Below are 102,154 nucleotides of genomic sequence, written 5' to 3'. Positions count from 1 at the left end.
TCTGCCCTTAGGCAGCGCTCCAGCATGTTCTGACAGATTGGGTTAATTGCACCCAAACAGCAGAATAATCACTTTGTGCCCCCTCTCCCCCCCCCCCCACTCGCTCACTGGCTTTCTCCTCTCCTCATGGGGCGAGGCATGCTACATTAACGGCCGTGTCTCCTGCGGTGAGGAGGACGGGCTCTGGCAGACGGGGGCAGTCACAGAGGCTTCCCCGTCCCTCACATCACTGCAAACCCAAGCGAAAGAGTGGAAAAGGAGTAGGCAGGAGGGGAGAAAAAGCAGGATAAAGGAGGTGGGATGTGGGAGAGGAGGGGGAGAGAGATGGAGCAAAGGAGAAGTGCTCGTATCAGCCACTATACCCGCTGATCCCAACCTTCAGCTCAGTGAGCAAATTAATGGTAAAACCCCAGCAGCACTGAGCACCTTTAAAAAAGATGAGGATTCTCCTACACTAATCCTCTTACCTGGTAAGTTACCCTGGTGAACCAGTGAATATTTTCATCTAGTGTTATAGAGATTCCCAAGATACAAGGATTGAACTCGAATGGCTGCAGTTTTATATCCTCCTGAGACCCATGGAAAAAAGTGTCCTTCAATTTTGGGTTATTTGTCTTTGGAGGAAATAAGACATCTTACAATTTAGATTTTTTTCTAATTTATTTTTATTTTTAATTTCACAGCATGTCCTCTTTAGAGCACCACAGGAATAAATACGTTTCCTAACATTAGTGAAAAGATAGATGCAAAAATAAAATGTCCACTATAATGGACATAAATGAATGGGTGGGGTCTCAGGAGATTATGAAATAGACCCAAATTCCAACGACACATTTTCATTTACATTATATTTTCTATATTTTGTTATTCAGATGCTTTTGTCTAAAGTAATGTATAAGTCAAGTAAAACATTACAAAGTTGTTGCTGTCAAGGAGTCGACCAGGCAGAAGTGCAGCTAGGCTGAGCTTCTAGTGAACGCCCAGGTACAGGTGTAAGCATTACACTAAGATGCCATTGTGGTGGGCACCCCTACACTGGCTTTACACCAATACATCTCCAACACGCCGATTCTCCATAAAGACACAGACAGTGGACTGACAGCAGGTTTACAGAGGATATTTGAGTTTCCTTAGGCTCCTACTGTCAGTTAAGCTCTCTTCAATGATTCAACTAGCTGCCAGTCACTGATGAAAAGAGATGCCCCCGTCCTCTGTGAGCTGGGGGGGGGGGGCGCAGTAGGTACCAGGGCTGTACATTTACGAACTCACAGCCGTTCATTCACGGGGAGTCTTCAACCCGCCCCGTACCCATGGAAACCTGTGTGGCGACTTCAGGAGGTATAGAAATGCTGATGCGACTTTGTCGGATTTCTGAGGGGCAAATAAAACAGGCATTATACAAAGTGTAACCCACAGCAAGATGTAGGCAAAAGTATAAAGCTGACAGTGAGGTAAAGGCCCGTTCATTTCTTATTTCTGCAGCTTTACACAGCCAGGTGTAAAATCACCAATAATCCCAAAATTATAAAGTGATCATAAAGTGCCAGTCTGCACCATAAGTTCAACTGATTTTTTTTTAATCAGGTATATAACAATTTAGTGGAACTTTTATAACATACATTAAAAACACTATATAAAAATATAGACACTAAGTATTTCACTTCATGTAGACTTCGTATGCAACTTTAATAAACGAATCTAAAAGTGTTTCACAATTCTGTGTTTATATTTGAATAAACACGGGTAGCAAACTATTTGTTGCTCAGATTATTATTTCTTTTTTAAAATGTTACATGCATTAAATGTAAATGTTGCACACAAAACTGGAAAGGACCATTATGCTTCTTGCTTGTGGTTAATCAGCCAATTGATGTCAACGTAAAAAGATCCAACAAGTCTGCTTAAAGTAAAAATGAAAAGTGTAATTGTTATTTAGAGCGTCTCACAATACCACATGGTGATCTCCTGATAACTTAATCTATAATCACATCAGATCTGGTTTCCTACTGTTACATTTCTAGAGAGCAAGGCTCAATGCAGCATCTCATATGAAACGCTGTCCCTTTAAGAGGGTTGCCCCCCCCTCCCCACCACTCTCCCTCTGCCTCTCTCTCTCCCTCAATCACATAGGCCCTCCAACAACCGTTTGTGAAGCAGCAGCTGTCCCTCACACGTTTGGTAGTTGTGTGTTGAGAATCAGCAGACTTTGCTGCCCATCGCCGAAGCAGGTGTTGGGGAAACCTTTAGCCCCCCAGCGTCATGTGAAACTTACTGGGAGACCTCCCCGTGAGCTTCCTACTCGCAGGATTTTACACTGGAGAAACTGGACCATCCTGAGCCAGACGAGGGGAGCTGAAGAGTTTTTTTTGTGGTTCTTCCTGTTCTGCTCATGAGTGAGGAAACTAAAAACTTGATGAGGACTGGAAGAAGACACCGAACCGGGAAGGTCTGTAAACGAAGTGTTTGCCTCTTCAAAAGGAGGGAAAAGGAAGAAAACTTTTCACTGAGTGAATTCTTCCTCCCGCTATGCTCTTTCTTTGTCACGTTAGCACAATACTGAAATACCGTCAGTGACAGTGCCAACTGTCCGCAAACGTAGGGTCTGCCCGACGTCTTAAAGCTTAAGCCTCCACCTGCTCTTGTTCTTCCCTTCGACTCAGCAATTTCCTGGTGAACCATCAGCGTGGCTGGACTCTTTGATCAATGGCCACATTGAGAAAGCTTCAGTAATGACTTGTTTCTGTGGACGTGCTGCTGTATGGGTACCATGCGAGTGTCATCGTGGGAAAGAGTTCCTCGCTGGATCACGGTTCATGGAACAGCCGTGACGCAAGGGACTGTGAACTGCATTGAGCGTTAAAGTTGTCTCAGGTTGTAGGCTGCAGGCTTCTGGAGGGTAGCACAGAGAGAGAGCTTACTGAAGAGAACCCAAATGAGACAAGAGGAGCTTCCATGGAGGTCAGCGTGGTCCCCGATTTGTTCCACCCCATGCCGGTGCAGACTTTTACTAGCCAGCCTTCTGTTGCAGGCAAAGTTACTAGCCTAGATGTACCCCCTCCTGCCTTGCCTTCTGGGGAACTTGCACCCAGCCCCCTGAAGCAAGGGCAGGGAGGCATCCGGAGGGTGTGCCGAACCGAGGAAGCTACCCCCAGCCCCTTCCCGGACCTGCCGGCAGGGGTGCTGGAAATGAGGGTCAAAGAAGGAAGCAAGATTCACAACCTCATGGGTTTTGCTTTGGCGCGAGTGCAGGGGGAGCAGGGGACCGGGGGTGGCGTCAGGCAGCTGGTGTTTGTGGGCTCAGGACGTGCCGTCACCAAGACCATCACCTGCGCAGAGATCCTGAAACGCCGGGTAGAGGGACTGCACCAGCTAACCAAAGTGCAGCAGAAGATGGTCCATGAGGTGTGGGAGGGCAGCCAAGACGGGGCAGCCAAGGCGGGGGTGACGGTGCACAGGACGGTGCCCGCCATCAGCATTCTCCTCTCCAAAGACCCGCTGGACCCTCAGGAGCCTGGATACCAGCCGCCCCTTGCACCCGGAGTTGGCTGGGCGCCGCCATCCAAGAGGGAGGATGAGAACAGAGACATCACACAACCGGCGAGCAAGAGGCTACCTGATGCTCTCCCACACCAACCCAGCTCCAAGAAACCACATCTATAGGCAGGACTTCAATTAACTGATACCCCGTTCGGGCCAGCTGCACACCTGGGAGAGAATTGGCACTGACGGCTCTGTCGTATCCACTCTGCATGGCACGGTGCTCGATAAATATGTAACAGGGAGACATGCAAACACGCGCAAATTGATTACAATTGAACAGCCAGAGTCCATCTGAATGAGAACTGATTGCCAGACTCTGAAATTCTCATCGCATTTATACACCTAGCAGCTCCCCCACGTTATCTATTAGGATTTATGCCGCACAGGTGCCACCCGTGGTTACTACTGCTACTGCTCTCATTGCATTTTAAGCTGCCTGCTGTCCGGAGAGTCTGCATTTTAAAATGCAAAACACATTTGAAATGCTCCTGCATCACGATAGGACGCTATGTCATTCATCTAAATTATTTATTTTAATATTTATTTGCACCCATCCATCTCCTAATCACATATGTTGATCAGGTTATTTGGACACATTTTAGAAACGGAATTAGGTACAAGGTGTTCTCAGAAGACTGAATGACAAAAATTAAGCATAATAATTTTAAGTTTTAGTGTGTTCATAAATAGCATGACAAAAACGCTTTTGATCTCATCTGTCCATCCTCCAAAGACATGACGGCTTAGAATAATTTCTATATTAAGGACCTATGTGGAGGTTTTCATTTTGTTTTTTGTTTTGGTGACTTGCATGCCGTTTAACGAACTATCACTGAAACAAGGATGACTGTGCTAAAGCTAACGTGAAAAGATTTGTTCTTCAGAAAGATGCTGATGTAAGAGAAAGTGTTCAGATTTGCCAGGGATTCTGAAAGAGAACTCAGTATAAATATGAGCATTTGAACGCAGAGAGACGATATTTGCAACAGAATGCAATAAAACTGTCAAGTCAGTTAAAAATGCACGCTTTACAGAGCTCTGCGAGAGCAGAACAGTGCCGATTCAACGCCCTGCATTACTGAGTGGCCAGTCGTGCGAATCACCCCGCTTGCTGCCAACGTTTCAACGTGCCTCTCAGACCGCTCTCGGGCTGAAAGCAGGAAGGCATCGGACAGTGCTATCGATCAGGACGCAGGCCAGAGGCACAGTCTGTGACTACGGGGACAGATTTCATAAAGTACACCTCAAGCATCTATCTTAAAGCGTGCATTACAATCCTAGGAGAGCGTGAATCGACCAACCCCAGAGTGTGTGAAGTGGATTTTTCTACATGCTTTGTAAATCTGTAAATAGGCATGAAGTCAATGCATTACCTGCCTTTTTCAATAAATTATTTCTGCATGATGTATTTTTTGGTATAATTTTATATCCTAATAGTGTCTCTTTGGAATAACTTTTTTTTAAGTTTTAATTAATTTCTTTCTGTGCCTCAAGCATTTGTTCCACTATCAGTTTCTCTGGCGTGACCAGCAGGCTCTGTTCATTGATGGATGTGGTAGGGATGTGACGAGATTTGTCTTCAGTGCCTCCAAATTACTGTGGTATTTTGAGCCTGTCTGTGCCAGTATAATTAACAAGTGATAATCATAATTTTTTTTTTTTCCGTGCGCCATTTAAAAAGCGTCTGCAGGCCTATCGGCAGTTTTTCAGTCCATTGCAGACCCAGTAATTAACTTTTTTCCCTGAGGTCTCAAACACCATCAAACGAACCAGAACAGAGGGAGATGGCTTGAACAACAAAGCCCCGCTTCTCTGAGTCTCTGAGCTGCCCTATTGTTAACATACTCGCTTGATGGTACTGATCCCAAGTCTCACTCTCAGTGTTTTTGAACTGGTGTAAAATACAGCCGTACCACTAACGTTCAGCACAGCAGAATGGTTTATCTGAGAGAGGACAGTGAACAAACCGTGGAAGAAGTATGGCATCCTGAACAAATCTCATTTGACCGCTGCAAGTAGTGGTTGTGGCTGAATAAGAGTGATACAGTAGGACATGTGGATGAGGTATGTACCTAAAGACGTCACGTTAAAATGCTCTTATTCACAAAGACAGGACAACTTTCACGATTTCACGCATCATGCTGTTATGTAGGACCGTCAAAAATGAATTAAGTTTTTGCTCAACGGGCTAACGGCGTCTAGAACTCCCTGATGCCATTGTGGAAATATACCGCAGGCAAATCCGGAAAGTGATGATGACGGGGAGAGAACTTGAAGTTTCCTGGAGCACAGTTATGCCAGCAACATAACTCATATTCCCCGTTTTTTTGCCTTGCGATCCACCTAGCATACTTCACTGTCAGGTGCAAGATGCGTCATGTCGCCAAGCTTGATTGCATGTCCTGTCTGAGATCCCTCAAGACTGCCGGCCAGCGAAATTGTTCAGCTGACAAATGTTACCGTCCTGTTCTCATCAGGAGTATGAGCTGTCACTTTAGTGAATGGGGCATTGCTTAAATGATAGGTGATGATAGTCTGCCTTTTTTTTTTTGGTCTGTAGTTGTATTGCATATATTGCTTTGTTAATACCAGTTTGACTTTTTGGAGTTTTTGTTACCAAGGTCATGTGAAGTGAGGATGCTTGTCTTCCTATGACAAATGCACTGCATATGTTTAACAATAAGCAAATAAAACTTTAGCATGATTTGTTTCTTCCATTGCACATAGATTACCAGTAAATGTTAAATGACCTGATAGGATGATCAATATGTTATTAGAGCTGCTCAGAAATCCATATATAGCTCACAGTTTTAAAAATAATGGTGAATATTTCCTTTAAACAAATTTATATGAACTACTTTTACAAAATGGTAGATCTAGCAAAGTCCTTCCTGCTACATGAACTAATAATAATTTGGAAATCACTTTGCATCACTTGTCAATATAAAAGTGCTAAGATGTGACCTCAACCACTAGCTGAAGAAAACAGATACAGTTTATTTAGATTTAGATGTGCATCGATGTGCATCGTTTTCACCACCAGTAAAATTTAAAGACTTGCTTGCTCTGCCTGTGTTTTTACCGCCGTGACTCCGTATTCCGTATTATCGGCATATTTCAGCATTGCACTTACAGTAGGTTTAGCGCTACCATGCCATTCCTACAACTTTCCTTACAATGAAAGGAGACAAAAAATGCACCCCATGGGATGGCAATTGTTCAAATTAATCTGTTTTTCTCTCGCTTTCTCTTTTCATTTTAATATGAGGTGCAGAGGTTGAATGGACTAGGTAAAAGGAATTCCATTTTGAACATCACACTTATTCTCTGCTATTCTTCCCCATCCTGCTGATGAAAGCAGAGTTTCTTAGATGGTTGGGGAGTTTGCTATCTCATGTCCACCAGATGGTTCCCTATTTTCTTATCTAGAAAATTGTCATTTCTTATTTTTCCTTGGTCCTTATCTGCAAGCCTGCTAAATTAAGTATTTTTTTCGCCAATATTTTCTGTAGGTGTTACCCAGGCGACCTGTAATTTTTCACACTTTGTGTTTGTTTGAGCCACATGGTCCATACTCTCAGAAAGAGAGCGATAACAATTGATTATGTAATTAAATTGAATGAAATCAAATGAAACTGGCTTAGACTGCTGAGATAAACCAATGCAAATAAATGAGAAAACTCTTAAACAAAACAGAAGAAAACATTTTTAAAGAAAGACAACTCCACCTCCTATCTGGGAAAATAGGAATGAAATACAGAGAAATATTAAAGTACTTTGTGTATTGAGGAATACTGGCATTCAGAGAACTATTAGATAAAATAACTGGTTAGTAGTTCAATTCTTACTAGTAAGCAGGTTATGTTGGCATGTTTTTTACTAACTCATACATTTATATATATATATATGTATAAGGGGAAGATTCTGAGAATATCTGACTGTGAAATAGACAAAGTTTATTTGGGTAGTTAATATAAAACAAAAACTGACAGTCAAAAACACGTTATATTGGTTGTCACTCCTTTTTTCATTGATTTTAAAAGATTCCAAAAAAATTTTAAAAACACGTTCCAAAAATACATCTCTACTAAGGCCATATTGCAACAGTGCCCTGAGAGATTCATTTCATTAATCATGAATTATATGTCACTCAATACAGTCTCAACGTGCCGAGAATAACGCCATTAAGATTGGTCGGTACTACCATCTGGTGGATTTGAATGGAAGTTCAGATGAAAATATTATTGAGTAATTTAAAAGCGGGGTGCAATAAGGATTCAAGGATGTAATGCTTGTTACACAGCAAAAGAACAATTATATGGTTTAACACTGAGTAGGGGGATTAAAGGTCCCATATAAAGAAATATTGCAGTTATTAATTATTTATAATTCACTGACGATATTAAATTAAAGGAGCAAATATTTGATTAACACATGTAACATACGCTGGTTTAAAACAACTAAAATTGCATCAAGTCTTCACCTAAAAGCGATTTCAAAGTATAGACATGTAATGGTGAAAATTAAATTAATGTAGTAAAGTCTTCAGAAGCCATGATCTTATTCTTCACTGGTGTAAAAAGTTTCGCTCTTTTCCCATAGACGACCGCAAGGGCTGACGTCATTCCTGCCGCTGAGCGCCTTTACAACGGGGATGTAGGGCTTCAGAGAGATTTATCTCTAAAAGGAAGGATTCTCCTTTCAAAGGCAGAAGGCATTTCACGTCTAACATACACAGCCATCTCTTTAGAACCCGATAAAGCAATATGTAAAAAGATTGATCAACAATTATATAACTTTGTATGGAAAAATAAGACTCATTACGTTAAGAAATCTGTGATTTTGCAACGTTAAACAATACCTTTAAGATTAACTGGTTGAGGAATTACTTGAAAAAACCATCCAGTATATGGAATATTATACCAGAATATGTCTTTTCACAGTTGGGAGGCTTGAATTTTCTATTGTTATGTAACTACAGTATTGAGAAGATCCCTATTGCTCTTTCTAATTTCCACAAACAAGCACTCTTAGCATGGTCTATGATTTTCAAACACAATTTTTCTCCAACCAGTTACTTCATTTGGAATAATAAGAATATATGTTATAAACATAAATCCCTATTTTTTGAGAACTGGTTTAAGAATGGTATCAATCGGGTTAGTCAGTTATTTCATCAGAATGGTTACTTATTTACTTATCAAGAATTTCTTTCTCACTATAATTTTCCTGTTACTCCAAAACAGTTTACCACTGTGTTTGGTGCTATTCCGAATGGTGTAACTATGTTATTTAAGGGCTATAACAGTGCTTTGATAAGTTCTGAAATGCCTCTCCCAGACCCAGTTGACACATACGTAGGTGGGATATGTTTTAAATCTACTTTGAAAAATAACAGAAATATTCGCTGTCTTTTTCTTAATGATTTGGTGTCCATTCCTTCAGCTATTTCAAAATGGAACAGATCAGTGGAAAATATTTCGTGGGAAAAGGTTTGGACGCTTCCTAACAAGTATTTATTGGTAAATAAGGTTAAAGAGATCTCTTTTAAGCTTATTCATCAGTACTATCCTGTTAAAACCTTTATTATGTCAAAATTCAATTTAAGCATAGATGTGAACTGTACTTTTTGTGACTCGCAACCAGAGACTGTCTTGCATCTTTTCTGGCATTGTGTTTATGCAAGAAAACTTTGGCAAGAAATTTGCCAGTTCATTGTAAATTTTATACACAATGACTTTGAGCTTTTCTTTAAGGATGTTCTGTTTGGGATTTTCACTTTTGAGAAGAAATATGGGGATATTTACTTTCTCTGCAATTTAATTATTTTGCTTGCGAAATTTTTTATCCACAAATGTAAAGTTATGAAAGTTACCCCGAACTTTTCTTATTTTCAAGAAGATATTAAAATCTATATTAAATCTTTATCTACCTCCTATAACAAAAAGGCAATTAAAACCTTAAATGTATGCTCGCGTTTTGCTGTTTTTCTATAATTTGTATTTGATTATTTATGTTGTGAGGAAAGTTTATGTTAGTTATGTGATTTATTTATTGCTGTATACTGTTTGGCTATCCTTGAACCCCTGGATCTTTGCCTTAATGCATGTTTTGTTGCATTTGTATTTCTGAGCAAATTTTCAATAAAAAAAAAAAAAAAAACGGGGATGTAGGTGCAAAAAAAGAGCAGGGCCTTCGGTGCTTTCGGAAATGGCGCCTGCGCAGGGAGCACCGTAGGCGTGCCAACCTCCGCACCACGCGCGCGTCAGTGGCGCTGCGCATGCGTGCGCTGTAAGCGATATCTATGGGGCCAACTTCCGCAGAACGGCTACGTTAATGGCGCTACGCATGCGCACTGTCTTCGTTGTTCCGGTGCCCTTCTCTGACTAGCACGCTTGAGTTTCAGTTTCTCTGTCTCTTTTTTAAATAGAGCATCATGTTTAGATCAGCCGTGCTACGATCTGTCTCTGGAATCCGGGGTTTGGTGCGATTACAGCCTTCTTACGCTGGTAAGTTTGAAACAGGATTTATTTGATATGTAGATGTTTTTGTGGCAATATTACCGGCTGCCCGCCGGGGTTGCCTATTGAAGGACGGCTATCTCTCCGCTAGGGGAATGTAGGGCCGGTGTAAGTCGCTTTACAAATCAGCGCTACACCTTACAACCTATTCGGTTTTGTGAATGGAGTGTGATTTGTGCAGTTATATTTAGTGAATATAACGTCCAGTCATCTTCAAATAGTATACCGGTGCATAACGTCGCTAACTGTCCTAGTTATGGTGAATATGGCTGACTGGAGCATGCTCGTATCACTCAATGTCACCACATTAATGAACAAATTTTATGTTATTTGGTCGGAAGCTGGTCTGCTTTGAATGGGATTAGCGGTAAACAGTATTGTTTTTTCAATTTCTCACTGAATAAAATACGAGTCATGCGGCAGCTAGGTGACTATCCGTTTAATAAGGTGCACAAACAAGTAACTGCAGAAAATACACGAATATCTTCAATACGGACGGTTAAATCGGGATAATGTTGCACCTATGTATAATTTTTACACGATAAACGGTCTGCCTTTTGTGAATTTTTAGAAAGAAATGATAGTGTCCTTGTAATGACCCACTGCTAGAGTGAGGCTTTGTGGCCTACTATTTCCTTATATGCAGAATTCATTGAGCATTCTGATTTCTATCATTCTTGGAAGATTCTTTAATAAAACTTTGCCGAACTGTTTAGTTTTGGGCCCGAATAGGTTATTAATATTTTTTTTGAAAATAGTTTGAGGTCACGCGGCAGGTGAATTTGCTGATATTTACCCGATCTGTGCATCTGGACGAAAAGTTCTTAACATATGATAGGTTCATGTTAATGCAACAAACTATAAGGTATTCATTGCTTATTTAGTGCCGGTTATGCGCGTCAATTCCTTTAAACGGTAAACTTGCTTATGCCAACGTGTTGCCTTGTGCTAGTGGGAACTAGTATGATATTAACGTTTCCTCTTGGTTGCTTAAGCGTACTACTCGCAGACATGAACAGATTTGGTCATTCACTGATATTCTTATATGAAAGTTGACTGTGGATAGAAATATTTGACTTCCAGCAGTCACGTGCTGTATTGACTGGGTCATACCAGAATCATCCTGGTTTAGTTTGTGTGCATCGTTTTGTTTGAATCCCGCCAGCTCCCCTGCAAACCCGCTGTTACTCCCATGGTGCGCAGGAGACCGACGAAGAGTTTGATGCCCGCTGGGTAACCTACTTCAACAAACCTGACATCGATGCCTGGGAGCTCAGGAAAGGTAAGGGCCACGTTAGTGGACAGTCTGGCTGTCATTGGCACAAAATATAACCACGTAAACTGAGGATATATCTGGGTTTTTATTGACGTCTTTTGCACACATTACAAATTCTGCCCCCCCCCCCCCCCCCCCACCCCAGTTTAACTTCTCATTTTACTGTATTGGGATGTTAATCATAGTAAGATATTTGTATGGATGGTCTTCATTCTAGTCAAATTACCCTGTAGATCTATAAAAAGCAACTTCTGCTTTAACCAGTAAGACGCGTAAATCCAAATCATTACTTAACTCTGATGTTAATTGAAACTGTACGTTGTATCGTAGCCTCAAGCAAAAGTTCTGATCCTGCCATAAAACACAATGGGCAGCAAAGACCGTAAGGCATAAAAACCCCAGATGTGGTTGAAAGATCACAACCGCCTTCCCCCCAACTGCTCAGGCATGTGAGGGGAACCCAGTCAGCTAATCAGCCTGAGCATGGTGTGAACATGAGTCTTAAGTCTTTGGCAAATCCATAGAGTCTGGAGAAAAGTCAAATAGATCATTAGTCTCTGCCCGGTTAGTTTTTTTTTTTTTTTGTTTTGCTATAATTCTAAATCATATGGCAGCCATTCACACCCAAATTGTAGTATCACAATGCCTTTTGATTTCTTTGCCCAATCCTCAGCAAATTTTTATGAGCAAATGTGCAATGACACGTTTTATCTATGGCAGTCACTATACTACGTAGAAATATGAATCTCTGCAACTGCTTGACTGATCCAGTTGAAATTTTGGAAGAACTATTCTGTCTTGTTCAGTACTGACATGATGATATTACAGATGTCCCAGCCATCAGCCAGTTAGCTTTCAGCAGTCTTATTACATGTCAAACTATGGCCCGTTAGGACAAAAATTGATCGGTAGGTTTATATATATATATATATATATATATATATATATATATATATATATATATATATATATATATATATATATATATATAAACCTACCGATCAATTTTTGTCCTAGCGTACAATATATATATATATATATATATATATATATATATATATATATATATATATATATATATATATATATATATATATATATATATATATATATATATATATATATATATGGGCAATGTGCTGGTGTGTAGCTGTTTGTATTTTATTCTCCTCCCTCTCCCCAGGCATGAACACTCTCATCGGTTATGATCTTGTTCCCGAGCCAAAGATTCTCGATGCGGCTCTCCGAGCTTGCAGACGGTTAGACGACCTGGCCAGTGCTGTCCGCATTCTTGAAGCAGTTAAGGTGAGTGTCTTTTTGAATATACCTGTCATTTTGTGCTGTAATATTTACATGGTACTCAGGCAACTTGGTGCATTGCATGATATATATAATATAGTGAATTCCCTGCATTTCCAGAAATCCTTTTTTATATTGTGAGGTTTTTAATTTTAAGTTGATTTGCAGGTTGCTTGGAGGAAGTGTGAGCTGTTGGCAAACAGAGGGTCTTTATTTAAAAAAAAAAATGCTTTAATATTAAAGTTCTCCCTAATGGGAAAATCCTGGCATCTTTCTTAGAGCTGGTTGTCTTAAGTTTTCAGCCATTAACTTGATCATTTGTGTGATTGGTCTTGAGGTTAATTCATTTGTCAGATGCTTGTATCTAAAGCGGCTTATAAGTGACACAAATGGCACATTTGAAATCGCACGTCTTTTAGCTTTGCGTAAAACTGCTGAAGTAAGAGAAATGTATCTTTAGAGTAGATTTATCTCAGCCCCAGATATTTAAGTTGGTTTGTGCCATGTCGCCTTTTAGGTACTGATGTCAAATCTCTTTATAATTAGTGCTTCTTGGGGATTTGGATTCTGATATTCCTTTTCATAACATTATGCATTAAACTGGTGACAATTTCCAAGTAGGTAAACTAAAATGGTTTCTGGGGGGATTGTATTTGTTTTTCTCTTGAGGCATGTTTCATTCTACTCCCCTTATATTGTACTGGAGTGTGCTGTGATTGCCCTGAGTGTTTGAATGCTGGTATCATTAGAAGTGCAGGTTCTCACACCTAGTACAGGATGGTACTGAGCACTGTGCTTCAGATATTGTTTCTGAGTCTTGCCTTTTCATGAGCTCATGATTCATATGCGTTTAACTCAGTGAGGGTGTGGTTAGGGTTGGGATTTGTTTTTGGAGAGAGAAAATTCTCAGAGCTTATTCCTGACCCTCTCTTGCAGGAAAAAGCTGGTCCTCACAAAGAGATCTACCCCTATGTGATTCAGGAGCTGAAGCCCACACTGGAGGAGCTGGGCATCCCAACGCCAGAGGAACTTGGCATTGACAGGGCGTAATATCAGCGTGTAGGTACAGTCAAGGGCATAACTTTGGTTTGAACATTGGGCAGGTTGAGATATTCACTCATTTAGGCAGTGACATAATTATTGGGGGGGTTGTACTAGCCAGTTTTGATTATTGTGGGAGCTACAAACCCCCCCCAGCCCCCTGTAATTTATGTCTGTGGGTGCAGTAGTGTTGTCACAATGCCAAAATTACCTCCATATCACTTTAGGTGTCTCGATACCAGCGCAGCAACTATAACAGAGAAAAAGTCAAATATTGATTGTTAAGTTGTGCTCTTATGTCACATCACTGATTCATATCACTGCGCTGAAGAAAAGAAAAATAAACATGCTGGCACGCAAGACTGTAAACTGTATTTCTGCCATTATGAAACTCATCACTATTAATCTCCACTTCAGATATTAATAGCTAACGTATAATATAGAATATTAGAATGTTTGTAGCAGTTTCTTCAGCTATGTTCCAATTCATCTGCTCCATAAATGGGTTTTTTTTTTTAAAAAAAAAACTTCCCGCACAGTGTATTGTGCTTGATTGTCTAACTGCTTAAAACAGCGTAGGCTGATAATCTGTAGGAACAGGTGCTAGTTAGATGACGTCAACATAGCCTGTCTCTTTATAGTATGAGCTGTTGCTTTATTATTATACGATTACTAGTGTAAATCACTGACTTGAACTATGTATTTAACTAGCTGACTTTTTAATAGCTTCACTTTTTTATGCAGAACGCTTAGACCAGATCAATCAAATGTGCTAAACTATATTCAAACAGTTGGATTCGCTTGAGAATATAGCGTTACCGATGTATGTAATAGTGTAATTGGTACAGGTACTAAAAATGTAATGCCGAACAGCTTTCAAAAATGTGCTGCAGTACCTTTTCAGTACCAGTATCCTGTGCAACACTAAGGTACAGTACCACACGGCTGCTGGCTTGCAGCTGAAAGTCTGTAATATCAAAAGTCCTCAGGAATTGTGCGTTTTACCATGGTGGCTAAAAATGTGTTTTAAATAGTGCTTGAATTGCAAGGTCTAATCCTGTCTCTCTTTGCATTCATTTTAGGGTATTTGCATAGTGAGTTCTGCTGATGTTTATTTACCGGTAATTCGTTTGTGCTAATTTATTTGTGAACATTCCATGAAGGTTTGGAGATGCGTCTTGTAATTCTTTGCTCTCAATGTCCCATCAGGTCTTCAGAAGAACCGCTGGTCCCACTGCACTTCAAGCCTCAGCCAAGCTTCCTGATCTTCCTGTGACATGAAATCTGTCCAAATGTGTATAAATAATTATGGAGCCCTAATAAAGGACGGTTTATCTTTAAAGGATATTTGTGTTTGTAGTTTCTCCAGAATCATGTTTGTGAGGCTTCATGCATACAGGTGGTGGAGGTCCCTGTTTTTAAGGGTTATGTCTGCATACTTGGCATAAAAGTCCTTTACAGAAGGTGTTGCCCTCTGTCACTGAAGCTTTTTCTTTCCGCGCTTTGTAATTTTAATGGGCAGGATATGTAGGACCAGCTGTTGTTGGAATGGTGTCTGCTGTGGTGGAGTGGAGCTGACATCTCTGCTATTTTCATGCTTTTACCCTTATCCAGTCAGGATCTCCAGGACACGCTTGAGCACTTTAATGAGCATGAAGCAACAGATATTATACTTGGCAGCTCCAGATGAAGGAGTTTAAGTACCTGAGTTTAAGTACATGAGATTGGCAGGTGGTTTGGTTCTCACTGCGGTTAAAGGGCACTGAGCAGCTCCATGGTGGTGAGGTCATTGGACAAGGCTGAAAGATTTTATGTATGGGAGGTAGACATGGGGCTTCTCCAAAGGCTTATGTGGGTTTACTATCAATGGTGAAACAAGGTGGTTGGAGATCTGCAGACATCTCTAGAGCAGATCCAGGATGTGCTGAAAGGATTATATCTCCCAGTTGACTTGAGAACATCTGGGGATCCCCTGGATGTGCTGGTATATGTGGCCATACGAGAGGTTTGGTCTGTGATTGATGTGCATCTCCTGTGTGCTCGAAACTGTGAGTTTGGCTTGATGTTCAAGTTTTCCACATGTTTGTCTCGCTGGCCTTTTATTTGAGGGTGAAGAGGGCGTTGCACACTGGTGTCTGGTTGGAGTTTGCTTACGAGCTGCAGATGACATTTTCTGTGCATAAAATCTATAGATCAGTGTGTTTTTGTGAGTGTTTCTGGTTTAATTTCCTAATTGCCAGTAATTCTGAACACAGTCGTCAAGCTTTGTTTTACTCTAGGTTGCTTGCTTGTTTGTAATCTCTGAAATATGTTACACCAGACCCCTTATCTCTTATCGAAGGGACAGCATGTCTATTTGCTTACTTTCCAACCAAAAGGATTGTTGATTAAACTAGCTAAACAGTAAATGTTAAGTGCTTTATGTATATAGTTGGTCCAACTATGTTGTAGGACCACTATCATTTATTTTCCTTGAAATATGGGGGCAATGAGTAGCTCAGCCAATTAAATTATCCATGTCAAGAAGGGTGTTGGTTTGAATCCTGTGACTGGTAGAATAATCATATCACTGTTGAGCCCTTGAGTAATTCTCACATACCCTGCATTCTGACTCCCAAAAACTGTGTCTCACAAAGAGCTGGATAGGTTATCAAAATCCAAGGTTTTCCAATGTACCTTGTAAAAATGGCAGATTATCTTGTAACAGGCAGATCTGTTAGCCAGTAATTAGGAACGACAAAATGTTTTCTACGACAAAGCATTTTACGAAGTTACCAGATGTGCCCTTTTTCTGTGAATACTGCTTGCCGACTACTAAATCAGTATGAAGTTCCTTCTTGACATAAGGTTACCTCCTGGGATTAAAATTGTAGGACCACTTCCTTAAATGCTCTGAAACCTGGTCCTGTAGGGTTTCAGGTGTTGAACAGATTACTGTCTTTTTTCCCCCTTCTTCCAACTGATATTCCATTATCCTTACATCTGAACTTAGCCAAAATGTGAAGCTATACTCCCCTAACTCAGTGTGTTGTGCCTATGGTGATGCTTGCTGTCGAGTAATCCCCTCCCAACCCTGCCGGCCCATGATTTCCATGCCGACTGTCACCTCCACAGTGTAGTGATGAGGTAGAGGTACTGCGTCATGCGTTTAGTGTAATTCAACAAGGTCCACAATAAGTAACAAGTTAACAATAAGTAACGCTCAGCGATCTAGAGAAGCTTCTTCATTATGACAAGATTATCTCGCAATTTGAAATAGGTCTACCCAATGCTCCTGTCCCCTATATCCTGAAACATCTGGACGTACAAAGCAAGGTAAGACAATCACGGCAACAGCATTTACGTCTACGCGTCAAAGTTGGATTTAAATATCTAAATGTGTCACGCTGAGCTAATGCCAATTCCCAACAAAATCGCAGACGCGTCAGCTGCATTGGCCGCCAGAGAGCAGGCTAGGCCCATCTTTACGGCCCAAAGATTACGGGAAATAATTTTTGGGAAAAATAAGCCTGTTATATACGCGAATACTCGTATAATTTTGAGAGCCAGTCGGTAGGCTATATTCGACAAGTACTCATTATTTAAAAGCTTAATTTAAAACCTCCATCACTGATAATACAATTGTACCTTACGTTTATCTAACTTTAGTAGCAATACTATATATCTTTAAAGTGAAATGTTTTCTAAACAACGAGCAGCATTCCGATTCTGCCTTCATGCTCAGGCTTCTTCAGACTAAACATCGTGCAGATATTAAATAAATTCGACGTTTCTTGTTCGTGAGAGGATGTTTTTTCCCCTGTAATGCGATGCCATCTTTTATTCTTGAAATACCAATAATAAAAGAAAACAGTGTATGCCACATTAACTATCCTATTGTACACACCTGAAGCTGTACACGTGATAATCGGTGGAAGAACATAAAGATCACAATAAAATAAAACGTATTATACTAAAATATAATCTAATTCAAAATATTTGTCACTTTAAAATCCACAAACTAAATGAGAACGTTTTCTGTTCTAACAAAAGTCGGGCAAAATTTTTACAAAGCACTAATATAAAAGAAGGCTATTGAATGAATTTAGCAATGAAAGAACGAAAATAACTCTGACTATCTACTTAATACCACAAATGGTAATTATTAACTTGTGTGTGCTCTGTGTAGGCGCACCCTAAAGTAGGGGATCTGAGCCGCGGACCGGTACAGATCGATCGGTTATTTCATAAGTTTAATCGTTTCCAGTTTTTTTCTCAGATAGACACGTGAACGTGACGGGTTGTAGAAAACCGAAAATATATAGAGATTAGCCACCAGCGTCCTGCGGCCCATTGGAATACCGGCCGCGGACCGGTAGCGGTCCCCTAACCGGAACCCCCATACTAAATACTATTTAAATTGCGATTATGATGATGATGAGACCCATGCATGTCGCGCATATCTCGCAATCAATCTCTGGGTTTGTCGGTAGCTCGCCATGTGATCTCCGTTCATTTGCATAAGTCCGTAATTATTCAAGCTGTCGGTGCCGCTGGGGAACTTGTTGCTGCCACGGGGCGGGCCTTAGATGCGTGCTGGGGCGGGGGTGCACTTCAGTGCCTGGAAAGTCGAGTAAAGGGTAGGGAACCCAATGGCGAAGCATTCCGAGAAATGAAGTCGCTCTTTTCTGTCGATAGTTTTTAAGCATTATTATTATTATAGAGTGGCGTATTTAATTCGGCGACGGAACCTTGCGCTTCATCGCCTTTCCGTCGGGGAGAAGAAGGAGGGCTGAAAACCCCGTGAATGAGCGCTGCTCCGGCGTGGTGGTTTGCGACTGAGAGAGTGCCAGCGAAGAGGGAAAAGGTTTGCGTAGGAAGCAGGGATGGTGGACAACTCCGGCAGCAGCAAGGCGCAAATGGTGAGTTTAACACGGCAGAGGTGATGGCTCACGGTAACAATCCAGGAAGGCTCGTATTGGGCAAAAATTCAGCTATATGAAGGAATCTCTGTTCCTGCGGCAAAAATGATCCAGTATCTTATTTTTTGTATTTATGTATTTATATTGAATTATCTAAATGTTTTCCAAATATCAAGCAACTCGGTGTAACATTGTTTCCTTTTTACTTTACCCAACAGCTTCTACTTAGTACGGGGTCCGGCGTTCATGTTGAATCGGCAGCCTACCTGAAAACAAAACGTGCGCTTGTTAATAAACTGCCATATTGTCAGTATAATAAGATTAAAGTGGCATATGGCTGCCCATTGTGCTTTACAGGATTAGCGAGTTAAGGGTTTAATTAGCGCATAAATTGTGCTACAGTATGCTGTTTCATTCATCTGCGCTTTCTGGAGCCGCGCCATATGCTTCTGGTTATCCCGTGACCGTTTTATCGGCACTTACTGCGGTGAGCTGGAGAGATACTGTACAATGAAATAGGCCTACGTACTGGGAAAAAATGCTTTTGATTTTTGTAATTGGGGTTGTTTGTTAAAGCAGCAAATATATTCAAAGTTTTCTTTTTCAGAAGTCTGCAATAGTAGTCATAGTCGGATGGTTGTTTATGTACAAATGGTGTTTTGTAAAGGAAAACATGGTGATCCACTGTGTCGCAGCCATGATTACTTGGACCGGAGCCCTGACACTAAGTTGTATCGACACTGACGTGTAGTGTATTTGATTACAGCTTTTTTAGGCTTTAAGGGTCGACTGCTGATTTTTTTACATGGAAAATTAAAATGCAACTTTACTGCCTGCGTTAACGCTTTTATTTAAAAAAAAATCGTGATGCGAGTTTTTGAGCTGCTTAAGTTTGAGATCAAACGTGCAAATGTAATTTTTTTGTTTGGTTTTAGTCCTGGGAAAAGATGTAAATGCTTCGTATTTATATAATCTATCTAACTTGATTTGTTGCTTTATATAATCATAGGCTATTATCTTGAATGAGTACCTTTCTATATGTTTTGTTCAAATTATGCTGCGGTGCTGCCTTTCTAGTTGGACCTAAATCGGAGATTGTTTTCAGAACAGCGGTTGGAGAAATTACATGTTCACTGTGTTTCTTGAATCTTGCTAGTTAGTTAATTGTGCCCCTAAAACGACTTTAATGCTACTAGAGATATCCATGAGACGTCTGAGGAGATGGCTAATTAAATCTGAAAACAGTTAATTATCAAAATATTCCTGCCAGAAATCTGAGCTGTCTTTATACATGCAGCATATCATATGTGCTATAGGCCCTATATTAATTACGAACACGGGCCTCTTGTAAAGTAACTACCATTCCAATAAGGAGTTGGTCATTTTGTAAATGAATTTTAAAACGATTTAAAGGGGATTTGTCTTTGATTAAATAAAAATGTTTCCAGTTCGATTTGGATAATTTACAAAAAAAAAAAAAATAGGTTTAAGACCATAATATTTTGGCTAATTAAGATGATGTTGGCTGTATGTAGATATATAGATTGATCAAATGAACTCATTCAGATTTGGCTGATTTTTTGGGGAAATCTACTGAATATTCATTTAGGAAAATGACATTGTGTTAGAGTGAGTCACCGGGGTCCTATATGATGAATCATTTATGTTATTAGTGTGTGTTTGTATCTGGGAGGGGGATGGGTACGACTCAGTCGACGTATAGCAGGTGTACCGGAAAACATTCTCTGTGAGGTTTCAGTTGATGTCGGTTTGGGGTAGGTATCTTGTTTTTTTTCCCCAACATTGTTTCCTCGAGGTCTTTTCTCCGAGTTTGAATTCATATATTAGCCTGTCGGGTATGATTAGTATTGTAAGCCTCTGTGAGTGTAATGTCTCGTAATAGCCTAAAGAATGTATGTAATCGTTTAATATGTCTTCAGCATTATTCCCACCTGTGTTTATCACCTTATAAATTAGGCAACTGTCAGTTTTCTCTCCTGTACAATTTTGCAACCTTTTTCAATTATTGTCAGTTATGAATTTCCCCACCGGCTGTATTAAAATTACAGGCAAACCGTGGCAATATCATGCAGTAAATTACAATATCATGGCACACCTTATCAATATACACATTTTTTTAAAGCCGCCTTTCCCAGCAGTCCTGTCTGTCTGACAGTGTTCTGCAGCTCCTGCGGTGGCAAGCCTCTGTACTCACAAACACATCCTTTTACTTTGCTGCAAAATGATGATAATGTGTAGCCAAGCTTATTTGCAATAGCTTTCATGGTGGCTGTATTTTCCAGATCGCCTGAATGAGTGTTTTACCCTGAAACTTCTACATATGACCTAGCTTTCATGTTAGGATTGATATCTAATTCACTGTTGCCTTTTTCTGTTGGTGATCATGTTCACTCCCCGGCCGAAAGCCCTGCTCAAATTCAGTGAATGTAACCCTTCAGGGTGTCAATATCCGATTCACCATTGTTTTTGCACATCCTAATAAAACTGTTGTACAACTGGAAAAAGTTACATTGGAGGGTAGAATAGGGTGTTTTTCCATTAATAGATGTCATGCAAACGAATATGGCTATTTATCATCAGGTGAGATTAAGGTCCATGTCTTGCACTTCAGAATGGAGCAGGCTTTTCACAATGTAGTTGCTCTAGAAGAAGTAAATTATTTTATCTTTGGTGTAGAGCTGGGTGATATGGCAAAAGTTATAACGATATTTTTTCCTGTTTTGACCGATATCGATAATTATCGATATTAGTTTCACAATGCCGTTCCATGTAATAATGTAATAATAAAAATAACCCTATTCTGACAAATAGAATGAATACATTGAAATAAACAATATTAGTAAACAAATACTTATTTTCCAACAAATTTTACTGTTTACATACAAAATTCCCTTAAAATTATAAAAGGTTATTGGTTTTCAAGTATTCAAAGAAACATAGCTCAAATGAACAAAACCATATGATAATGTAACAATGTGCAAAACTATAATATTGCAAATATGTTAAAGGGCAAACATAAGATAAAGCAGGACAGAACTGACTACAACAAGCATCTTCCTCTATTCTTGGTCTCTTAACTTCTTAAAATTCTGAGGTAGAAATCTAAACCAAACAAAAAACACTTATTCAAAAAAATGCCAAATCACGGTTAGATTTTTTTTGTCCGGCGCTGCAAAACGTCACCACATGTCACCATGTCACCATGTCACCATGTCACATGGTACAAAATCCTCGCGAGAGCAAGACGACTTGAGACAGACCGTGCAGCACAAACTGGAACCGCCTCAGTGACGACACAACTTTGCCCTTATTGGCTGAAGATTTTAGTTACACGCATGACGTTTGTATCCCTGGCAGTTCCGATGCGTAATCTGGTATTTCTCCAGAAAAGCACGTAGAGCAGTGAGAACTGGTTTCAGTTCATTTCCTTTGGTAAAATAAAGTTTTAAATAAATTACATAAATGCTCTAACAGTACATCTAAGTTAGTGGTTTATTTATTGTTAGTTACTGTAATGTTTTGCAGCTTTATTTGTTTAATCGTCCAGTCTGAAAGAAGGCATTCAAGTAAGAATTGCATTGTACTCTGTACATGACAATAAAAACTTTGAATCCTTGAAATACATGTATTTGAGCTTTTTCCTGGCAGCTATCTTTTTACACAGAGTCACTATGCACAATAGTTTTATTCACTGCTAACAGTTTGTATCAGGAGCTGGTTATTGTAAAAGAAGTAATGTGCATGCAGGTGATATTTGTGTAGATTTATCCAGGGCTGTGGAGTCGGAGTCGAGGAGTCGGAGACAGTTTTGGGTACCTGGAGTCGGAGTCGGCAAAAAGTTAACCGACTCCGACTCCTACTAAATTTAAATGGGAATTAAAAAAGTAAGTTGAAATGTCCCAATTCACAAACAGTCATAATGAACTACTTCTCTGCTGTAAGAATAAAGCCCAATGCATGCAGTGCATAATGTTACCACGAAACGAACATGTCAAGTAACCATGAAGCATGCTTTTCATTGACTGTATGCGTCACTATATGGGATGTAATGCACAGGTAAGGTGCGGCACCGCTTTCCATTGTGTCGTGTTCCACTGTTACAGGGAACTGTGAACCTAGCCTAAAGCCCCCCATACATTTACAGATGCACTGCCGATTTTTCGGCCGTTCAACGAGTCATCACGCGCCAAACACCTGAAAAATCATCTGGTGTGTTCTCAGCTCCGTCGGCTCCCCTTCGCTATGCGCTACCCTTGAAACCTTGTTTTCATTGTGTTTGTCTTTAATCTGGCATTATAGTAGAGTGTTGGCTTCCTAGCCAGCAGTTCTGTGGTGAAATGACATGTATGTTGCCTTCCTTTCCTTCAATGGATGTAGAAAATACATTAGCATAGTATATACATACAGAGGAGTCGGAGTCGGGGAGTCGGAGTCGGAAGATTTAGAAACTGAGGAGTCTGAGTCGGAGCATTTATCTACCGACTCCACAGCCCTGGATTTATCCACACCCTTCTGGCAGTGCGGCCATTGCAGTCAGGTCTCGCAGACTACGAGGAGTAGAAGTTGTCCGACTTGGCTGCAGTCAGTTTATACTCCACCCCTGCAGCCGCCAGCACATCGCACTCCACGTCGTGTCAGCTACAGACAGACCAAAGCCCAAGTTGAATGCAGCCATTGCTTCTTTAAGGGAGGATGGGTAAAATTACAACGTTGTCGGTGATTGGCTGTTGTGCTGGCATTCAGTAAACCTCTGCTCGATAGGCCATCGATTTGTCTGTCTCAGTGCATTCTCTAAAACGGAGCAAACTTGGTTGATCGAGTTTTATAGTCTGGGTGTATCATCGTGATCGTCCTTATTTTTTATCGATAAAAAATCGAGATCGTTTTATCGCCCAGCACTAGTTTGGTGTAACAATTTGCAGATTCTTTTTCCATTGCAGTTTGCAAATACTGCTTTTGATCCTCTATTAAAAAACACCTCTAGCAAACTTAAACAAAAATCGCGAAAAATGTTTGTTTTTTTTCTTTTTTGAAATTTGTGGGTTTCCATCAATGGTTTTTCAGTTTGAATCTTCAAGATCCAAAGTTTAATGGGAGCCCCACCTTTGTCTGCTGAATCAGCGTGGCATGAGATTCAGAAGTTTGTCATATTCACAGTAAATTTTCCCTTCCTCTGTGTGCTGAAAGTTTTACTGTAAATGTCATTCTGCTAAACGCAAAGTAGCACAAAAACGTGTATCAGAAGTACAGATTAAGGTACAAAGTATGAATTAAGGTGCATGTCCATTAGCACAAATATGTAAGTACAATATAACATGTATTGCAATGTTAACATAGTAATCAATGTATAGTAGTAATCTTAAGTATGGATGCTTCAGCCAAAGTAATAAGGACTCTGTTCTCTGGCTTCTGTTCTCTTAGCCCAGCTTGTCGCAGGAGGGTAGCCTTGGCGCTGCCTATCCTCAGGGCACTGTCGCCGGGGTGAAGCTGGAAGCAGTGATGGAGCAGCTCCAGCGCCAGCAGCAGGTCCGCTTGGAGATGGAGCGGAAGGAGAGACACATGCGCGAGTCCCACATCAAGTATGCTCAGCAGCTGGCAGCGCAGCAGGCCATCCTGGCAGCCGCCCGTGCTTCGGGTGCCGCCCTGGGACCCGGCTTCCTGGGCAAGGCCCTCGGGGGCGTCGTCTCCGGGGCTGGGCAGCAGCCTCAGGCCTCCACCCCGAGCAACATGGCGGACTCGGAGCGGGAGGACGACGAAGACCGGGGCCCAGATTCGGAGGAGGACGACGATGACGAAGAGGAGATGGAGGGTGTCGAGGGCAGCGAAGAGGATGGCGAGGGCGGCGGCGGCAGTGCCCTGGAGTACCTCCGGAAGCAGACCCTGGCTCTCCAGCAGGGGGCGACTCGTCTTCCCACCCGCCCGTTTCCTTTGTACTCTGCTGCTTCCTCGGCGCCTGGGGCCCAGCGGGGCCCTTCTCCACTCGTCAGGGTGAAGCAGGAGCCCGAAGATGGGAGCCCGTTGCCAGCAGGGTCCCAGTCCTCCGCATCGCCCAACGGACAAGCCGACTGGGGATACGGGGAGTCGTTCAAACAGGTGGGAGGCCGCGCGCCTCTGGCCGGCCCTGTGGCCCCGAGGCTCTCGCTGAACCCCGTCTAAGCTTCCCGCTCTCAGTCTGTCACTTCCTCACTCACTGGGAGGCTTGTCAGTTCTACTGGGCGATTGCGTGATTCACGTGACCGTCTTCCGCGGTACAGCTGGGGCCAGCTCCACTGTTTTAGGGGCCCTAGGCTAAGCTGTAGGGAAGCCCCCCCTGTCAGGAAAGCTGATGATCATTTCACTTCCTCTGCAACGTAGGTCATTCAGGCGCCCCAGGCAGCTGCATGTTCTGCCTATAGGCCCTGGCTAAAGCTGGCCTGTGTATGATAGGTACTTTCCTCCAGGAGATAATTCAGAGGTATTGGCATGTTTTAAAATATCAGGTCAGTGTGAAGCTGTACGGTCCCATGTTACGCATCGGCATCCCATCACGTATGCTTTTTTTAGCGTGGGGGGCGTTGAGCCACTCCCGCTGGGTGCCAAAGGCCGCCCCCCCCCCCCCCCCCCCCCAGCGCTTTGCTGTCAGCCCTGCCAGGTCCTTTTTTTCTTGGCGTGCGGCTTCCGCGGCCAAAATTGCACTGGCAGGAGAGCTGGCAGGCAGCCAGCTGGGGGGGTGCTATCCGGCACGTGGCTGTTCCCACCCCCCTGCATGTTTCTGCCACCAGTTTGGACCAGGTCCAGGATGTGCCTTGTGGCTAGATATACACGGGACCCGCACTTATTACAGAGCAGCCCCCCAGTCTCCACCTCGCCCCATTGGCCGTTCACGCCCGTGGGCGTTTGCTGAAGCAGCTCGGGAATCTACAGCATTTCACTCCCAGCTTCAGCGGTCCTGACCTTCCCCATGTTCTCAGCCTTCTTCCCTTTAGCCGCTTTTTCCGTTAGCGGCCGAGGCCCCCAGTAAATGCTCCATTGAATCCGCTTCTTGGGTGGGCTAATTTGCAAGCTGGTAGCATGTGAAGTTTTATTTTCTTTAAAAATAAGGACAGGTTTGTTCTGCGAAGGGGAGGACAAGCGGGCCGCGGCCTCCGTAGTGGGGGAACCACCGCATGTGGGCTTTCCTAGCCACTGGGTATCTCTCGTGGTGTAACGGTGAGAAGATACTCTGGCGTGCCACTGTGGCGCGGTCGTGGTGTCATGCAGCGGAAACCGCAGCCGCTTTTACGGCACGACAGGAGCCCCGCCTGGGGGCAGGGAGGGTGGGTCATCGTGGAATGACTGTCTGTCAGCCATCTTGGCTCCTGTCCTTTTATCTCTCATCAGCTCTTCAGTATTCAATGTCCCCTCTCACCGTTTCAGGTTGCGCTGATGGGGGATGGGGGGGGGGGGGGTGCTGTTTTGATGGTATTGTCTCTGTGAGGTACTGGGGGGGGGGTGACAGATGCTCCAGTGGGGTTGGGGGTGGATTTCACAGTTTATACATATGTTTGCGATTTCGCGATTTATCCACGTAAAAATGAATCATCCTCTGCCAACGGAGAAGCCTCAGGTGGTGTTTCAGCCTTTTGCATTTTTTTTTTAATTCTCATTTTTCATTTGAGTGACATTTCAAAATGGACAATTTCGGTAATTACAGCAAAAAAAAGAGGCATTCAAGAGGCACCTTAAGGGCAGACGATGGTGCCACAGTTGTACGACGGAGTTGGAGGGAAAGGCGGGGGGGGGGGGCAGTTTTTGTCAGTGATGTATGCCTTGTGACCTTGCCCCAGCCCTAAACAGCAGAGTAAATAATTGTCAGACAAGAGGACAGACAAAGGGGGCTGGTGGAACGATAGAGGGGAGGGTGGGCTTGTTGCTTTCCTGACGGGGCCTGCGAGGTCCTCTCCGCTCTGGCCTGAAGAACGAGGGCTGCCTGACCTCCTAATCCCTCGATCCCACCCCAGGGCCTGTGGGATGGTTTCCAAGCCCCCCTCCCATTCACACAGTCAATTCTGCCCCCTCTGCAGCCTGCAGCATGTTAATCCCATCATGATTAATGGGTTTTTAATCACGCAGGGTGGACAGTGGCCTGTGTGTGTGTGTGTGTGTGTGTGTGTGTGTGTGTGTGTGTGTGGACACGCAAGTGCATATTGGAGGGCCATCTCACCTCCTTACTGATGGCAGGCACCCCCAGTTTCTCATGGTCTCAGCATCTCCTCGTCTTTTAGATGAAATTGTGTCAGGTGACCAGCATTGTTGCATCATAATTGCATAACTATTGTATCTTTAGTTCCTCTCTTTCCAGGAATGTTTCTTTAGCATTTTATTGTAGTCACAAAGCAGGAAGTATGTGCATAGGTGTGTCTTTTGTGGGTCTTAGTGTGATGTTATTTAGTGACATTAAAGATGATTTTTAAAGCAGTTTTTTTTCTGTTGTAAATAGTTACTTTGATTCTCATAAATGTGTAAGTACAGCTGCAGTGTTGAACTGAATTTTCCTCCTAAGATAAAACATTCTGATATTTTTATGTGGTCGGGGGGGGGGGGGGGGGGGGTCGTTGTCTTTTGAGTACATGCCTCTGTTTGCTACATTTCAACAACAGAAACAAGACTGAGGATCACAGGGCTGATGAATTTCGAGCACTCTGCTTCATTAAACCTGAAGTCGCTGTTGCGGATGTATTGTTGACTGCTGTTGCATAATTTAGCCGTCACCCGGCAACACTTAAGCAAGACGGCGGTGTGCGGCTCTGGGCGGCACAGGGCTGGCCGATCGATGGGGATTATCATAAGCTTTTAGAGAAGAGAGGCATTGGCGTTATGTTCGTCTCATAAATTTTGAATGAGGATGCACAAAGTTGTTTGTTTCCTTGCCCCCATTTGTCTTGTTGGAGTGTGGCGTTTTACAGATGACGGAAAAATGCTTCTGTCCAGGAGCCTAGGAATAATGCGAGTGTCTGGGGCTGCTTTTCAGCCTCGCATATGCTGGTACATCTAGATAAATAGAATTAATTAAAAACAGGCTCGCTGTCACACTGATACTGTGTCTGCTTGTGCAGTGCAGTTTCCTGTTTACCTGTTGTTAAAGAACAATCTTCTCGTTCAGTTACTTGAAGAGAGAGATGATTTGGTCTGTGGTTTTTTTTTCCATAGGGGTTCTGTGGTTGTCCATACCACACTTTAGCATAAATTACAAAATCCGTTTACCTGTAACAAATCCAGACTCCAGTTATCATGTGGGAAATGCGTTTTGTAGCTCCATTTCTGTACAGTGTTGGGTTTGAAATGATTGAATTCTGGTGCTGTACTCTATTTTAAAAGAGAGAATTTTTTATATTCAACACAATGAAACCTGTTAACGTTCAAGGCCACAGTTGAACGAAAAGTTTGCTTTAAGGGGGAAATTCAAAAAAGTCCAAACATGTCACCTCAGTCAGCCAATCAGACGTCGGCATTTGAAAAGGGCTATAAATTGCTAAACAAAAGGTCTTGTCGTTAAGCTTTTGTAGGCAGGCAGGGGTTTGCAGGAAGCGTAGCAGCAACATGCTATTGATTGGCTTCATTTGATGCTGTGGCTCGATCAAATGGCTGCTTTTGTGCTCAGCAGCGAGGCCGTTGATTGGTCTAATTCTTAGGCATGAACACTCCGCTATTGTCTTTCACTCTGCTACTCTCTTTCACGACACAGAAGTATCTTTAATGCATTCTCTTCTAATTTTATTGCCACAAGACACGCAAAATTTGGGTGTAAACTTTCTAAGGAAAAACATATATTGCTGTTATGGAAAAGTTCAACTTTTAAGTTAATTTTAACTTGTTTTCAAAGCCACTCTAATGATAATTTTAAAGGTAATTTACGTAGGTGTTTTAGAAGAGGCAACAAAGGTGACACTTCATAAGATTTTACTTACTGCTTTGCTTTGGGCCGAGTGGAATTTAATAGAGCAATAGTCCTGTCAACAACAAACCTTTGAATTTTCCCACACGAGCCATTTACAGTTTCTAAAGTGTTTGACTGCAGCATCATAGTTACTTGTCCCCTGTGGTTATGAGCAGTCAGATTTATTCTGTTAACATTTAGTTCATAGGTAATTCCTGTCCTGCTTCATATCTTGATTAGCCATTGACATAACAGCCCCTGGGGGTGGGGTTCAGTTTGCCTTGTAAACCCCCTGCACCAAGGGCCCTGTTTGGATCATTCTCCCTTTACTCTGAATTTGAGTTTTTAATAAGGGCATTTCCACACAAAGGTCAACCTTACTATAGTAAAATATTTGCCAGCACAGGAACAGAAGTATTTTTAAAATGTTCAGCCATTTGTCTTTTTCACTGTGTGTAACTGCTCTGATTGAATTTTAAAGATAATTACACCATACCTAGAAATATCTGTTTTTGAAAATTTATTCTGTCCTGTTCATGTAAACAATTATTGATAAGGATGTGAGTTTGGGTTTAGATTGTAATCTCATTGAAACAACTGAAATTGTAATTCAGTGGTTCATGTGTTTTAGGGTTTAATTATTTCTATACCAAGACCAAATAGCACATGTTTGATAATTTTGTGACAGTGTGATTTTAATTTAATCATCTTAACTTATTTAAATGTGAGGTAAGAGACATGAGTTTTTGTTGTAATGGTCCCCCTCCTCCTCCTCAAAGTGATACGGCCAAGATGAGAGGTTAAAAAAAAGGGGTGGGGGGGTGCCGTCGATTACCTCGCCCCACCCAAAGGAAACATTCCAGACAGAATTAAAGAGTTGACTCTTCGAATAGTGAGAATTCCCAAGGCTCGGTGGCTGGGGGGTGCCAACTGGCTCTTGGAGGGTGGGGCCACACTCCTGCCTATCTGCGATTCGCCATCGTTTAATTCGTCTCACTGAATGACTCTGAGGTGGTAAAAGAGAGAGAGGGTGAGAAAATCAAAAGAGCTGGGGGTGTGTGGATGGGGCCATGCTGGGGAGGGAGGGGCCGTTTGCGGAGCCACAGAAAAAGCTTCCCTGTGATCTGCTTCTTGGGCTCCCATCTGCTGCGGTCGCTGGCCTTGGGTTATTTTAGACCATTTCCCTTGCTAGAGGGATGCTTTATGGGAGTTTCAGGGCGCGAACAGTGTCGCACTGACGCAGGCCAGCCAGTCTGCCGCGCCTGTGTCCTGAGGTCTGTCCGTCCGGGGGGGGGGCAGAGAACCCTCCAAGTGTCACGAATGATGGAAGGAGTGAGGCGTTGCGTGAGGCAGGCATGCTGTGGTTGATCCGGGGGTGGGGGCTCTGTCATTTTAGTGCTTTCATGGTTAGGCGCGTTGGATGATTATGGCTTTGATCGCCATTTTTAGTAAGCTGAATGTTAAATTCTGGGGAAACTTCTTTAGTAGGAGTTATTTTATTTATATATCACCTTTATATTTAGACGGTAAAATGTTATGCTGCCGCTTGTTCCGGTAGTAAGTTGTACAAGGCTGTGAAGGCCTTCTTAATGGGGAGGGCTGGTACTGGGGAAGCATGTTTGTGTGGTGCTGACATGCCCGCTAACGCTCTCGCGTTACCCAGCGCTGGCATGGCAGTGAGGACACTGAACACTCTTTGGCTGCCATAACTTCACAGGACAGCTGGAGTTCATGCAGACCTCCCTCTATTATGTGTGGGGCAACAAGGCTGGGGGCTAATTTTGGCTTTAGATCTAGCAATTCGCTGTTCATAGTGAGAATGTGTTGGAGTTGTACCGATGCGAAAATTTTGGCTTGGATACCGATACCACCTGTGGAACTTCAATCTCAATACTAGCTTGATACCAAATCAGTACCGTAAAACATTCACTTATTGCTTTGAAATAAACAGGCCTATGTATGAATTAACCAACAGCAATTCCCTATAACACAGTTTTAACATTATCAGTGAATCACGTACATTGATTAAACTCCATTCAGTGCAGAAACTCTGATATTAATTTGTTCTTAACGTTAGCTTTATAGATGTTTTGTCTGTGATTTAGCTTAAACTGCTTTTCTTCACTGGATAAAGGGAAATGAATGAACTTGCATGTCGGCAAAACATGACTATTACATTCTGCGTTTAAGTTAACAGCTAAATTACATCAGTATCATATGTCTTATGTCTGCATAAATGTGGTGATCTTTAAACTCCCCCTTATATAAATTAGGGTTAGACTGATGCCCCACCAGGTTAAGCATGTTGCCCCCTTATAGCAGCGTTTGCATACTGGGGCTGTCAGATCTGGACATTCACACTTTTGTTCGGTTTAAAACCAAAGTAACAGCATCGCTCACTTCATGTCACCTTGCTTATAAGCTAGAGGCTGTCAGCAATAGTTGTCTCCATCTTCCATCTACGTAGCTTCTTTGCAGACATGTGAAATAAGTGTGACTGTACCTCTCAAAGCACAGATTCTATTCAGCTTTTGCATAAGGAACTTCTTAGTGTATTTAAATGTGTGCAATAGAGACGTACAGCACAGTTTCAAGTATTGAAATTTGCAAAATGGTACAATCCTATAGTTAAAAATTGTAGCTATCATGATATACCACCGATCTGGTATATAGAAGAACATTAGAACATAAGGAAGATTTGTGGTGCTATTCTGTGTGCTTTGTTCAGAAATACAGGCTGAGCTAGAGGCCGTTTAATCCTCCTTTAACCATTAGCTGCTGTCTGAGTGCATTATGCATATTTTTATGTTTTGTAGCCGCGTGCGCTTTGCTGCAAGGAATCCGTTGCCAAGACCTCGCTCCCTTTCCTGCCTTGGGCTATCTTAACGGCCCCGCCGTTGTCGCCGGTAACCAGATCCGCTCTGCAGCCGCTGCAGTCAATCCACCGCAAGTCAAATCCATCCTCTGCACGGCCACACCCGCGACCGCGGGACTCCACCTGCGGCGAGACTTCCGATGCTGGCCAGAGGCTCTCCAGAGCTGAGTGAAAATGACAGGCAGAGCTTAACCACGCAGTGTTTGTTTACCGGGGAAAGGCGATATCGCGCGAGGCCCGTGTTGCAGTGAGCGTGCCAGGTTCTTAGACTTGTCAGCTTGTGGAAAATGCTCATCGTGATGAATCCATATCAACGCATAGACTAGGCAAAAAATATTTATAGCTAAATTTGATGCAAGGTTGTGATCACCCTCGATAAAACGATATCGTGATCCCGTAGCCGTCTGCTAGTCACTATGCGGAGGATCTGCGATGCTCAGCCATATTCTGTTCGCTATTTTTAATTAAGCTCATCTTGACTCTTGCCTCTCGGGGAGAGAGAGCGCCCCCCACTGCCCTCTAGGGTGCTACCTTGCCGATGGAACAGCAGGGGAAAGGCTGTTGTACCCACAAAACCGAACCTGAGTAGCTTCAGTAAAATAGCAGCTGGTTGAAGGTCAGGAGTATCAAATGGTAAAAAAAAAGTGTGGTCATTTGCCTGCTGTGGATAAAATGTCTGCTAAGCAAATAGATAATGTAAAGTATTTTGCGGGTGTCTGGTTTCACTGATGAATCTGTTGCTTTGTCCCGCCCCCCCCCCCCCACAGCTGGCCACCAATTGCATGCTTGAATCCTCTCCTAAATGTTTTATGTGGCGGATGTATGTATTTTTTTTTATTGACTACACGGCGGTTTTGTTAAGTCATTTAAACCTGTCAGCACTGGTAACTTAAGTGTGTATGTCTGTGTGTATGTGCCTGTGGGTTTGTATTTACCACGTTTGGTATGTTCGCAGTGGTAAAACCTGTAACTTTTTACCTTGTGGGGCAGGAACCCACAATTTTAAACCAACTTTGTAAAATCTGTGACTGCAATCAAAAAACTCAATTTTTTATTTTTTTTTTGGTTACTTATGATTAAGGTAGGGGTAGGGTCAAGGTTATCATAGTTAGGATTGGGGTTATAGAGAGTCCCCACAAAGATATAGATACTGTGTGTGTGTGTGTGTGTGTGTGTGTGAGAGAGAGTGAGTGAGAGAGTGAGTGATTACAGTAAGTGTGGATTCTTCAAGAGTGAAGCCACAGTGGGAGTGAAACTTCACGCCGCTGCAGACTCTGATTTGCACACTTATGCAATTACACAGCGATGTACCAACTCCTGTGGAACCGGACCCAGCCTGCCTCTTCCAAGTGAATTGATGGGGGAAAAATCATTGGAGACGATTCCAGAAAGATCCCTACAATATAGTCTCAAATGTCGAATAACTGGTTTTTTGGCAAAACCAAATATTTAAGCTGTGCCCTGTGACCTTGAAGTCTTATGTTTGCAATTTTTACCTCCCACTCCAAAAAACACCCTCTGATTCCCTATTTAACTGTGGCTGCCTTTGGGTGCATTTTCCCTTCTTTTGCACGGTGGATGTTTGTTTGATGGGGGTGGAGTCTTTGTATAGCACTTCCTGCTACAGAGCGCTATTCAACTGCCACACAATGGGAATGGATTTCCGAAGTCGCGTGCTGGCTGCCGTGTGCGTAGTGGTCGCTCACTCTTCGCACGGTGCTGTTGCGGTTGGGGTGGTTTGTTTTTCCTCTTTTCCCCTTTATTCAGGAGTTTGAGCTACGTGCATGGAGAACAAAAAGAGCCGCCCTGTCAGGGTGGATGCAAGGGGGGCGACTGCGTATTTGGGTATCTGTGGCCTAATTGGGGGTGAAACAGCTATGATCCAGCGGCACAGCAGTTTAATGTGTAAGCGAAACCGTAACAGGGTGGGAGGTGTTGGGGGGTGGGGGGGCTTTCTGCTCTGGAATGCATTTTCTTTTTTTGCGGCAGAACAAACGTATCCAGTTTGGGCTGTCAGAATCACCAGCGGCCGGTAGCAGATCTGTTTGCTTTACCTCCTTGCACTGACACGCAGATAAGCCCACCCCCCCCCCTTTGTCCTTCAGGTTTTAGGCCCATCCCATCCTCCACTCGTTCGTTCCTTTTCTTGCCGATAGTTAAGCATAGGTGTGGTGCGAGTATACTGAGGTATGGGCTTGCTTGGCCCTACGCTCCCTCTTTAATTCCTCATCTCTGCCCCCCCCCCCATTCCCTCCCAGATTGTCTGGCTGCTTGACGGGCGAGTAACTGCGTGCCCCTCTGTGCGGACTGTGGCCTTTTCTCTTCACTCCTCCCCTGTCTCTTCTCAGCAAACCATTTCTTTTGTTCAGCTTGATTCCCTGTGATAATTCTTGTGATGGTCTATAATTATTTGACTCTCTAGGAATCATCTATTTTAAGCACACTGGTGAAATCTCCTCCAGTCTTCCTGCATCCAGCTCTCTTTCTGATGTTGAGTATTTTAAGTTTTCAACCACCAGGCTCAGTTCCTTATCTCCCCCCCTCCCGCCGCATGGGTCACATGGGCACAGGAACAGCTCTCCTGTTCATTCTCGGTTCCTTAATCCCCAGTCATTCGGTTCCAGTTTTTTTTTATATGCATTGTAGATTACATTCTTCACATACTCTCTGCTGTCCACACGGACGACTACATTTCATTAGTGCCAGGCTGGAACTCGTATGAACTCTAGAATGTTTTTGAAATGAAATTAAACCACAGACTGAAATTGATGTAAAACAACATAACAAAATTTTGATTTGTTAATTCCTTTGCTTTATTTCTTTCAAAGTAATAGGGCTTCTCTTTATTGCAGTCGCTGCCATAATTAGCATTGTTCTTGTGTTGTGCCACACTTGACTTGAGGGAAAATAAATCTGTGCGTGTACCACGTAAAATAAGGGGCCCCTGCATTGGGAGGTTCCTGCTATCTCTCAGCTCGCAGTTTGGCGGAATAAGATAAGCAAGAACAGGGACGTGGGACTTCACCGCCTTTATGTACACACTGAAATTCCCCGAATGTGGTATTGTGGGTTTGTCCACAACGCCCCACCCTGCTGGTGGGGGCGGGAGTTGTATAATGCATGCACTTCTTCCTTTGCAAAAGGGTTGCTTGCTTGCTTGCTTGCCTGCTTGTTTGCTTGCTTGTTTGTTTGCTTGTTTAGAGCTTGCCTCCATGTTTCCTTTGGTTATTTGCAGCTACACATGTTTGAAGCAACAGTGCCTAGTGAATCCTTGGTGCTCTGTGCCCATGTTAGCCAATGAAGAACCATGGAGTTGTGCCTCGTTGGAAATCCCACCCTCTGGGAATAGGCTGGTGGGGTGCTATTGTACGAAAGGTGTTCTGTGCTCTAGTGACGACACACAGCGGTCCTCGGTCGCTGGTTCAGTCGTTAACTGACATCGACCCCGTTTCCACCAGTGAGTTGCTGAAGCCAGTGCTGGACTTCCAAGCCGGAACTGGTTGTGACGTTTCCACCAGAAAAAAAAAACTGCCCCCGGGCCAGAAAAAACAGATCCAGCCCGGCACCACAGAAAAGCCGGTCTCAGAATTTGGCACCACAACGTCAGTGAAAGTGGGACGGGCCATCGCATCCAAACCTTCCCCGTTCCTGGAAAATTCAATCTATAACCGAGGCAATAGACAGGTCATACTCGTTCTGCAGCTTATAAAAATTTAAATTCGAAACAGATCAAAATAAATGTATAAAAAAAAATGGAATTCATATCAACTTTACTCTTACTTCCATCTGTAAAATTTTCCATTCTGTTCTTTTTTGAAACCGATGGAAACGCGGCCAGGTTCTCAAAGGGCACCAAGTGAGAACCAGCCCAGCACTGGCACCAACACCGGCTCCGTGTTTGGTGGAAACACAGTAATGGTGTCTTGCCAGGTTCTGAAACGCTATACTTTGTGAACCACATAGGTTACTTTATATGTGCCTTTTCTGCTAACTATTCCTGCACACTTCTGTTAATTATATTGGATGTCTTATTGCTGATGGGTTCCTGGGAAAGATTAACCAGGTTGTAGGAGGTATTTGTCCTGTCCCTGGAGGAGATGTCACAGTGACGGCAGTGATGGTGCTTTTCAGACCTATGGGATGTGACACGTGCTCGTTTTAAGTTCATTTTGATCCTGTACATGTTGGCCAGCACAAGACATGTATGCAATATGTGCTTATTGCATGACATCTTCACTATTTTGTTAAAACTATGTGTTTGACTTGGAATCCCTTATATTTCTCCGCTGAATTTGAACATTTATTTTGGGTTTCTCAAGGTATTTTTCACCCCTTTCTAATCGTGTAAATGTCAGTCTCCACCAATATACCTGGTAAAATTGAACTGATCGCCATCTGCATTTATCCTGCAGTCTGGTGCTAATTTCGGACCGTGCTCTAAACTCGCCCGTAACATCCGGTAGTTTAACAGCCTACAATTGCTAATAACTTTTGAAAACGAGCCAATTTAAAATGTGCCCCTGTGCTCCGGCTAAATTGTTTTCAGCCTAACACCAGACTGCCTGACTGGCGGAGCTACGAATGAAGCCTTTCCCCTGGGCCGTCTGATTATAGTATAATTTTATTTATCTGCTGGCTTCTGGTTAAGACATTCACTGAAGTAATGCAGATGTGATCATTTGATTAGAATGCTTTGATATGTCTTCCGGTTTCTGGCGTTTGATACCGTTCCAGTCCTGTTGGTCAAATGGGTGTCTTCTCAAACGCCTTTATAAACTAGCTGAATTCATCCCCCATCCCTGGCCAGCCTTTCATCAGTTTTTGTCCTCGCCATCTTTCAGTCCCACCCGGTGTGATTCCGTCCGAGATGCGAATGTGGATCCCTTGCCGGCCTGTGTCGATGGAAGCAGCTGCGTGCCGTTTCCTCGCCGTTACCCCGTGACAGATGGATCATTTTCATCCTTAATTGGCTTCCCTCCAATCAGTCATGCGTGGCAGTAACGCAATTAGCCATTCTGTGGCCTGGACGATGAGCCACCTAACTGTATTACGCAATGGGGGGGGGGGGGGCATTAAAAGCGACAATGGCGCAGATTTCAGCAAGGGGGTCTGGGTGACATGGAGATGGTGCGGGAATGAATAGTGGGGGTGGGAGATCAGAGGACTGGGTGGCATTTGAGAGGGAGGAAGCTTAGGGACCTGTGACTGCATGTGGAAATGCGTGTCAGATACATGACAGAGGACAGGAAGTGTGCATCTGGCCTTGGTTTCACAGAGCAGTCATACTTATGGAGTCATTGTCCCTCCCTGCAGTGCTGTGCGTGCCACACTCCAGCCTCATTCTGGGCTGCCGTTGTACCACAGCTGATGTTGAGGGCAGCTCACAGACCACCGCTTCCTGACACACTTGAGGAATTTTAGAGCTTGCGTGCGGCAACAGTCTGCGTACGTGATTCTTACGAGAGCTTCACTATGGGGAGGCGTCGTCTCCACGGCGCCCCCGTCAGCACGGGCTCTTTAATGGCAATTCCTGACAGGTCGGCCTAGCCGGAGGCTACGGGCGTGTTCCACGTTGCGTTCCAGAGCTGCATCTAAACCCTGGCCTCGCTGAAGGCTTCTCGGGGTAACCAGCGTTGTTATGAAATAAGTGTTGATCGGGTTATTGATCATAATGGAAAGCCAATGTGGTGCCGCTGTGATTTGCTCTGGATCATTTGATCGTGTCAAGGTGGGAAGTTCCATAAGTGTAGAGAGAACAGTCAAATTCACATTCCTCAGGGAGCACTTTCTCGACGTCTCATTATGACCAAAACCAGTCTAAACCAGTTCCCTCTTTCTGCTTAATGGCAACGTTAATCCAGCCAAGTCTAATAAGGACCCAGGTTGAATGAAAAGCAATCAAGTTTTGGGTTGTGTACAGTATACAGGCATTGGTGGAGTGTTTAGATGGTGCTGTTGCTGCTGCTGAACCTCCGCCCAGGGACTGGTCCTCCGTCTCCCCCTGGGGGACCTCCGGGGGTGATCTGGCCTGTCAAGGGGAACAGGAAGGAAAAGTCCCATAAAAGTGCTTTACAACGGCTGCCTTTTCATTCCCCCCTGCAGCCAGGCCTCTCAATGGGGCCAACATATCCCCTTTACTCATGCATATGTTTACAAAAGGGCAGCCCAGCAACAACAGCCAGGAGCTGACTAAGTAACACAAAGTTGGCAGCTTCGTCCTGGAGGTGACAGGCTGACCGTAGACGTCTGGGAAGCGGCAGCCTTGCTTGGGAGCCGTATGCCTAGATCTGGTGTTGAACCCGAGAGCATAACAGCTGCATGAAATTCACCTCTTAACTAATATGTCAGTTGCAAAAAGACTTGGGCAAAGATCACTCTTGAGTTGTGGATTTGTATTAAATGTGGATTTTGTATTAATTTCATCATGTTTACTTTGAATGCCAGACAGTCTGTTAATGGGTTTATATTAATAAAAGTATACTTTCAATGTGTTATTTACTAGTTATGTGATGTAAATGTCCTGTTAGTTCTCATTCTTCAAATATTTTTCAGCAGGATGGGGAAAATGAGCACAGTATTTTGGAAATTGATAAGGAACTCAATGCATTATCTCCAGATGCCTTTTGCACTGTTTCATTTTTAATTCCACTTGTCCCTGGAGTGTGCGACCTGTCCAAACGAGGCTCTGGCTTAGCCTGTCCCTCTTCATCTTCATGCAGAATGGGAGTGCGACCTGGAATGATGATGCTGACGGTGGCAGAGGAAGAGGAGAAGCGTCCAGAGACTTTGCCAAAGTATGGCCCTAGAAGACGAATCGGCCCTTCCAATGGCCGACCTACAGCATGTGCTGTGGGCACATTGGCTGCGTTTTCTATTTAATTCAGTTGAATTTATTTTTATATAGAACCTTTCACAACAGTCTCACCCCAAGGTGCTTTACATGGGTTTGTTGTTGTTAATCTGTCCTCATGCAGTATATCAGGCATGGATGTTACTTGAGTACTGTGAAGCTTTTCCAAGGGCCAGGTCCTCCTGAAGATTGCAGAATGATAGACTGTCAATAACTCAACATTCAAATTCTATGAAGTATTCCAGTAAGAAGCTCTCAGATTTGCATCTGTGTCCCTTCTCTCCACAGCTATATGAATTGGACAATGACCCAAACCGCAAAGAGTTTTTGGACGACCTGTTCACCTACATGCAAAAACGAGGTGAGTCTGAGAGGCCAGCTGTCCGCTGTGCTAACTTGATGGTAGCCGTGGAAACCATCTGATAGTATGACGCATGTGGGAAAGTTACTCGAAGAAGCAAAAAAGCATTGGTTTCTTTACCATCCTGCTGCTCACTCTCTGGCTTTTTCTGTAAAAGCCAAACCCTGTTTTTTCAGATCTGCTCTTCCAAGTATTAGCAGCCCATAAAATTGCTATTTTTATCTTATCCTGGTGGTGAAGCCATGGGGCTGGTTTTTTAATGGCTTATTCTGCTCAAGAAATTCCTGTCGAATGTAGAATTTGACACTTGATATTGGCAGCTGATAAACGCCCTCTTAAACTGTTTGTTTGTAGTGGGAGTTTTTCACGTGTGGCTTCTAAACGTGGGTTTGTTTGACCTAGATATTTAGCGACAGTAGACCGCTGTGAAAGCAGCTCTGGAAGAACTGGTGTTTCCAGAAGCTTTAGACCGTCGGTTTTGATACTAATCAGCATTGTCTTTGAGCTTGCCGAGTGTGCGGAGTAGCTCTATGTCTTGTGCTCATTTACTGGGGCTGGTTTATAATGGCACCCGGGTGAATTTGTTTAGCTCCATTGTCGGTGCCCCCCTTCCCTCCCAACTTGGTGCTCCTTGACATCTGGAAGACACATGTCAGTAGATGGCAGTTTTTCTATCGGTGCGTCTGATTCTTTTGGTCAGTCCCTCTTATTTGCTTTCGGTTTTCTGTTCTCGTCTCCGCAAGGTTTTGCATTTGACATGCGAGAGGCCTCGTCCCAAGTCGACCTAATTAAGAAACCTCTAATCAAGTCAAATCTAACCAATAAGTGTATGAGTAAATGCAACTTTAAAGTAATGATTTTTGTTTGTAGTGAATAGTTGTGGTTTTTTGCTATTGGTTTGGTGGTTGCTCGCTGATTTAACAAATTATCTTCAAGGCGTCTTGGTATCAAATTGGGACGGGGGGTCGTACGGAGGAATCCAAGTGCTTCTCTGCTGAAACCCCTAAGTTAAGCTCCAGAGATGGCGATCTGGGCCGTAATCCTCTTAGCGGTGCTGTCCCAGGTGTGGCTTCCACGGTAAACATTCCTCCTTCCCCGTGACTTGAAGGAACAGCCACCGTTTACTCCCGGTCTCTTGCGTCACTTCTGAATGCCACTAGGATGATCCTTCTCCTTAATCAAGGTCTCAGTTGCAGTAATGCAAGATTAATGTAAGATCTTTGATGCCAAACACCCCCATGAAAGGCTCATCATTTAGTCCTTAGTGGCCCTGCATTAAATTGTAGCACAAATAATCAGAATTGTTTTAGTTTGCATGTTTGCAGCTGTTTCCCCCACACACACAGACTGCACCACACAGTCGAAAAACCAAGTTAATTGTTATTTCTAAACTGCCCATTGTGTATATGTTTGTCCCAGTCTTACTGTTATTGGTAATGGATGATAGGCCTGTTTTCTTCCAGTACACTGACACAATTGTTCTGGTTTGTTGTATTGTGGAGCTCGGAACCTGGTCTCTGGCTTGTGGACTTGCTCAACTTCGTAGGCAAAAAACACCAGATAATATGTGTGTATGACATGTAAATGTACTCTGGGTTTAGTACATGTAACACAAGTAATGTGACACTCCCCAAACACGACTGAACTTTTAAGAACGGTTTCCATGGTTATGTTATAATAGGTCTGTTGCAATGGGCTTCTTTCTGTAATGTAACAACCATGTTGTGTGGGACACGGTGCCCATTTTTCACAAAGGCTATATCCATATTATGCGTTTTTTGTTTTAATTTTCAAATTGGTTTTTTAAACGCCGTTTATGCTATTAAAAATAATTCCCACGCTAAACTGTTTCACCTGCGCCGATGGTCAGGGTACCTGTAATCCGAGTGACACCGTAAATTGCCATCGAGCTTAAATATTTTAATGAGCCATTAACCTCTTTCAGAAGGTTCGAATCCAGCAGATGGGCGACTGTTTGCCCACGGCACCCCAGAAGTCCCCTCGGGGCTATTGGGAAGGGATGGGGGCTACAGGCCAGGCCGCGAAACACTTTACTACGTGGTATAAAAGAGGCAGAGCAGAGTGAGGAGACGGCAGCGTTGACAGAAGATGATTAATGGCACTGTGTGTGATGGACACATTGATAGTGTGACACTGAAATTGGAGTAGCAGGAAGCGGGGAGGCGGGATATGAAATGGTCGTGATATTAGTCATTTGGACATCAGTTTAATGCATAGCCCCCCCCCCCCCATCTCATCATACTGGGCCTATTGAGTCTCTGGAATAGAGAGGAAGTCCTGGCTCATTCGTGGGGGGCAGGAAGGTGACGCAGGGTCGGCTTCGCGTGGGAGCAGGATGGAAATCATTCTTCACATCTCAATGGCCAGCAGGCCCAGTAGCTTCCTTTGATCCTTTCTGCGGAGATGTCAGGAGGGTTTTCTGAAAGTGACATCATGCAACCAAGCACCAGTGCTTAGTGTCCAGGAGGCATATGGTCAGCTTTTATATTTTGTTTGTTGCTTTCTTAAATCTTATTTGTCTCCCAGTCTTTACTTTCTTCTTGGTATTTTGGTATTTGCACGGCGGAGTCCTCTGCCACTCCTACCCTTGCCTCACTCATTCTCTGTATTCATCGTGCTGTGGGCTTCTTGCCGAAATGTGACACTGTTTGGGGATGGTGGGGTAGCCCAGCTACACTTCAGAACGCGAGAAAGGTGAGGCGGGGTGGGGGGGGAGGGGGTTAGGAGCCCAGAGAGTGAGGCTGTATCAAGGGGCCCCCTGGTTTCTGATGAGGATGATTAATGAGCTCCTGAGATTTGGGGCACAGCCTTTGAAATGGGCGCTGTGATGGACAGCAGAGACAGACTGAGAGAGCCGCGTGCCTCAGGTTGGGAGGGGACGATTAGTGGAGGCTGGGGGGGTGACCTAAGGCGTACTTCAGTCTCTTCTGCTCCATGGAGGGACGACGTTCATAAATCCATAGGGTGAAAACGGACAAACAGGGACGGGGAACCCCGTCGTTTGGTTACTGCAACCACCTTCCCAGTTCTTTTAGGAGCGTGAAAGAGGCTCTCATTTAGAGCATTCAGTGTTACTTATTTAAAATGTTTTATTTATAGGTCGTGGCAGGTTTTGCATTATTAATCAATCAGCCTGAGTGGGTTCTGGTCCAGTGTGTAGCAGAGACTCCTGTCCTGCCAGCACAGCAAGAGAGAAGCAGCTGTCTTGCATCCACGCCACAAATCACCTGAGATCTCCCCTCCCCCCGGAGAGACAGACAGACAGACAGACACACACACACACACACACACACACACACACACACACACACACACACACACACACACACACACACTGTTATGTTAGGGACTTTTCTTTGTAAGACTCTCACACGCATCGTTCACCATCAGTGCCTTTTATCTTTGTTCATCAAGTAAGAGGTTTTGAAATAAACTTGTTCTTTGGCAGCGACCCTGACTAGGCTTCGTGGTTAGAAGATGGATGGATAGGCGGTTCCCTTTGTCAGATATACATAATTGTATGATATTAAGTATGTGCATTGGTTTGACCTCAATACGCTGAAAGTTCTTATGGCTTTCCATCTGTTTGTCATTTCCTCAATGGGGTGGTTTATAAGTGCTATGATACGCGATACTCTATACTGTGAAAGATTATATAAGTGTACAATGTTGATATAGCTGAGAATTGAGACTGGCAATTCATATAGTTTTGCACTTGCGCATTTGTTTTGCAATTGGATGGATTTGATTCTTGTTAGGCGTTCACAAGCCGCTCCTATTTCTCTCGACGCCCGTTGACATATGGCGTTCCTCTTCCTCCTTTCCGGAGTCTTGAGCTCCGCTCCCACGGAGCCACCTCCATTGGCTTATTGATCCCGCTCGGCAGGCCCAAAAACTGCGCTCCTGATGAGCCGAGTTGATGGCTTTATCTGTCCGTCACATGGCACATTGATTTCTTTGTGGATCGTCTTCATAATAGGGTTGGGGGCGGGTGGGCAGGGCCCTGGGGGTTGGGGGTGAACCATCAGCGAGGCGCCATCAGGTGAAGTTGCTTCTCTTCTGAACTTAGTACGACTAGGTCATGGTAGGAAGAAGTACAAACCCTATTTCCACAGCTAAAAAGCCATTCTCAGTTGAACTGCTCTCACTCTCATCTATGAATATGTATAAAGAAATGGCCACTTATGTCCTACTCCATTCATAATCTGTATAATTAAGCATTTAGAAATGAGTTGTATGTGATCTGTGAGGCAGTCGCTCTGTAGTTGTCTGGAAGAGGCCAGTGCAGGGAATATGCTTCTAGGCTGTGTACAGACAGTCTGGCTGCTCCTCAATTCAGGTGCCTTTCCTTGTATCCATCCCACCTTCAGCAGCAAACACCCCAGTGCTGTATCTGTCCCCAACCACTTTGTTCAGTCGTAATTCAAATAACCTTTCAGAAACTGCAAGCGCCGGCTTCTTTGTCTTGGGGTCAGAGAATACTGTCGTCTTGCCACATTTCCAAAGAGCTTGATAGAGGTGGTGTCTGGTGGTGTTTTTGGAAACCTGGCGCAACAGAGATGCCTGCAAGGCCTGCAATTGTTCCGTGGTTATTCTTGGTGGGGGGGGGGGGGATCCAACCTCCCCCTTATCCTGGGGGGCAAAATGCATATGCGTCCTCTACCTGTCAGGTTGTCAACTGCTCCATACCCTTTGAATTTCTGAATAATTGTCCTGCCAGTGCTCAGTGGTACATTTAAGCTTTGGTGGATCTTCTTGTAGCCATTACCTGATTTATGAAGGTCTGTGAACATCTGTCTGTTTTGAACTGCCAGCTCTTTTGTTTTCTCCATGGTGCTGGATGACAAAGGGTTTTTGCTTGTGTGTCACCTCATTTTTATATTCTAGTTTAACATCCGGAAGTGATGTCATAAGTTTCTTAAAACGTAGATGAAGGTGAATATATCTAGTTTAAATTTGGTGAGTTGTATTTCCCATTTTTTTGGGGTGCCATTAATAGTAAAACCTTTTTTTTTTTTTTTTTTGAGGAAATACTTTATTAATTTAATTAAAAATCTATTTTGTTGGTGTTCCCATAAAGAATATGTTTTGTCACGTGTTGGCATCATGAGTTTCTCTCGAATGCTGTTTTTCGTAGATTAGTGCATTTCCTCTTTAGGGGTGTCTAACTCTGGGGCCCTCTGTACACACAGGGCTTCACTCCGCATCCTTACGTAAAGGGGTTTCCCAGCTTTGATTGGCTATCGGCAGTGCCTTTGGTGCCAGTCACCGCCGGCCAGCCAGCCGGCCTCCTTGCCGCCCGCGGGCGACGGGCAGATGGCGGCACACCATCTCTCCATCCTGCTTCATGAGCACGTTTCCGGTTCCGACATGCAGCTGTGGATGTAGATGCGTGCATTCATTTAATTAAGGATGATACATTTCACCTTCAGCTTGTCGTGTGGCTGCGATTGGTTGAACTTTTGAAAAGCTGGAGGAGAAGACGCTCTTCATGAAAACATCCTTTAGGTCTTTTTTTTTTTGTTTGTTCCTGGTGACAGCTGTGGCAAAGCACTAGTGCCAGCTACGTTAACAATGGGCATGAAGCCGTGCAAACGGAAATCACTTCCTGACAGGCATGGGCTGCTGGTGGTGTGGCTGGTTTGTAGAGATCCCCCCCCTTTATCTGCTGCTCATACACGCTTTATCTCCATGGCTGTCGCCCGGTACTGCCATATACCCCCCCCTCAGTGTGATGGTACTGGTGATTAAGGTCAGATTAGTCGGGGCCTATTTAACCTCTGGGGATAGAGCAGGCTTGGGTTACTCTTAAAGGGGCTGTCTCAGTTTTCACGTGGTCCAACCTTTTTAATTCCTCCCTATCGTTCCAGGTGACCCCCCAGAGTTGCCTGAGGGATGGGTGTCACATTTCTCTTTTTAATTTTTTTTTTTTGTTTTGTTAAAGAACCAGGTTTAATCTGATAGGCTAGAGTCTGAAAGCCACCCTGATCTCCAGTGGCTGTCTTGCTGGGTTTGGACACGGTCAGAGCCGCACGGCGTCGGGGAGGATCTTCATGGATAAGGTGCTGAGCCCCACATGCAGCCGTCAGCGCCAGCCTGCTCCTCTGTGTTTGTTTCATTTTCATAGTATCACGTGTTGGTTATATTTGGGAAGCTGACACATGCCGCGATGTGGCAACTGTCGAGTCGGATGGATTAGTCCTTTTTGTGTGTGTGTGTGTGTGTGTGTGTGTTTGATTTCCTGATACAAATAATGCCCATACGTAGTACAATACATGATTGCAAGCTTTCTTTGAGTATTTCCTGCTGTAATGTCGGTGGCCATTTTGCTCATGAAGGGGAGCGATGCAGCAGTGCAAGTTCCTGCATATCCGTATGAACAGTCCCTACTGTGGCACTCAATTGAAAGAGCTAAATATAGATATGCATTATTTAACACTTTATATGAAAAGCCTGAGCAGTAGGGGAGGGGCCAGCATTCCCACTCCAAAGACGGTCAATTGCCAGCCGTCTGTGAGCTTTACCATGTATGTGACTGAGCTCACATTAAAAATAATACTTGCCTGGCTGGCTGTGCTGTCACTTACTGCCACACTGTTATATGTGAACAGGCACAGGGACTGGGCCGCCTGCGCGGGGCTAGGCAGTGATTTGGCGCTGATGGCCATGGTGTTTGGGTTTGAGTCTGAGAGGGTGGGGCTCTCATGCCACACAAGCCCTGCATGTTGGGAAGTGGGGGCGGGTGCTGATTTCTGGCTGTTTTGCACCAATCAATAGGCCAGTCGTGGCTGTAATTGGTCACCATCCGACTGATTTTTAACAGCGGCAGGGTCACCGTGTGGTCTGTTTACCGTATACCTGCATGCTGAGCTACCCCCAAACAGCAAGTCGTACCAGAATACCATAAAGGTGAATTTGGGGCAGAGCATTTCTTGAGGGGTGGGTGGGGGTCAGTTTGTAGTTCTCGGAATTTTATTAATGTTTGTTTTTGCCTGACTCCCTCACGGGGTCTGTAATGTCTCCTCTCAGTGGCTTCCTGCAACGTCGTTTACACTTGGGGGGGGGGGGGGGGGTTAGGGGTAACGGCTGTGTGAAAATACTGCAGGGCTGCGGAACCTTTCATTTCCTGCTTCCTGTGGCCAATCTGTCCTCGCAGGACAGCCCCACACTCTCCCGATAATGCGAGGAATGCCAGTAATGTGAATTCTTGGATATTTAATTTGCCGTCCTGGTGCTTGGGCCCGATGCATTGATTTATTAGGGCGGTCTTTAATGTAGGCAGCTGTTTTGCTCTAAAAATAGGTCAGGGGTCAGATGTAATGACCTTGTTTTTACAGGGAGGAAGAGTATTTCAGAATCGGCGGGGTGGGGGAGGGGTCCACTTTCAAACGCCACGCCATAATTAGTGCCCGTGTTCCCATCTCATCTGTCCTAACATTCAGCTCTTTATTATTTTTATCTTCATGGTCCCCTAGTTGGTATCTCGCGCATAACCTTCACTTCACCGCTGCACGAGGACCTCTGATCTGGGGGTGTACCCATCCCCTTTGGGCCGAGGGCCGCCTGACCCACAGCCCTGCTCAGGCTCCCTGAACTCTCCAGACAGGCAAGTGCTGCCCGTTCAAAGCGAAACTGCTCCTTCGAGGGCCGTTCACAAGACTTCCCCGAGTCCGCGACCTCTGACCCCGAAGGACATTAATCACTCCGCCCGGCTCCGTCCCACAGGGCGACATGGCCAATTAGAGGCCGTTTCAGTAGCACACTAATGGCCAGTGACGTGATCCGAACATACGGGGAGCCAATCCCATGCGAAGCTGGCCTCTCAGTGTAATTGCAAAGCTGCTTTATTGGAACCAGATGAGCTAGCATTAGAGTTAATATGACAGTGTCACAGTTTTTTTTTTAAATGTGTCCTTTAATACAGCGGCATAAGAATAACGCCAATGAGCGCACTCACACTTTCAGAGGGGTTAATATAAAAAGTGTGTTAGCTGTTCATCTGATGCGCCCCTCCCCCCCCATTAACTCCAATAACGCGTCTATTCAGTCTGTAGTCACTCCGTGGTTATGGCAGATCAATGGATCATTATCAGCTGCATCTGCTTTCGCTTAACAATTTGGTACAAAGTCTGCGCAGAGAAAAACGGGCCTAGCTTTTATTCAGCTTTATTTTATTCAGCTATTCACACTGTTTCAACAACTAAAACTAAAACTTGCTGCTTAATCGTGGTAAGCTATTTGGCAAAAAGAGATGAACTACTTAACTGCAGATTTTATACTTTTATTATATTATCTCTAATTGAAATGGCTCTCCAACCTCCTTCATGAACACGCTTCCAGTTCCGAAAAGCAGCTGTGGATGTAGATGCATGCATTAATTTAATTAAGGATGATACATTTCAGCTTTAGCTTGTCATGCGGCCGCGATGGGTTGAACTTCGAAAAGCTGGAGGAGAAGGCGCTCTTCATGCTTACTGCTGACCCACACTTTAATTTGTACATCAATAACCTCTGGTCGACCTCTGACCCCTGCTGCTCTTGTAATTGGTTGATGTGTGATTGATGTGCGATGCCTTATTTAATAACTTTCTCAAGACTCTCTTCTGGCTCCTTTTTGGCTTCTTTCCCCACATGGAACCTTCCATACTGGAACCCTGCATAGTTTATCTGATACAGGCAGCATACTTGGTTTAATGTTTATTCTGTAAAACCTGATGCTTCGTGTTGTGAGCTCTCTCTCTCTCTCTCTCTCTCTCTCTCTCTCTCTCTCTCTCTCTCTCTCTCTCTCTCTCTCTCTCTCTCTCTCTCTCTCTCTCTCTCTCTCTCTCTCTCTCTCTCTCACATCAAAGAGGGTGGTTTGATTGCAGTCTCAGCCGTAATGTAATTAAAGTCCCTGATCTCGGAGCCCCTGTGGATACCTCTTCAGGCACGGCTGCCTGTTAGCTCCCCGCTGTCTCAGTGTGTGTTTGCGGTAGCCAAACCCTGAGGAGTTGGGAGGCCACTTCTTGTGGCTGCACTTTGCCGCTGGGCTGCTCCTTTAGACACCAGAGACTTTTAGCAAATAAAGGGGGCAGGCCGCTTACCGTGGTTCGTGTCAGCTTCAGATGCACAATCCAGTCATTTAAGGGCCCTCTGGTTCCTCTTCTCATATATTTAAAAGGGAAAAAATGTCTTTCATTGCAAAAACGGGGGGGAAATCTAATAAGGCCTTTTGGCTAATTGTTTGGAGTAATGGAATAAATTAAATTAGTTCCACTAATTAATCTCGACATATGGGAACGTGTTTTGGCAGATTGGGGGGAAAAAAAGAGATGAACTACTTAACTGCAGATTTTATACTTTTATTATATTATCTCTAATATTTGTTCCTTAAAAATCTACACGGCACACACTGTTTCAACAACTAAAACTAAAACTTGCTGCTTAATCGTGGTAAGCTATTTGGCTAGCTGACAATCTTTCGATTTTCTTGTTCCCGGCATCCAGGGCCAAATTTGGCCACATTCATTTTATTTACAGATAACCTATAAATAGCTTCTGTCAGTGGCCTCCAAGCCACTTGATTGAGGCGTCTACCAAAGAACTGACTGCCAGGAAGGAGCCGTGGATTTGTGAGGGAGATTTTACAGTCCGTGTTATCTGTGTCCCAACCCCCCCCCCCCCCCCAGCAGCAATACACACATACAGGGAGCAGACGAGTAAAACAAACAGGGGTAATTATAGGCTGTGGGCTGGGGTGGGGTTAAATTAAAACCTGTAATCAGAGGTAATCTCAACCCGAAGCCGATAGCCTCTAGGATGAAAAGGAACATTTAATCGGCCTTATTCCAGTTTTGCAGTGGCTGTGGGATTGGTTGACATTACAGCCTGCAAGCGCCCCAACAGAACCACACACAAGCAGCCGCCACCCCCACAGATGGCCACCGGGGGGCGGACACATGGGGCACTGCGGGGTTTACGGAGGCCAATCCCCCTCAATTGAGCTTCATCATAGAGGCGTAGGGACCCCCCACCCACAGAGTCCTCGGCTACCTGGAGGATTAGCATCCACACAGCATCTCTGGATCCGGAGTCAGAGCTGCTCGCTGTGTTTTAATCCTGACTATTCATACCCCCTCGCCACTGGGCTTTGGTACCGCCGTGTCTCCACATCTCCCCAATGGCTCACCCCCAATTCCTGTACCCCCCCCCCCCCCCCCCCCCAGGAACCCCCGTCAACCGCATCCCAATCATGGCCAAGCAGGTGCTGGACCTCTACATGCTCTATAAGCTGGTGACCGAGAAGGGCGGCCTAGTGGAGGTCATCAACAAGAAGATATGGAGGGAGATCACCAAGGGCCTGAACCTGCCCACATCCATCACCAGCGCGGCCTTTACACTCCGCACGCAGTAAGTGCTTATGGGAAATTACCAATAATGCACTCTGATTTATAGCAGCCCAGTTGTAATCCTTCTAAGGAGTGACTTTAACTGCAGGCATTTCCTGTAGTCTGCCTTGCAGTCAATCACAGAATTATGTTCTGCAGCCCGGTGTTGGATAATCCTCACTATATTCCAAAAATTTTAAACTGCGTGGTGTGTGAAATCGTGTAGTGCAGTGGTTCGTAACCCAGTCCTTGGGGACCCCCAGACAGTCCACATTTTTGCTCCCTCCCAGCTCCCAGCCAGTCAAGAACACAAAGTACCCAGGACAGGTCTGTTGAGAGCTGGGAGAGAGCAAAAATGTGGACACAGTGGGTTCTTCACAGACTGGGTTGGAAAGTACTGGTGTGGTATATCTGACACGTGTGTTTGTGTGTGTAGATATATGAAGTATCTCTACCCCTACGAGTGTGAGAAGAAAGGACTGAGTTCTCCTGGAGAGCTGCAGGCGGCCATTGACAGTAACCGGCGAGAGGGACGGCGCCCCAGCTACAGCACCGGCCTGTACCGTTTCTCCACGTCTCCAGGCACTGCCCCCCACATCCTTTCACCCCCTAAGATGCATCTGCCCTCATTAGGGGGCGGGGCTTCTGGTGGGCCCAATGGGCTGCAGGCGTCCCCTGGCCCATCGCTCAAAAAGGTCACAGGTGGGTGAGATATCGTCCAATCCCCATGCAGAATTCCCACAAGCTCTTCAGCTAAAATTCTGAAGTTTACCTTTTTTTTTCGGGGGGGGGGGGGGGACTGGAGTTGAGAAACTGTTTAAAAAGGCAGGATTCATACACACAGAGCACTTCAACTGCTTTCATCAGCATGTTCATATTTAGATAACCCCTCTAACATCAGACGCACAAAAAATCAGTAAATCCTGTACAAATATACTAAGAGCAACTTCGATTTCGCCTTGTTTTTAGTTCATACTTGGTTCAGGCAGAAGTTCTTCTGGTAAGTAGTAGTAAGTTTATCAGGTTTAAAATTTTTAATAAAATAATAATTAAGTTCCGTTTTAACACAAGTAATAACTTATTTTAGTGTACTCCGCACGTTACTGCATTTATTGTTACGCAAATTAATCTTTATAGTTAAATACACTATATAAATTTACTGGGCTGGGAGTACGGGGTCATAGTGAGTTAGTTAATTATGGGGCCAGCTCAGTGTTGCGTTTGCAAGATGTTTGCCCTTCTGGACGTTAGTGTCCAGTCGGACTTCATCTGCGAGCGATGTAAGCTAGTGGACTCACTCATGGTCAAGGTTCGCGACCTTGAGGAGCAACTGGCTCGCATCCAATGCAACAGTGAGTTAGATGAGCTAGTTGATACGCCGTTTAGGGAGACGGTGTGTACGCCACTAACGGGGGGGAGGGAGAATGAAGAGCAGAGAGGTCGAGAGAGCTGGGTGACCGTAGGTCGTAGACGCAGGAAAAGGCGTACACACGTTACAGAGGCGGCATCACCTGAGGTGTCTGTGTCTAACAGGTTTCAGGTGCTTCCAGCTTTAGAGCCGGAAGGGACTGGGGAAGCAGGTGGGCCCTTGGGCACTGAGGAGCCCCCTCCCCCCAGAAAGAGGGAGGTTGTGGTAGTGGGGGATTCAATTATTAGGGGAGTAGACAGTTATGTGTGCACGCGTGATAGAGGGTCCCGTACGGTGTCTTGCCTGCCTGGTGCCCAGGTAGGAGACCTTCCAGATCGTGTGGACAAGCTTTTGGCCCCAGCTGGGGTGGATCCAGTTGTCGTGGTGCATGTTGGCACCAACGACATAGGCAAGGGTAGAAGGGCTGTTCTGCAGGATAAATTTATAGAAGTCGCCAATAAGCTTAGAAGCAGAACGTCCATGGTGGTATTTTCCGAAATACTCCCCGTGCCACGCGCAAGTGAGGCTAAGTTAGCTGAGATAAGGAGATTAAATGCGTGGCTAAAAGGATGGTGTAGGAAAGAGGGGTTTAGGTTTATGGGGCACTGGAGGACCTTCTGGAACAGGTGGGACCTGTTCAAGCCGGATGGGTTGCATCTGAACCGGAGGGGAACCAGTGTACTGGGAAGGCGTATTTGTAGAGTAGTTGAGGAATGTTTAAACTAGGGACTGGGGGGGCAGGGAGGTTAGTTAAGTATGTAACTGGGGGGAAACGGAAAGCCCAAAAAAATCATATTATAAGTAGGCACTGTAATAAGCCTACCCTTTGTTGTCTGTATTTAAACGCCAGGAGTATTAGGAATAAAATTCATGATTTAGAGGCTCTTATCTCATCGGACTCTTATGATATTATAGCAATAACTGAAACGTGGTTGAGTGATAAGGATGGACAAGAATATAATATGGATGGTTACACATTGTTCCGTAAAGACCGTATAGGTAAGAAGGGAGGTGGTGTTGCAGTATATGTAAAGGAAATCTTGCAGGCAAGGGAGCTTACTGATATAAGTAAAAGTACGGAAGCTATATGGGTAAAATTAGATGCTACAAACTCAAATAGCCTAATTGTCGGTGTTTGTTACAGAGCACCCAATGTAGCTGCTGAGGAAAGCAGATTGTTATACAGTGATATTAGGATTATGAGCAATAAAAATGATGTGGTAGTTATGGGTGATTTTAATCTACCGGGGATACAGTGGGACATTGTTGCTGGCTCTTCTGAAAATGAACTTGAGATGGTGGAATTAGTACAGGATTGTTTTTTTACTCAGTTTGTTAACACCCCTACCAGGGGAGATGCCATTCTTGATCTTGTTTTGTCTAATAACCAGGACAGGATTGGTAAATTAGATGTTTTAGAACCACTTGACAGTAGCGATCATAACATGGTTAAATTTGAGGTTAAGTTTAGTGCCCGAAGAGCAAAGTCCAAATCAAAAATATATAATGTTAGGAAGGCTAACTTCAATTGTATGAGATTAAAACTAGAAACCGTGAACTGGATGGAGTTAAATAACAAAACTGTTGAAGAGGCATGGGAATTTTTTAAAAGCACATTATTGCAAGTACAAGAGGACTTCATACCTGTTTCTAGCAAGAATAAATCTAGGAAATTGCAACCTAGGTGGTTTAATAGGGACATAAAGTATAAAGTAAGGAGGAAAAGGGCTTTGTTCCAGAGATGGAAAATAACTGATGATGACATAATAAAGCAAGAGTATCTAAATCTACAGGCTGAATTAAAAAATGACATTAGACGAGCTAAAAGGAATGTCGAAAGGAAGATCGCATTGGAGGCTAAGGATGACGTTAAAAGTTTCTTCCAGTATTTTAACTCTAAAAGAGCTCTAAAAGCTGAAATTACTAATCTGCAGGATAGTAAGGGTCTTATAATTGAAAACGACATTGACATAGTGAATGAGTTCAATGATAGTTTTGCACGGGTATTCACTGTCGAGGACACTAGTAACTTACCAGTTCTTATTACTAATTCAACATCGTCTATAACTAATATATATATAACTGAAGCTGATGTTTTGCAAAGCCTAGCTAAGCTCAAAATAAATAAATCACAGGGCCCTGATGGCATCTTACCTATAGTGTTAAAAGAGATGAGGGATATTATTTGCCGACCCTTAACATTACTGTTTCAAAAATCCTTATCTGAAGGTGTGGTACCTTCTGATTGGAAGCATGCCAACATAACGCCCATTTTCAAAAAAGGGGATAGAAGTAATTTGTCAAACTATAGGCCAATCAGTCTAACTTGTATAACTGGTAAAGTTATGGAGGCTATAATCAAAGAGAAAATGGTAGATTACCTGGACTCAAATAACATTTTGAGGGATAGCCAGCATGGATTTAGGAGAGGTAGATCCTGTTTAACAAATCTGTTGGAGTTTTTTGAGGAAGCTACTCAGGAAGTTGATGATAAGAAGGCCTATGATGTCATCTATTTAGATTTCCAAAAGGCTTTTGATGTTGTTCCCCACAAGAGGCTCTCACTTAAACTCAAAGCGACAGGTATTTTAGGAACTGTAGCGACTTGGATTGATAACTGGTTAACGGATAGGAAGCAGCGAGTAGTTATAAGAGGCTCGATGTCACAGTGGGCCTGCGTTCATAGTGGGGTACCGCAGGGTTCAATTTTAGGACCACTTTTGTTCCTAATTTACATAAATGATATAGACACCAATATATACAGTAAACTGGTGAAATTTGCAGATGACACCAAGGTGGGTGGTGTAGCAGATACTGAACTAGCGGCTCAGCAGCTACAGCGGGATCTTAATTTAATTAGTGACTGGGCTGACACCTGGCAGATGAAATTTAACATAGACAAATGTAAGGTACTCCATGTAGGGAGCAGAAATATAAAGAACAGGTATTTTATGGGACCTACTGAAATAAAGGTAGCTGATTATGAGAAAGACCTTGGTGTGTATGTTGATGCTTCCATGTCTCATTCTCGCCAGTGTGGGGAAGCAATAAAAAAGGCCAATAGGATGTTGGGGTACATCTCCAGGTGTGTGGAGTTTAAGTCAAGGGAGGTAATGCTAAGATTATACAATTCCTTGGTGAGACCTCACCTAGAATATTGTGTACAGGTTTGGTCACCATATCTTAAAAAGGACATAGCGGCCTTAGAAAAGGTGCAGCGTAGGGCCACAAGAATGATTCCTGGTCTTAGAGGAATGTCATACGAGGAAAGGTTATTTGAGCTAAATCTGTTCAGCCTCACGCAAAGGAGACTGAGGGGGGACATGATCCAGGTCTATAAGATTCTAACAGGTTTGGATGCTGTTCAACCTAATAGTTACTTCAGCATTAGTTCAAATACAAGAACTCGTGGCCATAGGTGGAAATTAGCGGGAGAACATTTCAAACTGGATTTAAGGAAGCACTTCTTTACACAGCGTGTAGTCAGAGTATGGAATAGTCTTCCTGATAACGTAGTGCAAGCTGAATCCTTGGGTTCCTTTAAATCAGAGCTAGATAAGATTTTAACAACTCTGAGCTATTAGTTAAGTTCTCCCCAAGCGAGCTCGATGGGCCGAATGGCCTCCTCTCGTTTGTATAGTTCTTATGTTCTTATGTTCTTATGACACAGTGGGGCTGTAGTTCACTACCATAATTCTATTGTGGCAATTAGTTTAGCTTGAAATGGCACATTTCTTGGATTAACGTTTATTTGGTTTATTCTCAACTGGTGTTTTTTCAAAATGCGTCTTCTCTAATTCAGTCATAGAGCTCTGGAATCTGTTTTGTTGTAAAAGCCTGCCCCCTCTTGGACCGACTCGAAAATGCAGCTATTGTCTCCTCCCAGTTCCAGTGTGTCTTAGGGTCAGCACCTTTAATGACTTTAGCTTACAGGAAGCTGGCTCAGGAAGCTCAGTGGTCCGCTCGCCCCCAGCCGGGTCATTAATTCTATGAGCCCCTTGCTGTCCAGCTGTGTTTCACATCGGGTTGAGCCTCTGTTTTAATTTCCTCCAGATGCGGAATTGGTCGTCCTGGTGTTTGATTAGCGATAGGTCGAGCAGGTCTTCGTTTCATATGGGTACTTTGAGGCCCAGATCTCCATTTGCTTTTGTATGTGTCATATAAATTCAAGTCTTTGTTTGCAATCAACCTAATTTTATTTTATTTATGTCTTCTGAATCCCCTCCCCTTTGGAAATAGAGTTGCATTGTCTCTCTCATTAATACCATCAAAACTTATCATCCCCGTTTTACTAGAATTGTTCAGGGACATAACTGAGTTAATGGGGAAAATAGAAATTGCATTTCAATATCTAACTGGTAGCAGAAATTGAAATGAACATTTCAAACCCGAACATTATATGTCAATACTTTGTGTGACAAAAGCTAAAAATGAGTAAAATACCCGCGGCTATAATTGAATGCATAGTTGCTTCAGTGGAGCATGACAATGATTGTGTGGCGTGGGCCCTCGGTCACCCCCCCGACCAGACGAGGCGCCCCTCTCCATGCTTCCCGGCCGGCTGCCTGTGGCCATGGCCCTCAGCCAGCAGCACTTGGCACGCGCCTCTACTCTGGAGCAGCTGCGCGACAAGCTGGAGACTGGCGACGGGCCGGAGCGCAAGATGGTGCGGCTGGCGGAGGAGCAGCAGCGGCTCATGCAGCAGGCGCTGCAGCACAACCTGCTGGCCATGGCGTCACAGGTGCCCATGGGGCTGCAGCTCAGCGCCGCCAGCCGTGGTGAGGTCCCCCTCGCTACCCCCCCACCATGCATCTCCTGCTCCTGGTCTGTCCCTGCGTGCTCATATTGTCCCCCCCCCCCGTGCCATTTCAGAAGACAAGCAGGACCTGGCGCTGAGCATCACCTCCACCGGAGCTGCCAGCATCAGTGTGTCTGTGGAGGTCAATGGCACACTTTACTCCGGTAATACCTCAGGCTGCCTGCAGATGGCAGCAAGGACACCAGAAGCCTTTTAGTCTCATTATTCTCAAATACAATGAGTATAACTAACTCTCAGATCTATTTGCAGCAATGTTCTCGAGTGGTTGTCTGAATGCAGCTTAATGTTTAAATTACCTTCATACTGGAGTAAAACTGACATGCCTGTCAAAGTGTGTTAGCTTAGCCATTTCAAAACCTCAGCTAAAGTCGCCCCATTATTTCCAGCATCCATCCAATACACCCATACATTTTTTGACTCAACCACAAGCACGTCTAGTATGGCTAACCAATATCTCATTGAATTTTTAACGAATTAAATTTATTAAATCAGCTGACATTTTTAATAAATACATGGAATGGCTGAGGTGCCCCTGAGGAGAGGTTTGGGAAGTGAAGCGGTGTTCATCTAGCCATCCAGCAAGATATTAGTTACTTTTTGGGGAACAGAAGAAATTTTTACTAGTTTCTATTGTTACTCTTAATTTGCATATTTTCTAACGCTATAGTTTTTAAAAAAAAAATTTATTTTTTATTTTTTTTGTTCTGAGCAAATATGCACTCACTACTCAGGATAAATAGCTTTAAACATTTCTTTTGACTGCCTAAGACTTTTGCACGGTATTGCATATGTGTTACATTCCCGAATACTACACTATAAAACTGGGAATATTATCAGTGTTAGAAGTCCTCAGGCAGTACAAGTTGTACCTAAGTGAACATATTAATCTAAGAATAGTCCATATGAAACAATAATTACTAATGAGTTTTGATGCTGCTTCCCTTTCATCTTTTTATTAAAATATGCTACATCATGCAGGGGCCAACTGTCACGACGTCCACATATGGGTGAAATGCAGGGGACATGTTTCGTTGTTGTGCACTGTGTGCTGTGGTGTCATCAATGATCACTGATCACTAAATAAATATCTCCCTCTAACAGGAATGCTGTTTGCCCAAAGATCTGTGGCAGCTGTCAACACATCAGCAGCAACAGCACCCCCTGCTGGTCCCGCTGGGGCTTTCGGAATACTCTCCTCTGCTCACAGCCCCAGCCTCTCCTCTGCATCCTCCTCCTCCTCCAAGGGGCCCAGTTCTGCTGAGCCCTCTGCTAGTGGTTCTCCGTAGCTACGGGCAGCCCGGTCAGCTGACCCTTGGCTGAGGTACAGTGCCACCCAGCTGAGAAGCCGCGCATTTCTCTGAATGATCAACTGAATTTATGGAAACGAAACTGTCGCACAACAAATACCTCATTGCCCCTGTCAACATAGTCTGGGCGTACCTGTGGACATCAGGCTCTATACTTGCTTGCATACACAAACAAAGAACCAAACACACACATACTCCATACACACGTACACAACACACTCTGAAAAGCTCACTACAGCAGAAAGTAAACACTCACTGTACAGCCAAAATTGACGACAGGTACTCATAACTTGAAGTTTTATTTAGTTTTGCCATTTATTTCCTTAGAATATACGATTTTAACACATTTGTCTGCTTTACCTCAAATAAGAGTGTTTTAGTCTAATACTCCTTCTATACTATACCTCAGGGACAATGATACACCTGTGTTTAAATAACAGGGTTACTTTTATATTTAATTACTCTTATATCAGCAGAATATAATCCTTGGCCAGTACTGTACAGAATAACAGCTCAGGACATTTTAGCCTTGAAATTAAGGGGCTCTAACTGAGTGATCGTTTAATTATATAATTAAAAATGGATCTTTTGCTCTTTATGCTCTGCCCTTCATCTACCCATTAAGTGCTCAAAATAATCTCTAAGCAGAAGCACAGATGATTCCAGTTGCATAAACCCATTAGAGTTCAGTGAGGTAGAGCCCCTTATTTCTTAGTTGTCCAAGTGTTTCGAGAACCTCTAATGAAGAACTGCTGTGACCGGAATCTGCAGGCACTGTTTTAGGTAGCCATATTTTGAAAAGCTCTGCTCACTGGAGTTTCAAGATGCAATACCATATTGCGCCTAATATAAGCTCCCTGTCAGCGATTACTGGGGGACATACTAATGAATCTTGTCACTGCTGTTTTAAAGGAACAGAAAGCTTCACATTTAGGACATTTAGTCAGATGTTACACACAAACCTACCAAATCACGGTGGAATGCCGGGTTGGCAAGGGCCTAGTAGGAGGGGTTACAGACACCCGTCCGTATGATGTCATGCCCGTTTAGACTTTGTTGCATCCATCCATCCATTCATCTGTCCCTTCCTGTAGCGTCTGTCAATCATCATCAATAGGGTGGAGGAATGCTTAAAATGGTGCCATGCGTTTTTACGCCGTGTATTACAAATGTGGGGAAAAACATCAAAATATCTGAAGCTCAAGACAGGATCTTCGTCTCGTGGTGGGACCAGGGATTTGTGTGTGACCGTTCATACATTTCTGACCTCAGGTTTGCCTTTCCATATTGGTAAAGGTGGTGTCTCAGGAATTACCGAGCTGTCTCTGTGGACTGTTTTCAGAAAAAAAGAGAATTTTTCAATAATGTACAGCTGGATAAGACCATGCAAAGAAATACCTCTGGCAATCTGACACATCACTTCTGCTGAAATTTCTGGACATTTGAAAGAATCCAGCAGTGGACATGTTCATCAGGAATGTGCCCCTATTAATGTGAGATGTTACACAAATGAAACGTCTGGTTCTGCTACAGTCTGGTGGAGCTCAATCCTCCACTTTTTGATGTCATCTTCAGACTATTGTGTAAGTGAATACCAAAGACCAGCCCATTTATTTAAATTTTTTATCATCCCTGGGACCTGCTGCCCACCCCCGTGTGATATCACTTGGTGTCATCGTTTGGGATAATGCAGTTTGTGCCGATGCAGTGGACTTAAAGGTCAACATTATGCAGTAGCTCAGCTAACTGCCCTGCTTGGTCAACTTTTTTTCCTCCTCATTGTGGTCCTTCTGGTGTCATTTGATGTCAGTGTGCATTTTATTAACTGTTATAATTTTGTGTGTGTGTGTGTGTGTGTGTGTGTTCTAGTTTGTGCAGCTGTGTGGCTTTCCGGAGTTGATGCTTAGTATGACTTGGGGTGGGGGGGGTGATTCTGCCCCTAGTGCAGCTGCACATGGACAGATGGTTCCCACTGGCCACTGAGCACATCAAACTGCTGAGAAGCTGCATTTTGCAAACCCGATATGGCTGCTGCTCTTTCTCTGGTGATGCTGTTCCTCAGAGGCGTATTTACTGAACTCCTTTTCCTTCGTCGACTTAAAAACGCACGTTTTGGCTTTTAAGATTGAGAGACGGGCATCTCCCTGCTCCTTTGGCACGTTGAAGTCCTGGATTGTGTCTCCGGTGCAACCCTGACTGGTCTGTAATCTCCACACGCAGGTCAGCAAGATGCTGTGTAAGGCTGAGTGTGTTTCTGTAGTTTTGACCTGTTGAGATTCACTCAGGCCTGCATAAAGTAGGTTTCAGGATGGCATAGACCCACCTCGCTGGGTTGTAATGTCACAAAATAATGCCGTGTGTGTGTGTGTGTGTGTGTGTGTGTTGCTTTTTTGTGCTTCTCTTAATAATGGAGAGAACTGACCTGCCCACCTACCTCAGTACAGAAGACTGGAGTTATTGTTTTTAGGGACAATATGGCCATTTGTGGGTTTTAGTTAAATGAAGTTGTGCCGTGGGCATTGTACTACAAGGAGAGGCGCGCCTTCTCTGGGAAAGACAACGGTACTGCCATGGCTAGTTATATGGGTATTTGTTTGCTTGCTTTCTGTCTTTCTCTTCTTGGTTAGGCGATATTGCTCAGGTAACCATAATGGTAACATTCTGCAAACATTTTCTACGTGGTTTGCTTGGATTTTATATATATTTTTTTTAAAAGGTAAATATACCATGATATATGTAAAGCAATTACATATGCAAATGCTTGAATACCTCACCAAATACCTCATATCAAACATTTTGTGTGTGCGGCGCTCCAGTGAAACGTCAGTGGAGTTTGTGCATATGTCTTTTTATCATTATTACTATCTGTGATAAGCCAAATAACAAACACACGTGGATGCTTGTGAAACTGGTTTGTGCCGATTTGTAAAGTGTATTTAAAAGTGCAGCACTTTCCCCAAAGGTTATTTTTAACACACTCAGTTTTGTTCACATTACTAATGTGAGGATGTGGTTCTCAGGGCTTAACATGTATGTCATAAAGTAACTTTTTATCCTACTGCAGTGTTGCGTTTTTTGTTTTGTTTTTGTATTTTTTTTTTTCCTCCCTTTTGCCGATTTGAATCCCCAGCCAGCAAGGTACCACTGAGGTACCCTGAGCAAGCCACTGCCCCCAGGAACTGCTCCCCAGGTGCTAAATAGCTGCCCACTACTGTCTCAAAATGTTAGGTATGGATTAAATGCAGTGGGCACATTTTATGTACTCTGTACTGTGGTGTATCAACAATAACAATCAGTTCCACTTCACCGTTGCCTTCAGATTTGGAATTGGGGATATTGTTCATCAGAATGCTTCCGATTCCCGACGCCTATATCTTTCACTAAGACAGTCTGACTGTTTATAACTGTCACCGACACTCACCAGGTGTGAGTCCCCAGGTCTTGTTAGTCAAGTTAACCGGCCAAAAGGATGTCCTGTTTTATACCTTCCTCAAAGGGCTTAAATCAGTATCACAAAACTTTATTTATCCTGTGGGGGAGTTTGTTTCATCACAGTCGCTCCAGCCAAGAATAGGAGTATGACGAGATCAAGGAGCTAAGTAGATGTACAATAACAGATATATATTAACAGCTGTAAAAAACAAAATACATAAATAGTAGAGAAACAATAGATTAACTATGAACAAGCTACAGTATCTCACAAAAGTGAGTACACCCCTCACATTTTTGTAAATATTTTATTTTATCTTTTCATGGGACAAACCTGAAGATATGACACTTTGATACAATGTAAAGAAGCCAGTGTACAGCTTGTATAACAGTGTAAATTTGCTGTCCCCTCAAAATAACTAAACACACAGCCATTCCTGTCTAAACCGCTGGCAACAAAAGTGAGTACAGCCCTAAGCGAAAATGTCCAAATTGTGCCCAATTAGCCATTTTCCCTCCCCGGTGTCATGTGACTTATTAGTATTACAAGGTCTCCGGTATAAATGGGGAGCTCTCACACTCTCTCATACTGGTCACCGGAAGTTCAACATGGCATCTCATGGCAAAGAACTCTGAGGATCTAAAAAAAAGAATTGTTGCTCTACATAAAGATGGCCTAGGCTATAAGAAGATTGCCAACACCCTGAAACTGAGCTGCAGCATGGTGGCCAAGACCTTACAGCGGTTTAACAGGACAGGTTCCACTCAGAACAGGCCTCGCCAGGGTTGACCAAAGAAGTTGAGTGCATGTGCTCAGCGTCATATCCAGAGGTTGTCTTTTGAAAATAGACATGAGTGCTGCCAGCATTGCTGCAGAGGTTGAAGGTCAGCCTGTCAGTGCTCAGACCATACGCCGCACACTGCATCAAAGTGGTCTGCATGGCTGTTGTCCCAGAAGGAAGCCTCTTCTAAAGATGATGCACAAGAAAGCCCGCAAACAGTTTGCTGAAGACAAGCAGACTAAGGACATGTTTTACTGGAACTATGTCCTGTGGTCTGATGAGACCAAGATAAACTTATTTGGTTTAGATGGTGTCAAGCGTGTGTGGCGTCAGCCAGGTGTGGAGGTCAAAAACAGGTGTGTCTTGCCTACAGTCAAGCATGGTGGTGGGAGTGTCATGGTTTGGGGCTGCATGAATGCTGTCGGCACTATGGCGCAACAGTTCATTGAGGGAATGATGAATGTCAACATGTACTGTGACATACTGAAGCAGAGCATGATCCCCTCCCTTCGGAAACTGGGCCGCAGTGCAGTATTCCAACATGATAATGACCCCAAACACACCTCCAAGACGACCACTGCCTTGCTAAAGAAACTGAGGGTAAAGGTGTTGGACTGGCCAAGCATGTTTCCAGACCTAAACCCTATTGAGCATCTGTGGGGCCTCAAACGGAAGGTGGAGGAGCGCAAGGTCTCTAACATCCACCAGCTCCGTGATTCAAGATTCAAAGCGTTTATTATCATATGTACAGAAAAGTAGTATTTCTCAGTACAATGAAATTCTTACTTTGCTGTCCACTCACAAATGCCAGGTTAAATTAAATTACAAGTACAAAAGAGCATACTTGAGAAAAATAGTGCAAAAAGAGCTTAAAGTGCAAAGTGACCTGTTGTGCAAATGAGGTAGGTCATGATATGCAAAGTGATCTGTTATGTAAATGAGGTAGGTCGTCTATTTAGGAGTCTGATTGTAGTGGGGAAGAAAGAGTTGTTTAGCCGGGATGTTCTAGATTTCACACTTCTGAACCTTCGTCCCGAGGGCAGGAGTGTGAACAGTCCGTGTTGGGGGTGTGTCGGGTCTTTGAGGATGGAGGCAGCTCTCCTCAGTGCTCTGCGATGGTAAATGCTCTGCAAAGAGGGCAGTGGAGTCCTAATGATCTTCTCCGCAGTTGTTATCACTCTCTGCAGGCTTTGCGGTCCATAGCAGTTGTGCTGCCATACCATGCGGTGATACAGCTGGTCAGTGTGCTCTCCACAATGCAGCTGTAGAAATTGCTGAGGATCTTGCGTGACATGCCAAACTTCCTCAGCCTCCTCAGGAAATACAGCCGCTGTTGAGCTTTCTTGACCAGCTGTGTGGTGTTCAGTGTCCAGGTGAGGTCCTCACAGATGTAGATGCCCAGGTATTTAAAGCTGCTCACCCTCTCCACTTCAAGCTCCCGGATAAACAGTGGCAGGCGGGGGCTCCTCGTCTTCCCCATGTCCACTATCATTTCCTTTGTTTTGTCAGTGTTGAGGGTGAGGTTATTGTCCTCACACCATGATACCAGGCCGGCCACCTCTCTCCTGTAAGCCGTTTCGTCCCCTCCAGTGATGCGACCGATCACTGCAGTGTCATCCGCGAACTTCAGGATGATGTTGTCCTTACTGGTGGCGACACAGTCGTGGGTGAACAGGGTGTAGAGGATGGGGCTGAGGACACAGCCCTGCGGGACGCCAGTGTTTGTAATAATGCTGGCTGAAGTCCTGTTGCCAATCCTGACATCATGGAGAGAATGATGTCATCATGGAGGAGTGGAAGAGGATTCCAGTGGCATCCTGTGAAGCTCTAGTGAACTCCATGCCCAAGAGAGTTAAGGCAGTGCTGGAAAATAATGGTGGCCACACAAAATATTGACACTTTGGGCACAATTTGGACATTTTCGCTTCGGGGTGTACTCACTTTTGTTGCCAGCGGTTTAGACAGGAATGGCTGTGTGTTTAGTTATTTTGAGGGGACAGCAAATTTACACTGTGATACAAGCTGTACACTGGCTTCTTTACATTGTATCAAAGTGTCATATCTTCAGGTTTGTCACATGAAAAGATATAATAAAATATTTACAAAAATATATATTTTTTTATCAATATATTTATTATTTTTGCATGAACCATTAACAGAATCAGTTCAACATACATGTAGACATACTTTTCTAACCACCCTTCACCCCAATCCCACCCTCACTAGACAGAACACTTAAATGAACATTATTGTGAGGCATTGACCCGATGTATAGAATAAGAGGAGAAAAATAAATAAACAATGACAGTGAAAATAAATAAGAGTAAAGCAAAGAAGAGTTACATTATCACATCAGCATTTTCAGTCAATGTAACATCCAAATTATTTATATATTCAATAAATTTGCCCCAAATCTTTTCAAACATTGATGACTTTTTTTTCTCAGATTAAACATTATTTTTTCAACAGGAACATGACGCAAGTTCCCTAAGCCATACAATATGACTTGGTGGTTCTACTGATTTCCATTGTATAGCTATGCATTTTTTTGCTGCTATCAAAGCCATCTTAACTAAGCGTAAATTCCTTTGATTTAGTTGGAGAACTGATTCATCCCCCAATAACATCAATCTTGGATCATGTGGAAGCTTGACATTAATAATTTTGTAAATAGTTTGTACAATATTTCTCCAATAGGGTTTTAGTTCCGAACACGTCCAAAACATATGTAGTAACGTACCCACCTCTGTTTTACATCTAGGGCAGCATTCTGAATATGAATCACTTATCTTATGTAATCTTTCAGGTGTATAATATACCCTATGTAAAATATTGAACTGTATTAATCTATGTCTACTATTAAATGAAAATGTTAAGGCACTTTTACAGATAAGTTCCCAAGTATCTTGTTCAAAAGTGCATTCCAGATCTTTTTCCCATTTAGGTCTTGAAGATGAAACGTCCTCCCCATACAAGTCAGTGAGATTGGTATACATATAAGACACAAAACCTCTTTTTTTTCTCTTATAATACTGTCTATTAGGAGTGAAGAGAGGGGCCTTAAATGACCTCCTTGTACTGTATTAATATAATGTCTCACCTGAAGATATTTAAAAAAATGTTTAGGGTGTACTCACTTTTGTGATATACTGTATATTATATTATTTTGCACAGTTGTAATTGTATAATATAAAAATAAATGTGCCATATAATGATCACTATGCGCTGTGGAATAACAAACACCCTGTAGGTAGCTTTTAAAAAGGGAGGGAGAAGCCGGAGCCGTCATCTTACAGCAAATCTACATTATTCCATTACAAACCTAAAATTAGCTACATGAAAAGCACTGGGACTGTTTGCAAACCCTAGAGCAGGGGTGTCAAACTGCAGTCCTGGGAGGCCAGAGCCCCATGTAGCTTAGTTCTTTCCCAGTTCCACTACAAATGATTCAGCTCAAGAGCTGTGTGGTAATTAGCACAAGGTGTTGAATCAGGTGTGTTAAATGAGGGGAAACCAAAAACTCTGCAGCGTTCTGGCCCCCCAGGACTGGAGTTTGACACCCCTACCCTAAAGCCTCTTTGCAAGGTAATAAAACTCAACATGTAAATGTGTGTGCAGACTTGTCTTTAATTGAAAATCTCATGCCAGCAAACTGACCAAAGTTGGCAACCCTGATGATTTAACCTGGCAACCTTCCGATTACACACACACGGTCTAGAGCAGGGGTGGGCAATCTTCACCGCAAAGGGCTGGTGTTTATGCAGGTTTTGGGGTAACCTTTAGGTCAGCTGTTCAGACCCAGGTGTGAGGACTCTTCAGACAATCAGTCCTCTAATTAGTGACCTAATTAGGGAGTTGCAGCGAAAACCTGCATACACACCGGCCCTTTGCGGATAAGATTGCCCACCCCTGCTCTAGAGGTCTTGTGGAAGCATGGAGCTCAAAGTGAGGCTGAGGAGGTAAAGTAGCAGGTATTTTGGGGCCAGACCTTGGGCCTTGCTCTCTACGGACAACTTGTACTCCACAATGACCTTTGCGTAGTTCATCTCTGAGGCGTTGCAGCGGTAGGTCCCAGCCATACTGGTATCCATAGCCTCGATGAGCAGCAGACACAGGCTGTCCGTGACGAGGCTTTCAACCTTCGTTCCATTGTGATACCAGATGTAAGTGGCATGGGTGGACAGCATGGGACAGCTCAAAAAGTGTGCCGTGTGCCGTTTAACTTTCTGAGGAATGCTGGGTACTGAAGACAACAGTAAAATTTAATCTTATTTATAAAGTGTTTTATACAGGCTGCGAGTAGCTCACAGTTGACTCGTTGGTGACCACATATCTACAGTTATACCTCATCGCTCCTCAGTGTAGTTTTTTAGATACTAGTTGGTCTACATGAATAGTTCTAAACATTCATTATCTTTGCACGTGTACCTTTTTTATACCCATCTAGTATGTTCCAGTTCTTGGTAATTATTTATTTGTTATACAGTAATAATACACTGTATTGATGTATCTACAGCCCATATGAACTGCACACACAAACTCTTCCATTGTCCTTACCGTATTCTCTTTGTGTGCATAGCTGAGGATTTCCATGTTTCACATCCTGTATCGCGGAGCTGTTTGTGGAAACAAAAAAGCCATAGAGGACTGTGTGATAAAGAGCCTATTCATGAATCCTCGTGCTGCAAATGTGTGATGGGCTGAGAGGATGCTGACCCTAAAAGTGTGGGAAGAAAGACATGGGGCATGGATATCAAAGCAGGATCAGAATGGGACCAAAGATGTGTTGGACAGTATAACAAAGCCACCTTATGGATCATTCACTCATTCATTCTCTCTCACTCTTGCCCCCCCCCCCCCCAAAGCTTATCCTGGGTTGGGTTGTGGGGGCAGCAGTCTAAGCAGTGATGCCCAGATCTCCCCTTACCTCACCACCTCCTCTGGGGGTGATACCAAGGTTGTCCCAGGCCATTCGAGAGATTCTTTCTCCAGCATGTCCCGGGTCTGCCCCGGTGTCTCCTCCCAATTGGACATACCCGCAGCATCTCCCCAGGTCAACATTCAGGAGGCATCCGTAATAGATGCCCAAACCACCTCAACTGACTTCTTTCGATGCAGAAGAGCAGCGGCTGTACTTTGAGCCCCTCCCGAATGTCCGAGCTCCTCATCCTATCTCTAAGGCTGAGCCAGACACCCTGTGGAGGAAACTGATTTCTGCTACTTGTATCCACAATCTCATTCTTTCAGTCACCCACCCAAAGCTTATGACCATAGATGATAGTATGAACGTAGATTGACCGGTGAATCCATCACCTCTCTCTCCACCACTCACCTCTCTTCACCATCACAGAACCCTGCAGCCTCTGCATTACTGTTGACGTTGCACTGATCTTCTGTTCCCTTCTTCCCTCACTCGTGAATAACAGATACTTAAATTGAGCGTGTGATCCCTCTGTAGTTGGAACACATCCCCCGGTCCCCTTTCTTAAAGATTGGGACCACTACTCCAGTCTGCCAGTCCGTGGGCACTGACCCCAACCTCCACGCAATGTTGAAGAGGTGTGTCAGCCAAGACAACCCAACAACTTGAAGAGCTGGGAGAAACTCAGGAGCCTTACCACCAAAGTGTTTTGTTCTTTTTTTTTGACTACTTCCGTGACAACAGCCCTAGTGATGGGTAAGTCCTCTGAGGCTTCCAGCTCTACTTCCTTCAAGGAAGGCATTTCAGTGGGATTCAGGAGGTCCTTGAAATATTCCTTCCACTGCCTGACTATATTCCCATTTGAGGTCAACAGCGCTCCATCCCTACTCTAGACAGAATGGGTGAACCCCTTCTTGCCCCACCTGAGTCACCTGACTGCCAGAAACTTTTCGAGGTCGCCCAAAAGTAATTGTCTATGCCCTCACCAGACTCCTCTCACACCGTTGCTTCCGCAACGGCCAAAGCCACTTTCTGCTTGGCCTGCCAGTACGTTTCACCTGTTTTAGGAGTCCCACAAGTTAACAAAGCTCAGAAGGCCTCCTCCCTCAGCCTATCAACACCCCTTTACAGCTGGTGCCCACCACCGGGTTTGGGGATTGCCACCAGGACGGGCACCAGCAACCTTTCAGCTCCGCACACCCGCCTCAGCATTGAAGTCCCAGAACATTGTCCATTCAGGCTCAATGTCTCCACCCTTGTTTGGGATGCAAGAGGAGTTCGGCCAAAGGTGCAAGTTGAAGACCCCTCAGACAGGGGCCTTGGCCAAACACTCCAAGCACAGTCTCACTATACATTTGGGTCTATCGGGTCTATCTGGCATTTTCGCCCATCGTCCAAATCACCACCAGGTGGTGATCAGCTGACAGCTCCTTTCTTCACCTGAATGTCCAAAGCATGTAGAGGCAGATTCATTGATAAGATTACAAAATGGGCCTCGAATGCTCTCTTGCCAGGCGTACTTATTAACACCCTTTCAGGTTTCACTGTCGTTACCCATTAAAGTAGAACAGTGGAACTGAAGCCCTTTAACCAAAAACTGAAAAATGAGTGGTGGTATCAGGGAAAGCCTTAAATTTTTATTCACTTATGCTGCACTATATTAAAATCTTTTTCCATTTCACACTCCATTTTTCCATAACTGCTCTTTCAGTGCAGCATCACAGTGATCACTCACTCTTTTTGCTGTTATTTCAAAAGTGAAATTTTAATCTTAGCTGCCAATGTATAGATAAACAAACTACAATCTAATTTCACTTGCATTGTTCTTACTAATGACTAGTGGTTCTCCTGCGAGGATGCTAGTGTGATGTCCTAAAAATATTTTAATTGTTAGTTTATTATGAGAGACTGGCTATAGTGTAACCTCAATTAAATGTAACGTCTTACCTTATGAGAACAGAATTTATTGCAAAGAGCCATTCTGTTGTAACATAAAACAAGAAGACAATGCCTCTTAACGCTGGACCTATGCCAGGAATAGAACTCCAAGGGCTCGGTGGTAATTTCTGGTGGATGTCCTAGGAATTATACTAGCATTCAAAACGTCTTTTTGACTGAAGTTCACTAAACCGAAGAAGCCTTTATGCAATCCGAACTGTGGCTTTTTTGTATTAAATTTCGAGGATAAACTGCATTCTGACAAGGTGTCACCTTCCTACTTTTTTTTTTGGTTACAATTCATATACAGTCATGTACCACATTTTTCAGTCAACAGATGACATTTATGACAATGATCTCATAAGATTATAATGGAGATGAAGCATCCCTGTCGCCTAGTGTCATCGTAGCTGTTGTAATTTTATAGTGCCATGCATTAGTCATGTGTTTCTGGTAATGTTGGTGTAAACAAATCTACTGTGCTGCCAGTTGTACAAAACGATTTGCAATTATGTACAGTACATAGTACTGAATAATAATTGTTAGTGTTTTGTATATTTACTATACTGTACTTTTTAATCGTTATTTAGGCTATCCCCTATAGCCTGGGTGTTCAGTAGGCTATATAATCTAGGTTTGTGTAAGTATACTCTGATGTACACACAACAACAAAATTGCCTAACAATGCATTTCTCAGAATGTATTGGTTTTGTTAAGTAATGCATGACTATATAATAGTTACTTAAGTCAGACTCACTTCTGAGTGTACTGTAACAGAGAATGCTCTGCATAGTGACTTTATGCCCTTGGGTTTCTCCATTAGGTTGGGTATGAGGTTAAACTGCATCCGCCCCTGTAAGTGGTCCTCCATCTTGCATAGAAAATTTTGGGGGCTGGTGGCAGGTTTGGTGCTCAAGCCACCGTAAGAACTTCACCCAGGACTCTTTTCAGCTCTCCATGGGAGTAGCTCTGCCGCAGCCACCCACAGGAAAGCTGCATACTTCATGAATGGGGTCATCCCCAGAGGTGTCGAAACTACCGGGGAGCCAATGAGACCAGGCCCACTGGGAATCGGAACCGGTGTGGCGCTGAAGCGTCACCCGCTGCACGGCAGCACTCTGGTCCCTATCAGGTAGCCGCGTCACTCTGGCACGATGCTATCAGGAACTTCGTAAACTCCACAGACCGGAGTGGCCAGATATCTCTAGGTGGGAACACCTACTTTTGGTCTGGTTTCTCTGATGGCTGCCCTACTCAGGGAGTAGCTGTTCCTGGGAAAGCTGTCATCCCAACTGACTGGAAAACTGGACTTCTTGTCCCTATCTAGAAAGTGAAATGTATGACTACTGGGAGGCAACTCTGCTCTCCATGCTGGGTAAGGTCCTTACTGGGGTCATCCTTAACAGCATCTGTGGTCACTTGCTCACCAACCAGTGACTGGAGCAGGCTGGTTTTACATTAAAAAAGTCTACCATTGACCACTTCCTGGCACTGCGGGTTTTCAGAGTTTATCAGAGTTTCTTTGCAGCCTTTGTCAATTTTTGTAAAACATTCAGCTCAGTTGGGATCATTGCCAGCCTGTACTCTGTTGCTGTTAGTGTTGTGCAGAGAGGAGATAGAACCTCTGCATTCTTCCCTGTCGATTCTGGGGTTTGTCAGGAGTGAGCAATACAGTACTTTGAAAAGCGTTTGAAATAGTTGTACTGTATTTTCAAGATTCTTTATTCTTTATTTTGAGAGTCAGTTAAATTCAGTAAATAGCAATGCTGTCTGTTTTATTACCTCATCCATATAATTACCATGTAATTGACACTTATATATTTATCTGCCTGAGACATAAAGAAAATGGGGAAAAAAAAAATCTGTTATAATGACCATGCTCTTATAGTGATCAATTTCACCCACACAGACATGATCACTATAAGCGTTTCCCACTGTATTACACTCATAATATGTAAGAAATGCCTTGCACCCAAAACTGCTACTTTTTATTTAAACTTTATCACTTTTAGCAGCATTGCTAAATCAGGTTTGTGGTGTTGCAGTTTCCAAAGCTGCTGCCACTCAGCGAAATACTTCAACTACACCTTACATTCCGTGGTCTTGCCTTTTTCTTTTGTGCATTTGAAGTATCTCCACACTGCTGACATGCCGGCAGGTCTCACGCACAACAGAAGCTCCTATCGCGTGACACACGCTGTTTTATGCGAGAACGTGACGCATCTGCTTACTGCATGTTTCAGGTTTTGTCAAACATTTCCGTGATGTTTAATGGATCGGATTACATTTTTTATTCCTCCCCAATATCCAGTCCTGTAATTTAGGCCAGAATCGGACCGATACAATACTGAAAACTGATACTGATCGGTTTGGCACATCTTTAGCTGGTACAAAATGCTGCGCCAGTGCAGTGCATACTCCCCAAACTGACCTTCCCTGATTTCTGCTGTCTCAAGCAGGCACAAGATGCCAAAACATGCAGTATTCCTACACTCACCCATGCCAAAAGAGAACCTTTGAGAAGACAGAACTGAATCCCTTTGCTGTTATGTGTGGTCATCTGAGGCAACACAACAAAGTCTTACCTCGATAATTTATAAGGACATACAAACAGCAATAAAGGCTTTTTAAGAGCCCCGATTTCATCTCATTCAAACTGGTACACAACTGTGAATGAATAATGCCCCTCCTGCCAATTTAATATTCTTTAGACCCTACTCCCTCAAGGTCCTTCCTAAAACGTGTAGACCTGAAGACTATGGGCTATACCTGGTGACTGGTGCACAGTGAGTTCCATTCCATCCGCAGTAGGGGTCCCGGGCCATAACACAGTCCTCACACCGTGGTCCATAGGCCTGGCAGCTGCGCAGGTCCAGCTCTACAACCTCACTGCTGCTGCTCACATAGAGCATCTTCTGCAAGGCCAACACCAATACTGTCAGGATGCTACTCATGACTGCTAAGGGTAAGAGTACGCCTCTGAAACTCTGTGAGTGAAACTGTGACATGCTGCTGGCTACAGAGATGCCCATGCTAACCTACCCCCCGTGAGTTTGGAATCCTCATTTCCTCCATTAGCGATATAGGAAAGTTATTCTTCACCATCACACTCCTTTTCTAGTAATATAATGTTATTAGGGTATTTTAAAGGTCAGCCTTTAAAAAGTAAATATTCCTGACCGATTATATGCAGTGTTTATAAATTAAATGTGTGGTTTAAAACACCCAATCAGTTACGCGGAATATGGTTGTTGTTCAGTGAGTGATCTGGTGAAATCCATCTTTGTGCCCCCACATTCGGAACGCGGACCTGTGGGGGGGGGGGTGGTGATGCGTCTCACCGTATGTGGCTGCAGCAGAACGTTGCGGATATGGCAGCAGTAGGCAAAGGGCCGCAGTTCAGCAATAACGAAGGTGTGGCCGTCCTGCTCCAGCACTTTGTGTACCCTGCCACTCCCTGAGTGCAGACAGTCACAGACTCTTGTTACCACACATCCTGCTTCTTCAATATAATATAAACACATGCTGTTTTACGGCTGGCAGGCCGCTTTTCAGCATTTTATAGCACTATTGATGAAAACAATATAGCCATAAATGCACTGTATTTTTACAATCCAAAGCTGTAAAATGAGAGTTTAATTATTCACCCAAAAAAAGCTCCTTACCGGAAAGTGAAGAACAAATAAGTAAAATGTTTAATTCTGGTGCGCCACTAGTTTTAATGGTTTTTTCCCCCCCTCTTAAAAACATTTCTATTTTGGAGTCCTCTGTAGACGGTAAGAGAGTCACTAGGGATGCTGAATCGCAGACATGGAGATGAGGGTGTGACACATGATTTCATAAACTGTCCTGAATGTTTTGCCAGCATTTCATTGGGAACAGGTGCCTGTATCCTGCATTAGTGATGTTAGCTTTGTCAATAAGTGGTACAATTAAGCTCTTACGTCCTTGTACTAATATTTTGTGAGCTTGCATGCTGTTATTTGTACTGTCATTGGTGCTGACTGCAATAAGATTCTCACCCAGCGTAAGCAGTATCACGTGGTAGGAGGTCCCCAGGCTGCTGTTCACTCTGTCCACTCGGATGTGTTTGTATTGATGATGATGACTGATAAAAATGGGGTCGCTGTTATTCACTGGCCTGACCCAGTCCTTCATCTCAGGATGGTCTTTTACCAATCGAAGCACATCCTGAGGAAGTTTTGTGCTGTCTTCAACGCACTGCCATCGACACAATGGATAAAAAATGCACTCGATTAGCATTTGGCAGTTTGGCTACTCTTCCCCCAAACAGCAGTGAACCATTTAGGCTCCAAGCTCACCGTAACCTTGTACTCGTAACCGTAACCTTGTACTCGACGAGTGTTTAAGATAGAGAGATGGAACTCTGATACACGAATACGGCAAAAATGATCACTGGGGCCTGAACTGTAACATTTGGCTTACATCAGACAGTAAATTCTGGACATTTGCCTCTAACATGCACGGAAAAGGTAAAGCAAGTCAGGGTAATTCTACTTCAAACTCAAAAGTAGCCACAACAAAAGGAAAACAATGGAACAAAGTCAGAGTGTTATTTTACCGTTCCGGGCCGCGGGTGTGGAACCGTGCCCATGTATCCCTTGAATGGGGAATTTGTGAAGACGTAGTCAATGTCACCCATGGTGAAGACGCATACCGCTGTCATGCCCCTGTGAAGAGCAGCGCAGGTCAGCGGGCTCCAGTGAGTCAGTCCAGGGTTTTGGGTTAATACAGGATGACATCAGGGAACATCCCACAAAAGGCTTATTATTATAAAGTATGATGTATTTTTCGGCGAGGTAAATGCATTTTGTTTTGTATTTCATTAAATAGTAAGTCTTTCAAAGTGACTCTCTGTCAATACATCTCCTGGAATTATTCATTTAGAATAAATGTAACTGGTATCGCTTTTTTCTTCTGATTTGCAAAGTCCCTCATGACCTTGAAGAAACACCTTGAAGACCCATCTCTTGTAGGAACATCTCAGGTAACCATCACCAATTCAATCTCTTTGTTGATTGTTTTGTTACAATGGTTGCAGTCAGCAGTACTGAATGCTTACTTGTATTTTGCACGTTAAAATTCCTTTTCAGTCTTTAGTTCACAGATTAGGTTCTACCAGATTTTCTTGGCATTATTTGTATAATTTTTCTGACATTCTAAGCAGTAACCTTACAGGTCCTTTTTTCAACACTTTCTTGCACTAGCTTCTGGTCACTCTTTGCAAGCTTAGACTACAACACTTCTACCTGTTGGTTCCTTGATGACTGCATGTTTATTACGGAATCTATGGGTGTAAGGCAGGGAACAACCCAGGACGAGACACCAACCCATCGCAGGGCACACTCACACACCATTCACACACTCACACCCAGAGGAAACCCCACGATGACACAGGGAGAACATGCAAAACCCACACACATGGGACCAGGGTGGAGATTCAAACCCTGGTCCCAGAGGTGTGAGGCAACAGTAATGTGCTGTGTTGCTGTTTTTCATTTTCACCCGGGGATGCATGGTGAGATACCTTACCAGCCATTGGAGAAGAGGGCATACACCATGCTGTCTTTCCAGATGTCCTGCTCTAGGACCGCGACATCCAGCAGCTGGTTAAAGTACAGCTTCTTCTCAGCGATGCCACAGGACAGCAGGGCGCTAAGGTGGGATGTCCAGCTCCTTTGTAAAAATGATTTGGGCCCGCCCAAATCTGCCTGACAGCACAAGGTGAGTCGTCATGTCTGGCAATATAGTTCTTGTGCTTGATGTAACCTCTCCAAGGCCGTTTATAAACTCAGTGGATCTAAACCAAGTCAGTATGTTATAGTTCACAGCCTTGCCCATTAATAAGGGCCATTTTCAACCTCAAGTGTACAGCATCATTTACCTTCAGGATCCTGATTAATTCATTTTAGCCTCTAGCTTTCTATCCTATGGTGGGTAATCATGTGCCCTCAAGTCAATGTCCTCAAAAGCCACACAATCACTGCTACTGCACACTCATCATGGTCCTCCACTGATACTGCACACTCATCATGGCCCTCCACTGATACCGCACACTCATCATGGTCCTCCACTGATACCGCACACTCATCATGGTCCTCCACTGATACCGCACACTCATCATGGTCCTCCACTGATACCGCACACTCATCATGGTCCTCCACTGATACCGCACACTCATCATGGTCCTCCACTGATACCGCACACTCATCATGGTCCTCCACTGATACCGCACACTCATCATGGTCCTCCACTGATACCGCACACTCATCATGGTCCTCCACTGATACCGCACACTCATCATGGTCCTCCACTGATACCGCACACTCATCATGGTCCTCCACTGATACCACGCACTCATCATGGTCCTCCACTGATACCGCACACTCATCATTTTCCTCCGCTGACACCGCGCACTCATTGTGGTCCTCCACTGATACTGCACACTCATCGTGGTCCTCCACTGATACTGCACACTAATCATGGTCCTCCTCATAGTGTTGCTTACCTGGCACACTTGGGTGACAAGGGACACCCACAGATCCGCCTCCCTGTGCTGGTCTGCATTCCTCTGGACCAGAAAGGCGTAGATCCGGTCCTGAATCTTGTTAGGTCTGGGGCTCGCAACTAGGGCCACATAATTCTGCTCTGAACAATGCAAAAAGAAATAAAAAGTTATGAAACCAGGCAACCTGCATCAGTCAACTTAGAAAAAAAGCTAGGGAACCACAAGGTACATATAGTTTTTTAATGAATTATGTCATTATCTCTCATTATCACTATCTTTGATGCTGGACTGAGTTAAAAACTCGGGCCTTGCTGATACCAGCACTTCCTTGGCTTCCTTGCATATCCTCTGACCTTCTCAGAACCTCCGCAACTTTATTATGGTTAAAACTTAAATATCCTTAACTCCTTAAATATAGTGAAGTCAAAATACAGTGTTTTTGTTCCATCTTGGTATTTTATATAATGCCTTTCACAACAGAGTCACCCCAAGGCGCTTGACAGGGGTTTTCTCTGAGCAGGACTGTGTAAGTCAAAAGTCGATATTGATAACTGGTTTACTGTTTCTGAAATTTACCAAATGACCTTTGTTGATTCAGAAATGAGCAGGAAAAAGACTGATGAACAGAGGAAGAGTGCAGCCCCCCAACTCACCCGTCACGTTGTCACTTGGCCAAATGCTGACTCGATGTCCATAATGCCTGCGGATGCCCACGTGGTTGCCCCCGTTGACCATGTTGGCAGTCGTGTACAGCTCCTCCCCTGCAGGTGGTATGAGGCAAAGGTGCTTTGGCCCCTCCAGCCCCATCTCAGGTATGTGTTAATAGCGCTCCATTCTCACTGACTTACCAACATAGAGAGACGGTGCACGCTCATGTACAGAAACCGGGGCCACTGCTTTTTCCGGGTGACATTCATCGCAAAAACCAGTCTCTCTGGACTGTGTAAGAGAAAACCCCAAGTTAACAGTCCGCCTATCATCGCTGAAATGGTTAAAAATAAAAGTTGCTTTTCCATACCGCACTGCAACACACTGGAGTAGTCCTATCGGTCCTACAGATGAAGAGTGCACTTCCATTCTTACACTCGTGAAGAAGAGTGATGTCATAGTCACACGAGCTCTGGAAATATCCAAACAAACACATTTGTGCTTTCATTTATCCTCTACTACCTGTAAGAAAAGGGTCCTGGGTAAAGTGTTTTCTGTTTATTAAACCAAAGCATTTTCATATAACCAGACAGTGTCCTCTAATTTGCAAAAATGTTAAGCGATGAAAGTCGGCTGTAATAAACTCACTATGTTTCTTGAACAAGAATTGGAGCAGTTGAACACCGGCATCTGCAAATATCCATAAAAGAGCACAATGTACTGTATGCTGTCACACAATATATTTATTTTGGTTAAGGAAACCTACCCCACACGCCACACAAGAACTAACTCAGTAATATATTTACTCAGTGTCCAGTGTTTTATTAGGCACTCATTTTGCCTCCAGAACCGCTGTGAGCACAGATGGCTTCTGCATTTCGAGTAGCTTTACTGCACACCACTGTTGTACTGCTCTTTTTTTTTGTGCATTTGTGGCCTTCCTGCTAGCCTTATCGAGTCCGGCCTGGCACTTTGGTGGTCTTCTCACACCACCAAAGTGTTTTCACCACAAACACACTGCCACTGGCTTTTGTTTTTTTTCTTTGTCGTCTGTAACAACATTCTTCTAAAGTCTAGACATTGCAATACGTGTGAGATTCCGTGTGGCTGTTTGTGAGATGCTGGAACCATCCTGTCGGGCACCAGCAATCATACCATGTTGTACATATTCAGTTACAGCCACATGATCCTCTGTTTGCAGGATCAAGCTGTGTGCATGAACAAGCAGGTTTACCTAATGCTATAGCTGCTGGGCGTATAACATACTTTTTTTCCAGTTACTACCGCAAGGTCTTTAACCAGGAACTCTGCTTGACCCTGCCATCTGATCGAACAAAAGTTTCTTCTAAAGAAATTAATTCAAATAACACATCAATGCTGCTTAGGGGTGGGGCACTTGGTTCTGGTGTATAGGGTAAAAAGGGTATCTGTAAGCAGTGAACCGGGGCATTTTCAAGACCAAGCCCATACTGTCCGCCTACCTCCTTGCCGTCATGTTCCCGGAAGTCCAAGTAGAACAGCCTGCCACCACCTCCAGCATACAGAGTGCGGTGTCTCGGGCCCTGAAGGAGCTCCACGCGGCTGTGCGTCCCCTGTAACGTGTGCTTCCTGACTGCACAGTCTGACAATACAAGAGAGCAGGTGTAATAATGAGATAAGCCAGCAATACCCTGCAAAGCATTACGCAGATGTATGGCTGTTTGACCAAGTTTCATGTAACGAAATAGCCCCCCCCTCTCCCACAGTCACCCCCACCCCCACATCCTGCAAACAGTAAGGGACAGTGCAATGTATTTGTGAGTTCTTCAAACAGCAATGGTGACAAGTACGCAGAATCTACCAGCCTTAGTAATTTTTAGTCCACTTGACACTATTAATCACACAATTATTTATAAAAGTTAATCTTATCCGCAAAGGGCCGGTGTGTATGCAGGTTTTGGGGTAACCTTTAGGTCAGCTGTTCAAACCCAGGTGTGAGGACTTTTCAACCAATCAGTCGTATAGTTAGTAATCTCATCAGGGAGTTGCAGCAAAAGGGTGGTTGGGTCTGAAAACGATTGCTCACCTGTGACCTAAAATTATATTTTTGGACTGCAGGAGGAAATCCGCTGAGCGAGAAGTGCATGCAAACATTCCACACAAATATTAACCATGCCAACATTTAGGTTTCAAAATACAGGAGATGTTTTTCGGTGCGGTGGAACAATTGAGACATTGTGTGTCTAGATTGTTAAACTGACAAATTGGGTGTCGTCAGACAAACAAAACTTGTGGATCCGTGGATGACGACTATAACGCCGCATTTTGTAATGATTCAACAAAATTTAACAAATATTCGTCACGTAATACGTTCAGTTACTGCATTGTGACACTTTGTAACTAAAGTAGTTCGTAACCTCATTGATCCGAACCAGTCATGACAAGTAACTTACGAGGAAGTCACATACGAGGATAACGCCTCTTGTGTCAGATGAAAAAAAATAATGAAAAATAGAATGTAAGTACGGAGCCCCTAAGGTGACAAAGGAGCAGAAAAAAAACGGCAGAAGGAAAAAAAAAAAAAAAGTCATGTTTTGCTTGATAACCCAAAACTTTTGCGATATTACCCAAAACTTTTGTGATATAACCCAAAACTTTTCCGTAGTAATGCAACAATAAAATCCGGTGACTAGCGCGTACTTTTGGTCATTCAAGTGCAACTACCAAAGCCGCTGTTTGCATGATGTGGTTGATCCTCGCTTATTAATCTAATTTAACGGTTAAAAAAGCTTTAGAGTTCAGTGTGGTAAGATTTGATTGTTTAATTCATAATTAGTAAATTGTAAAGCAAGCCTTGGTAAAGTACGTTTCAGTAACATTGCTAATTAATGCTAATCTGTTGAGGTTGATTTAAGCCTAAAGAATTGTTCGTTTTTTGTTGTTGTTTCATGTTTATAATAAATTAATTTAATTAATATAAATCAAATGCACATCCTCTTTTCTCACATGAAGTCCATTTATTCTGCATTTTGCATACATCCATCGATAACCATGAAGCTGCCCAGAGTGCAAAAACTGCTCGCAAATAAAGTTAATTACATCACCCAAATCGGAGTAGTTTTCCGTTGGAATAATCCCCTTTCACATAAAATCCTCTTAATCTGCCTCAGATTTATGTGAACATCATGCCTAGATCCGAGAGCAAACTGAATGTCCATATATTGTAGACCAAGATCAAAGTAAAATTCGATTAAACGCTCCATGTTTTCCTATCATGTTCCTTACACTGACTGATTACTCATATTTCCACTTCAAAGTCACAACAGTTTTGCCTTATGTCGCAAAAGTTTTGAGTTATAACGCAAAGGTTTTGGGTTATATCGCAGAATTTTTGGGTCATATCGCAAAAGTTTTGGGTTATAACGCAAAACATGACTTCTTCTTTTTTTTTCTTCTACCATTTTTTTTTTCTCCTCCTTTGTCCCCTTTGGGGCTCCGTACCTTAGAGGCTCCGTATGTAAGCGCTTGTTATATATTTTTTTTTCCATTTGATTTGAGCGCAAAATTGTAAAAGAAGTCGAAAGCAGAATTCATGTGTGCTGGACCCGACTAGTCAGCCTGGACCGGAAGGCGTGCCAAAAGCCAGTTGAGTGACAGCTTGTCCCTTTATCAAAAGCATTAGCTCAAAATTAAATGAAAAGTAATCCCGCAAAAACAAACGTATTACGGCAAAATTAAAATCCCACAAACCGGAAGCTAGACTGCCTGTATAACACTGGGTGCAACGGTTTCTCGGAGACACAATAAAACGGGAACATGGGCAGGTATGACGTTATTACATGGATACGAAATTAGATTTTTTATAAAAACAGCTACACTGAAAACCAGGAAAGAGCCACAGAACAGAATGTTTTAATGGAGATTAATTGCAGCATGCAACCAACAGTGCTTCTGTTAAAGATAAATAAAAAAGCAAAAATAAAAATAATAAAATCACAAAAAAAATCGTAACTTGGTTATTTGGAGTTAAATACTTGAAAGACATTTCTGACCCATAGTTTAACATCGAACTGGACATTTAGTTATGTGGGAAACATAACCAAATGTTAAAGTCTTTGTTCATTCAGCGATATCAAACAAAGCAAGCAATCAAGTAAACGGAAGCCTGTTGTTTCAGTCACAATGCATGAATTGCCAGTTATCGCAAGTAAAACTGTTAAACAAGTGTAGCGGGATCGCTTTCCCATAGTCACATCAGTCAATTGACAATGTAAACGAATGTTTTCCCTTTTTTCACTAGCATACTAACCGGAATAAAATTAACGGACTGTCAAACCCAAGCCAGCACGTGAACTCACAACAGGAGCCGTATTATTTTGTATTTTCAGAATTTATTGGCTGTAGTAACTGAATAACCAAGTTGTGTGTGTGTGACTTCAGAAACATACACGAATTTGTGAATTTGGGGTTTCCGTGTTTTTGTTTGATAGAGTAAATAAAGACATCTGTGAATGTCTGGCGAATATCGAATCCACTGCTAATCTTACGAAACACACATATTGTAAAATACACTTTCATTGCAGTTCAGTATCCCCATTCGCCGAGGTTTTCACGCATATTTTTTAGCGGTGTGGCGTTTATAACTAATATATATTAGTAACGCATTCTGTAAATTTACTAAGCGATTGGCGGAGTTCATTTTTTTCTGTAGCCCACATAAAAGTACAAGCCACTGTACTGACAATACAGTACAAACTGAAATACAATTTGCTTTAAATTCATATATAATTAATTTTGTTGCCATTGCAATAGTGGTAACACTAAAATGTAATAATGACCTTTATGATTTCTTACCTTTCTCCGTAATTATCACTCTGGGATGATGATGATGATGATGATGGTCATGCCCGTCAGCAACATCCAAATGAAAGGCGACTTCAAATATTAACCAGAAAGCAATAATCATACCGATACGATCTTCTGAAACACTTGAACTAGGCTAATGCTTTTTACATATAACGTTTTCTGCTTGATATATATTTTTAAATTTATATTCACCTAAAACGTTTTGTGAGAAAATTTCAACGGCATTGCAATATTGTGAAAACTTGACAATTAATTATATAGACAGACAGAAAGACCTGTATATACCATCCAGTTGGCAAACTAATATCGGAGGCCCTTAACTGCTGCAGTAGACGCCCATGAAACATTCGACACGCCTTTTTCTTTCTCTATACTCTATTCAGGGGCGCCGTAATGTAACACAGTTTAAAATTGCAATTTTATTGTAAATTATAAAATACAAAACCAGATATTAAAATGAATACATAATTAGACTTAATAATAATAAGTATGAATCTAAATAAAAAAAAATACTTATGTATCTATTTTCAATGTAGACTTGTTTCATTTATTGAATTACTTTTCCCAATAAGACAGTGGTTCCCAACCTTTTTTTGGTCTGTGACCCATTTTGACATCACAAATTTCTGGCGGCCCATAGACATTTTTTTTTTCTAGAATTAGTTTTTGATCATGTTTGTTATACCGTGTTGCAAATACAGAGTAGCCAGATTAGTGCACAAAGTCACATTTTATTTTCCCTGATCACAAGTACAGTTAGGCGACCTTGTCTTTACAAGGCTGAAGGTGATCACGATCATTTTATTTGAACTCACTTATATTTAATTATTTATTGATATTTATGAACGTGAAAGAATACAGTTGTTTAAGACTGTATGTGGTGTTTTAATCATAATTTTTAAAAGAATAATAATTAGTTGAAAAATATTTTTATCAGTAATTTTTTCATCAATTACTAGACATTTCAGGGGACCCCATTTGAGTTCCAGGCGACCCCACGTGGGGTCGCGACCTCAAGGTTGAAAAACACTCCAATAAGAGTTAATAAATCTAAGTAGGAACTTTTTATTATTTCCCCTCGTTACTGGTGGTAACTTCTCTGTTTTTACGGTTGGCCTTTAGATGGCAGATTAGATGGTTTGATTAACGCAGCGGGCGTAGAGAAGCACCATTGCGTAAAGGACACACACATACAGCTGAGGACAAAATTATTAGCCCCCCTATGAAAATCTCATTGTTTTAAAAGTATTTCCCAAGTGCTGTTAAATAGAGCAGATAATATTTAACGTGGCTTTTTTTTTAGACATCTCAGTTTTATTTTGATGCTTACGTTATTTTACTTTTCACACAGAAATGAAAATATTCCACAGAAACCAAAACCTACCATGGTCAAAATTATTAGTCCTCCGGATATTAATAGCCAATTGTGTGTCTTTTTTGTTGGATAACAGCCTGCAGTAATTTGTTGTAGTTTTCAACAAATCTCTGACAGGTCATCTGAAGAATCACAGCTCATTCTTCTTTGGCAAATCTCGCAAGCTCCTCCAGATTTGATGGCCTTCTGGCATGGACCTTCTTCTTTAGTTCACCCCACAGATATTCTATTGGATTTATCTCAGGGCTTTGTGCAGGCCACTCCATTACGTTCATTTTGGTCTTCTGGAGATAGTTCTTCACCAGGAGAGACGTATGATTGGGATTGTTGTTGTTTTGGAAGACGAAGCGACAACCCAGACCAGTTTTGCTGCTGACTGCTTGAGGTTCTTTTAACATCTCCACATATATTTCTTTGTTCATAATTCCTTCCACCTTCACAAGGTTTCCAGTTCCTGATGCACTGAAGCCAGTGGCGGCTGGCCCATATGGAGGATTTGATGATGATTGTTACGCTCCGTGTCGGGCGAGCGGAGAATCAGGCGAGAGAGCCGTGAATACTATAACACGGGGGTTTATTCAGGGCAGACAGCAACGAACAGTAAACCTCACCAATGACAGATCTAGGGAAACTCACGCAGACACGGACTAAATACACAAGACAGGTTGAACTGAACAAGCAACAGGTGATTACAATCGGGGTAGTACACGTAGGTAATGAGGGGCATGGCACACACAAGGATCGTACGAGCCGGGCGTGACAATGATGATGATGATGATGATGAAAAAAACCCTTTATTGCTGTTGCAATATACCATGTCACTAGTCACAAGTACCAGCGAAAAAACTGGCCATCAACCTGACCATACATATACAAACATGACATTATAGGGGGTACACAGGTCAGGAAGACGGGGGATATAGGAAGAACAGAGAAAACATAATTACATGAGGAGAGAAGAGAAGAATAAAAAAACAGCCCCCAGGCTGTACTCCAGTAGGGAGTATAATGTAGGAACAGAAGAAAACACCTCAGCAACATAAGCACATAGTCACTACACCTTACAACATAAAAAGTCATGACTTGCAACAGGGGATGGAAATGGGGAGGTGGAGGTAGTCCAGCATAGACAAACAGCCATCCGGTCCTGCAGCCAAATCCAGCGCCGGTCGCCGATTTGGATGCTGGCTTAGGAGCAGAAGCAGTTCTAAAGGTATTGTTGCAAATATGATAATTAGCAAGCTGAGGGTAAGTCAGACAAACTCATGACCCAGCTCATCATACTCAGGAAGAGATACGAAGAAAAAACCGCTGAGCTGAAAATGGTTAAGAGAGAGCTGGAAATTATTATTAAATAATTATTATTATTTGCCATAATGCCCAGTCAGTTGTTTTTTCTCTATCTTACTTCACCATTGATGTTTCAACTTTCAAGTGTCAAATGAAAGTTATACCTTCAGATTGTTACATTCTTGCTAGGCTGATTTGCTCTTCTAAACCTGTTGGAATTATTTTTTCCTTTTTTTTGTTTGTTTTCTCCTTCAAAGGAACAATATTATCCTAATTACCTAATTTGATTTTAGACTATATCCACGTATGGCGATACGTTGTGAAGGATATTGTAAAAGCACTTTGATTTGGTTTGTATACACATCTGTCATTTCTTTTTTCTTTTGGAGTTTTGTTTCCACTGATATTGAATATTATATGAGTATTGTAATAATAAATATAATTTGGGAGAGAAATAATACTTTTTTGTATTATTTTCACATCAAACACATTTGGACCATGTTCTTAAACCCAATTATTGTCATTTTACTTTAGTCTTCATTTTAACTGACTGTGTAACTGACTGTCTATTTGGAAAGAATTTCACTTTTGTGTTTCCATTGGAGGTTTGGTCTTAAATTTAATTTCAAGTGGTATTAAAAAGGACTTAAATTGAACTTGTTTATACCATTACGTATACCCTTAAAAATGGTTTAGGTCTCACAGTAACTGATATATATCTCAGTCGTATTAACCTCATTGTCAAAAAATCATAAAGAAACCCGTCTTTAATTCATTAATTATTACACAGTCTGGCTTGGTGAATTTATCGTGAGCACTACCCTGTCCTTCGGCAAATGTCCTGCCAGCTTAGCCCCGCTTACGTGCCGGGCGCCCAACAGAAGAATACACTAGCACTTTCTAGACCATCAGTACGCACAGTGAAGGATTTTAAAAACCAAACGTAATGCATATTAGCATAATTTTAAATAATACTATATGGTAGACAGTCACTGAAATAGATGAACATCTGTGACTAACTCCGACATGTCTTTCATTATCGCCTGGTGAACACCTGGTTTGGGGGTCACGCTGTTTCCTGAACCCCCGGATGTGCCGTAAGCGACTGGAAAGTCTGAATTGCACAAAATACAATGCGCAAAACAAGGCGTGTCTCTAACTAGCTTCCAGTGTGCATACATTTTTAACGATATCATGGAAAAGATGCATAATATTGCACATTTACCAGTCGGCTTCTCCATCTGGCCTGTTTGTGAGATGGACGTCGGCGACACCACACAGGTGATTATACCGGGGGTGCATGGGGTGCAATTACGCCCCCTAGTGGCCAGCTGAAAATACTATTTGAACATAAGTTCTATAAAACTAAATTATATTGTAAAATTATATTTGAATGTGTGGTTTGTGTTAATCATATCCATGCGTAATAATAATTTATTGTAAATGTATTTACAATTTACATTTTTTATTTTTACATATGTACTTATCTGGATGAATCACTAGTTGAGCTCTCTCATCTTGCACTACCTGAGGGAAAAGCCTAGAGTCGCCTATGTGGCACCATTTAAGCTTGCGTTTCCAACTCATTCACAGCATGCATATTGGGTTTTCGTACAGGACTTAATACCGTCTTTAAATCTGATTGGCCGTTTGTCCTTAGACCTAATTATTTGTTAATGCTGCATAGTATGAACCTATAAGAACTTCACTTTATTCTTGCTTAGAGCCCATTTTATGTTGAGCTGTTTGTTCCTGCGGTTCTGGCTCCCCCTGCTGGTTCAATATTGCACCACTCAGCATTGCCCGTTGAAGGCGCCCCTTCTCCCGAAGAAGCTCCTGTTCCTCTGTTTTTTGGCTCTGTATTGTTTCTAAAACATTCTGTTGCAAAGGAAACAACAAGTTTAGGCACATTCTGAATTTTAAGCTAGAAAAAATAAGCAGCAAGACGCAAGGTCGTGTGGACCGAGATGCCCGGGTGAACCTAAAGTAGAACGCTACACCTGGTGCTCGAGTTCAGGTGAGAGTTCTGCGCTTGTGGGTCATACCTTGATTAGTCTCGATTTTGTAGCCCGGTCCTGTAGCAATCGACTTTCTCTCCGCTTCCGTGCCGATGTGTCATTCACCAATCCCAGCTGCTCCCTTTCTCGGAACAGACTTTTCAGCTAGAAAGCAGATCCAGATCGCAATAAGGAGCAGCATGAGATCAAAGTGCTTTGTAGGACACATTGTATTGTTTTGTACAGGATCCTGAAAAAGGTGTAATTTTGCAAATGTCCTTGTGACACAATGGTCAAATCAGCAAATGACCCAGGACCGTTCATCTTCTACCTGCTTATCCTGGTCTGGGTCACAAGGATAACGTGATAGTTCATTATTAATTCATGCTGCTGTCGCAGTAGCCAAAGGCTGATGACATCATAAGGTCCTTCAATGTGTGACATCATTTAAATTAGATCTTTTTTGTTGCTATCCATTGTTAATGCTTAGGGGACACAGAGGCACCAGGTGGCTTGCGTGTCATATAGTTGTAAAGGCAGAGTTTCTGGAGTGAAATCACCAAATGTACTGTTCTCAGGTTCACAGTAGCCTTGTGGGTTTTGAGCCTGGAGCTGTTTGACTGTGAGTGAGTCTCTTTAACTGCTACGCCACCTGTTGTCTGTACCTGCTCAGTGACCAGCCTCATCTGGTTGTCATGGTCGACGTACTTCGGCCGGATCTCCCTCCTGATATCGGGGGATCCACTCCGTCCTCTGTCCTGTGAAGAGGAGAGGGTGCTGAGTGACATGGGTACCCCCCCCCCCAGGGCAGAAATTCTGACCTAACATACCTGTTGCAGTCCCCGCACTGCCAAGTCCCCCTCTGTCGGCAGATGCACAGTTCCTGTGTCGCTGTCTGTAACTATATACATTAACAATTTTGCTGAATCCATCTAGGTTCATTTTAAAACAGTGCAATGATTCTGTTATTTTTGTGTTTGCCTGCAATAATGCATCAAATTTACTTTTGCACTCCACCTTAGTAAGTGGCTCTGGGTGAGAGCAGCTGCTGACCGAAGGAAGGGCAGCATGCAGTAACTGCAGCCTGATTTTTATACATCCACTAGAGGGAGGTAGCAGTAGCTTTGCCACCTGCAGCTCACCTGATCCTGCGGAGCACCTGGTACATCCCACACTTCCAGCCCTCTGCATCTGCTCCTTCAGTTCTGCCACCTGCAGCACATAAAGTGTAAGTGAGAGCACTCAGCATCACTTTGGGAGTTAGAGCCACTGGACCTCTACTGGATTAATAAGAGCAAGGAGAGTGGAGATCACCCCATGTTTTGGGGTGGGGCGGTGGTACCTTTAACTCCAGGGAGGTGATCTGGTCCTGGGATTCTGCCTGCTCTGTATCTCTCAGTCTTTCCAAATTCCTCAAAGCTTGTTCCCTGTCAAGCAGATGCATTCACACCATTTCAAAACAACACTGAGCAAAGCTTCAATGTATATCGTCTTCTCCATATACTATAGACCTAAAGCTACACTAAACACTCGCTCGATTGTTGAAGGAAAGTTTCCTGCCTTCAGATTTCAGCCTGCAGGGTGTTAGTCACAAGTCAAGTCCCTAAGCAGCATAGTGAGTCCGTGACATGACAGTCTACAGAAGAGAGGAGGACGTGAAGGCTTCATACTTCTCCTCTAGCTTGTGCTCCTGCTCTGTCAGCTGCTGTTCCAATCTGTGCACCTCCCTACTTTTCTGGGACACCTGGAAGGAGACATGATGCTTACAGGGCCAAGAATGAGGCTCCTGGAACGTCTCTGTGCCACAGAGGTCGCCCACCTGCCCCCATGGTGACAGCAGCTCCCCCTGCTGCTCCTCCGCTTCCCCAACCTGCACCCGCGGCACGTTCTGTACTTCCTGTATTTCCTCCTTAACTTGGTTCAGCTCTCCATCCACCTCTTCCAGGGAGGTCTAGGAGGACATTGGCCGAGAGACACTGGGGTCACCAGACTACTACCATAAATACAGTCCTTATGCATCCACAATCATATACAAACGATAACATCACAAATGTCAAACTAATTTGAGCAGCCAAGATTCTGATAATGAGCAGAAAAACGGTGACTTGACTCCTCTGAGCATTTCCTGACATGCCATGGTGATTTGCGACGTTAAATGAAAACACTTCTTCTGACTCTCAGGCTACAAATTCAGTCCATGTGATTTCAGATGTTATTGACTAAGGAGAAACAAATCAGGATAGTTTGCCTTTAATTTGAGGACGAAAGATGAAATCTGAAGACTTACTTCCCTTAAGGTCTGGACTGGTTCCTGGAGGTTGGAGGGGGATTCTGGCATCCGTGTGGCAGTGGACCACTGCGCTTGCTCCATGGGAGGACTGGAAGAACTGGAAAAGACAGATAACATGAAAAACAGAGTTGCTACCCCTCCAGCGATTCCTACACATGGACACTATTCAAGGTAAATCACTGTCATGATGCCTGGGATGGACTCCAGACCCACAACCCTGATTAGGGAAAGTGGAAGTAGATGTGCCACCAAGCCTACATTGCCATCTCAGATGCCCACTAAACATCTTCAAACTCTGAGGGAGGAACCTGCTTAGATGTAAATCTCCATACCCTAGTGTATGGTTCACAGACCATCAAAAGCTCAAAAGCATCAGGCACTTACTCCGTCTCTGTTCCTTTCTCCTGCATCTGAACAGCTGCATCATCTGCAGACCAAAAAAAAAAAAACTGAAGCTACGGAAACAGTGATATTTCCCAACCGGAGTTGACGTTTTAATGGCCATTGACTCATAAGCTGACTTATAACTTCCTTTTGTGTTGATGCAGAATCTGAACTAAACTAATTTTAATCCAGAGTAAAACATGGTCTTGGCTTTATTGCATCAATCACAAAGGCAAACTTACAGAAGTCCTACTAAGGCAATATGAATTAGTTTTTCCTTATGGTTTAAACACACAAAACATCTGTTGGCAATTCTAGCCATTATGTGAAATTGTCTGTTATTGAGGACTGAATATTAAACTGACATATATTTAGGCCCTAGTCATTCTGCAGTTTGGTAAAGCTGGCCTGTATACTACGATGTGTCCCAGCTATGTGAATTTAATATCTGGCAGCAATGAATTATACCAGAGTCTAAATAGCTGGATCTGCTGTCTCCCTATGGATCGAGAGCCCTGGCTTATGAGTCATATTCAAGGCTTCAAAGCGCAGCCCATCGGTCCACATTTCCTGGCCTGAGGTGACACAGCTTTCATTTCTGCCCCCCCCCCATGATCTCACCTTTCAGGTAAAGCTGAAATATCTCTTGATGCACAAACCAGTGGTTTTGATTATAAACATCTCCCACTTTCTGTCAAAAGCAAAGGCATTTGCTTTTCTTTCCTGCTCTCAACACCCGGGGTCTCCGCACGGCAGGCCAGGTCGGCAGGCCGGACGCAGAAACCCGCAGCCAGTGAGCACTCACTTTGGGGGGGGTATCTGTAACTCCTTCCCTCTGAGGTAGCTGGAGGAGAAGCTATGACGAATAAAGGCTCAATCAGAGGCCACACGAAGCCAGCACCTCCTGCAAAGGATGGCCCAGGTCTTCATTAGCTCAAACTATACACTATGCATCTCTGCACTATACATATACAGTTGTGTTCAAACTAATAGCAGTCCGACTTGACTAACCTGATCAATCACCGTTTTTGGTAGAAATTATATTTCTACATGGCAAATAATTTACTAGTAGGTGTAGTAGAGTAATGGAAAACCAACAGACCCAACAGTCATGACATGCATGCTGCTGATTATGTGTAACAGAATCATTCATTGAAAGGGGCGTGTTCAAAATAATAGCAGTGTGAAGTTCAATTAGTGAGGTCATTCATTCTGTGAAAAAGTAGTTGCCAATTATGAGCCTTTATTTAAGGAAGGAAGGTGGCAAATGTTGTACATGCTCATTATACAGTAGTGCATTTCTCTCTGAAATTCTGAGTCGTTCCAGACATTGTTCAGAAGAACAGCGTACCTTGATTAAAAGTTGATTGGAGAGGGGAAAACATATAAAGAAGTGCAGAAAATGATAGGCTGCTCAGCTAAAATGATCGCAAATGCTTTAAAATGGCAACCAAAACCTGAGAGACGTGGAAGAAAACGGAAAACTGCCATTTGAATGGATCAAAGAATAGCCAAGATGGCGAAGACTCAGCCAATGATCAGCTCCAGGAAGATCAAAGAAGGTCTAAAGTTACCTGTAAGTACCGTTACAATTAGAATACGCCTATGTGAAGCCAAGCTACTGGCAAGAAGCCCCCGCAAAATCCCATTGTTGAAAAAAATAAACGTGCTGAAGAGGTTTCAATTTGCCAAAGAACACATTGACTGGCCTAAAGTGAAACGCTGCAACATTTTGTGGACTGATGAAAGCAAGATTGTTCTTTTTGGGTCTAGGGGCCCCAGACAGTTTGTCAGATGACCCCCAAACACTGAATTCAAGCCACAGTACACTGTGAAGACAGTGAAGCATGGTGGCGCAAGCATCATGATATGGGGATGTTTCTCATACTACGGTGTCGGGCCTATTTATCGCAAACCAGGGATCATGGATCAGTTTGAATACCTCAAAATACTTGAAGAGGTCATGTTGCCTTATGCTGAAGAGGAAATGCCCTTGAAATGGGTGTTTCAACAAGATAATGACCCCAAACACACCAGTAAACGAGCAACATCTTGGTTCCAGACCAACAAGATTGACGTTATGAAGTGGCCAGCCCCAATCCCCGGACCTTTATCCAATAGAAAACTTGTGGGGTGACATCAAAAATGCTGTTTCTGAGGCACAACCAAGAAATGTAGTCCAATCATCGTGGGCTGGAATACCTGTTCACAGGTGCCAGAAGTTGGTCGACTCCGTACAACACAGATGTGCAGCATTTCTCAGAAACAGTGGTTATACAATTAAATATTAGTTCAATGATTCAAAGGAAAGCAAAATCTTAAAACATTTTTCAGTTCATACAGTGAATCTTTGAGTTTGTAAAGAAGAATGTGGACACTGCTATTTTTTTGAACAGCCTAATATTCCCTTTCCTTCACTTTCTGTAAAGGAGTAACACAAATGTGATGAATTTCTCTTCTTGTTTTGATTAGGAATAGAATTTGTAGTGCTCCCAATGCATTTGCTTGTATGGAAATAAAAACTATTATAAGGATTTTCAGCTTTATTCACTTTTTTAGACGCACTGCTATTATTCTGAGCACAACTGTACATCTCGATAGATAGTCTACATTGCAATGCAAAAAAGGACAATTTGATACACTTTGATTCAATATGATTTGATTCAAATACAACTAAATTCAATTCAGCTCTAACTGCATACGACTTAGATCAGTTGTTCTCAACCTTTTTTGCACCGCGACCCAATTTTTACCACGCCAGCTCAGTCACGACGCTGTATCAGGTATAGGTTTAATTAACACTATGATCAAGCACGCAGCGCACTCTGCAATTTACGCTAATCAATGCCTATTGCACAAATCTGACTGGACGTGCTGGTGAATTTTAAATTAAGCATCTGTGGTTTGGCTTCTTGGATTGGTTGAGCATATTCACTAGTTTCGCATTTGCAGACCCAAGACCCATTTATACAGGTTAATTGTAGGATTGGGGCTGGGAAATCTGATTGTGGATCAGCAAAGGAGCTTATTCCTTTTCCTTTTTTTTTCCCAAATCAAGTCACTATTTTTGCACTGCAAGAACCATCCAAAGCTCTGTGGTAACTGATGATGATAATAAGATCTTAACATGAAAAAGTATTACTGTTGTATGCAGTAATTGTGATATGACGGGTGAATCGATCTGAGACAGCTTTATCAGTTTTTGGCCAATTTCCTTCCGAATTCCAGCCACACTGGGAGTTTTGAATTGGATCCGATTTCTACTGGCACTGCGTCAGCTTCGTAGTTGGATGGCTGGCTTTGAACATGTGGAAGTCAGATGTAGATGGCAGACCACCCCCATTTTTGTCAGGGAAACACTGGCCGGACCTGACAATCCAGATACCTTATAATTACCTCCAATCTTTCACTTATGCTGATTGGTCGGAGAGATACAGTAGATGTCATTCTGTAGTCATTAGTACATATTTTACCTTTGAGCGATGCAGTTCTTATCTTTATAGTGAGAACTTACCCAGGTGTCTCACTCCCTGACCAGTCTCAGGAGAATCAGAATCACTCTCTCTAAAGGCAATCAAAGTCACAGTGATACAAACTTACTGCAGTCAAAATCCATGAAGAGGAATATATTGCATTATCTCATGAATTGTGTCATAACTTTCATCCGGACTGAGACTAAATCACAGTGTCAGCTCCATGCACAAGATTTAAATTCATCCAAAGGATAACAACATCTTGAATAGTGAGTGTTACTCCAGATGACATTTATACAAAACAATAGGTCTAGACCAAGGCTGTCAAATAAAGTCTTATAATCTCCCAAAACTTCTTTTCCATTTAAGTTTAATACTGCTGGGGTTGTAAACACTTGTGTGGGTGACACGATCACATTACTGCACACATCGCCCACTCACGATTTTGAATTTCTCTTCTGAAATAATGGCTGACATTTGGGTCTAGTTTCCATGCAGTTAATGGCCTGACAGCGCAGAAACATGAGAGGAATCTGAATGCAATTACTCTAGTATTATGAAAGATGTTATGAAACCAGGCCAGTGTAGGAATCTCCAGCTCCTGACTCACACTGGGTACCTCAGCAAAAATGCACCCGTCCGTCCCTCCAGTGGCCCCTGAAAGCAAGCAGAAGGAAAGAAAAAATCACTGCGCTGAGAGGTGCTCCTTTATGAAGGACATGGGTGATGTGAATCTACCACAAACATTTTGTCACTCGGTGGAATTGGGGGCAGGGAGGGGGTAGCATTAATAAGGGGTGACGTTAGACCTGAGAGGACATTACTCATACCTGCATGGAAATGATGGCGGCGGCTGAACAGGAAGTGACACTTCTAAGCATTTTACTGTTTCCTGTTTACTGCGGCACACGTGAGGCTTAATGCCGTTGCTTAATCATCCTCCCCACCCTCATCGCTCAGCAGGGAGTTAATTAGCCTGTAGATATTATTTAATCAGTCTCACTTTGTCTTTGTAATTGAAGTTAAGTGCCACACCACCGTAGAGTGAAGACCTGCGACTCCTTTGATTATCGTTATTGGATCACATTCTTGGCCTTTTTTTAAACCTGGCAGGCTGCTGACCGGTGATTGCTAAGGAATATTTTCATACAATATTGATGGATTAATAAATCAGTGTGTGTGTCTGTCTGGTGTAATCGTACACTCCTTTGCGCTGTGTAAGGGACTCTGGACTATCTGAGTGTGACTGAGAATTTGTGCTGGTTCCTTACGCAGGTTCCCATCAGTCTTTGCAAAAGGTTCCGGTTTCTGCTCCTTTCAAGCTCCAGCTGCCGTCTGCAGGCATCCAGCTCAAGCCTGCCCAGAGTGCCACCATCCCCCTGGTGGACACATGGGGAAACACACACAGGTAGCAGGCCAGTACAGCTACAGAAGATGTTAGCTCATGGCTGCTATTTGCATTCATCACAGCTGAAATGGTGCCTAAAACATCTATGAAGTACAAATTCCTATTCTGAGGGTCATAGAAGGACCTTTGTCACCTTACTTTGACCCTGTTGAGTTCTGCTTCTGCTTCTGCCTTCTGCCACGACAGGGTTTGAATCTCCTTCCTGTAAGCCGCACAAAAACAAAAATAGGCAGTCGTACTACGCAGGCCTGTCTTTGGAGAATTAAAATTCTGAAAAACCACTTTCATTTGCAGAAATAAGATAGTGGTGAAATCAAAAGAGTTTTGCAGCGTTCAGGATGCAGGTGCCTGTGCGTGTTAGGAACTCCGCAGCTTAAACGTTAGCCACTCACTGGTTACTCTCTGCCTCGCTCTGAAGTTTCTCCACCTCTGCAGTCAGTTGTGCCAGCTCCTTTTTCAGCTAAAACAGGACAGACAACAGCGTCCGTGTGGATTCCATGTGCCGAATGACAGCCGAGACCCAAGATGCCCAAAACCTGCTTGCAGCCCCTATCTCAGAATTTTTATTTACAAAACCTCATTCTTCAGGCAGACTGTTCAAACATCAAACCCTTCGCTCATCTCAACAAGGCTGACTGGCTATTTGACTTTGTCAAAACGTGACCGGGTCGTACCATGTCTGCAGGGTGATGGCAGTGGTGATGGTGCTCCTTGGTGCTCTCTAGCGCCTCCTGGGAGACCTGCAAGGTCTTAACAACCTCACTCCACCTCTCCTTCCAGTGTGACCCCACTCGACGCAGGTTCTCCAGCTCTTCTGCCATCTCTGCTTCAATCTGCTTATGCTCCTCCCCCTTCCTCTGGAGCTCCGCCTCCTTGTCCAGAATTCTGGCATCCATGCTTTGACACTGACTCAGCAGCTCCTTATTTTCTTGGTGAAGAGCATTGTAGGATTTTCTGTTTACAAAGTGACAACGCAGCATGTCTCAGGTCTCCTTCTCATGAAATATCTTCCCCTTATAGACTATAAATAAACCACAGTACCTGGAAAAAATCAGGAATTGTTACCTATAAAAAAGACAAAGTCTGGCCTTGTTTCTCTTTTAATGCAAAACAATGTGACTCATACAATGCCAGTTATGAGTCACTGTGCTCCCACAAATAATTATATAGCTAATGGGCTTTACAGAGGCTCTACAAAAAGTTCTGGCAGTGATCAGTCCCCTAGAAATCCCAAGGGCACTAACCTCCTCACTCATCCCAAAATGAAATGTATAAATCCTTGGTAATGCATGATCTCCTTGCCTAATCCGTCGTCTCTGCTTTGCTCTCATGCCAGGCGACATGATAAAACTTGACGCGATACAAAATGAAAAGTTAATGGAATTCAGATGCGCATACGACAGGGAGGTTACGCTGGGGACACGCTTTAGAAGTCTGGACGCACAGCCTGCAGCTGGAGAGGTGAGTGCAGGAGCACCAGCGCTGGCAGTGACGGCACAGCTGCGGCAGACGGCGTTGTTTACCTATCCCGCAATGACTCTGCAAACGGACCGGAGAAGCAGCCCTTGTCGTCTGCGCAATTGCAGCTGCAGAATTACCCAGACAGGACTCCATCAAAGACGTAAGTCATGATTAAATTAGTTCTTAGCCAAATCTGGAACAATGATGTTGGGAAAATGATGCGCTGTCCCATATTGCAAAATAAATTCATCATCATCATCATCATCATCATCATCATCATCATCATCATCATCGTCTTCTCTCTGCTTCTCCTGTTGAGAGTCTCAATGGCAGCCAGCCCAGCAGGCCAGTCTGGGCATCTTATTCCACAGCCCTCAGACTCCAGCTCATTTTTGATGATCCCTAGACATTAACAAGCCCTGAGATATAATCTCTCTGGCTGGTTCCAGGTCGGCTCTGGGGCCTCTGGCCAGTGGGACGAGCCCAGAAATGCTCTCTTTAAAGATGGCATCCTTATATATCCCTGAGCGCCCCCGCCCCCCCCCCCCCCCTCCAGGCGGATTCCTCTCGATCGCACCCTGTCATGGTGAGTGAACTCGGCAATGCTGCAGAGAAGCGGAGTTTGGGCTGGGAGCGTGTCCCTTCGGTCATTACCCACAGCAAAATAAATTGTCCAGCTTGGAAAATTATTTATAGTCAAGGGCAACATACTTATCCAAAACAAGGCTCCCCGTCAGGGCAATTCTACCAAATACACACACATTTTTTGTGTCACTGACATCTGCTGTACTAGTCAGACTGAAATAGTTTTTATGTTTTTTCCACACTTCTGGGTTTCTTTGGGTCTTACCACACATTTTCCCCAGACCACTACCTCTCAGACTCTGTGCATATTCCTAATAGTCTGGCATTTTCTGTTAACCCCAGCAAATAGATATCGCATAGCAGTTTATCTGTCCTTCTTCATCCCTCCTCCTCCTCGCAACACACTAAATCATTCCTCTGGGACCCACAGGTAGTCCAAGTTTTTGCTCCCTCCTATTTCCCTTCAGGGAGCGAAAATATGGACTGCCTGGCAGGCAGCTGGGAGGGAGCAAAAACATGGACTGTCTGGGGGTTCCCAAGGACCGGGTTGAGAAACACTGCACTAAGTGATCTAACCAGGGACCACCAAATAAAAATAGACCAGAGCTAGGGCCCCCCCACCAACAATGCACGATCACATTAGCAACTAAGAACTAAGTTCCAGGGGACTTTATATAATATTTTAATATCTCTTGGTGATGTATACAGGGGCGGAGCCATGGGGGCACTGGCCTCAGCTGGCCCCCCATAGTGCCCCCTCCCTGTCACTCATCGATTCAACACATATCATTGGCTAATTTCAATTTATGATCATCTACCACAGCTGTATGGGTTCCAGGGGAGCGTAGAGCCCCAGGCTGCACAGCCAGGCTCTGACCTGAGCTCCTCACACCTCCCTCTCAGCACTGTCACTTCCTGGCTCCCCTGCCGTGCAGCAGCCTGCAGTGCCCCCATCTGGCTGACCAGCTGCGATTGCTCCTTCTCCAGGGCTGCGATCCGATCTGTGTGGAAAGGCCTCTCGGCTTCCAGCTCCCGCAGCCTCGCTGACGCCACCTGCAGCCTCCGTCTCTCCTCTGCGAGCTCCACCATCAGGCCCTCCTTCAGCTTCCAGGTGAAACAAAGAAGATCATCCTTTCATTGCTGAGATGACCTAGTCTACAATTTTACTAGGTCATAGGACCATTTTCATTGGGTCCTAGAGGGTGTGGTTAAAAAAATTATTTTGATTTTAATTTCTGATGTTGGGCTTATTTTTAAAGGGCCGCCTTTCTGATGAAGGCACTGTGCTACTGTTACTGCACTGTAACTGTGCTACTGTTACCTCACTGTCACCGTGCTACTGTTACCGCACTGTTACTGCACTGTCACCGTGCTACTGTTACCGCACTGTTACTGCACTGTAACTGTGCTACTGTTACCTCACTGTCACCGTGCTACTGTTACCGCACTGTTACCTCACTGTCACCGTGCTACTGTTACCGCACTGTCACCGTGCTACTGTTACCGCACTGTTACTGCACTGTCACCGTGCTACTGTTACCGCACTGTTACTGCACTGTAACCGTGCTACTGTTACCGCACTGTTACTGCACTGTCACCGTGCTACTGTTACTGCACTGTTACTGCACTGTCACCGTGCTACTGTTACCTCACTGTCACCGTGCTACTGTTACTGCACTGTTACCGTGCTACTGTTACCTCACTGTTACTGCACTGTCACCGTGCTACTGTTACCGCACTGTTACTGCACTGTCACCGTGCTACTGTTACTGCACTGTTACTGCACTGTCACCGTGCTACTGTTACTGCACTGTTACTGTGCTACTGTTACCTCACTGTTACTGCACTGTCACCGTGCTACTGTTACTGCACTGTTACTGCACTGTTACCGTGCTACTGTTACCGTTCTACTTACTATTATTTGTTAAATAAATGACAATGACTAAGGGTCCCAAGTCCGAAACAGTAGAGAACTGCTGACTTAATGAATATTTAACTCACAGTTACATATTGATTTTCTAGGTATAATCTGGTTCTTCTATGGGATTAACTTTAACATGATGGTCCCACGGCTGTGGTGGGCATGATGTCTTCCTGTTTGTGCCACATCAGCTGGAGCTGCTGGCTGTGGGCACTCCTGGCCCACCTGCTCCTCCCTCCGCAGCTCCTCCTGCATCCGCGCCGCCTCCTCCTCCTTGCGCTTGGCCTGGGCCCTTGCGTCCTCCAGCTCCCCGTGGAGCTCACCAAGCTGGTCACTGAATCCCTCCCTGCTCTTCTGGACACTGTCCAGCTGCAGCTCCAGGCTCTGCGCCCGCCAGTGGAGTTCAGCCTTCTCCTGCATCGATGTAGCAGCGTTGTGTCGCATGAAAGTGCACGCTGTGCAGCAGCATTAGTGCACGTCCGTCTCATGGACTGGGCTTTGCTGTTGTGCCTATGAATAATTCCTGCATCCTGAAATTGCTTCACAAACATGTCTTACTGCATAAATGTCTATAAACTAGGGCATAGGAGTTTGACATTGGGGGTGGGACACAACTTAATATCTCGAATGTAAAGGTCTATTTTTTGGGTGGGACGAATGAAGCCAAAATAAATACTGGGGGGTACCCGTCCCCCGCCCCATTTCTCCTGGTTCCTACACCCTGGGCTATTAAATACAATTGTACTGCAATACACTTCAAATTTTTATGGTAAGTAAGTTAAGGACATGTAGTAAATGTTACAGTAGTTTAGGCTAGTTCCAGCCAGCACGGCTGTGGGGGGAGAAGCCCTGAATGTTTGAGGGGCTCAGATGTGGACGGGAGCTTTGGAGCATGCCAGTAGTCTTGGGGTCGGGTTCCAACTTAATGTTTCGTCAAGGGGCCCCGGATAAAATGATACAAATTAAAACTGCACCTGTAGGAGGTGATCCTTGTCAGCCAAGGCCTCTGATAGCTTGACCTTATGGTCCTCCACAGTGTCCTCCAGCCTGACCACCTTGGATGACAGCAGGTCTCTCTCCTGGAGGAGGGAGTTAAAACAGCAGAGAATGTGGTGTAGTGTGCACTGAGAGCTGAAGGTCAAAGGTTATGGCTCCCTGAGGTCTCCACTCACCAGACCGGCCTGGGCCAGCTGACCACGGGCCTCACTCAGCTGGTCCTGGAGCTTGGTCTGCGCCTGGTCGAAATCGCTTAGCCTCCGGTTCAAGCCCTCCATCTCAGTCAGAGCTGCCAGTCGGCTCTGCGTGGGACAGCATGCATGTGGTTTTGCTCAGAAAACCTGCATCAAACAGGCCATAAATGTAGATCATGTAATTCATTCAGATCTGGTTTGTCTTCTTAGATTGTTGGTGCTGATGATTAAGGAAATGGGTTTGTGCTCAGCAGTAATGAATCTATGTAACTCAGGCACGTAGTCAGGTAATAGAAATATGAATCTGAATCACCCTCAAAATTTGCTTTCCAGGAATGGTGACCCCCCCCCCCCCCACAATGATGGAGGTGGAACCCTCATCTGGTTGGCAAAATATACTGAGGATTGCTGGACCCCCCCCCCAACAAAATTTATTTATGGGTATGGACCTGCCGTTACTTGCATATTGGTGGCTCACTTAAAATTACCCCCCAAGTTCGATTTCTAGTTTTTAAGGGGATCTCGTTAGAATGACTTCTGCCGCTGTATCTTCCAAACAGAAACATCACTTCAGTTGGCCGCAAATACCTTGGCCTGCATTGTTTGACCCCACACTGTTAAACATCTTGTGCTCTCACCGGCAAAGCTGTGCAAGCACGACATGAAGAACACGATGCTGGCAGAGACGATGGCATGACTTATGTCTTTCTGGAACGTTTATGCGAACTCCTGTCCCAGTTACAGCTCAATTGAGTGTTTTGCTTTGAAATTACAAGGTGGCACCAGTGTTACTCGTCTGCTGATTTATCCAAGGAGATTTTGGGTGTTTTCTGATTAGGAGGAAAATTTCACAACACTGGCCTTAAATGCCTTGAATTTTTTTCAAATATCTAATAGTCCAATTTGGTCAGTCGGGAATCTAGCTTAGTGGCCAAGGTCACTCAGGACCCTGGATTCCCCATCAACACTAATAAAGATGTCTTTACTGTAAAGCCATTTGCAGGGTGTATAGACAGCGCCTAATCCCACAGTGTCCATTTGATTATATGTGTACTATTCAGGATGACAAATGTTGTTCTTAACCTCCCGTGACGCTTGTAATAATTCAGCGTTCATTTGACTGTCGGTGACGTGATTTGTCCAAGCCACACTTCATCTTGTGTTTTTGGCCACACTCCACTGCTCCTTCACTGTTCTGGAACTGCAAAGGGGGTACTAACCCTGTATTTATGGGATAACTGCAACAGGAAACCATGTTCTGGTCTGTTCAGACCGCAGTGAGACACTGACCTCCTCAGACAGGCGGACCTGCCGGAGGGCTGTCTCCCGTTCTTCCTCCAAAGCTGCCACTCTCCCCTGAATCTTTCTCAGGGTCGATCTCCCCTCCTTAAGCTCTTTCTCGGCCTGCTGCTGCTTTCCCTGTGAATGAAACCGGAGACAGTCTGGTTTCACCAAGGCGCAGTGTGGTTACTGTACATGCTGGAAGAGGTGTTGGTGTGGCCAACAGCTTAGCCCATCCAGTGGTCTGTGTGGATCCCAGTGCCCCAATGCAGTGATGGGGACACTGTGCTGTAAAAATAGTGCCGTCCTTTGGATGAGACGTAAATCTCATCCAAAGGATGAATCTCCTGAATCTCTGAGGTCATAAAAGATCCCTGGTCATCTTTCTAAAGAGTAAGAGTGGTACCCTGATGTTCTGGCTAAAATTGCCCACTGTGGCCCTATCAGATCTGGCCTCCTAATCACCCCGTATATCTAACTGGTGAATTCCCTACTAACCCTTCACCACCTTAGCTACTGTGTGGTGAGCGTACTGGTGCAAAATGGCTGCCGTCGCATCAACCAGGTGGGGGCTACACAATGGTGGTGGCTGAAGTGGCTCCCTATTGGTTCTGTAAAGTGCTTTAACACTGAAGGTTTAATATCAGATAAATGCCAGAAGAAAAATGATGAAGTTCTTGTTGTTCCTAAACACTGACCCAGTCCTATTAGGGCAAAAGCCTGACTTGAAAGGATAATGTACAGTTAGTCTGATGATTTGTCACTCATACGTAGATGTCTTCCTGCATTGTGGGCACAGATCGGCTGAGGAGGACAGTCTTCTCCCTCTCCAGAGTCAACCTCATCTTCATCATATCTAGCTCCAGTTGCTGGACCCTTTAGTGCATGACCCGTCCAAAGACAGAAAGAGACAGAGATAAACTTCTCGTTACTACCACACACACGACATACGTGACGACATTTATCGGAACATGCTATGGCAACATATGAATATTTATGTGGTCAGTGAAACTAAAATCACATGCCCTTAAAAATCAGATTACGCCGTTCAAGCTTTATATTCAGTTGAATGATGTCGGCTATGTCAATTCAGCCCTGATTATGTGCAACAATGATGGGAAGCTCACTTCTCCTGAAGATCTTTACGTCGAGGGCTGTCCTCGGCGTGACTCAGCTTTGCCGTGTCCTTCTCGTGCTCCAGGGCACTCAGTGCCTCCGCCAGCTTCTGTGACAGGGGCAGATGAATGTCAGTGTGCTACGGGTGACATGCTGGCTCGGTAATTAGCATGTTAGCCTCATGCTAGCATGCCAGTGTGTGTGGAGTTTCCGTGTTTCTGCCGTGTTTGCATGGGTTTCCTTATGCAATCTCCCGCTGACATGCAGTATTTGGGAACTGGTATCTCTGGGTTCCCACAGCATGTGAGTCTGTTTGCCCTGTTTTGGACTGGAATCACATCCAGGTTGTTTGCTGCATTGCCTGACATTGACTTCCGGTTCTGTGACCCTGTACCATGTAAGTGCTGTGGAAGATGGATGGATGTCTATATGCTTTGACAGCTCCACATGTTGGTGCTATGTTTGTAGAGATGTAAACAGTAAAAGTGCATGGCTGCTGCCTGATGAATCCTCAAGCACAGGCTTGTGGGAGTTTTACTTACACAAAAATGTTCTGGGGGCAGAAGGAAAAATGATTGGTTCTGAGAGAAAACCAGTCAGATTGTAGAAGAAGTGCGACCAAGACATCTGATTGGTTGATCCCGCCTCCTCTAGTTACTTGGACCATCTGATTGGTTATCTCTCTGAACCAATGATTTTTCTTTCTGCTCTCAGGACATTTTTGTGTATTTAAGACTCCCATGAGCCAAGCACAGGCTGAGGGAGGCGATGCCAGTCACCTTGTGCCTGAGTTCCAGCAGCTGTGTGCTGGTCTGGCAGTGTTGCAGCTGCACTTCCCTGTGCCCTAGCAGCCCCGTTTGGTTGTCTAGACGCCCGTGAGTCCCACACAGCCTCTGCCCCGGCATCTCCCTCCGAATCCCACTCTTATCCAGCGGGGACCACAGGTCTGCCCTCGGAGAGGGGCATAGGGTCCGCGCGGCGCCCTCTGGTGTCAGGCGGGACAGGGACTGCCAGCATTTCAGGCCTGTGGAGACGTCAGGACTTGCCACACACTCCCTGTATGGAGAGCTGAAACACATCGCATTGATGACACACTAAATTTACTGTATATATTCAGGAAAAAACAACTTGAACTTAGGATCTTAGTGCACGACCTACTCGGTTGGCGATGGGGGTCATGTAACTCTCTCAACCGGACTATTGACCTGAGGCAGAGTGATCACTAGCTAATTTCCTGATGTTCATGCTCGCTGAGCGTACTGACCTATGTGAGCAGCAGTTACCTGAGTAGACTGAGCAATGGCTGATGGACCACTGACCTGCTGCTGCGGGTGGAGAAGATCCCAGACCCTGAATGAGCTCCATCTACGCTCCATGCTGAGGACTGACAGAACATGACCACCAGTTAGCACTATGAGCAGGTTAAGGCGCACCAAAGATAACCAGCCTGATAATTAATCACAGTATGTCGTATTTTGGTTGAGTTTCCTCACTGCGCTGTGTATTCTGTTCTCTATTTCCTGCCCTGGTGCTCTTGTCTCACCTGAGCTTTGATATGCGAGCTCATCTCCCACATATCTGGGTGGGTTGGGGACAGCAGACTGGGGACCCTCCCAGGCTGGTCGTACCCCCCCAGGGGCCGTCCCAGTTCACTTGTCCAGCCATTTCCACTGTGCTCCCCATGTGGGGGCAGCTGGGCCATGTGTGGGCCGAGATGACAGTGCTCTTGGTACTGTGGGAGGGGGATAGGTGTGCCAGCCTGGAACAAAGACACCCATTCGTCATAGGGACACCCTCACTCCCACACTGGTCTGCAGAATGTTCCGGAGGGGCATGGCTTGCTCCCTGCCTGCTCAAAATGTTTCTCTCACTGCTATGAGGACTGTCACACCACGCCCAGGAGAAGATAAATTTCCACTCAGTTGTTCCATCGCATGCTAAACTGGCTGAAGTTAATCCCACCACTTGATATGCCGTCTTATCAATTGGTGTCTAAGACCCTCCGAAATTAAATGCTGTGATATCAAACAAGGGAAACAGTGATATGTCAGAGGAGGAGCCCGTGTAGGAGAGGCTATGAGAAGTACCACTTGGTGCTTGCTGTAGCTGCAACAAGCACGGCAAAATTAACTCCACTGGTATGTATCTCTGGAATGGCTGTGATAACAGTAACAAAATCAAAGGTTCTGCCTGAGAACAGAGACCTGCTAGGTGCATAGCTAAGAGTACAGCCTTTTTGAGGCACGATTCGCACCAAATGACCCCTTGGTTTCAGGGTACAATGAACAATTAGTGAACAATTCTGAAAATACCAACAGGTGTGCATTAAGCTCAAAGTTAGTAAATGAATTTATCATGAGTGTAAAGTCTTCTCCGTACCTTATTAGTGTGTCTTTTCCCGTCTCGTTGCAGGTGACCAGAGAAACGACGCTCTCTGCACACTCCACTACGCTGCTCTGATTTAGAAAGAAGCTATTGAGAGTGCAGCCAGGCAGCTGGTGTCCATGGCAACCAGCATAAACAAGACCTAGGAGCATGGTGGGTAATGGTAATCGCTCTGTCGGCTTACCGCCGGAACAGCAGATCAACAGGAACCCCACACAGGGCAGCCAATCTGTGCTGAAAATCCCAGGTCTGTCTCCTGTCCACGAACCCCCGTTGCTGCAGTAGGTGTGTAAACACTGTGGCACACAGCTGAATCCATTATCTGTGTCATTAGGTGGTCACATTATCCATGTCATTAGGTGGTCACTTTTGCTTCATTACCCTCACTGCGATTACAACTCGTG

General features: G+C 43.9%; 5 protein-coding genes across 9 annotated transcripts; 3 read left to right on the top strand and 2 right to left on the bottom strand.

Moving 5' to 3' along the window:
* The first annotated feature begins 2,150 nt into the window (after nt 1-2,150).
* LOC111848206 (ribonuclease P protein subunit p25-like protein) lies at nt 2,151-4,944 on the top strand. Its single transcript, XM_023820027.2, has one exon. The coding sequence runs from the start codon at nt 2,953-2,955 to the stop codon at nt 3,658-3,660; it is 708 nt and encodes a 235-aa protein (XP_023675795.1). The 5' UTR covers nt 2,151-2,952; the 3' UTR covers nt 3,661-4,944.
* A 4,924-nt stretch (nt 4,945-9,868) lies between these two features.
* Nucleotides 9,869-15,022, top strand: cox5aa (cytochrome c oxidase subunit 5Aa). 4 transcript variants are annotated; one of them, XR_002839246.2, is made up of 6 exons: nt 9,869-10,049; nt 11,227-11,343; nt 12,521-12,642; nt 13,573-13,699; nt 14,760-14,798; nt 14,887-15,022. XR_002839246.2 is itself a non-coding variant. In XM_023820012.2 (6 exons), the coding sequence occupies exons 1-4, from the start codon at nt 9,977-9,979 to the stop codon at nt 13,684-13,686; spliced, it is 426 nt and encodes a 141-aa protein (XP_023675780.2). In that variant the 5' UTR covers nt 9,869-9,976; the 3' UTR covers nt 13,687-13,695; nt 14,760-14,798; nt 14,887-15,022. The 4 variants fall into 4 exon arrangements, 3 of the variants coding, with proteins under 3 accessions (XP_023675780.2, XP_023675781.2, XP_023675779.2); XM_023820012.2 differs by having other exon boundaries at nt 13,573-13,695; XM_023820013.2 differs by lacking the exon at nt 14,760-14,798.
* A 3,192-nt stretch (nt 15,023-18,214) lies between these two features.
* On the top strand, nt 18,215-59,560 carry arid3b (AT-rich interactive domain 3B). 2 transcript variants are annotated; one of them, XM_072698132.1, is made up of 10 exons: nt 18,215-18,296; nt 18,380-18,578; nt 24,021-24,692; nt 38,089-38,163; nt 38,508-38,580; nt 48,807-48,990; nt 49,405-49,670; nt 54,906-55,154; nt 55,249-55,338; nt 56,297-59,560. In XM_072698132.1, the coding sequence occupies exons 2-10, from the start codon at nt 18,543-18,545 to the stop codon at nt 56,479-56,481; spliced, it is 1,830 nt and encodes a 609-aa protein (XP_072554233.1). In that variant the 5' UTR covers nt 18,215-18,296; nt 18,380-18,542; the 3' UTR covers nt 56,482-59,560. The 2 variants fall into 2 exon arrangements, with proteins under 2 accessions (XP_072554233.1, XP_072554232.1); XM_072698131.1 differs by having other exon boundaries at nt 18,228-18,578.
* A 446-nt stretch (nt 59,561-60,006) lies between these two features.
* On the bottom strand, nt 60,007-81,367 carry LOC111848189 (semaphorin-7A-like). The gene is made up of 16 exons (XM_023819995.2): nt 81,239-81,367; nt 79,787-79,835; nt 79,583-79,663; nt 76,231-76,370; nt 75,398-75,439; nt 75,120-75,221; nt 74,950-75,040; nt 74,755-74,862; nt 74,102-74,241; nt 73,126-73,304; nt 72,155-72,263; nt 71,595-71,793; nt 70,914-71,029; nt 70,342-70,487; nt 65,271-65,329; nt 60,007-64,956 (listed from the first exon to the last, which is right to left on the bottom strand). Exons 1-16 carry the CDS (start codon nt 81,365-81,367, stop codon nt 64,628-64,630), a joined length of 2,019 nt encoding a protein of 672 aa, XP_023675763.2. The 3' UTR covers nt 60,007-64,627.
* A 159-nt stretch (nt 81,368-81,526) lies between these two features.
* On the bottom strand, nt 81,527-101,825 carry LOC111848201 (uncharacterized). The gene is made up of 28 exons (XM_023820018.2): nt 101,745-101,825; nt 100,909-101,124; nt 100,685-100,749; nt 100,145-100,433; nt 99,377-99,474; nt 99,020-99,125; nt 98,259-98,387; nt 96,951-97,076; nt 96,753-96,857; nt 96,004-96,192; nt 94,735-94,961; nt 92,486-92,765; nt 92,204-92,271; nt 91,950-92,013; nt 91,675-91,782; nt 91,014-91,060; nt 90,445-90,494; nt 87,736-87,834; nt 86,931-86,973; nt 86,544-86,643; nt 86,076-86,207; nt 85,927-86,000; nt 85,599-85,683; nt 85,399-85,468; nt 85,087-85,157; nt 84,922-85,014; nt 84,305-84,421; nt 81,527-84,137 (listed from the first exon to the last, which is right to left on the bottom strand). Exons 2-28 carry the CDS (start codon nt 101,065-101,067, stop codon nt 83,970-83,972), a joined length of 3,162 nt encoding a protein of 1,053 aa, XP_023675786.1. The 5' UTR covers nt 101,068-101,124; nt 101,745-101,825; the 3' UTR covers nt 81,527-83,969.
* Nucleotides 101,826-102,154: the final 329 nt, after the last annotated feature.

The sequence above is a fragment of the Paramormyrops kingsleyae genome, chromosome 13 (assembly GCF_048594095.1).
Source record: "Paramormyrops kingsleyae isolate MSU_618 chromosome 13, PKINGS_0.4, whole genome shotgun sequence".
Classification (NCBI taxonomy): domain Eukaryota; kingdom Metazoa; phylum Chordata; class Actinopteri; order Osteoglossiformes; family Mormyridae; genus Paramormyrops; species Paramormyrops kingsleyae.
The sequence above is the reverse complement of the archived record's forward strand: the minus strand, read 5'-3'. Positions and strand labels throughout refer to the sequence as shown.

What these genes read in the sequence shown, in the direction of transcription:
- LOC111848206 (XM_023820027.2), top strand. Translation starts at nt 2,953, where the DNA reads ATGGAGGTCAGCGTGGTCCCCGATTTGTTCCACCCCATGCCGGTGCAG.
- cox5aa (XM_023820012.2), top strand. Translation starts at nt 9,977, where the DNA reads ATGTTTAGATCAGCCGTGCTACGATCTGTCTCTGGAATCCGGGGTTTG. An exon ending in ATTACAGCCTTCTTACGCTG is followed by an intron (nt 10,050 to 11,226) that starts GTAAGTTTGAAA and finishes GAATCCCGCCAG; the next exon opens with CTCCCCTGCAAACCCGCTGT. An exon ending in TGCCTGGGAGCTCAGGAAAG is followed by an intron (nt 11,344 to 12,520) that starts GTAAGGGCCACG and finishes CCCTCTCCCCAG; the next exon opens with GCATGAACACTCTCATCGGT.
- arid3b (XM_072698132.1), top strand. Translation starts at nt 18,543, where the DNA reads ATGGTGGACAACTCCGGCAGCAGCAAGGCGCAAATG. An exon ending in ACGGGGAGTCGTTCAAACAG is followed by an intron (nt 24,693 to 38,088) that starts GTGGGAGGCCGC and finishes ATCTTCATGCAG; the next exon opens with AATGGGAGTGCGACCTGGAA. An exon ending in CACCTACATGCAAAAACGAG is followed by an intron (nt 38,581 to 48,806) that starts GTGAGTCTGAGA and finishes CCCCCCCCCCAG; the next exon opens with GAACCCCCGTCAACCGCATC.
- LOC111848189 (XM_023819995.2), bottom strand. Translation starts at nt 81,367, where the DNA reads ATGTTAAAAGAACCTCAAGCAGTCAGCAGCAAAACTGGTCTGGGTTGT. An exon ending in TGCACCGTCTCTCTATGTTG is followed by an intron (nt 74,863 to 74,949) that starts GTAAGTCAGTGA and finishes TACCACCTGCAG; the next exon opens with GGGAGGAGCTGTACACGACT. An exon ending in CGTGATACTGCTTACGCTGG is followed by an intron (nt 71,030 to 71,594) that starts GTGAGAATCTTA and finishes GTCTGCACTCAG; the next exon opens with GGAGTGGCAGGGTACACAAA.
- LOC111848201 (XM_023820018.2), bottom strand. Translation starts at nt 101,067, where the DNA reads ATGGCCCAGCTGCCCCCACATGGGGAGCACAGTGGAAATGGCTGGACA. An exon ending in AGGTCCGCCTGTCTGAGGAG is followed by an intron (nt 97,077 to 98,258) that starts GTCAGTGTCTCA and finishes TGTCCCACGCAG; the next exon opens with AGCCGACTGGCAGCTCTGAC. An exon ending in CAGTGCGGGGACTGCAACAG is followed by an intron (nt 85,015 to 85,086) that starts GTATGTTAGGTC and finishes TCCTCTTCACAG; the next exon opens with GACAGAGGACGGAGTGGATC.